This window comes from Chelon labrosus, assembly GCF_963514085.1.
Source record: "Chelon labrosus genome assembly, chromosome: 15".
Classification (NCBI taxonomy): Eukaryota; Metazoa; Chordata; class Actinopteri; order Mugiliformes; family Mugilidae; genus Chelon; species Chelon labrosus.
The window spans coordinates 23,783,340-23,927,518 of NC_140348.1; the positions used below are offsets into that span (position 1 = coordinate 23,783,340).

The window sequence follows — 144,179 nt, forward strand, 5'->3', positions numbered from 1 at the left end:
ATAAATCAGCTCACATGACACTGCTGCAGCTGGGGAAGAAGGTTGAGGACGGGTGAGGAGGAAAACGGACTTGAACCTGCCATGCCACTCAATAACAGCAATGATAAAAAGCCTCTATTTCTATTTATGCTTTAAAACTGTACCATTTTTAGCAGTACAAGGTGTTACCAAACCTGAGCACACGCAACAGGATGACAGCAAACAAAAATCAGAGAGCAAGCGATTCAGTTACAACCAGTAACAAGGCCACGTTGAGGCCGATGGCCTGGAAAGATTAGCAATTTCGCTGTGCCAGATCAGACGGGTGAACTGGGACCGCTCCCATATCTGTCTGGTAAATGTTATGGCTGCAGCTGGTTATCCAAGCGTTGCATAAATACTCGGCATAGCCAAACGACTGAGCTGGCTTTGCCCAAAGGTAAACAAATCTCTGTATCTTTCCGACAACAAGCTAGCGGTTTATCTTTTCGCTAGGTTAAGCTAACAGGCTGCCAGTTGTCCCGTTTTACAGGATATGACAGCGACAACTATGTTCTGATTTAACACAGCGTCAAACTGTTCCTTTAAACCTGACAAGCTGAACACAGGGGAAAACGTTCGTCAATGGAAAAACAACAACAAACACTGTAAAACATCACACGTGAATGACGTAGAATCAACTCACTTAAATAACTTTGGGTTATTTCAATGTCCTACTTCTTTCAAACTGCTTCAGAGCTTAAAAATAAAAGAAACCTACAAAATAAAGGGCCAATCCAGCAATTAAGTATTGCATTTTCATTTAGGGGAGCATATGAGAGACTGATTCACAGTAAACTGTCAAAATTGAAGCAGATAGTGATTTAAGCTGCCTTTAAATGGGGTCATCTTAAGAGTCCATGAGAAAAGCCGCAAGTGGAAACAGTTGGTCCCAGTTTGTGAGCTGTCTGTTATGTGATATAACTGACATCATGAATGGTCTCAACCCTTCTTTGTACTTTAGCACGTCCCAGTTTTAAGTCTCGGTTGTTAGCTTACTAAACCGTTAGCCTCCGTGGCTTCTAGATGCCATCTGTTGCCCGGCAGCATTATCACGATTTATGACACTTGAACACCAAGTATTTTATGGACATGACTTCAAATGTTGTAACCAGAGGCTCTTGGTCCTACATTTCCCATAATGCATCTGTCAATTCAGCCACCATCAAGTAGATTTTAACAGTGGGTAAATAAAACCTTTCCAAAAATGGAAGCTGGCTGCTAGCTAGCTAGGTTTTATCAGAACACTAATACCAATATCATCTGTCTGCCTGCTAAATTTACAGCTACGGCTAGCAGTTAGCTTAGCATAAAGACTTAAAACTGGGAAACGATAAGTCTGGTATTTTGTTTGTTCAATCCGTGAACTTTAAGCTAACTGGCTAAGCTAACAGTTTTTCCTCTAGCCCAACATAGCCAGGCTCAATTCCCGTTTCTCTCTTTTAACCGTAAATGGAGATAAAAGTAAAACCCTAGTCCGACAACTAATCAAAGCCATTTTTGTTGGAAGCAAATTCATCATGAATGGTCCCTTCTTTGTACTTCCACGTACGTCCCACTTTTAAGTTGGTGTCTCGGTTGTTAGCTTACTAAACCGTTAGCCTCCGTGGCTTCAAGATGCCATCTGTTGCCCAGCAGCGTTATCACGATTTATGGCACTTGAACACCAAGTATTTTATGCACATGACTTCAAACGTTGTAACCAGAGGCTAACAAGGCCCCAAGAACTCTTGGTCCTACATTTCCCATAATACATCTGTCAATTCAGCCGCCATCTCGTAGATTTGAACAGAGTTGCATCCCCGCAATGAGTGAATTTGGTGATATACTACTGTCAAAAGGCTTGTAAACACTTTCATTAAATCAAAAATCCAAATATGGACTCGAATCAGAACATCTGGAAACATCTGCGACAAAGTGAGCGACCCACAACAGCACGAGTATTGCTTGTATATTTTATTTTATGTACAGTACATGTAAAAAAGAAAACAAAAAAAGTAGCCAATAACATTGACCAACGTGGGCAACAGTAGACAGCCATGTTGCTCATACGCGGGGAAACGTCCTGACGACCGTTTCCCCCACTCTCAGGCATACAACACATACCGACTCTCACACAGCTCGTTGTGTAAGGCTGCCTGGAAACTAGCTGCGCCTCGACAACAAAACGGTCAAAGCGCAGATTATCAAAAAAATTGGGAGAGTGAATTTACCTGCTCCCTTAATAGACACTCACCGGGCCTCGTTTTTTTTAATTTTTTTTGTTGTTGTTGTTGTTTGTTTTTTAGCCCTCGATCTGAACAAAGTGTTTCCAGACGAGTGGGAAAAAAAAAAAGAAAAAAAAAAAAAAGAGAGAGACGGACTGGTTGGCTGAGCGTGACTGTGTGCAATCTTAGGTTTAAGTTTTTTTTCTTTTTAATACAGATCGGGCTGCGCTTGACAGCAGAGTACTCTTTGCTTTCGCTGCCTCCCCCCCCCCTGCCTTTCCCCTTAATCCAACAGTGCTGCTTTCAACACAAAGGTCACTAAAGGTCAGCGTTGCCGTCTGCCTTCGCCCGATGACTCAATATAACTGCAGCACACTCAGCAGTTGAATTCACAGTATTCTTACAGCATGTTATTTTAATTTTTTTTTCTCTCTCTCGCTCCCACAGTCCCTAATAAAGCTTTAACTGATAATGCATAGGGGGGCTCGGACATTTGTTAACCCATGTTTCTCCAGTGGAAATGTTTTTCTTTAAGTGTGTGCGTGGTGTGTGTGTGTGTGTGTGTGGTGGAAAAGCTGAGAGAGAAACGCACCCAAGTCACAAAGAATACAGTGTACACAACCATCCGTGTCTGGTGTCCCTAAACTCGTACGATAAAATAAAATAAACAATATTTTTTTTTTTTGTATCTCCAAGGCCATGGATAGTCAACCACAAAGACGTCTGAACTCCGCCGCCGCCTCCGCCGCCTATCAGGGCTGTATCTCGCTAATAGTGTTTCAGACAGTGAGCTTACAGCAGGCCACCGAGGTACAGATTAAAGTGCTTTTTTTTTTTTTTTTAATTTTTCCTTAAACGTGACGCTTTAAATAATTAAATGTAAAAATGGTTCTCAGGAAAAAAAAAAAAAAAAAGTTGGGAAGGGGGATTGGGGAGGGGGGGGAAGTATGTGACACTCCTAAAAAGTAAAAATAATAATAATGAAATGGAAGAGAGACGACAGGAGTCTGGAGAGGAATAGAGTTCAGTATAAATACATCCACAAATCCAACTAATGTCGCTACGAGGATGGAACACTGATCACTAAGGAGAGCTGGAACAGTCACTACTGTCTCTGGATGGAGCCGTTCACATTTTCAGAAATAGGAGGAGGACTCGGGGTAAGACTGTGGTTTAAAAATAAAAATAATAAAAAAAAAAGGTATCACGTCCGTGTGAGAGGGAGGAAGTCCTCGCAGCGAACACGTCGGCAACGACAGCAGCAGACTGAGGAGGATTTTGCAAGACTGTAGTAGTAGTAGTAGTAGAACGGCGAACTTGCTGATCGTAAATCAACCTTTGCAGACAATAAATACATTCCTTGTAGTGTTGTTGTTCGGCTCTATTGAAATATGATTAAACCTATATATATATATAAAAAATAATAATATTAAAAAAAAAAAAAAAAAAAAGAAAGGAGGAATATTTCAGTTCATAGTAGACCATGAGTAGCCTGGCCCTTTTTCTTTTTTTTTTTTTTGTTTTTGCTCCCTTATCCAGTCTCAACAACACTCCACCTTGGCGGCCATTTTCCACCAGCCTTGTGAACATAACAGGGTTAAAAAAAAAAAAAAAAAAAACGCATATAACTAGTAGCCGTGGCAACCGCACGTACTCCCCTCCTGGGTCTTGATGACAGAGTCTGAGGATTCAGAAAACCTTGGAGACCTCTCGTCGGCCCTCAGCCTCTACACAAGGGGGGGAAAGAAAAAGAGAAAGACGAGAAAGAAGAGAAGAGGAGAGAAGAGAGAGCACAAAGTAAAGACAATGAGCAAACAACGGCAGGTCATATATCCGGCGTGAGGAATTTTAAGTGTGCGAGCCTGAGCGCTGGGGAAGAGACGTGGTTTGTCAACATGTCGTGTTAGTCATGTAAAGATTATGGAGGTGAACGACATTTCATCCGGCTCTGAAGCTGACGGAGCAAGAAAAAAAAAAAAAAAAAAAAAAAAAAGCTTCCTTCATGAGGTCTGGAAAAAGCACCAAATATAGGCTCGTCTTAACCCCTTGCCGTTTATTCTCGGCTGCAACCATCCTCTTCCTGGCCGCCGAGCCCGTAACAGAGTAAACACAAAGGGGTTCGGAAAATACCTAACTGCAGCTTCTATCACTCAAAGACAATATTTAACGTTTGAGTGAGTGTTGAGGACGTGCTGCTTGGCTACCCGGGGTCGACGCAGGAGGAAACCACGGGGAACACGCTAACGACAATGCGTTTTTAAAGCTCACCCGCTGCCAACTGCTTTAATTGGGATAAAGTTGTCGTGTCTGTTCGTGGACGTCACAAGCTATTCCTTGGGCCTTCATTAAAGCTGGTATTTGTGTTTGCTCTGCTCTGCTCTGAACACGGCAGGCCTGAAAATATCTTTTTCCACGGTCTTTAAGTTCAACATGAACACATTTTAAGGGTAGGGCCGGGCAGTATGACCTTGGACGTGAGCTAGGTTTATTAAGAGGATGAAATTAACGTAATGAATCGATTAAATGTCTTTTATTACACAAATTATCGTGTAAAAGACCATTTCTTTTCGGTACATTTGTTGCAGCGTGGCTCCCTTTCAGGTGACGGGGAAAAACAAACATGTTTTCTAGAGGATTTCTTTGACAAAATACCCACCCACTAGTATTTACACACGGCTGAGAAAGCTGAGAGATCTTGGGTTGAGATGTGAATCCAAAGCTTGATAACACGTCGTAACATTTCTTCTTCTTCTTCTTCTTATCAAAAATCCAACGAGGGCCAAACTGTCACATTTGAGAAGCTGGAACGAGCTACTTCTGAATAATAAATAACTTAAATCAGTAGCGAAAAAAAGCTTCTCTGTCGATCATCTGGAATCGACTGACGCACAGATCGATGGCGGCTCCAATCAATTCCGCTGAAGCTGAAGCGTCGTCATGTGACAACCATAGCGCTTCATTCTTTGCCAGTTCTTACTCGCCTGCACCGGCTCCTTTGCTCCAATTTTTTTATTTTTTTTTTTTTCCCAGCATTTTGCCCTTTCCCTGAGTCAGCCCGGGCCACTTACGGTTAATCAAACAGCTTAAAAATACTTGACTGCGAGTGCATGTATGAACCCACACAGATGGAGACAAGATGGCTGCTCGTACTTAGTGCTGTCACAGCCGATTAACCGTCATACAAAAAACATCAAAAAACATTAATATTTTTGGCAAACACTGGGAGCATTTCTTGAAATGCTTTTTTTTTTTGTTTCCTCCCCCGACTGTATTCAGCGGCCGCTTTTCTTTTTGTGTGTCATCTAATGCAGTTGTTGTGTTAAGTGATTGGGGAATGGGTGTGGAGGTTTGGCTCCCCTATGTTTGGTTTTTGCAACGAAGAACATTTTGTTAATAAATACACATGGAAATGCAGCTGGCCAAGATGACGGTTGGTGGATTTAATTCTGCCCTCAGGTACCACTGAACCGTGACAGAAGGAGGGGATGCAATGAGATGATGTTACTAAACCGGAGGGAAATATTAGATGTCTGTTCGTTTCTTGCAGCTCTTTCATACAGTGAATGGAAACTATTTTAATCTCAAATAGTTGCAGTCATTATGTAAGAACTGTAACAGGGCGACTTCAATTACTTTTAATGTTATTGTCCTTTCTTTAAAGGAGAACTACAGTTGTTTTTACAACCTGGACCTTATTTCTAGCATAGAATACAATCTTTTACTCACCTACATAACCTTTGTATCATTTGCACTCGTTCAGGAGACATTTAGATCTGCGTATATCCATATAGTGGGAGTGAATGGGGCACCGAAACGCAGCCTCTAAATAACACATTATCTGCCGCGAAACTGGTTAATTTCACCAATATTTTGTTATGATACGCTAGTGCTATTCCCCGCTGAGTCCGGAGTTACCTGTTATCATCATCCGATGATGTCTTCTGACCTGGATGATGTTATGTCTGAGCGCCGCGCACAACCGCGACGGCCGGCTCGTTTACCTGTAATTTGCTACTGCTATGGTTCGTCCACAACCTCAGAATCAAAAAAATATTCAGCCACGTTGCAAAAAAACTAGCAGTAGCAAATTACAGGTAAACAAGCCGGCCGTCGCGAGTGCGCGTGGCGCTCAGAGACGACATCATCCAGGTCAGAAGACATCATCGGATGATGAGAACAGCTAACTCCGGCCTCAGCGGGGAATAGCACTAGCGTATCATAACAAATATTGGTGAAATGAACGAGTTTCACGGAAGATAATGCGTTATTTAAAGGCTGCGTTTCGGTGCCCCATTCACTCCCATTATATGGACATACGCGGATAAAAGTTATATGGGTATATGGGTAGATTGACCTGCAGACCCCGGATGATGATAACAGCTAGCTCCGGACTCAATGTGCAATAGCACTAGCGTATGTTAACAAAATATTGGTGAAATAAACAAGTTTCGTGGAAGAGTTTCCTGCGTTTCGGTGCCCCATTCACTTCCACTACATGGATGTACGTAGATCTAAATATCTCCTGAAGGAATACAAATTACACAAAAGTTATATGGGTGAGTAAACGACCGTATTTTATGGCAGACATAAGGTCCAGGTTGTAAAAAACAGTAGTTCCCCTTTAATATATTGACATGACTTGAATACTGCAGGTGACATATTTTATGTATTTATAAGTTCTGTAAATGTCCATCTTGAAAAGTACACACAACAGCAGATGATCTAAAACCCGATGTAACTGCTATGAACACACCTACGTGTCGCAGTGGGAAAGCAGCGACGTGATCTCCGGGCCCATGTGACCCACAGCCTTGGCCGCCTCCAGGATGGCTCGCCGATACATCCCTTTCTTCTTGCGGTTGAAGCGAGACCTGAAGAACTCCCTGAAGGGCGACAGTTTGGCAACGGACAGCTGGGAGGTGGTGGGCGAGCCGAACCACGCCACCTTCGCTTGCGGCCACTGGGCCTCGCAGTTGGCCGTCTCCTGTTTGCGGGTGCCGCTGATGCTGAGGACTCGGGCGGGCCACCAGGGAAAGCCGTGGATCTTCCCCCATACAATGTCACCCACCGCTACAGCGTGACCCTCCTCGGTTACGCACTTTGTCATGCTGCGGGTGTGAAGCCGCACGGTAAGCGGTGGTACCGTCTTGCAGTCGTCCCGCGAGGGCACAGAAGATGAGGTCACGGAGAGGTCTTCGCCAGGCGCCAGGTCGCATAGCTCAGGTGAGGTGCCGTCAGAGCTGAAGGACTTTGACTCGTCTAGACTGTCGCTGCTGCAGACCGACAGGCTAGAAGAATCTGCTTTGCGCTTACGGAAATTGATGAGGAGGGTGAGGTCGCTGTGGCCGCGCTCTGCCTCCTCTCCAGAGCTTCCCGACCACAACTCCAACGAGTTCTTGCCTTCCCCCGAGTCTTCAGAGTGGGGCAGGCAGGACCCGGGCACCCTGGGGCTTCGTCTCCTGGTGTCTCCAACAAGTTCTGCCTCATATTCGACCACGCTCTCCTCACCCTCCCTCTGAGGGGTTCTCAAGCGGATCTTTGGAGAAGGCAAGTCCTGACCCACTGTTGCAAAAGGCCTAGTTAGTTTGAGTTTGGGAATGGACACGGTGAGGCCAGACCTTGTGGCGTCTAGGATGTGGCGCTGCTCCTTGGTGGGATCACAAGGTGCCTTGCCATTTTCTTCCACGCCGTTCTGCGCCAGCTGTTTGGGACAGAATGGCTTGACTGACCCGTGGACACGTGCTGGGATCTTCATGACCTCCCCCTTGCCCTGCGGAGTGCTGTAGGAGATCTTTATGACGGGACTGTGGGGGATAATGTCAGCTCCGGGGTACTTCTCCCCATCAGCCTCACTCTTTTTGTCTTTTCTGAGACGCTTACTATCAAAGCTGGTGCCGTTTTCCCGTCTTTTAGCGTCCTTGGTTGCAACTACATCCTCCTTTCTAGACAGCTTTGACGGTGTGTCTTTATCATCGCCATCGTCGTCGCTCTGTAGGGTATTTTCTTTTCTAGAGGACTTGGTGTTGCTCATGCCATCTTTGCTGTCCTCATCACTATTCAGTGTGTTCTTGCACTTTTCACATAGTACCTGCCGTGGCCGCAGACGGATAGTACTCATGGTCATGCGGCCAGGCTCTCGAGTCCGCCTCTTCTTTCTCTTAATTGGTCTAGGAGGGGGTTGAGGTACCCATTGGCTGTAAGTGTGGCGCACCCATAAGGGTTGAGGGAAGGGGGCTCCTTCAAAATAAGGAGGATAAGGAGTCTGTCCAGCTGGCACTGGCGTGGGTACAGGACAAGGTACGGGTGCAGTGGATATGCTGCCTTCAGGGAGAGTGTTTTCATCCTTTGGTCTGTGCGAATCCTGGGTGGGAGACTTGGAAACCAGCTCCTCACTCAGAACTTGTGGGATTTCACAAGCTGGTTTAGATATCGGGCATTCCCCGAGTTTTTCCGTGAAATCTGGTAGACAAAAGAGCCCGGTCCTGAGATGAAGAGAGAGAGAGAGAGAGAGAGAGGGAGAAAAAAAGAAACAATAAATTAACAACTGTGAACTTTGTGCTACAGTGAAGTTCATGCAAGCCAACAGTCATGTTACACATTACAAGCATTTCTGACTTGAGCAATTTCCTCCACAACAGTGATAATGTAACGCGATACTTGTATTTCACCACATGCCAGTTAATTTGAGGACAGAAGAACAGATCAGAACAAAAGCCTTCCCGAAAGAGAACCCAAAGATGTTCGTATTTGTTTTAAAGTAGAGAAACCCTTGTGGCCCTTTTTGTTTTACTGCGACTACACACACCAACGTTACTCATCGTCACCTGTGTGCTGAAAGTGCCTCAAGTGTGGGGGTTGGGGATTTGGGCGGTTATCTGCACTTCTGCCTGAGGCCACTAAAGTGAAGCAATAGCATCACCGACTTTCTCTGGGTGATTTTTTAAGCACTCTGTTTTATTCCGTGGGATCCAATGAAGAGCCCAACTGCCAAGAAGTCTCTGAGAGGTGGCTGGCAGGCAGGCAGGCAGGCAACGGTAACATGGCTGTGCCGCTTTAGACAGGAGACAGTGGACAAAAGAGACTACAGGATGCCCAGGATGCCCCCCCCCCCCCCTCCCCTCCCAAACATCTGACTGAACAAAAACAATCCCATGAATCACTCGGGATTCAGAGACGCAGGGAAGGGAGCCAGGAGATTTCGGTTTGTTTTTGCATCCGTGTCTACTTGGGGCTTATGTGTGGTGAGATGATTAATTAGTGCACATTTGGGGAGCCCGCTTTCTGCCCCAGGAGAAGAAGCTGGCATGGAATCTTCAATTAATAGTCTCTCGGTGAGGCTTGTGCCTCTCACCTTTACGTGTGTGTGCACCCCCCCCCTCCCAAAAGCTTCCAAATATTAGCCTTCACTGTGATTGACACGGCACAAACAGTGCAGCCTGTGACAGGGAACGGGGCAGTGCTTGTTAAGCACAGTACAAGGACACAGAGTACAGCCAGCCATGATTCACCGCTCTATTGCCATTTCATGTTGTATACAGTGTAACTAGATGGTGCAGATCTGTCTGAATGATACACTAGACAATGGCATTAAAAAAAGACAATGGCAGGAAATGCATTTCCATGAGCTGAAAAGGAAGAAGAAGTCAAATTTTTGTCAGTGACAAGGCCCAAAATGTAGAGCTATTTTAAGTTATTCCAAGGCCAGCCTTTTCCCATTTGGGTAGGTTATTTTCAGGGCAGCTTGGGCTCTCACATGAAAAACCATCTAAGCATACTAAGGGGCAAAGCTGTCCAGATTCTGATTCTACTCGTCTATTAATAGTTTAAAGCCAGTGGCTTTTAAGGTGCACAGCACCAGGAGCAACACAAGGCTTATACATGTGACACACAGAAAGAAGGCCAGATAAAACATGACACTGATACATGTCAAATTATAACCGCTCACAGCCTAGAAAGAGCCTTTTTTTTTTTTGTCAAACAGTGCCTGAGATGGTCACCAGATCTAATCATAATTAGGTTTAAAGAAAAAGGGATCAAAGCTGGGATTCATCAAATCACATTAATGTCATTTCCCATTGTTTCTACAGATCAGAAGTGACTGGTTATAAAAGGTTTGCTTCTAAAAGCAACAACCACATTTCAGGTCATTTTATTAAATCATTACTCCAGCACACTTATGCAGACTCTTTGAATAAACACAGCACATTTTATTATAAATAATAACACACAATCATGTTCAGCTAAGGCCTAGTCCTTTAACTGAAAACGTTGTAGCTGGTCTGTGTTTGATTAGGCTAACAATAAGCTATAGATGAACCCCCTGACAGAGCCCTTGTCCAGCTACAGTCATTAATAACCTATGCAGAATGTAAAACTATCCTGAGAAACAGATTTCCACCTTAGTATTAACTTCAAGTAATTAAGTATTAACGTATTACATCACCCATAACGGGGGAAATCATTTCACTTTAGCCTTTAGCCGGTAAGCTAGCACATAGCTACCTTGTCAGCTACAATAACCTGTAAGTCTTTTGTATGAAGGCCCAGTTTGCTAACGGCTAGCTCACAAGCTAGCCTCGACTTAGCATCAGAGCTAGGTTAGCCGTTAGCCGAGTTTGGCAAATTAATTCCCGACAAGAATACACAAGAGGAATAATACTCACTTTTTGCCGCAGTCGAGCAATATCCCCGTGTAGTTTCTTTCTCGGTAGGTCAGCGTCACCACCAGCGTATCGTTAACTATTTGATCGACGGTGACAGGTACCCGGGAGCCGGCCCGCAGCTCCTCGGCCGCAGCCTCCATGTTTCCCGGGGTGAATTGTCCGGCTCGGCGGTGCTCGATCCCGGCCAAGGGAGCCACGGTCGCGTCGGCCAAAGATCCGTCTCCCCTTCGCTAATGGAGCAGGAGGCTACACCAGGGCATAAAATGACGCCATCACCCCCACCAAGTCAATTACAACAGCGCTGCCACCGCTGACATCACGCTCTCTGTGCTACAGGAGCAGAAAATCTCCCAAGACAAGGCCTACCCTTCCTCTGTCTCCCTCAGCCTTGTTTGATGCCATTCATTTCCAGCACTTTTATCTCTGCTCCAGGCTTTTCGCAGCGAGAGATTCATGGCGTTTGAGACGCTTAATGCCACAACACATGGAAACTGATAATAAAATAAAATGCATTTTCAGTTAACTTATAAAATTATCCATCTTAAAAAAAAAAATGCATTCTTGCAGCCACCAAGCTACAGTTATATTTACTGTCACTGTTTGGAAAGATGGGCTTCGTGGTTACACTTTAATTGCATTTCTTTCTTTTTATTCATACTGGGCTAAACAGATCAGGTTTACATGTAGTCTCCTTAGAGATTCTGTTATTGTAGGGGTTATTTAATTTAGTTTATATAACTGACTTTGAGCCTGGTGAGCCAGTGTTACTTTGACAACCGAATAGTTTTAGTTCACGCCACACACACACACACACACACACAAAAGTGTCACAGTGTCATGTTTATTTGGTAAATTTTAAGTGTTAGTGTGTTTTTTAAATGTCAAACGTGTCAGGTTGGTGTCATGGAAAGGACATCTTAAAGAAAGAAAGATAGAACCTATGGAATAAAAACACTTTACCCCGTTAAAAGATTTGAGATCCTGTATTTATTTTCAGACACAAACATTTCACAGAATTCAACACGACTCCTGTCACTTGTCGATGAAGCTCGGCCAGGTGTCTCCACTGAAGATGGTGAAAGACTTTTCCGTATCCCTTCCACGGTTTCTCTTCCTCTCCAGGAGCCGCTCCTGTAACTTCCTCATCTGTCGGTGAACAGATTCAGATCAATAACCCATGAGTTCAATACGGATGGGCGGTATAAAGAGGGAATAATGAGTTACAGGTCTGACCTCTTCCACATCCCGCTCTGCCGCTGCCATCTGCTCGTTCTCTGAGCCCCTGGGATTCCCGTGCCTCTCCTGTATCTTCTCAGCACGGGCGCGAATCTGCCGCTCCAGCGCCCGGGCCGATCTGGAAGGGCATCAACAGGTCAAAACTCCAGATCAAAAAGTCTCAAAATTTAGATGCTTAAGGGATCGTGGCCTTTCTGGACCGTACAGAGCAGATTCCTAATGCAGTGCCTGTGACTAATTGCTTTCCCCTCAGTTATTCTATCAGTGAAAACAAACTGATGTAAACTGTGCTATCTAATCTAGTTAAAGTGTTTTTGCAAAGACATAATGTTGTTAAAGAAGAACAAAGGAAACTGCTGATGTTCCATGATGTGTGTACAGTCCCTCTCTGTCCACTAGGTGTCTCTAGATTTTCACTTTCATCTTGCATGCTTTCACAGCCGTGGACAATGCTGACCAGTGGATACTTTTATGTCTGGGGAGTGTGATTTTCATGGGATACATTGAATATAAACCATTATGCCTTTGTGAGAATCTGTATCCTTCATTGAGAAAGTGATATTCATTCAATGTCACAGCAAACAGTCACGCTGATAAGGCAAAGTAAGGCACTCTGGACCCATGCACCAGGCCTGTGTGGTTCTGATCATAAAACTGACTCAACCTCCAGGAGGATTTGGGTGTGCACCTCTTTTCTGTGTGCTGTAACTCCACTTTACCTGTCCCCTTCACACTGTGCGACGGGTGTGCCAAATGTCGGCCTCTGAGTATCACCGCTGTCCTCCAAACCGGGGTTTGGATCTGCTTCCTGCAACAGAGCGAGGAGGCGTTTGTGTCACATACAACGGTTTTCTGGTCTCGACTGCGGAGCTTGTGTACAAAAGGGATGACACAACGGTTGCGACAAAATTGTACAAAGCTACAGCCTGCAGCTACAGCTGGAAAGCTGCAGCGTTACGAGCTCACTGTGTTAAATTACCCAAATGAGGTTGGTTTTTCACTTTTTCAGTGCCTATTTACAGTGATGCTGTTGGCTCTGTGCAAACATTACAGGCTCTTCTTCAGCTGAATGCATGGAAACCACCCATCTACAATGTGTGCATGTATATATTAGCACTGATAGCTATATGTCACTGCTTAGCTACCACTGATGCAGCATGCTCCATCAACAGGCACTGAAATCCGTCGCTACCTCATCCTCAACACTGCCTCTGCTTGTGCAACCACCTGAGAACCCATTAACTAGCAGACAAACAGTTTATCTTGTGGTAATTTCTAATGTTTAGTTTCAGTCCTCTGACCAACGTGGCTGAAGTGGTGTTCTACTGCCCTCTGGTGGTTGGCAGGTTACCGGAGGGGAATTTAGGTTATTCAGCCCACACGCACCTCCTCTCGCCTTCTTTGTCTTTCATGCCTCTTCTCTTGGCTTCTATGGGAGAGTCAGAGAACAATGGAATGTAATAGATTTATGTCAAGGTAAATAATTTCTAAATGGTTCCAAAGGCGCCAGTAAACACTGCCTGCTCCCGCTGTCTTTACATAGAAGATATAATATTGATCTCTATTAGCAAGTTCAACACAGTCTGACATGAATTTATGAAACAACATTCTGTCACATTTGTGGTAAATATTTGCACAACTGATGCAATTAAACTAATTGTCAACACGCAAGAGTGTGCTAGACTGAGCTGGCGCTTACTTTCTTCTCTGCTCAAAAATGGCCTGTTTCTCTTTCAGCTCTTTCATGGCAGCCTGCTTCCTCTCCTCTGGCCTCTTCCAGGGCTGGGAGTCAAGCAGGGGGAGCCTGGGGATGAGGCCAGCCTTGGTGGTTGTCTTCATCCTGGGAAATAAATTGAAACAAAATGCTTTATTTTTGTTGCTGTCCTGGGCTCTGAGCCCTGGTGGAATCAGTCTGGGAGATTTTGTTTTATCTCTCGGTTTCTTCTGTGGAGAAAGTCATTAAAATGTGTTTCTCCGCCCTTTTCTTAGGCACTGTGCAATTTATTCTGTCCAATTGTAAAAACAAAACAAAACGATCCAACTACTAGATATAATAGTTTCACTGCATTAGAATTTATGTCTAACAGGAATCTGCTACTTGAAAACTAAATAAAATCTGATACGAAAACAAAGATAGGAGAAAGTCAATTCTGAATAGTTCTGGTCTTCAGGGCTTATTTTATTTATACTATTTTATATGTGCAACACATATTTAAACTGGTCTGAACTGAATTTCAAGTTTGAGATTCTTGCAAAATGTTTTAATACCTTTCTCATATTTGCTCATAAGAAGATAAACCCTGCAGGCTGTTAGCTTTGTGTACTAAAACCAATGAAACCAGCAAAGCTAGCAAGGTCAGTCAATAACAAAATCCTCCAGGGCACACCACTTAGTATCACAAGTATGTTCAATCTTGTTTTCTCAATCTGTAAAAAATGCAGCGTCAAAGTAGATTTTACAGTACATTTACAAATCCCTATAAAATGACAACGTCTTGACGCTGTATTTTTTTTTTTACAGACTGACAAAACAAGATTTAACGTACTTATAATAAGTAGGACCAAGTTGTTGGAAACTGTCAGCCAAAAGATATTCTGGGATTGAATAAACAACATAGAAATGATGTTATCAATTAAATAGCCAGCTTTAGAGGCAGGTTTTTCAACTATTGTACAGAGCCAGGTCAGCTGACTCAACGTTTCCTGTCTTCATGTTAAGCTAAACTGTCTCCTGTTTGAAATGTACAGACTCGATTCAGTCTTTTCCTCTAACTCTCCTTAAAAATCTATCATTCCTTTTACCCAAACACCATTACCTACCTCTTGGTGATAGGAAGAAGTTGTAGCTTTGTGTTTACATCACGTTGTGCTACTGAGTCCATCTCAGCTTTGTCCAGCAGGATCAGAGTATTTTTGAGTTCCCTGAACCTCTGCAGCTCGTCCACGGACTCATCCTGCTCCTCCACACTGGACTCCATCAGCTCTGACAGCTGGAGCTTCTCCACCACTGGCAGCTCTGGCAATGAAACAACCATGGCAGCTACAAGTATGGTGTGGGAGCAGGTGGCACTGGCAGCAATCGTCGCTGTTTGCAGCAACAGTGGCTGGCAGGAATTAGGAATTACTGACAGAATATAGAGGTCATTTCCACAAGTAATAATAGCAGGTAAAACGTTCCTGTGTAGACAGGATTATGTGACCTGCAAGGTTTTAAAGAACTGATAAAATAAATGGCTAGACTGAACCAGAGGTAGCATGTTAGCTGCAACAGGCTGATGTAAATGAATGATGTGTGTTCAAATCTGCTTAAATTTTATTCTGAACAATTTAAATGACAAGGAGATTTCCCTGTGAAGAGTAGAGCCCTGTCTTTGTTAATAACCTTGTGGACAGGGAGATAAACTGTTTGATTGAGGGCTCTGGCTGCTGCTGGTTGTACAGCAGCAGCCTCTCCTGTGGAGGGCTATCTTGGGCTTCGCACAGTGATTACCTCCAGACAGTGCTTAGTGACGGAGAGCTCCTGTTTGGATCCCACTGGTTATCGATCATTTTCATCTGGCTAAAAATATTACAGCGCTGGAACAGCGGTGGGGGCAGGGTTGGAGTGAGCCGAGTGGCACACACTGTCCCCAAGGGAACAGAAGTCACGCCAGTGAAGTGGTAACAGGGCAAGGAGCTATTTTTATGGCCAGTCGTCCTGTCTTTGATCAAAAGAGCAGATGGCTAGGATCACGTGCATGCGCTTTCGCTGGTGTGTTGTTCAAAGTTAAGGTGCCTTTGACTCACCTGGAGGGCTGCTCCTCGCACTCACCGATCGCTTAGACATAACACTCCTCAGGTACTGGAGGATGGACCGGACTCCTTGATGCACAATGTCTTGTGGAGGAAAACGGATGGGGCAGCCCCTCATGTTCAGGCCTTTAAGGGTAATCACATTTCCTGGAATATGTAGACAAATAATATCCAGAAATCACCAAAGATTTCCTCTAGCGTTTTTTTTTTTTTGGATATGCCATGACCTGGATGACTGAGAACCATCATATATAGTAGACAAAAAATAATCGTTTGTCACAGGGTGGCATTTAACGCTCACTCTTATCCCGTCTAATTTAGACTGAATGCAGAAGAACTACAAACTATGCATCCTTTAATCATCCATATTTATTTATACATGCCACAATGCAGTAGACGTGATAATGGGCGGGGGGAAAGCAAAAGATGTTTTCAGCTTCAAAGAGTGAAACACTGCTCAGAGGTAGAATTGACTGAACTCATCTCACCCAGTTCTGGTGGAAGCTCTGAAATGGGATTCCCGTCAAGCAGCAGCGTTTCCAGACACCTGCATGAAATATAAGAAGAGCACAGGAGGAGAAATCGTATTGTGCAAACACCCAGAAATGCTGACGTTAACTCTGATTCTGACTTGCCACACACGTGTGCAAGATGTGTGTATGTATGTATACCTGGCTTAACGCCGAAAGCTTTAAAAAAATAAATAGAAGCACTCATCAAAAAAATGTCTCGAAAACTCGACGAAGGAAAATACACAATGCACAATGGATGGACTCAGATGGATTTGGAATCAGTGGACATACTTGTATACTTCAGCTGAAGCTGCACCTTACCTGTGTGAGCCAATTTCAGCAGGAAGCGACTCTAATTGGTTTCTCCTGAGGTCCAGCCACCGCAGATAGGGCAAGCTGATGAACAGTGAGCCTGGGATACTGGATATCTGGTTGCCTTCAAGACAGAGAAGCTGGACATAACAAAATAAGCAGGTAGAATTAGTAGATAATACAATAGAATAATCTAATGCACTGATTTATTTTTTATTTTTTTTATTTTAAAAGCATGATAGCATACACCATGTAGCTGGGAGATTAGATTAAACAATAACACAGGCCAAACTGACCCTTAGTGTGCTGTTTTTCAAAACACTGTTCGGGAAACGGTCCAGCTGGGATTTTCTCAGATGCAGCATCTCTGTTGGATGATACACACACGACTCCCGTGGATCAGCGTCCTCAGCGGGTCTGTGGAGGGTCTGTGGTTTGCCAGCACTGCTCCCAAACACAACACTTAACCGGTCACCATTAGCCTCTGACTCCCCCTCCAGTGGGGAGGCCATTGTGGAAGTGATGCAGAGGTGCTTCGCTAGTGTTCGGGGAGTGTATTTTCGTAGTTGCACCATCCGTCTCTCTGTGTTTAAAAATAAAATAAAAGTTAATTTAAGGTGCGCGCAACGTTAGCTAGCGTTAGCAAACGTAAAAACAACTGTTGCAATTAGTGTTAGCTTGTTTATTATTAGCTTACCTGGTAATTTAGTTAACTCCTAAACTCAAAAACGTGACTGGGTAACTTCTAAATACTTAATTAATCATTATAGTAATAATAACAACAACAACAATAATACTAATAGTAATAAACAACAACAAAAAACTAATAGTAAAGCAGTATGCTAACTTTTAGCTACGGCCGCTCTTTGAGGGTGACGTCGTAACCGTGGCAACGACGTCAACACAAACTACGGCAACTGTTTGCATGCAAAAGAGGCGAAATGCGGTTTATATCAAAAACAGTTGATATAAATAAATGTGTTTTCTCCGTTAATGTGACCAGGTCAAACACGCCGCAGTTTATTATGTGCGGAGCCTCCAACTGGAGCAAATAGTGAGCACACTGTGAACCAAAGTGTTAATCCCCGTTGCCCCCTCAGTGATCCGGGCTCCACCCATCCATCTTCTTGATGAGATTGTGGAATAATTCACCGAGGTTTCATTTGGGCTGCAGGATGGGGCCAGTTATCTTTAGCTGTGTGGGAACCTTCCACTTTACGCTCTGAGTTATCCCAGCCTTCACCCACGGAGCCTCGTCTGATACGCACACACACACACAGTGACAGTCTGCGATACACGGCTGCGTCGACTCCAGTCACTGGGCAGCAACTGACTGTCACACTACTCTCACGAGTATAAAGTTAGTTAGAATATTAAGGAGGAGCTTCCGGTTGAGAATTTCAATATAAAAGTCTCATTTATTTAAATAAAAGTAGAATAATCCTGGAATTAATATTGCAAACACATAAACAAATGCTTCAATGAAAAACCTCTGTGGAAAGATTAAAAATAAGTTTGACACCATATTAATTTACTTAATTTAAATTACATATCATTACTAGATTCAGGTTTATTTGTCACGTGCATGATTAACACAGGGTTAGCTGTTCGGCTCAGCCACAAATTGCACTAAAAGTATAGAATATAAATATACATTAAAGTGAATAAGATTCTTAAAGTGCAAAATTACAATACTGAGCTCTAAGAATACATGATAAATATAAGATAAGACAATCCTTTATTGATCTCACTGTTAAAGTAGCTTGCAGCGTAACAGCAGATTCAGATTCTGGTTCATTTGTTACGTTGCAGTGCAAATTTCCCCACTGTGGGATAAATAAAAAGGATTATCTAATCTGAAATGTAGCTCAGACATAAGTAGCACACAAGTGAGGGCACAGTAGTATAATTACCAAAGATTTACAGCACGGAAATTACACACACACACACACACAAAAATGCAGCACATTTGCAGTTTATTGTGAGTGGAGGCGTCTGATGGCCGGGCGGTGCGCTTTTATTTTGTTTAAATTAATCGACTTCCTGTTTTGTTTCGTGTACGAGCGTCTAACTCGACGCAGCTCCGACTCTCAGCCCCGACAAACATAATAAGTCTGTCGGTTTGGCTGCGGAAGACAACTGAGCAGCGCTGCCACCACCGAGTGATTATCTCAGCGCGCAGCAGCTCCAACTTAGCGCACAGTCGTTGTGTTTTTAAACATTTCTTCTTTTTTTATTCCCCCCCACCACCACAGCGTGGTCTGCGTGCGTGCGCGTCGCACTTGCACTTGGGTTTTCCATAAAGACTGAGACTCGTTCAAATAATAAAAGAGAGAGAGAGAAAAAAGAAGAAGAAGGCGACATATAACGGACGCGTTTCGGGAGAAATGTGCGGCTGCTGCTGCCACGGTCTTCTGAGGAGGGCGTCCAACACTGAGCTGTAGTTTCTCTTGCAAGAGGCGAGGAATGCAATCTGAGCATCAATGTTTCACTGGGGCAAGTGGAAGAAGAGGATGGGAGCCAACAGTTCTTCAAAGAGACCTGTTTTTGACGAGAAGGAAGATGGTAAGCGAGCAGGAAAAGTGAACTCACAAAACGGCGCTACTTCACGAGTGCTGCTGCGCATTTTTAATTATTTTATGGTAGTTGTCAAGTTAGCAGCCAAGTTGGCAAAGTTTTTATTGTTATTATTTATTGATAATTAAAAAAAGAACTTACAGAAGAGCACTTTTGCTGATCAAGCAGAATAATGAAGAATAATCATGTTTGCCTCCAGTCTCATCATCTCCAGAGGCATTAATAAAAAGTACAGTAGCTATACGGTTGTATTTTTATCCTCTGCATGTGCTTAGAAAGTTTCCGGTTCAGCCACTGCAAAAAAAAAAAAAAAAATATATATATATATATATCAGTGCTCACACTGTGTGAACACACTTTAATTCTTCATTGAACACCCCATTATTTTTTTTTGAAATGTGCACTATCTGCAGACAGAGAGCTAATTGCACAATTAACACAAGATTAGTGTCATGCATGGGACTAATGTTAATTCAGGATATCTTGGCAGTGTGTGCATGGAAATAAGCCCCTTTGCAAGTGCACCCGGCAAGCTCAGTCTCCGTGATGGACCATAAAAAAAAAAAAATATATATACCCAGCATCTCTGCAGAGCTATCGCAAAAAGTTGCAGGGAAAACTTGCCCCAAATGAGGTCATTTCACTGCAGGGGTATGGTCATATGGTCTGAGTGTGTGTTTAAAACTAGACCTTCCTTCTTGCATACAAGGGTAACCCAATTAAGTCTACAGCTCTTCAAGAGAAAAGTGTCCAGCTGTAGTTCAGTCCAGGGGAGTGGTTAGTGAAAGTAATTGAAGTGGCCCTGCAGCTTCGGGCTCTCAGCGTTCGCCGAGCCTCTCTCGTCTTGTGTTTTGAGGTTTGGGAGAGATGTTCGTCTTAGCCAGGCGGGTTCGCATTTCTGTTTCCTTAGACGCTGATTAAAGGAGAAACCTTGAGGCTCAGGGGCTGAAGCGCTCGAGGCGGATCTTTCCTTTCTGTGTTATGTCTGTTCTGAATGTGGAGGGAGGGAGAGGTTTTTTTTTTAGCCTTTGAAAGGATCAAGTATTTCTTTTTAAAGGAGACCAGCATCAGTATGTTGGGGAGGTTATGTGCCTTTTTATAATGAACATATTCCATCCACACGTTCACTATTCTGCTGCTTATCTTTACTATTTACGATCATTAGTAGTATTAGGGATATCCCGGCCGGTGTCGTGGCTCATCAAGGCTTCTTCTTTTTTAAAAATGGTCGCGTCGGACCGGATTGTGCACGCAAGCCAAAGCCAAACTTTAACGAATGTGACACGTCCGCCGCATGTGTGCAAGTGCTCGACAGAACTAAGTAGAGAGTTCCGTTGCACAGTTTGAGATTTAATATTTGCCGTGACACGCTAAGCTTACACCACAGAGCCAGAGTTTTGTGTTTTGCACAACAAAGAAGGCTCTACTGTTGTAAAATAAAAATGAAAATCTTTAAGGAGTAGTTTTTTAATGCACTGCAGAGCCATTCTACTATAAAGCATGTAGAAGAATCAGGTCAGAACTCAAATATTAAATGATTGAGACGTCCCTTATTACTACCATCGGATATTTTATATAATTCAATATATATCTCACCTGTAGGACCACAAATACCCCTACACAATATATTTGGACATCTGAAATCCCAATGATATCCTGTCTCACAGGAAAGGTAAATCACTGAGTCAGCTCATACCTTCTCGAGTTTTCTTCTCAAAGTGTTTTGCAAGGCCAGTTGGGTTTTTATAATCAGCATCTCACCTTGGTGCGTGCAACTTTCAACACCGTGCAACAATCAATTGCAACTTTCCGTCTCCTGTCGTCAGTATGCCCGGGCGCCACCCATGCACGGCCTGCAACATACTAATTTCAGCTGTTCTTGTGCACAGACGGGGTCGTTCTTTGGTCCAAAGGTGCTTTTAATCTAATTATACAGTATTATTATTACAGGGATGTGCTCGACAGAACCAGTAATTGGCGCACTATTAAACACAGCTAACGGAAGGCTTGAAATACCGTGGGTGGCGGGCACACACACCTTAAAAAGAGACAACCGTTGCTGTCTGATTACGCTGAACACTTTCAAAGGGCTGATTGTGAACTGCCTTTGTAAAGTAGCGGCTTCTCTTTTTTTTCCCACCCCTTGTCCGTCTTTCAAAGAGCTGCAGAGCGCTGATAACAGTCGGAGCAAATCACGGCGCACCGCGATGCGGATGCCGACTTAGACCGTAGATGTCTCTTGCCGCCTGTCAGGTCTCTTAGAAACAGTATCCCTTGGCTTCTTGGAAAACAGCATGTGGCCTACATTAGGCAGTAATATTAGAGCAGCGTTTGGCTCCGAAGGCTGCAAACATAATCAGGCGGTCAGGTTGATGCCCAAGCGTAGCTGCCAAAAGGGCTTTTTTGGCAGATAGTTTGATTAGCAAAAGGAAGGCTGTGGAATTGATTGAGGTTCACATCCTGCACATTTGTGCATCACTCTGACAACAGCATTCAGGGTGGGAAATAAAGGAAAGTCAATGGTTAGATAAATAGTGTTTAAGTGTCGGACACTTAATCACGTGTTTCGTTGCCGTTTGCTGCCTTTTCCTCAGGCGTCGATGAACACGTCACGTTAAATTTCAGCCCAGTGATTCTTAACTCACTTGCCTTGTGAAGTTTGACACTGCTTTTGTGGAAAGAATGAGATTTGAAGATTGACACCAGTCTCAGACGGTTATTGTCGCTTAGCACAAAGACTAGAAATGGGAGGAAAGAGCTCATCTGGCTTTGACAGAGGAGAACAAAATCGACCTAAGAGCACCTTTAAACCATTTGAAGTGCAAGTTGGGATTTTACTGAGATGCATTTTTGCAAGATGTCTTTGTTTGGTTGTGGAAAACATGATACAGCTAGTGTTAATTAGTCAAAATCCAACTTGCTGCAAGATTTTAATTAAAAAATTATGTAATTTTGTCAGTGTGGACACATTACATCCATCACTTTTGACTTTGGTAACTTTTGATGGTTACTGTCGATGTTTTTAATACCTTTGAGACCAAACCAAGGGAAAACAATCACTAATGGCTCAATGAAGCTGTTGACACATTCGGAGGTGACCGGCTGTGCATCCTGTTGAGTTGAAGTACGAGCCAAGCTCCGGACAAAGGAGCACTTCACTCTCAATCAGTCCTCATCTGAACTTGGAACACTACCAGCTTGTTTGCTTTTCTTTTTTTTTTTTTCTCTTGTTTTTGAAAAGAGAGCTCTTGTGGTGTGAGTGTTACAGAACTCGGGAGAGAGTGCAGAACTGACAAATGCTTGCGCCAAACTGAGCATCGGCACAGATTTAGTGAACTTACACTGCCTGGCCAAAAAACGAAGGCAGTCACACAGTCTTAATATTTCACTGGACCTCCTTTAGCTTTGATTACAGCACACATCCGCTGTGGCATTGTTTCAATAATCTTCTCCAATGTCACCAGATTTATTTCCATCCAGTGTTGCATTCATTTTTCACCAAGATCTTGTACTGATGATGGGAGAGTCTGACCACTGCACAAAGCCTTCTCCAGCACATCCCAAAGATTTTCAATGGGGTTAAGGTCTGGACTTGATGTCTCATGCTCCCTGAACCACTCTTTCACAATCTGAGCCCCATGAATACTGACATTGTCATCTTGGAATATGCCCGTAAACATCAGGGAAGAAAAAATCCATTGATGGAATAACCTGGTCATTCAGTATATTCAGGTAGTCAGCTGACCTCATTCTTTGAACACATAATGTTGCTGAACCTAGACCTGAGCAACTGCAGCAACCCCAGATCATAGCACTGCCCCCACAGGCTTGTACAGTAGACACTAGGCATGATGGGTGCATCACTTCATCTGCCTCTCTTCTTACTCTGATGCGATTGTTCCCCACTATCCTTCCAGTTTTTAATAAGGTGTTGGACAGTTCTTAACCCAGTTTTAGTAGTTTCTTCAATCTCCTTAGATGTTTTCTCTGCTTGATGCATGCCAATGATTTGACCCTTCTCAAACAGACTAACATCTTCTCCACGACCACAGGATGTGTCTTTAGACATGGTTGTTTAAGAAATGAGAAGCTACTCATTGCATCAGTTGGGGTTAAATAACTTGTTTCCAGCTGAAAGATAATCAGCCATGCAGTAATTATCCAATAAGAGGCTCCTACCTTAGTTAAATCCAGGTGGTGACTCTTTTTTTTTATTTTTATGGCCAGGCAGTGTATTTTTGTACGGAAAGATCCGCAAAGTATTTGAAAAATGCACGTGTGGTTGTGAATGTAGAAGATGCTGTTAATTGTCTTGTCTTCTTTGTTATATTGTGGGATATATTTGATCGCGCTTGTTAAGCCAAAGGCAAATTTCCAATTCTGTGGACAATAAACTTCTTTTCTTTGTGTAGGCGCGTGTGTGTGTTTGTGTGTGTGTGTGTGTGTGTGCCTGGACGTCTGTGCGACTGCTCTCCCCATCAAGGATAAATGCACGAGGCAGTGAAAGCAGATTTGGTCGAGGATAAAGATAGACGCAGAGAGAGATGGCTGATTACTTGCGCTGAATACTGAGACACTCACTTTCTTTCATGTCTGTTACTGACTCTCAGTTTCTCTCGCTCTCTTTATTCAAGTCATCTTCATGGCTGCCTGCAGCTACTGGCCTCCTGTCACTGTGGCGTTGCGATGTAATTTGCCTTAGCGGCACCGCAAGATGTCGGAGGACTGTCCTGGCTGTTTCGGTTCACGTCGGTAATATTCCGGTTGTATTTTTCTCTTCCTGCATGTTGGGATCAAATGAAAACAGCTGCCACCAAGTTCTCATCGCTCAAAGTCGAGTTAGTTTGGCATTTAAAGTAGGGATGTCCCCGGGTTTTCGATCTGATACCGATCTTTTAATATTCATTACTGGCCGATCCGAGTCCTGATTCCGATCTTAAATAAACTAATTGTCCTCTTCTAGAGATTCATAAAGGCTTTGCTTATCTTACTTATTCTCTTACACATCACATGTGCACTGTTAGGGTTAGACTGGATTAAGTCCAATAAATATTTCTGTCAAGGATAATGTAGTGAGGAGAGGGTAGTTCGTACCTTGGTTCAAGAAGCCAGTGTTTTCTACTACATCAATGGGCTGGTCATTGGCACAGCTAAAACTAATAACAATAAAATCCGATCCAGTCTGTGGGCTTAGCGTCTTGTTCAAGGGTACTTCGGCATGACGCATGTTCCGGGGATCAAACCGTTAACCCCTCCTGTTTGTAGACAACCTGCTCTACCTGCCACTGCCCCCCAGTTTAGGTATAAGTATGCAATATGTACAGTGTTATGGACATTGGTATTATTAGATATGTACAGTCCCACCAGTCAGCAGGGTAGAGCCCAAAACCATCATGTAAAGATTGCTTCTACTCACTTAGAGTGTAATGTTAATGGTGGTTTAGTTTTTCAGGTCTATATGTGCAGAAGCAAACAGTTCATCCATCTGCTTTCATCTGCTTGATCGAAGTCGGGTTGTGGTGGCCAAAGAATGAATGCCAGACATCGTTCTCTGGTATTCCAAGGTATTCCCAGGCCAGTCGAGATATATTCCCCCTCCGCTGGGACCCGAATGCCTTAATTATCTCAACCGGTCCCTTTTGACATGAAGGAGCTCTACTCCATGCCTCCTCTGGATGTTGGTGCCACTCTCATAGGCGGTTTAGGCTTCTGCATCAGTATTTTGCCACTTGGTAGTAGCGTGTTTCCGCTTTAGTGTTTCTGGCTGCTTTTCCATCTCTGCAATTTTCACATTGATTGTTTTGGATCAATAAAGATGGAACACATCGAGGAAAGGTTAACTGAGGAGGTTCGGAGATGCAACCATTTGTACGACTCGTCTTTGGTGCCACCCAACGGCGACTAGTGGCGTTGGGTGGCGTTTTTACAGAGCGAGCCAGACTGATCAGCGCACAAGTATAAATGGCTCGCACTGGCGTAGGCTACGTACGTAGGTTACGGCGTCTATGTCCCGCAGTACCTTAAATGAGCCTTAAGGCAGAGGCCAAGCTACCGGACAGAGGAATCTCGTTTCAGCTGCTTGCTATAGCATTCAAAGTTGATGACCAAGGTGCCTGTCCATCTCTGGCTCCACCGTGAACAACAATACGAGAATAATGAAGCGATAACTTCATCGCTTGGGGCAGGAACTCACCCCCAACTGGGGTAGATAGATAGATAGATAGAATTGAATAGTAATTGGCATGGAAGGTGGAACATCTGAAAGAAATCCGTGCCAGTTCCACTGTATAAATAAGCGCAGAAAGCTGTTGAAGTCCATTCTGTATGAACACATCCAAGACGTGAAAGGAAGAAGCAGCCAGGGATTAGATGTACTATGCATTGTAAATAATAAAAATCAAATGAGTTAAATTAAAGCAGTGAAACTTTGTAGAAAGAGATGAAAGCTCTTAAAATGTTTGCCTCTTATTTAAACTCTCCATAGAAACACTTCAATATTAAATTAATACATATTTACACGAATCCAATATAATTACTATAGTTAAATGTGGTGTTATGGCTCTATTTAACAGCTGCAGCCGAATCCACTCTGGGTGTAATGGCAGACTGCTCAAGTCGTGTCTAACAATCTCTTTTTTTTAGCATCTGGCTGACTGCACCTGCTGTTCCTGTTGACAGCTTTTGCGTTGACCTTTTTACAACATTTTGACTTGTCATTGTGTGCGGAAAAAAGCCACAGTTGTTAATAATAACCTCAACGGTGGCTGTGTTTTAATTTAAATGTCCCAGTAAGACGTGACGGCACCATCAGCCAAGTAGAATTCAGCCGTCATTTGTTTTATTATTCACGTCTTGTGTCAAAAACGTATTTTAAATGGTTGATGTGACTTTTTTTTTAACCACTTGTTGGCTTTTCCATTACGGATGAGACCTTGTGCTTCGCGAAGAATTGCAGCATCCCACAAAGCTCTTGTCCGTCTCTTCGGTCTTACGCAATCTTGTTTGCTTCGGGAGATGTGCAGGTGATGACAGTTGTAATAGCTCCAGTGCCAGAGCGAAGAAGTCTTCAAAGAGATGAGCTCAGCTTGATGCTGAGGTGACAACAGAGGGAAGAAAGGTCGCTCTCGCTCGTTGTAGGAGTGTGTGTGTGTTTGTGTGCGTGCGGCGGGAAGGATTAGGACAAGGGAGTTGCATTTGAAGTGGGCTTTGTAAGGTGCACTTGCACTTTTCTGACCCGTACAAAAAGAAATTAGCTTTATTGCAGATCATAAATCAACTCGTTGTTGCAAAAAGAAAAATTGGAATTGATTGGCGCCCTTGCAGCAGTTGTTAGTTCAGCTCAATATTTGGCTCGGGTCTGCCATAGACTTCTTCTATGGAGCGATATATTACTTCTGTATTCGCCTCATTCCCATTGCTTCGATTGCTTCGAACTAGATTCACGACAGAAGAAAGAGAAGCGGCTCTCTCGCTTTGCCAATTCCTGCGGGAACCCTTGAATGAAACTGTAAGTACATTATAACTGTGCCCGATCTTAGGCAACCCCGTAGCAAAATTTGGAGGATTGCAAATCACAAATTCAGCGCTAGTTGCTTGACAGACTGACTGATGTGAACTCTCTGTAGTTTGTAATCCCATTCATTACGCGGGGGTTGTGTATGTGTGTACTGTCTGACTGTGTTTGTGGGAAGGTCTTTGTTACAGTGGAGTGAGACAAACCCTGAGCTCCATGGTTTCGTTTAGCAGCCAGTGCAGACGTTATTGCCCATGGAAACCAATTAAAGGAGTTTTCGGATAATATCCCAATGCGTTGATGTGCATTGTTCGGTGTCAATTGTATTTCTATTTTTAAAGAATGCCAATATTTGACTGGCTCACTGTGTACCTAAGGTCTATAAACCTCTAGGAGTATAGTCTTTTCCTTTTTGGTTAAGTATTTAAGTACGTTACAGAGGGTAGAGTCCTGCCTTGTTCTAGTTTTGCAAACAGACACATACAAGAACCGAACCATGCCTGATGTCAGATCTAGACCTGACTCAGTCCGACCCATCTATGCGTGTTCTGCAACCTGACATTGGCTTAAACACACAAGCTACACACTCACTCACTTTTAAGCGGTTCATTTTTATTTGTGCAACGTGTGCTGGTCGTTCATAATTAATCATAATTAATCATCAATCACCAACCATGATGCTGCCCTCTTTTCTGACGTTTAATTGCCCTTAAGGTTGCTGTGCAGAAAGAGAACATTACCCACAGCCCTTCATTAATCCTTTCATGAAACTTTTTTGCAGGATAATCTTTGGGTACCCAACCTGTTTCAGGACTAGGATTACCGGCTGTTCACTTAAGATCCCTCTTGTACTATTGCTACATCAAGGTTGGAAGATTTAACACTGAAAAGTCAATGGATCTGGCATTTTAAAAAAGAGGTAGGATGTCCAGAAACACTGACTTTCAGCCAACTGAAACAGCCTCAGTCCTAGCCGAAATTGAGTAGTTTGAATCTCTGTGAAAGCATTTATACCTGTGTGCTGGTATGTCGGCATTGTTCTTTAATTACTCCACTAAAACGCTGTACGGCGACTGGTCAACTGCGTTGAGTATTAGTCTGTACTTCCCACAAGCTGCTCTTAATAAACGTGAATCAACTGTGCACTTTTACTGACATCCTTGTAGCACAGAACACAGGGTAGACGTCTGAGTAGACGCTGTGCAGGAGGACGAACAAGGTAGAAGCAGGTGAACGTCAAAGGCTAGGGACCAGAGCTACGGCGTAGGCATGATGCATGACTATAAAGTAGGCTCAACAAACAGTGATCAGTGTGGACAACGTTAAAATAAACAACCGTTTGGTCATATGAGGAAAAACCATAAACTGTATAAAGATGGTGGCACTGCTTCTCAAAAGTGAAGCCAAAGCAAGTAGAGCTCCCCCTGGTGGCCCGCTGCAGTATATATGTCCAAAGACATGCTCGTTAGGCTAATTGGTGATTCTAAATTGGCCGTAGGTGTGAATGGTTGTCTGTCTCTCTGTGTTAGCCCTGTGACAGACTGGAGACCTGTCCAGGGTGTACCCCACCTCTCGCCTCCAGACCCATATGTAAATGTTAGCATAGCCTTTAAAAATCCGAATACTGTGGTCACTAGTATAAGTGTAAATCGTACAGTATCTTGTCTATTTGCGACTTGCCAGATATATAAATCATCTTGTTTCCGTCCAAAACACATTTGCCGTTTGCAGTTTAGTTGTATAGTAACACGATTTCTAGGTGACAGGGTCGGGGCGTCGCTGTCCATCACAGGCTGGATGTTTTTTCCAGGAGCGTCTTTGTGACTGAGGGAATGAGGTCAAGGGAAGGTGACTCCGTTCTTCAGACCGCCGCGAGAGGACAGGACAGAACAAGCAGCCTCTTTGATGTCAGAACACCACACCACCCACCAGCACAGTTGACTTATTTAGAGAAATTGTGGCGAGGCGGAGAATCAGAGAAAACTCAGGTTTACATTGCAGTTAGTCGGTAATCAGATTACTCTCCTATACCAGAGCCTTGTTCGTAGGATTCTAGGATGCACCAGCACACGTTATAATGTTTTCATTTTATCCAGCTGCACAGAGAAATAATTTAGTGTTCTCAAATAAGCTCACCAAGAAACCCAGTTGCCCTGCTTACCTGTGCACATGCAAACATCCCCATTCTTGAAATACGCCACTCTGAATGGCTGCTGAAATGTGACACTATAAAATCTTGACAGAGACTCCTCCCTCCCAGCTGCCCCTCAATGCCCCGTGGGGAGCAAATATGCAAACAAACCTGCTTCACCTCGTAAGTCGCTCTGGAAAAAAACAGCCACGCTTCTACTCGCAGGTGTTGAAAGACATCGCTCGGTTTCCAGTCGGAGAAAAGGTCAACTCCGAAAGTTGGATCTGGGCTGATGCGTCATGTGAGCGCACACCTGACTGGTGAACTGAATGCGCAGCTCTGTCCTAAATACCTGTGAGGACTAACAGAAGTCAGGTGTATCTGGGCCAGAACATGATGTGCCTCTGCCTCTACCTCAAAACGGAGCTGCTAAGGGGGGGAAGAACTAGGCCACGGTGTCCGTCTCCTCTCACCTTAAACACACACTTAAATGCGGTGCCATATGTGGTGTACTTCAGCTCACATTTCTAAAGTATAAGATCTCTTTCTGTGCTTGGAGAACAAATTTATAGGTTTTTGTATTGACTCTACTGTACGTTTGCTGTTCATACTCAATGCTGTACTGATTTCCTGGAATCAATACCATCCCACTGAAGCACACACACATCAGGCATAACATTATGACCACCTTCCTAATATTGTGTAGGTCTCCCTTGTGCCTCCAAAACAGTTGTGACCCATCAGAGAATGGACATGGGTCTTCTGAGGGTGTCCTGTGGTGTCTGGTAACAGAATGTTGTTAGTGGGGGGCCTTTGAGGGGAGGGGCCTCTGTGGATCATCCCACAGATACTTGATCAGTTTGAGATCTAGTGAATTCGGAGGCCAGATAAACACCTTGTCCTGTTCTTCCTGCTTCACTTTCAACAGTGGTGACTGAAACCTTCGCAGAAATTTCACTGATATTTCGCCGAAGACGAGTCGTACTAATGTTTGTATCTCCGAACCCCCTCAGTTAACCTTTCCTCCATGTGTTCCATCTTTATTGATCCAAAACAATCTAATTCGAAAATTGCAGAGATGGGGAAGCAGCTGGAAATACTAAAGCAGAAATACACTCCTATCAAGCGGACAAATCACAGCTCTTTAGGGTCTGCGTCACCGTTATGCGTAGTTACATTTCTGGGGAGGTGCACGTCAGGCTACGGCGTTAGAGTCTGCGTAGGGTCTGGCAAATTGACGCTGAAGCATAAACCGCGATGAATGCCAAGTCCAAAAGTTTCCCAGCAGAACATTGAATTGTCACAAGATGGTCGATGGTTATTTACTTCCCCCGTCAGTGGTTTTAATGTTGTGGCTGATCGGTGTACGACTGTGTTCATGTGAGGACAGCTCGCGTTGAAAGTGAAGATGCATTATTCAGGCCTCGATGTACTTTTCACCTTTGAGGGGCTTAAAATAAAGAGTGCTGTCTTCGCAGGGCACCATCACACTCCGTTTACAATATATACCATCACAATTTTTCCTTCCTGTCAGAGGCTGTTTGTGACTGCTCTTCCTCCTCCTGTCCTCCTGTCCCTCCCACCGCCTCCCACTGTGCTCTAAATACATCCCTAATGTATCCGTCCTGTGAACAGCCGAAAGGTTATTATGGCATTTTAACCCCGGACTGTGGTCCATTTCTCCTCTGCGATGTGTCGCAGCCCAGTGGTTTGTGAAACCGGGGCCTGCGGAAAATGCACGAGGACGGTGGAGGCAGCTGAGGTCGGCTGTTGAAATTGTGGTTCTTAATTGGGAGGACACGTTTGAAATATGCAGGAAGCAGGGAGCTCGGAGTGGCTTTCGACAAAGCTTATTATGCAGAAGTCAATGCATGTGAGTGGTGTTAACAAGTGTATCCAGTCTCAACATTTTACTGCAGCATACTGTGGGAATATCCCAGCAGGTCCAGCTAATTCAAATACATACTGCACATACCACAGTGAATATTATTACTTTTGCAGGGTAAGATATAGACTTTCGATATATTTAAAATACTAATTATACCAAAAAGAACTGCAAAATGCCTTTTATAGAAGCTTGTTCTGACTGATTGGATGCAGAATGAGAACAAGTGTGGATAAAAATCTAGATTTTATCAAGCTGGCTGTGGACCAATGCTAAAACAGAATATTTTCATCACTCCTTCTTCTGCGGATTGTTGTTAAAACCCTTCGCAGCTTCTCAGATTTCAGTGCGATGTTTGCCAGAAGGTGCAGACGGGTGACTCTTCATGCCAGCAGGTGGCAGTAGTCTGCGTTAGTCATTCAATACGGTAAACTAGAATGGTTAAAGGGGAGCTGCTGTTTTTTACAACCTGGACTTTAAATCTGGCATAAAATACGATCGTTTACTCACCCATATAACTTTGGTGTCATTCGGAGTCGTTTGGACGATATTTAGATCCGCGTATATGCATATAGTGGGAGTGAATGGGGCACCGAAACACAGCCTCTAAATAACGCATTATCTGCCACGAAACTCGTTCATTTCACCAATATTTGTTATGATATACTCTGGCTCAAAGCGCTAAGGACGTCCATCATAAACAAAGTCGTCGTCCACAACCTCAGAATTGGAAAAATATTCATCCATGTTGCAAAAATCTAGCAGTAGCAAATTACAGGTAATGAGATGACAGAGATGACATCATCCAGGTAAGAGGTTAGTAGGTCAATCTACAGACCCCGGATGATGATAACAGGTAACTCCGGACTCAACGGGGAATAGCACTAGTGTATCATAACAAAATATTGGTGAAATGAACAAGTCTCGCGGCAGATAATGCGTTATTTAGAGGCTGCGTTTTCGGTGCCCCAGTCACTTCCACTATATGGATATACACGGATCTAAATATCGTCCGTCTGTGATTGGTCATGAATTGGAAGTGGGCGTGGTTAATGTGGAAAAAGCGGAAATGCTAACGGCCACTCTGTAAGCTCCTAGATGCACACAATGCTTAGCACTTGACGTATGCTGCAGTGGGAGGGCCCTATGAGGACTTACCCGGAGTTCGGTACTTCAGTTTCTTGTCAAATATAAATTACTTGGCCAAAACTAACTCTGTTCTTGTTCTCGCAGCCCTAGGAGCAGGAACAAATTTCTCACTTCTCGTTGAGTATGTATCAAGCTTCACTACTAGCTGGGAGGCTTGGAAGAGCTACAAAGACCTGGGCATCTCCTGAATCATGATGATCAGATGGCCTTCAGTTTGTTCATGCTAGATGATCACGTTGTTGTGAAAATATTAGTGTGTGTGAATGTTCAGATTAGATGAAGAGGTAAAACAAGGGAAGCCTTCCAATCATTCCTCTGGAAATTCACCATGCAGAATTTAAAAAGCTGGTGACAAAGGTTCCCATTAGTGCCAACGGTGCAGGACACACCCTCAGCTAGGTGAGTCATAGCCCTAGGAGCAAAAAGGCTTGTTTTCTATCTCGTGTTGTTTTTCTACGAACCACAGACTATTTGTTTCTGCTCTAAGAGACAAAGCAGTGATGGTGGTGGTGACGTATCTTTTGCTCTTCTTTTACTTTTAGCAAGCGTGCGGTGGCTGACCTGGTTTCATGGTGACCTTTGAGGAGTCAAACAGAGCTATCCAATAAATCTATCACTTTTCCACAGTAGAAACTTGACCCCATGCAGTTACAGTAAACCTGACCTTCATCGTGCAGGAGATCTATATGTATTGTCTCGCCCCAGTTATATATATATAAGAGACACATTAGTTCACCATACAGTAAAATCCAGCACAATACTTTCACTGTTTTATTAATGAGCCAACGCATGACGAACACACACACACACACACACACACACACACAGTGTGCCGATCCTGGCCCAGGAGCTGTGAATCACAGTGAATTAATTATACCGATGCATGGACTGTGACGACGTGGCAGCACTGCAGCGTAACAGACAGAGAAGAAACACACAAACACAAAGGGGGATGCGTCGCCATGGTAACCTCAGAAGTTTTCACACGGTCCAGATGATGCTTCTTTGTGACAGTACCGCGCGTGGCAAGCGTCCCCGTGCTGCAGTGCAGAATTATCCTCTGAAGTGCTCTCGTCTTGGTGCCTCTCCGTCTTGACAGCCTTTAGATGTACGATACGGCCTCCCGTAGTGATTTCTCTCTCTGTGCGTAGAGGTCCAATTTCACATCTCTTCTTTCATTCCGAGCGGCATGGCTCCCTGTTTGTGGAGATTTACTTGACGCCTGTGCAGCTATTTCATACCTCATTCAACTCCACGGCTCAGGAAAAACCGTCGATGCTCACACCTACTGTACATGAAGTTTACTGTTACTGTCTGGGTAGACAATAACATCTTATTAGCACTCTAGTATACATTTACAGGAGTGTATCATGTTTAAAATTGTTAATGGTTCTGTAGGACTAATGGGGAGCTACTGAGCAAATTTTATATACACTGATCAGGCATAACATTATGACCACCTTCCTAATATTGTGTAGGTCTCCCTTGTGGTGACTCATCAGAGAATGGACATGGGCCTTCTGAGTGTGTCCTGTGGTGTCTGGGAACAGGGCGTTCTTAGTGGCGGGAGGGGCCTCTGTGGATCATCCCACAGATACTTGATCAATTTGGGATCTAGTGAATTTGGAGGCCAGGTCAACAACTTGTGCTGTTCTTCTTTTTTTTTTTTTTTTAGTTGTTCTTAAAGCGTTTTTGTGTGTCTGCTGCCATCAAGGAGTGTCATTGCTATGGGGTGGGTGTGCCTGGTCTGGTCTAGGTGGGTGCTACATGTCTAAGTAACATCCACACCAATGAATGCCAGGTCCAAAAGTTTCCCAGCAGAACACTGAATTGTCACAAGGTGGTTTTAATGTTGTGGCTGATTGGTGTACATTTCATATATGATTTTACATATACCAGTAAATTAATGAATAATAAAAAAGCTTTCATTATCTTAAATGAATAAGCCCTTGGTACTGTTTTCACAGAGAGAGCAGATCCATATTGGTTCAGATTAGAGCTATACTTTGATATATTACAGTTTCAAAACAATTTTGGTTAGCCATGAAAGAGATTTTTCACAAAACTAACGTCATTGGTTTCAGAGATTTGTGGTATTTCTACAACAGTTGGCGCATCTTGCATGTGGATTTTGTTTCTCTGTCGTCATAGTTTCTAAATCCAAAACGCTGCCGCACGCTCTCTCAGAGTTGTAGCTTCTGTCATGTTTTGGATCTCCCCCACACGAGCACTAATCCCTCTGAGTGGTCTAGTGAGACTAGTCATGCAAAAGACGAGTCATGCAATGCGGCCCCTTGTGAGATCTCACTGAAATTCCTAACAAGAGGATACAGGCAATGGCATATATTTAAAAAAAAAAAATCTTTTAAATGAAGATTGATTTGAATTGGAAAATTGGTTTTAGACTCTGGGTCAGATACTGACCTTTGGGCGGCATAGCGGTTAGCAGTGGTGCCTCACAGCAAGAAGGTCCTTGGTTCGAATATCCTGGAGTTTCTGTGTGGAGTTTACATGTTCTCCCCGTGTTTGCATGGGTTTCCTCCGGGTACTCCGGTTTCCTCCCACCATCATCAAAAAACATGGGTGCTAGGCGCCGGGTCAGGTTGGCCCATAGTGGTGGCGCGCTCAGTTGCAGCAGCTCAGGACTAACCCTCCATCCGACCGTGCAGTTTCATTGTATAATGTCAAATAAAGCACCTTACCTCTACCTTTAAGTACATGAATTGTTGGCTAAATGGTCGCTCTGTAAGATGAGGTTCATAAACGTCATTGATGATTGTGCATCACAACCTGCTGGTTTTTTTTTTTTTTTTCATTTTGTTGTAATTTTAAAATGGTCAGTCGTTTAGTTGATATGTTTAACAGTCTGTTGGCTTTGAGTGTTTGAATTTGAGTCAACTGAGAAAAAGTCAAACGGCGGATCTTGACAGAAAAAGATAGACCAATAAATATTTTGCAAGATTTGTAAGAGGTAAGAAATAAGTTCAGATATCTGAAGATGTTACTCACTCACAGCAGCAAATACCTCATTCACAAAAAGGTTAAAAGGTAAATAACGAGAGCCGAAGCAGAAGAGGAAAAAAAAAGCATTAAACACTAGACACGGCGGCCCTGATTATTGGCCGGCGTCTCCATTCACATGAATCAGGGGAGCAGAGCAGTAGGCGTATTTCTCTGCTCGGGGAGAATAAAAAACAGACGTTTCTATCTCCCGGTAATGAATCAGCCAATAAAACTTTGGCACTTGACGTGCACGTCCCCTGATGTTGATCTTGGTTAATCAATTTCATTCGAATTTGATGAGTAACCTTAGCAACAAGGTATGGCGTGTGAATCACGCGGCCCACTTGTGCTTTTCAAATAGAAGTTCATTACATTAGCGAGGCACACAAACACAGCCGGGGGGTGGGGGGTTGGGTGGGGGGTAGAAACGTTAATGGCTTTTTTAATTTTCCAGCAGTCTGACCCTTTTGTGTTGACATGAAAGCTGCCCAGAAGATGAAGATAAAAATAAATAAATGAAAAAAACACTTTGTGGTTTGTAAAAGCACATGCAGGAAAGGAATTCAGCTGGAATTCAGCGCTCGTCTCCCCATCCTTGTCCTCAATCAGTTGAGATCCGTAGCTGAAACTGTCACGCCTGTAAGACAATAAGCTCAGCGCTGCTAAGCGTAAATATTCACGAGTTGCTCTGTTTGGAGAGCACCCCCACCACCACCACCACCACCCCCACCCCCTCAATTAGACTGTATTAGCGCTCCAGTGTACATAGAAAAAAATGATGATGGCTGCTCGGTGATGATAGTGATTTAAGTAAACAGATTCATCAGACGTGGCCTTCAGCGCGCCGCACAGGCACTTCTCTGTTGTCAGTTTGACATTTAAGACGGCAGGGCCTCGCGCTTTTTATCACCAGATGGAAAAATAACTTTCGCCACAAACAAATTGTTCATTAAACACAGAGAGAGAGAGAGACAGAGAGAGATGTATTTGTGTCACGACTGCCAGAAAGATTTAAACGTTTGCTCAATTCATCTCAGTTATTTTCTTAGTTGTAGATTAAGAAAACCACTCCTTTGGTGACTTAATACTAAATAATACCCATAACTTCTACCATTAATCTTTCAACCTTATGCTGCAACATCATACACCGATCAGCCACAACATTATGAATAACATTGACTATCTTGTGACAATTCATTGTTCTACTGGAAAACTTTTGGACCTGGCATTCATTGGTGTAGATGTTACTTAGACATGTGGCACCCACCTAGACCAGACCAGGCACCTCCCCCCCCCCCCTCATATTAATGACACTCCTCCATTATGCTGCAAAAAAAAAACATTTAGGAACAACTCAAAAAAAAACATGAAGAACAGCAGAAGGTGTTGACCTGGCCTCCAAATTTACTAGATCCCAAAATGATCAAGTATCTGTGGGATATAGGTCTATAGGTCCAGACAAAACTCTAATAGTCTGAATACGCGTGCTGCTTGTTTTGATGCTGTTTTTCTGCAGAGATCCTCGTGCAGCTACGTTTCATTTTTTCATAGCATTCATTTTATTAAGATGTTAAAGAATTCCCACTCTTTTCACGATCAGGTTCTCGGATAAGTTCACCATTCCCGACAGCGGGAGCCTGCATAACTGGCAGTGAACGTAAACATGTTTGCATTTTATTTCCTCGATCGATAATTGATAATGCCGGCGCGCCATTGCAGCCGTTGCATCTGCCTAAACTGGACTGACACATGTAATTTGTCCTAAAAGCAAATGCACTTCTGTTTGTTCAAGAAGCTCCTCCACGAGTCTTTAAACTTGGAGCTACTTGAGAACGAGGTGTGCGTCTAATATAAAGATTCCAGCCAGTGCATTCCCCTTTATCGCCGTCCAAGGCACATGCAGCAGTCCCTGTGCTGATCAAAAGAACATGCCAGGCTTCTTTTTCCCCATACATGATAATGAGAATCCCATCAATATAGATCAAAGAAGATCAGCGCAAGGTCAAAATCAAGATATCTTGTAACCAGCGCTTAGACTTGGAAAACGCCAGTAGCTAAATGAGTTGAGGTCTTCCTGCTCTTGCTGCTGCTGCTGCTGCTCAATATCAAAGACTCTAGTGTGTCCCGGCAACAGCTCCACTACTACAGACCATGAAATATGGCTTACTACTGCCATAAAATATTCAGTAATCACGTGGGAGAAGAAGCTGCTGTAAAGCAAACAGCTTTTTTATACAGTACATCTTAATATGATCTTACTTGCATTGCACAGTGTCACGTGCACAATAGACTCTGATCCTTCTGCTCGGGACGGCGTGGTGATTCTGAATTACCGCCATGAGAACTACTGCAAAGCACGTAGCTCCCACCACATCCAGATGCCTGTAAATCTGCCAGGCATACGGCACAGTGGGTATGTGCACTCGTATGCAAATGTTAAAACCTGTCAGCAATATCTGAGAAATAGCTTGTACACATACCGATAACACAGTGCAGAGCAGACAGCATAGGATTGGATTAGGAGCAGAGGCGTATTCTCAAAAGGCAGAACAGGAAGGAATCGATGCTAGGAGGTTTTTTGATCCCAGTCCAATAGACTTGTCCACACAGTGGGCATTCACTCAGTGTGATGTGATGGCTGGGTCGTACTCTAAATGTGCTCCGCATTAACATTTCAGCGTTCACTTTCTGTGTTCTCCGCGAAAACTACTTTGCATTTTTAAAAGGCTCGACCTCGCTTTGATATTTGTTCATTAGCACAGTAGTTGTCGAAATTCTGATTCATTTGTCGCCAGCCGTGCTGAGTTTTTGTGCAAACTGTGCATCCATTAACTGCATTATTAGGCAGAAAGTTATGTGTCGTACATTAGCGGCGTTATGACAGTGATGAAAGTCACTAATCAGAGCGTGTAGCACCTTTTATGTGTTTTCCAGGGTGGAAGCACATCTGCAGAAGTCTGTGAACAAAGCGTTATCCAGCATCGGCATGTAATGTCAACGCCTTTCTTCATCAGCCCGAGACATTTGCGAGCTACCTCGACCTTCAGTCTCATTTATGAAAAGATAACGGAAGGAAATGAATCCTGCAAATGGTAAAGGTTACATCTAGAAAAGATGGTGCGACTTAAAAACTTGGAAGGATGAAAGCGTATGACAGATTGATTGTGTTTATGTTTTTAATAAAATGTAGACCAATCCTTCAAAGTTAGCTGTTGTTAGCTCTGTTTTTGCTATAATAAGCATCCATAGAGAGCAGTTAGATTTTTTAAAAATATGGCATCTCTACATGTGTCAGAATATGTGACAAATCTTCCATCTCTCCCAGCACAACACTTTGGGATGTGAACGGAACGAGCACGAAGAACCGTGGCTCCACCGTATTAAGTGCTATTGCGTAGATCAATGCGTTCAAGCTCTCCTGACATCTAAGGTATTAGGTTGCCTCCCCATTAGGATAGTGCTTCGCCTCGTTCCACAGCCCTTCGTAGCCTTCCAGCTCGACTTGATGCATCCATTTCAGGTGACAGCAGGAAGAGTATCGCTGGTCCGCTGTATTGATCATGTGGTGATTCTCTTCCAGTTAGATATATCCTCTTTGGGGAAACCTGGGGTGAAATTAGAGACCGCGTCTTGGAAAGTGGAATGACGTGTGTGGTGTTTTGATTTACTGAGGAATGTATCAGTTAATACTTAATCTTTCTTTCTTTTGGTGGTTTTACGTGAAACCCAACTGAAGGTTGGTCATTTCCTCGGTTAGATAATGGTGATGTGTTCTCAAAGGACAACTTTGAGAAAGGCATATCTCATTACGTCAACCCAAAGGACATTACATCTTGTCTGCTCATGCATCTGTTTCTATTTGTGTTTCGCTGTGGGCCTGTTTAGACCAACATCCGTCCTAGGGAACCCATTCGCAAGTGGCCAGATTAAAGCACCGGTGTGAACACACTCGGGACACATTGAGGACGCATTTGAGTGATCCGATCTTTGCGCATTTGAAAGACCACCTACTCAACAGGGGTGCTCTTGCATAAGTGGAAGACCCCTGCTGTTCTTGATACAGCTGTAGCAATCAATTAGAGACAGCAACTGTATACAGTATTATATGTGCCACAAATGACGTCAGTGTTTACCTGGAAGCGCGAAACTGAGATCTGTTCTCTAGTGCTGGATGGGGACGCATGTAAAGATGTATTTTAACGCCAGGTGTGAACACAGCTACTTGAAGCTGGTCACTTGTAGTCGGATTGCCCGGGTTTTAAGCTCACACAAGGTCTGAACGAGGCCCATATTTCAGGTTTGAATCAAAATGAAGCTGGTGACTTTACCGCAAATAGCACCAAGCATCTTTTTGTTCTAAATCAAGACGTATCTCTCTCCAAACAGCAAATACTTGTATAAAATTACTAAGGTCTAACTACGCACCTTCGCATGTTTAATTTAAAGACACCAACCTATCCGATGCTACTGAACGCCAAAGCGACACATTCCAGAGAAAAAAGATAAACTGCATAAGTGTGCACTTAGTTGAAGCACCCTTTGATTTTATTACAGCACTCAGTCGCTTTGGATAAGAGTCTGTCAACTTGGCACTTCTTGACTTGGGAATATTTTTCCACTCTCCTTTGCAAATACGTTCCAGATCTGTCAATCACCCGTCCACGGCCCTCCTCAGATCCCCCGTAGGGCTCAGGTCTCAGCTCTGGTTGGGTCACTCCAAAACCCAGTTATTCTTTTGTGGATTTAGATGTGTTCTTTCGGATCACTGCGATGCTGAAAGGTGAGAGTCCTCTCATTTTCACCTTTTTAACAGACACCAGAAGGTTCTGTTCCAGAACTGACTTTCACTCTGAGCTCTTCATTATTCCCTCCAACTTCACTAAAACATCACCTCTCCTCCCTTCACACGTTACTTTTTGTGCTCGGAGCAGCAGCGACTGTGATGGTGATTAATAAAGAACGTCTCATAAAAATTACATTATCTTAGGATTCATAATGGATGACAAAATATGAGTAAAGAAGTTTTGTGCCTCACTCCAAGTTCAGATTCATTTATACATACACTATCAGCCACAACATTAAAACCACTGATCAAGTATCTGTGGGATGATCCACAGAGGCCCCTCCCCTCAAAGGCCCCCCACTAACAACATCCTGTTCCCAGACACCACAGGACACCCTCAGAAGGCCCATGTCCATTCTCTGATGAGTCACAACTGTTTTGGAGGCACAAGGATGACCTACACAATATCAGGAAGGTGGTCATAATGTTGTGCCTGATCGGTGTATATGCATGCTCATGGTCCCTTGAGGTTGCTTGTGTACTCAGAAACACATGCCCACAGTCTCAGCTCAATCTGAAGGCTTCACATGCACCGGTTCCTCATCAAGGTCCTAATGGTGGTCATAATGTTATGCCTGATTGATGTTTGTGTGTGTATGTGTATGTGTGTGTGTGTGTGTGTGTGTGTGGCAGTGCTCCAGGCAGATGTGGGCACAGCAGGCACGATGCTAACTCATGCAGCTCCTCCTTAAAAGTCAGCCGTCGGCTTCTGAAGCTCACATCCTGATCCGTTCAGCCCCCTGTCCGTGTAGACAAAGAGTAATCATGAGAGAAGAAAGCGCACGCTGGGGCTTTTCTAGGCAAAACCCACCTCCAGCTAATGCTAAATCAGGAGGTAAACCCCACAATGCTACCTGCTTCCAAGCAGAAGACAAATATGTGGTGTCTGCACTTTGATGCACAGTCTTCTATACGTGGCTAATCCTCTCATATGGATTGGCTCTGACTGCTAAACCTGGTGCCGCATTGAGACAGAATATGAGTCCGGTAACACACCATTTGGATTTCATTATGGGGTGTGATATGAAGGAATACCTCTGCATGTAACTGGATAGTCCTACTATTCTTTAAAGTTGGTTTACTGTCAGTATCTTTTACAACGACGCGATACTGGACTCTTGGAGGCTTGTTTCCAGCGGCAGTCGTTTTTCTGTAAACAAAATCCATGTTTTACTCTCCTGTCAATCTCCACATAAAGCCCCGCCCAAACGATTTGATTGGCCCGGGCAGATTTTTGCCAGAGCATCTTCATTTCCCAATGGAGAGACTCCAGATCAGCTTTCCCCCTACAGTAAATTTGCAGGTGGTGGAGTTGGTCTAGCTTCCATCGGCTACCGTCTGCATTGGTTTCCATGCGGTATTAAATGGTATAAAGCAGGAATGGAAAACTGTAAATAGAGTGGTGGGTGCATAGATTCACAAGTTCTTTTTTTTTTTCCAGATAAGAATGATGATGCGTTTTCCTATGGCTCCCCTAGAGATAGCACACCTCAACACATGCTTGTTTGATGATGTCTGACAGCAGAACTTACAAGTCTTGTGACTTTACCAAATTCACACCCACTTCACACAATGATGGGCAAGGTGTACAGAGGTGGCAAAGTAGAGAGCGTTCAAACATCTGTATTACCAGGTTGTAACCAAGAGCAACACACGGGATGCCCTCCAGGAGAGATTGTCTGAAAATGAGCCCAGGACGCCACATATTGACCGTCCACATGGGTTGATGTAAGAACTAACTCTTTTCTTGTTTATCCCAGATCTAAAACTCGTCAACATTCCCCCAACAAACGGTCTACTCTCAGATAAGACGGCGGCAAACATCATCACAAACCTGGTTTCCAATTTATAAGACTAAATTATTTATCTCCTGGGCCAACCCCCTTTTTCACGGTACCTGCTTTCATCCTTATTCATTACAAGGGGGTGTAATGAGGTGTGTGCATTCATCTCAAACTGTCCAGTACAGGACATTCAGTTCTGGATGAGAACTGACTCGCTTCGATACGCCTTGTGATCCAAGCAATTACCGTCGGAAGTCTTTTTACGTCTACGTTATGTGGCCTTCCTGCAAAATGGCGTGTGCTAAGAGACAAACTTGCTTTATGGTACATTTCTTATATATTAAGAGTTAATAGTCTTTTCCCCTTTGACATAATGAATCATTTATCCATTAAATGATCCATTATGGAAGTTTGTTCTTGCAGCCCTCGTGTGGGGAGTTTTCGCGTTTTTTTCTCGACACATCAACCGGGCAGAACTTTTTTCTGGTGTCGTGTCTGGTTATTACTATTCTGTGATTGGTCAGAAACTGGCCACTCTGTGAGCTCCCAGATGCTAATATTCGCAGTGTGCCCGCTAATCTCTCTTGGGTAGAGATCGACATACTGTATGTGGGTGTACGCTGAATGAACGCCATAATCCAGCGGCTGACATCCAAAAATAATAAGAAAAGTGCGTCTCATTGTCCGTCTCCTGCATCTCCCACAATACTTTGCGCGTGTGATGTACGCTGCCGTGGGAGGAGCCTATGACAACTGCCCTGGAGTTCTGCACTTGGAGTTCGGCAGAACGAACTTTGTTCTTGTTCAGGCAGCCCTAGAAGCGAATTAGACGCTATTGAATGTTTGGCATTTTTCTCTGTCTTTTTATTCGTCTACTGTACCGTACCATGTAGATTTTTTCAGGACCCTCAGGTACGGAGACACCACGCTGACATCACAGAATTACCGGGAATAAACGGAGACTCTGGCGCAGACAATGACCAAAATGGAAAACCAGCTCAGCTTGGTTTGGCCTTTAAAAGGGTTTAATTTAATGCAAAACGTCTCCTCGTAAGGTCAATACTTTTTATAATGTATCGTCTGACTAGTCTGACTTCAGCGTGAGGCATCGCTGTAAAGGTGGTCTGTCAGAAAATCCAAGAAATATTATTTCAAACATCCTCAGAATGACCGATAACACAATCGCTCCCATCACACTCAACTATTTTTAACCATCGATCCATGTACCCAGTATCGCAGCACTTCCTTGAAGTATGAGTCATCTGGTAATGGGAAGCAAAACAGAAGTAGCCCCCCCCCCCCCCCCCCCTCGCCCCCTTACATTTAACCAGGCTAGCTTCTCTTTAGATTAAGGGGCAAAGATGATTCAGGCCTTGATCCGTGCTATAAAGGGCTGATTACTGCGGACATGGCGTTTCCTGTAGCCATCCCCTACGTGCAGCCATGAGGTATTTTTCGACGTTTTTTCATGTCGTACAGGTTTTGCGCCGACCTAAATCAAAACATAGAGTGCACCTCCTCTATGCCGGCTGAGCGGTGACATAAATCACCAGTCAGAGGTGGAGTGCTTCCAGTTCAGTCGATTAACGGCTTCGCCAGCGCACAAATGGTTTATTGTTCAATACCAGCCTTGACAAACTTCATCTGGGAGTTTTTCTCTTTACCTGTCCAATATATTAACTGAAGAGCCTTTGAAATGTTCTTCAATGAATGCCTTTTCAACAGCTGACAGCTCCAGTGTCAGAGGGCTTTTCTTAACCGGCTTCAAATGGTTTATCTCCACACACGCCAACCAGAGAGTGTTTAGAAACCGGATGATTAAAGGACACAGGGCATTGATTTGTTAAACAAACAAGGGAACCCTCCACGGTCCGTCCACGCTGAATAAGAAATACTTCAATTATCCTAATCTGTTTTTCTGATAAAGCCTGTGAAAATTATCTTCAATCAATGGACACACAGACTGCTGACTGACTTTGCAGCTTGTGTCATGTCACGGTCAAGTGGTACTCAAGATAATGCAAGGTGACGGGTGGGCGAAGTATAAATAAATAAATTTAAAAAAAAGCATGGTGGCTTCATCAACCGTTCTCAAGTTTCACTGGATGTTGGGACAAGGGCCAAAGGCCAAACGCTGCAGTCAACAGCAGCCCGTCGTGTGAGTGAATTGGATTTACAGTGGAGGCAGCGGGAGAATGAAAACATCTTTTCCTCCTTGGGGGGCTGGCGAGCTGCTGACACACCAGGATGATATGCTGAGTGGGCTCCACGGGGGACCTCGATGGGTGATTGGCTCCCGCGGAGGAGCTGGTACTGGCATAAAAACCCATGTCAAGGGGCAAGGAAGCTGTGAGCCGGAGAGTGTGTGAATGCTGTGAATGTGTGTGTGTTCATGTGCCTAAAACCTCTAATTGAGCAGAATTCATAATTCAGCCTCGGTAAAAAGAAGAACACTTGTATTTATCTAATCACAAAGTAGAGCTGCGAAGTGGGAGGAACAGCTGGTTCTAGGAGCAATCGTGCCCGTCCTGAGAAATTCTCCCCCATTGCTTGGAAGCCTGAAGTAATAAATACTTCATTGTTGCAGTTGGGAGCAGAACACAATGGCATGATTATTTAATCCATCCCGAACAGGCCCATAAACTTTAGCTTCCACCCGCTGTTCGAGCTGCACCTCATATAATTTTAAGCTCTGTGAAAGGATGTTTGTTGCCAAGGTGCATGCTATGCTATGTGTGTGGTTTGAAGTACGCAACCTTGCACCGTTGACTTTTGTCAAAGGCAGTTTCTAATGTTTTCATCTCAATCCAAGCTGTCGCTAATCTCACTTTGTGTAAGGAAATAACTCATGTTCAATCAAGATACGTCTTTTTATTATTTGCCAGCGTGCTTTTAACTTCCCGTCAGTGCTGGCAGAGTTTAGAGTAACTCTCTTTGACAAAACTGCATTGTGAGATAAAACCGTTCTCACATCTTTTACACTCAAGAGCGACTTAGCAGCAGCAGCAACAATCCAGTAACCTTGGTGGGAAGCAGCACGCAAGGCTTCATGCAAACTCATCACAAGATTATTTCTGTAACGACTGCAGTTAACTGCAGAATCGACTGTAATACGCAGCGTGATCAAAGAGAAAAGAGAGGAGGCCAGACAAGGTGAACCGGTGTGGAGGACACCTTCAAGACCGCGAAGAATACGTTACGCAACGAGATCATTAACCTGACTAATTACAGCCTGAGGAGAGTTCTGAGGTCTTGAGAGACAACCCTTGAAAGCAATACCTGCTTTAAGGATCAAAACAAAAGTGCAGCTCAGTTAAAGAGCTTGTGAATACAACTGAGAGGGGAAAAATATAATACAGTACCAAACAGGCATAACATTATGACTGTACTCTGAGCCATTGCACCGAAATTTCATTTTGATAGAAATCTAAATGACAAATAAAGTCTGTCTAAGTCTAACCTTCCTAATATTGTGTAGGTCTCCCTTGTGGTGACTCGTCAGAGAATGGACATGGACCTTCTTAGGGTGTCCTGTGGTGTCTGGCAACAGGATGCTGTTAGTGGGGGGGCCTTTGAGGGGAGGGGCCTCTGTGGAACATCCCACAGATACTTGATCAGTTTGGGATCTAGTGAATTTGGAGGCCAGGTCAACACCTTGTGCTATTCTTCCTGCTTCACTTTCAACAGTGGCGACTGAAAGTTTTGCAGAAATGTCGCTGATATTTCGCTGAAGACGAGTTGTGCTAATGTTTGTATCTCCGGGGGGGGGGGGGGGCTGGTCTGGTCTGGTCTGATCTAGGTGGGTGCTACATGTCTAAGTAACATCCACACCAATGAATACCAGGTCCAAAAGTTTCCCAGCAGAACATTGAATTGCCACAAGATGGTCACTGTTATTCACTTCTCACTTTTATTCGTTATAATGTTGTGGCTGATCGGTGTACAGGGGACAATGCAACTGATTTCTCTAGCTTAAATCAGCACTAGTAACCAGTACGTCAGAACAGAAAAGATTAGAAACAACTTGAACTCACTGTGAAGTAAACACTCACTACACGAAATAACGACTACGGAATAATGACACCGTCTACCTTCCGACTGTTTCCTCATAACCTTTGCTTTCACTGTGCAGCAGTTCTGTCTGACACTTAGTATGAAATCTCTCAGGATAATAAATGTTTCACTTTACTTCCCGGGTAGTTATCGGTAGCTTATTTTTTTTTCTCCCCTGCAGCCAGAAACAACCACAAACCACTTGAAGGAAGCAAGATAGTACAGGTCTGCCATCGCATTCCCAGAGAAACGTCCACTGATGGTTATTTATTGCAAAAGATTTGCAACTAAACATGAAATGTGATGACTTTGTGTTTGCATGTCCGGGCATTTTCTGTCTCACAGAAGCTGGGAAGGAAAGGACAGCAGTACCTTTAATGTTGAGTTGATAATGCACAGAGTCAGCGCTGAGCTAATACTTGGATCTGACCTGCTTCTCTTTCTCTTCACAGTAAATTTCGACCACTTCCAGATATTGCGGGCCATCGGGAAGGGCAGCTTTGGAAAGGTAACCCAGCTTCCATTTTTCAGTCAGTGTGTGCTCGTTATGTGTGTGTGTGTGTGTGTGTGTGTGTGTGTGTGTTCTGTATTCTCAGTTACCCGTCCCGCCGTCATTATCTCCCAACAATCAGACAAGTCCCGGCTGAGCAGTTGGGAGCAATTACACTTTATTTCTCATCATATCGCGGTGCCTAATAGATAAGTAATCTTTCTATTTTAATAATAGTTATAAATACAGCTTATGCAATTCTCTCTGTAAAGTCACTTAGATGAGAGCCAATTTACTTTTCATCTCATGCCAGCCAACCTGTTGGGAGTTTAGACCCCACGTCTCGATTTAATTACAGAGCTGCACAATGGGCTGGTGCAGGATACGGCGGAAGAAACTTGCCATATCTTTGTGCGCGCACATTGTGAAACCAAATTACCGGAGTTCTATTCGACCACGTCTCAGGTGCCAGCGTCGCCGCCGTCGGCCATTGTTGATAAAACAGACATTTTGGGATGAACGTGCGGGCCATTTGTTCGCCAAAGCGCTCCTTTGTGTTCGCGCTGAATGCCCGCAGGAGACTCGTGTAATGAATTCGGGGCGGTAATGTGTGCGCGCGTCAACACATAATCGGCCTCCAGAGGTTGGGATAGTTTATCTTCATTTTGAATCCCAGAATATCACAGCTAATATTTGTTCATTATCCTTTTTGCAAATTCTTTCTGCTTTGCTCTTTTCAAAACATGATCTTTTCGCTAAAAACCACGTCCCTCTGTTGCAGGGAAAGACATTGCCCGTGTGCTGAATACATTACCATGTGAATGTATGTTAATTTTTTTACTTATTGCTTTGTTCCCTAAAGCTGCTGTCGCTTCCCTTATGGTACTTGAAGGGAATCTGCAGAAAGCCTAGAACCAGAAGAGCCCACATTTGCTGAATAATGATTTAAACTCAGGTTTTATTTAATATGTCCATTCATATGGTTGGTTTTACAATCCAAACATAAAGAGTTTGAAATAATTCTAGCCAAGATAGCAACACTAATATGCGGTTTGGGCTTCTGCGTCAATTGCATAACGTCCCTAATGGTGTGGCAACACGTAAGAGCTGTGATTGGTCCGCTTGGTAGTAAGGGTTGTACCAACTAGACGTCTTTACTGCTGTGCCTTCACGCTTTAAGCAGGAAGTCGACTAGTTATCGATCACGTGACAGTAACAACATGGCCGCCTCCTAGAAGACAGGTGAGGAACCTGTAGTGGGGTCGTTGCAGCAAACTAGCAGCGGTTCATCAAGTATGTGGAGATACTTCACTAAAGATGAAGCCCATACTACCGTGACATGTCAGTCCTGAAATACAACAAAAGTACTACTGCAATGCACACTCGTCTGAAAAGGCAACACTAGCAGGATGGTGAATGTCATTGTCTAGAGTTATTAGACCTTAAGCTACTAGGATTCGGAGATATATCGCATTTGTTTTTAATCCCGACTATTCTGTGAAGTACTATTAAATGCTATTGACGGCGCTGATACATATCTGCAGCACACAGTCTTGATAAGCTCATGTGTCTATGTTCAGTTGTGTTGTGTTCTAGTAGTTCACGTTGTTGCTGTGGTTGTAGAGCGTGTTTTTTTTCGAGAGCCGGATATAATTACTATCAGACTGATGGTGTTTATGGTGTTGACGTGGGCTCCTGCTGACAATAGTTTGTGTTCGTAGCTTCTTTTGTGTGAGATGCGACAATATGTATTCAGGTCCAGAATATAGATTTCATTGTTCCAAAGCATTACTTTATACTGGGTTTGTATGTGTGACGACTAGTCGATGACTTAAAAAAATCCGAAGTCGTTCATCCCCCACGTGGTAGTAGCGTGATTTCGCTTTAGCATTTCCGGCTGCTTCTCCATCTCCGCAAGTTTCAAATTGATTGTTTTGGATAAATAAAGATGGAATACATCGAGGAAAGGTTAACTTGGGAGGTTCAGAGATACAAACATTTGTAGGACTTGTCTTTGACGAAAGTTTCAGTCGCACAAGTATAAATGGCTCACACCGGCGTAGGCTACGTACGTAGGTTACGGCGTCTGTGTCCCGCGGTGCCTTAACAAGCAACAAGTTGTTTCTTCTTTTGCATAACGCATCAGACAATTCAAGCCCCCTGCTTTATCCACGAGACTGAGGAGATAGACGGGGTCCTCATCTGAGAATTTGTTTCCAGTTCTGTTATATTGCGTGGAGATACGTGGCTGCACAAAGACACAAACTCACACAGTTGGTCGCTGAGACGCCCGGATAAAGTCTGTCCTTGTTGGAGGTCATTTTGTATATTTTTTTTTCTTCCCACTGTGGGCTCTCTCTATGCTCCTGCTGTTTCCAGACACTTAACAGCGTGACTCTCTAGCTTCCCGTAGACCACACTGAAGCGAGTGGAGACTTAGCGGCAAATAAATAAGATGCTTGAACCGTGACTTCCAGTCAATACCCATTACAAGAAAAAGCAGTCGTTTTATTTTTAGTGCCCTTTGCTTCAAACGCTGCTTGAACCATAAAAATATAGCTTCGGCCTTTGCACATGACTTCTAATGGCCTGTAATGAAAAACGAATCACAGCGTAAACACGTGGCTGTGTGTGTGGATGAGAGGAATGTGAAGAGTGAATAAGGCACAGATGTATTTACCTGATCTGTAGATTGTACCGTGTAGGTGCTCCAAGAAAACGGGTTCATCGACGTACGACGCACAGCAGGGAGCCATGAGATAGGAAAATACATCCACAAAAATGGAGAACACTGATTTTTATTCTGCTCTTAATCCATTGATGTTCTTTTATATGATGTGGCACAACATTAAAACAACTCACAGGAGAAGTAAATAACATTTAAACCATCTTGTGACAATTCAATGTTCTGCTGGGAAACCTTTGGACCTGGCATTCATTCATGTGGATGTTACTTAGACATGTAGCACCCACCTAGACCAGACCATGCACCCCCGCCCCATAGCAATGACACTTCTTGATGGCAGCAGCCATCCCCAGCAGGATGCAGCCTGACACAGACACACACACAAAAACACTTTAGGAACAACTAAAAAAAACATGGCCTCCAAATTCACTAGATCCCAAACTGATCAAGCATCTGTGGGATGATCCAGTGGGATGTTGCCAGACACCACAGGACACCCTCAGAAGGCCCATGTCCATTCTCTGATGAGTCACAACTGTTTTGGAGGAAGGTGGTCATAATGTTACGCCTGATCGGTGTATATATATATATATATATATATATATACATGCAGTGTTAGGCTGTGTCTCCCTGTCCCAGTTTTCTCAATGTCAGTCTTTCATCATCTCTGAGTTGCACCTTTAAAGTGCGTGAACGGGACTTTTACAGCCTCCCTCTTGTTGCTCCTCGTGCTATAAAACAGTTATCGCACTAAAGAAACTGTGGCAATTTAAAGCCACTTGTCACTCCGCGGTTGGCAGTTGACAGTCGCGTCGGACACGCGGCGAAAAACCTTAAAGTCGCGGGTTTAAAAATAACAGCGGCCCTCGATGGCATTGTAAGACACGTCCCCACGGCAGCCAATTAAAAAGTATCGGCAGCCGAAGACCCTGCGTCAGAATTCCCACAATGTAGCTGCTGCTACACCTGCTGCCTGTTAATGCGGATTGATGCCGCAGATGCTGGCATACTGGCACCGCGGGTTAAAACCTCACACTGTTTTTTTTTTTTTTTCTCCTTCTTCTTCTTCTACCTCTTATCAAATCATTCCTCCCCTTTTCTACTTTTGATTTATTTATCGGCGCAGGTAACGCTTTCTCTCGCTTTCGCTCCCCTTTTGATTCATAAGGGTTAGTTTCTCTCTCTTTATCTTCCTCTACTCATCTCACAATTCAATTCCGGTGTGTTTTAGGGGCATGCCGGGAAAGAAATACGCGTGGGCAAAGCAATATAGTATCATAATAAATAAAATATGGTGTTATTATTTTTTGGGATCCTCCTCTAAACATAGTCTGTCTTTACTTATCTCTCTGGATTTATGGAACAAGCACGAGAGTGATGGTGGGGAGGTGTGATCGTATCCCCGGCAGTGGAAGATATCATTTGTTGTAGAGCTGCTCCTGGGCTCGATGGCCACATGCAGCACAAAAGTAAGGATAATTGCCTGCTCCCCCGTTGATCTCTCTCCTCCTTCCTTTTCCCCACGAGCATCGCACTTTTGCCCCCCCCTTGGCGACTTCATTTTTTCCTGCTCAGGCGGCTCAGGAGGCCGGCGTTTCCCTGCGCTGCAGGGCTCATTAATGCCCGTGCTTTGAAAGCTCGAGGGAGGAGGGGGCGCTGACATGACAGTCATCGACACCGACAGCAGTTTAGTGGCAGCTCCCTAATGCCGGCAGTCGCACGGACAGGTAAACATCTAAGCGGAGAGAGGGGAGGTGGACGGAAGGGGGAGGCGGCGAGGAAGGTCAGACGGCAGCGGTAGAACTCAGCTGGCGGTTTCTACATCTTCATTTCCTGCAGCAGGGCGAACACTTCACCGGGAATAAACCCTCATTAGGGCCCGGTGTGATGGGGAGTAGAGAGACAGGGCGAATGGAGACGGGCGCTGGAAATAAGTGAGAGTAGAAGAGGTGAGGTGGGAGAGGGGGGGAGGACGGCAATAGAGACTGTGACACGCTCATCATATTGGGGAAGGTACCAGCGGCTGTGGAAAGGTCAGGAGATGATGAAGCCTTTGTTAGTGTTTTCTCTCTCTGCGTTAGCCCTGCAGGGTTCCTAGGCAGCACGCTTAGAGTCCTCCTGCCCCTTAAGACTTGACAGTGGAGCCTGATGGCGCTCATAAGGACCTCTCCCTCCTCTTTACTTTCCAGCTGCAGGTGTGAAGATGAGGGTTAGTTTTGCAGAGCGCAGCCTTGCAGGCCGGCCGCGGCGTAGCCCTCGGCCACCTTAGCCTAGAAACCTATGCTTTTCCATTATACCGCACCTCTATCGTTTTGACAGCACAAAGCTCCGCTGCATAGCCAGTAGATCGAGGCGGGAGCCATATGGATAAAATAGCTGCAGGACTCAAAAATCTGCTGGAAGCACATCATCCCGAGAGCTTGTTTCCTTTCATTTTGGATTCCAGGAAAAAATAAAAAAAATAGGCCACATGGAGGCGTTTTTTAATTTTTATACTACAGCCAACAAAAAAGAAATGACATACGTGGTAGAAAATGAGAATGACAGCAATGCTATGAACCAGAAGGCTGTCACAACCTCTGAAATTCTCCCCAGCAGTCTGCATCGCATTTCATCATCGTCCAAGTTTTGCAGAAGTGCGCCTTTGTACGTAGACGAACACACGCACACACACACACACTAATGAGCCGCGTATCCTGAGTATTGCAGCGTTTCCACTAGTAATAGGGTTAAATTCTTGCTTGTATTCCTCCCCGGAGAATACCGCAGATATCAGCATTCAGATGTACAGCATCATTATTTAACGCACCCGTGTTAGCCAGAAACAGGAGAGAGTGTTTTGTTCCACCTCCACACTTTTGAGATCTGTGCAGCTCCGTGAAGAATGAATTGTAAAACTGTGACGGTAGCCAGAATTCTTCTTAGGGAGAGGTTACATTTTTCTGATTAAAATCTGATAGAGATCAGTGTTCAAAATGACTCATTTGGCTTTAAAAGTTCAGATAAAGATTCCATCAAGCTGCAAACTCGATGTTCTTTCATCATAAATGCCTCTGCCCAAGGCTGGACCTCGGGGTAGGTGATAGACTTTAGAGATATTTAGATCTTTATAGCCTTTGAAGATACTATGAACTGACATTTTGAGTGCGAATGCCGGCAATATAACAGCAGTCCAAGGGAAAGGAGGGGAACTGACTGATGTGCGAAATCCAATCTAATAGTAGCTCAACCTAAATAGTGCAAAGTGGTGGACGTTTTCTTCTTGTAAAAACTTTTTCCGTGGGTGGTGTATTTTATTTTAGCATTTCCAAATTCACATTCACAAGAGAAAAAGGGTATGAAATGGATTTAAAAGGTGTTGCATGTCCAGTTAACCACTTATAATAAAAATGTAAAACTGGCTTCCTGCAGTAGGCCAACAGGGTTACATATGTCAAACAAGTCGTCATCCTTAAAGCTTAATTTTTCGTAAGTCTAAAACTTATCACATTTGCATTAGTGGGTCGTGGCCTTAAGGAGTTTTTACCAAGTCTGAAGGTGTTGTCTGAAATAGTTGCACATTTAAAAATAGACACCACGCGTTTAATACGTGGTTCCAGTGTTGAGGGCTGCGTCCCAAATGGGACCACTGACATCCTGAAGTAGATCCAGAAACAGTCGGGATAATTCTGCAGTTCCCTTATATCAGTGGGTGAAGCTTTCCTTGGTTTTGACATCTCAGTAAAATGCGTCGACGTCATTCAGGTGTAGTTGTGCAAACAGCTGCTGTCTCTAATGGATAACATGTAGTGTTTCAGCTACTGTAGCCCAACCACAGCCCAAATCGTTTGGGCGTGCTTTGGAAAGACAAATAACAGAGAGGTAGTCATACGACAAAATGACTTGGTTGGTTGTAGGACTACCCAGTTGTGTGCAGAGGTATTTTTTTCTCTATATCGTTTGAAATCCAAATGTTACCAGACCAATATTCTGCAAGAACTGATTCTGGCTACGACAGGGTAGCGGTGTTTGTTGTGTGTGCATCCTAATCATAGACTGTATAAATATGGACAAGTAACCGCTCATTAAAAGTGAAGCCAAAACAAGTAGAGCTCCCCCTGGTGACTGGCTACAGTATAGGTCATAAGCGCCACCTCCTCCATGTTAGTGGATGGGACTTGGGCTGAACTAAAACACAAAAATGCACGTACTATAACACTGATACATGGTCAATTGTCAAATTTTTGGATAAGTTTTGTTCGTAATGGCGACTACGAGTTGCCAAAAACAAGTACCGTGTATAATCGGACATTTCCTTGTAACTGGTGGAGGTAGAGCAGAAAATGAGAGTGAGCCACGGCTCTGCGTGGCTCTACTCTCAGACCGTACTGCGCAGACTCTGGCTCCAAAAACGCAAGATGGCGCCCCCCGTATCCCCGGGATACTACCGTCAGTTTGGCCAATGCAAGGAAGTGGGGACGTATTGTCCATATTTATATACAGTCTATGGCCCTGACACGGGCAAAGTAAACCTGCACAAAGCTGAGGTTTACTTTGCAAACGTCATCATGAACATCATGAGCTAATTAACCAAGTACCAATACATTTATTTTTTTATTATTATTACAGAATTCCATACTACTCGTATTTATGTGTGGATTTATTTATTGTCAAGTTATTTAACAGCTGCAAGGACAAAATACATTACAAGGCTTTCCCTTCTTCTGAATGCAAGAGTCTGCTGATGCAATAGGACGTAATTTACGTTTAGCTAAATCCGTCGATATTGTCAGGAGATATTGCCTTATCCGATCTCCGTGTTCACGCCTCAACTTAAAGCTGGTCACTAGAGAACGGATCACTCAGGATGCATGTTAATACCAGGTCTGAACAGGATGTCAGGATTTTACTCCGTATCCTCTTTTTCTTATTTCAAGGAACGAGAGAACCACAACATCTACTGCTTGACCATTCTTCTAATGCGCAGTTTTCACAATGAATAAAATGCATCGGACCCCATGTGCAAGGTTTGCTGCACATAACGATTTTAACTGGAGGATGGATTTAAAATAAATATGGAAATGTTAGCTTTATTAGCTGATTGTCACATCAGCCTGTATAGCTAAAAGTTACCAGCTAGAACGTAAAGCGAGGGGTTTGTCTGCACCTGTTAGAAATAAAGGAGACTCTGTTTCAAATATTACAGAGAACACAGAGCAGTACATTTAAACCTGCCACCATTATCACCGTGAACTGCATGTGAACTGTGCACGAACAGAGAGATTGACAGTAGAAGGGCCACGGCTTAGTGAAGCACATCCATCAGTTGGTGAATTGTCGGCGTGTCGGTGTCGTGGTCGGTCACACAAGGATAAAAATGAGATATGGTAGACGTCAGGGGCTTGAAAGCTCAACAAGCTACCAAGATGGGGATCAAGGAGTGTTTATATCAATGCTATGGCTAGATTTACCTTTCACTTATTCATATAATGTTTGCTTGAGTTATCAAGCACTTCTTTTTTTAATCATGATGGTGATGAAGCAGAATATGTACTGTAGATGAATATGTATGAAGCATTTTCACCGTTAATGAAACAGTTTTTACGCCTTCAGTAATCCTAAAGAGAATATACCAAATAAGCATTCAGGCTCTTTTTATGCATCTTCCATCTTCATTTCTTCACCTTCATCCACGAAGGGCTTCAGAGTCTTTCTGTGTATTTATATAAATTGCAGGTAAGCACAGATTCAGGGCAGTCTTGCTCACGGTCTAATTTGTGCTTTGAGAGCAATTTTCTGCTATTGTGGAGTCTTTTTCTCTATTTATTATTATACATAGTAATTCCTCTCTTTCTTCCTCCTATTTTTATGCAGCCAAGTTCGTATTTTAGATCCTGGGATCAACATTAAATGTTATTAAAAATGTTAGTTTTGTCTTTTTCATTTGCTCAACAATAGCAGGTCACGAATGTAGTTTGAAGGTTCGCAGCAAAAAAAACAAGTAAATATTCACTGGCTCCAGTTTTTAAAGTGTAATATGAGCTTTGACTGTGAATTGAACTTTAAAATGTGGATTAGCTAGACAAAGCTGTGCATTTGAAAATGTCACTGTGCACTTTAGATTTGTCATTGTCGTCTTCCCGCTTATCCGAGTCTGGGTCGTGGGGTCAGCAGCCTCAGCAGCCTCAGCAGGGTCAGCTGCTCCTTGAGCTGTCACCTTACCGTGGTGGAGGAGTTTGAGTGCCCTAGTGACCCTAGGAGCTATGCTGTCCGGGACATTTTGCCCCTGGTAGGGTCTCCCAAGGTAGATTGGTCCTAGGCAAAGGGCCAGACAAAGAACGGTTCAGCAGACCCTAAATGCCGCAGAAAACTAAGAGTCCATGTACCCGGCCCGGACGGTTACTGGGGCCTCACCCTGGAGCCTGGCCTGGGGCACATGGGTGAGTGCCTTGTGGTTGGGCCTTCGCTCATGGGCGACATGGGCTCGCCTCCCTGTGGGCCCAGCACCCGCAGGAGGAGCATGAAGGGTCCGGTGCAATGTGGATTGGGCACTTGGGATTATTTTTTTTAATTGTATTTAATTTAATTTTATTACATTTTTGTGACTTTTCTTTTAGACAAAATTAAATAATAAAAAATAAAAATAAAAATGTGACTGATGAGTGAAGCAAATCATCATCACACTGTGGAAAGGAGAGCACTGGTATCAAATTAGTAAATGCACATACGTTGAGTTCGGGTCTCTTCTAGTTACTATCAGAAATAAATATTGGTGCATCCCAACTACTATTCCTCTGACTGTTTTGACTTTTCCCTAAGTGATGCCAGATTCTTGTAATATTTTCAGCAGTTGTCAGACGAGTCGACTTCAGAGACCGAGACAGTCAACTGTCAGAACAATCTGGGTTTCAGTATGTATACAGGTTGGTGTGAGGCCCTGATGCGCTTCAACTGCAAGTGTCGCCCAATATTGTTAAATTAATACGTACGTACTGTCTCAACTAGGGCTTCACAAAAAGGTGTTAGGACCCAATCTCAGGACACGCACGAGGAGACAAGGCAGGAAGAAATAATAAAGTTCATGTCAATGTGATTGAACTGAAATAGCACTGTGGTCAAGGCCGTAAAAGTCCACCGAAACCAACCAGGAAAAGTCGAACAACTCGTAATCAAACATAAAGTCCAACTAAAGTAATCCAGAAATCCAGAAAGAAGTCGGAACGCAGAGAAACGGCGAACACAAGGAAATGACTAGAAACTTAAAGGGAAAGGAGGAAAGGAAGAAATAACACAAGAAAAACATCTGGGGAGAAAAGTAACAAGGCGGGAGCAACCAATCACAGCGGACGGAAAACACAAGGATGGCAAGAAGTGACAGTAAAGCATGGGTACAAGGAACTTTTCAAAGTAGCGTTGGAAGTAAGGAAAACAGAGAAGACGCGGGATCAATGTGTCGTAACCTCATGGCAGTATACGAGAAAAGAAAAAAAACAATCCAGAACATGATTCCCACATTAAAACAGCACAACGTGCAACAAAGCTTCCCTCAGTCCGTCTCAGTCTCTCAGAGACATCCACTCCACGGCTGCTCTTATTGACGGTCATGCCTGCCGTAATGCGCTGTATCCCGGAGCCGAGCAAATGAACGGCCGAGCTCGGTAAACACTTTTATTTCCCGCTGGCTGACAGCAGCCGCCGTGGAGCAGGATACATCCAGTGGAATGAACCACATGAAAGTACAAATTATTCCTTCTTCTCCCCGGATGACATGTTTATCAGACCCTGAAAGTGCATTCGCCTCGCGCGCCTCTCTCAAAGCACTCAATTTCCAAAAATGCAGCATTGGCAACCTGGGGCATTTGGGAACCGGGGGGGCGGGCGGCCTGGAAACATGTCTCACATGTTTCCAGGCCGCCCCTGTACTTATACAACTCTTTCTCAATCGCAGCTCGGCGGCGATGAGCGATGAGCCGCCGCACCGTCAACAACAAGCTGAAACTTAAGGGGCTCATGGATGTCAAGGCTTACTGTACAGAATAATGTATTTCTGGTGAAGTTGAGAGGAAAGGCACAAGCTGCTCTCTCTTCATCCTCACTCTTTTTCCCTCAGTCCGTGTTTCCCCATGTGTCTCCGTCAGAGGCTTCTGCCCGACTTGGCACTTACCTGACCTAGAAAACAGAAAAATCTGCAGCTCCCTCACTGAGTCCACTAAATTTAACACCCAACCCCTTTTTCCTCCCCGCTGCAAGCCGTGTTGTCCCGGGAGCTTTAGACCCTCTGACAACAATTGATAGGACTGCTAACTATAGCAGAACAGTGGAAGGGGATGAGGAGGAGGAGGAAGAAGAAGAAGACGAAGGAGAAGGCGGCGGATTGGGAAGGTAAACAAGACGCAGCCATCCGTGGGATTTAGCAGTGATGCTCCGCTTTGAAGCACGACATGAAAGAGCTTTTTTCTTTTTCTTTTTTTTTTTGTGACCGAGCGATATGTTCAGCTAATAAGCATTTAATAAGTGCATGTGTTCAAGGAGCGTGTAGCATTGAGATTAACCAGGGGGAGGTCTGGGTGAGACACAGGAGAGCTTTAGGCTGAGGAGGAGGAAGGATGTGGTGCAGAGCTGCATCACGTTTTTTTCAACATATGGAAGATTTGGAGTGGCAGGAAGGGAGTTTAGCTTTTTATTATTCGTTGAGACTCCTGCTCGGAGGTTGGGCTCTCGACCTGCCCTCAGCTATTCCCAGAGATGTGACGTTGACTTACTACCTGGTAGTCCTTGAAGGTGGCGAGAATGAGAAGAGAGTCTGGTCAAGACCTTGATCCTTGTGTCACAAAACCAACGAAAAAATTTCCATCAACTGGTTTGACCCTAGGCTGTGTATTGTCTCTGAGAAGATGGCAGGTAATAAAATTAACAGCGCAGAGGTACTAGATGTTGCAACCCCAAAACAAAAGCACTGGTTAGCACTGATGCCTCACAGCAAGAAGGTTCTGGGTTTGAATCCCTTGGTCAACTGGGGCTTTTCTGTTGGGAGTTTCCATGTTCTCCCTGTGTCTGCGTGGGTACTCCGGCTTCCTCCCACCGTCCAATGACATGCTGGTTAGGTTCATTGGTGATTCTAAATTGGGCGTAGGTGTGAGTGTGAATGGTTGTCTGTCTCATTGGGATAGTCCAAGAGGACAAGCAGTTTTCAGAAAACGAATGAATGTGGCTGGAATCCAGTTTATATTGAACCATGAGGGAGGTTGTAGTCATGCAGCCAGTAGAACATCATCTAAATAATAAAAATGTGCTTTTCTTTCTACCCCCGGTCCAAACCGTCAGTTGACAACAGCGGTCTATAAAAGGTTTCCACATCGTGAGAATGTAATCGTTTCGTCTCTTCATTCTTTAAGTTTGAGTGTGTTAGAGTTTTCTTTTCCCAATTAAGTTAGATCAATCTTCGGCGTTGAAGCAGGCTACCAAATGATGTTCCGTTGTGAACTGGTTCGTATCACGTCGGCCTGTAACTCCTGTAATTGGGTCTAAATCAGAAACATATTTCTAAAATAATGCGATATTCTCTGACAGCTCCAGAACGTACGACCTTAATGACGCTGGTGCAAGCCCACAGCGTTCACACGAAGGACGCCGGACAGAAGCGCAGTGTGGGCGATGAACTGTACCCTGAGGTTCAAGAGACAGACCACACGGACCGAAGAGGAACGAATCTGTGTTAAAGCTTCCTGCCACTGTCCTTCTGTAATCTCGTTCTCTTAATCTGGGCATGTCAGTTGAGTCGAGTCATCGGTTTGGATATGTCTCCTTTACTGTCAGGGTCTTGTAGAAATCAGTCGGGATTAGTTGGAGTACGCTTTAGAAAGTCTAAAAAATGTAACCAAGGTATATAATATAAACATATATACACCGATCAGCCACAACATTAAAACCACTGTCTTGTGACAATTCAGTGTTCTGCTGGGAAACTTTTGGACCTGGTATTCATTGGTGTGGATGTTACTTAGACATGTAGCACCCACCTAGACCAGACCAGGCACCCCCACCCCATAGCAATGACACAGGCAAACACACAAAAATGCTTTAGGAAAAAAAACAAACAAGAAGAACAGTACAAGGTGTTGACCTGGGGGGACCTTTCAGCAGTTCTGCAGCTCACATCCGTCAGTTGATGTTTTATTACATTAACAGGCTTCAGGACATGACTGGTAAAAGATATTTAAATAGAGCATTAGTGTCAATGTGACAGCCAAACAGGTGAGAGTCAGATAAAGTAAAATATGTTTTTATTATGCTTTTTATACGGTTGAGATGAGAAAAAACAAATAAATCCTAAACCCATCCAAGTCTGAATGTCATGGTTTAGCTCGCTAGCTCTGTTATTAGACCAGGGGAGTCAAACATACGGCCTGTGGGCAAAAACTGACTCCAAACAGGGTCCAATCTGGCCCTGGAGATGAATTTGCAAGGTGCGAAAATGACATAAAAGACACTAACTTCAATGTTATAATAAAAGTAACTTCCATACTTAATTTGTCCACTAGGGGCACTAACCCTAACCCTAATATCAGGTAAAATTTTTATCATAATGTGCTTCTTGGCACTAAAACAAAGGGAAAGATTTGGAGTTGTCGTTTTTTTATTGGCTGGTGCTGTTACTGGCCCAGGCCCACTTGAGACCAACCTGGGCTGTATCTGGCCTCTAAACTAAAATGAGTTTGACACCCCTGTATTAGACACTATAAATCATCATGAGGCCATGGGAGTTCTGGTGCCAAGGTAAATGGTCTTTCTACGTATTGGTCTAACCCTTTGGACACTTACCTATTGGACACTTTGACATGTGGTCCACCAGGGATGGACAACCTGCTTCGCCCATATTCGCTGCCTTATTTGCCATACCTGCTATCTTACCATACATGCTCTGCCTGACTCTGACATAAACGTGTATTGTAAAAGTTAGATAGGATTGTTTCCAGGTAAGATCTCCTCTGTGATGGATGAAACACATTATTAAAGGATTAGTAATTAACTTCCTCGTCTCCTATTCTGAGCTCAGTTTGAAGGTCTTGCCTGTAGGCCTGTCAGTCTCACTCTGAGTTAATATTTTGCACACCTCTTTTTTTTTTTCTTCCCATAACTCTGGCAGCGTATCGCAGAATTAATTTAACAAAAAGGGAATTCATCTTGAACCCTGCTTTTTAATAACACGGTACTTGTTTTATTTTATTTTTTTTAAATTAGGACTTACTGGCAGCTCAGAGTGCAGATAAAGTTTTAATGAAACTCAAGTAGAAGGCACCTCTTGGGTTTAATTAAGCCGAGCCGAGGAATTACCTGTATGAGCAAGAAGACACCAGAGACACCGCCGGTTCATTTCAGAAACATTTCCCCGACTAAATCAGATGGCTTTTAGTCGAGAGGATGAATATTTTTTTCATTTATTTATTTATTTATTTTCATTGTGAATTCTCCCACAAAGCCCTGTGGAATCATTATCCGGTGACCTCCCGAATTAACATCCTCCACCCATTCGGCAACTGGGTAAAAAGGCTGAAGTTAGAGCTGGACAGACGATCTCAGTGGAATATATAATTAGTCGCATGATCTGCAGTAGATGGGTCATACTAGCAGATAGGTCACCCTGAGTCTCTGTGGAAAATTTCCAGCTAATTTAGGGAGGCAGCGTTGTTTGAGATCTCTCTCTCTCTCTTTTTTATTTATTTTTTTAAATTATGCACCTATATTCTGGTTCCATATACATTTCTGTTCGACCCTTTAACACGAGCATTACTCCTCTCTTTTAGTCTGCTCAATTTACCTGCACTGTCTCTGACAGTCGGTTATTATGAATACATAACTGCTGCTTTTTAAAGGACTGCTGTTAGTTTGAAATCAGTTTTATAAAGTGGCGGTCCGTGCATTTTCCATCTAGGCCTTAAATTACAACCATATTCAAAACACCTCTTAATATGATCGTTATGATAGAAACCATTAACATCATACGGATATGAGATAAAACAGGACATTGCATTGTAAACGGGTGTCTCATATAGTGAGACGAATGCCATTACTAAAGCAAAAAACTCAGCAAAGTCTCCTCTCAGTCACTGCACCTCTGCACCAGCGCCACATACGTCAAATCCAGCAGAAGCATCAGTGTCACCTCAATAAAACGGCAAAAATATACATAAAAGATGTAGATGTAGAATACAATTCGTTTTGCTCACCAGAACTTAAAGGGGAACTACTGTTTTTTACAACCTGGACCTTATTTCTGGCATAAAATACAATCGTTTACTCACCCATATAACTTTGATGTCATTTGGAGTCATTTGGCAGATATTTAGGTCCGCGTATATCCATATAGTGGGAGTGACTGGGGCACCGAAATGCAGACTGCCGTAAAACTCATTCATTTCACCAATATTTTGTTATGATACGCTAGTGCTATTCCCTGTTGAGTCCAGAGTTACCTGTTATCGTTATCCAGGGTCTGTAGATTGACCTACTAACCTCTGACCTGGATGATGTCATTTCTGAGCGTCGTGTGCGGCAGATAATGCGTTATTTAGAGGCTGCGTTTCGGTGCCCCAGTCACTCACACTATATGGATATAAGCGGATGTAAATATCTAACGAATGACTCCAAATGACACCAAAGTTATATGGGTGAGTAAACGAATGTATTTTATGCCAGAAATAAGGTCCAGGTTTTAAAAAACAGCAGTTCCCCTTTAAGAAACAATTTGAGTTCTACTCACAGCGCTCATAGTTGCTGACCTGAAATTGGCAGACAGAACCTTTCCCTGGCTGGGTCAGGCTAGCTAGCTTCGGGGTTGGGCGGCCTTTCCTCACAATATGCAGCTTTTCCTTCAAAGTCCGCTGTGAAAATGTCTTTCTAAGAAGATCTGCAACCACAGTATCAATAGCCTCTCATCCTGCTGCCATCGCAGGTTAAAAAAATAGCTATCAAAACGTTAACAGGGACATTTGGTTGTGCAGCTCGCAACAGATGAACATGAACCGCTAGCTTGGCTTAAACTGACCGTCCAATAAGAGGACGCAAAAATGCTGGCGCTACCACAGGCCACAAAGAAGCCTGGATAACTGGATAGACTGACTGGATAAAAGCTCTAATGCAAAGACAGACAAGCCATAAAATGAAAAGAATAGGGTATTGGGAATAATTTAATATTAATGGCAAAATATTAAAATGATAATTGATAAAGTTTAGGCCAGCAGAGAAGGCTTTGCTGTCCCACCACTGGCTTTATATGCTCCCATTACTAGATCTGCCATTGTTATTCTGTAATTGCTGCTCGTATTGCCTCATTAGAGATCCTCAAAAGTCAGGACATATGGGTGAATAGACGGTGCAGGCTTTATTTAGAACGGTGGATGTTTTAATGTGTCGTTCAATCGCAGGAGCGCGTGTGTGTCTCTCTACATGCCAGGCGCCCCAGGCCGACCCCGTGGAGATTAACTCCAGGAAACGGCCCGCCGAGCCCCTCGTTATTAGTGCCGTTCTCCTTTCTTAGCGCTGATTAAATAATGATCGTGCGGCAGAAAAAACAAAGTTGGTTTCATGCTTCAGAGCTCAAAACTATTAGGAGCGAGCACCGGAGCTGTTGTGATGCAAAGGAGGATTTCTTTTAGGGCCCCCTCTCCCTCCCTCATCAGTCTTTGTGGACGTAGACAGACAGGTGCTCTCATCTGTGGCGTTCACTCACGTGTCTCATCTTCGCCTCCACATCAAACGGCTCATATCACTGTAAACAGAGACTCAATCGGTCCCACCTTAATATTTTGTGTGTGTGTGTGTGTGTGTGTGTGTGTATGTGTGTCTGACCACCTCTTAAAAGCTCCATTTAGGAGAGATAAACAGGTGCTATGTGCAGCTGGTGGTCAGAGATTACAGCCAACGTCGTGACAGCATCTCTACCCGAGCCAGCGTTGTTGTCCTCCCTGCAGCTCGGAGACATGCAATCTGGAGCCAAGTAAAAACCCCGGACACAGCACCTGTGATTGGACACTTTTTCTTCTTCAATTGCACTTGATTATTAACTGCAACACCGTTCAGGCTCCCTGGTGCATGCGACTAAGCCGCAGCCCTGAAATCATTGTCATCTGGACTGTGACTGTAATTTAGTATTTCTCTGTAAACAAAGGTCCCGGTCTTATAGATTGCTATCCTCAAATTGGAACGGTAGCACAATAAGTCTGATGAGTTATTTGTCTGATACCGCCTACGCCTTACTCCCCTGGCACATTTTTGTTCTCGTCTTGCTACCATTGTTTTCCATCAAAAATGTCTACAAACAATTTATTAAAGGTTTGCTGAAAATCTCCTAAGCCCTAGCCTAGAAGCCAGACGAACTTCCCTGAATGTCGGTCGGGAACGGCTCCGCTGGGAGAAGTCATTACGACCCGGCAACAAATTGGCCACGATTAGTTGGAGGACTTTCCCGTTGCATTACAGAGGTATTTTATTTCTTTGGACTGGTTGAAAAACACCATATAATGAAATCCAAATGACGTGAAATGAAAGCAGACGTAGCTAATAAAACCTCAGTGACGACTGAAATTTGTATCTCACCTCACGGACAAAACATTTTATTAGACCAAAACGTCAGCTATTCGTGAACTAATGAGGAGACCGTTACATTCCTCAAACCCGTGCCATGTTCTCAGGACCTTTTTCAATAAGTCCCATTGCACCGTCTGCTTCGGCAATAGTTTAATGGCACCCTGGAGAATTACCACCTGGAGCTGTTTATTCGACACATAGGAATATATATCTATTCACATAATGATAGTGGAGGGTAACGTGCAATCATTTGTACTTACTCCACTTTTCAAGATTCAAGGCGTGTTTATTGTCACTACCACAATATGGATAAGGTTTTTATTTGTCACATGCACAGTTATACATAGTACAATGCACAGTGAAATGTATTTTTTGTACCTGCAGCCAGTAGTAAAAAAAGTACTACAGTAAAATCGTAGTAATTGCACATAACACACAAGGTAAACAATAAAAGTGTAAATGTAAAACTGAGAAAAATAAAATATAGACTGTAAACTTGAAATGTAAATATTTACAGTATTGAAAACAGCTATGTGACTAAAGTGCAGAGGTGTGATACTGTTTCTCCTAGTTTCACTTTTCCACATGCTGTATATAAAGACATGACACAGACAATAACTACCATCACTACTGTAGATACTTTCTGCTATGATATATTCCAACACTCAAGAGAATATAGAATAAACCAAAGGTACCGCAGATGCCTGTGGTGCAAATCTTACATATAAAACTGATAGTTGTGCAAAGATCATTAGTTGAAAGTGGCAAGTGTACATATGTGCATGTAGCAGGGATTTTGGTTCAGTACTTCAGATCGTTCTTCGTTTTGTGAATCCAGTAAAATGGAAGCTTGTTGGGTTTTGTCTTTTTATATAGTTTGTTGTCAGCTATGATAATATAAAGAGTTCCTAATCCCTTAAAGGGCCTGGAAATTTACTTTCTCCATCGTCTTATTCCTGTGACGGATGAGGTTCTATATGAGCAAACCTTTCAAGGGACCATGACCATGCCACCTCCCTTGTGCCTCCAAAACAGTTGTGATTTATCAGAGAATAGACACGGGCCTTCTGAGTGGTGTCTGGTAACATAATGTCGTTAGTGGGGGGGCCTTTGAGGGGAGGGGCCTCTGTGGATCATCCCACAGATACTTGATCAGTTTGGGATCTAGTGAATTTGGAGGCCAGGTCAACACCTTGTGCTGTTCTTCATGTTTGTTTTTTTTAGTTGTTCCTAAAGCGTTTTTGTGTGTGTGTCTGTGTCAGGCTGCATCCTGCTGGGGATGGCTGCTGCCATCAAGGAGTGTCATTGCTATCGGGTGGGGGTGCCTGGTCTGGTCTAGGTGGGTGCTACATGTCAAAGTAACATCCACACCAATGAATGCCAGGTCCAGAAGTTTCCCAGCAGAACTTTGAATTGTCACAAGATGGTTGATGTTATTTACTTCTCCTGTCAGTGGTCATAATGTTGTGACTGATTGGTGTATGAGCACATGTGTCTTTGCTCAGTTGGAAAAACAGAATGCTGTTACTGTCATGCACCAGTCAATTTTTGGGCTGAACAAATCACACTCATCACGCAGTCCAGATTAAACTAGATTACATATCTACATAATAAACTGCTGTTAATGTTGATTTCTGATTTTTCTTGTTTATTTCAAAACCACATTTTCTCAGGCTCTAAGTCGGCCAGTGCTCGTGCTGGCTTGAGGCTAGTAAATCCAGAACCTGCTCTGGTCAACGTGCCAATTTTATTAGCCGGCTCTTTCCCTAGCCGCACAGCCGGCCAGCCGGTGCAGACATTTGGCGCCATCCTCGGACTCACCCCTTGCTTCCGTCCTGCCAGTTTGAAAACAAAATGACCTTTATCACTGACAAATATTCAAAGGCAATCTGAGTAGCAGGTGTTCCTAAATTAGAATTTAACAATGAGAACCTTGCCAGCAGTGCAGTGGAGGCCTGGCTCATGCTGACCATTAGCATTTTGGAGATAATGTAACTGAATTAAGTAGGGGGCTCTTTAGTTCTCAGAAAGCTGTGGTCTCAGAAGGTATCACTTTGTCGGTGCCTCAGCTCTCCGCCGACGCGTCACAGCGATAACCGAAATCTTCCATCTCAACTGATTTCAATCGAGGTGAAAATGTCTCCATTCATATGCAAATAGCTTGCAAAACATTCAGCCTCACACTCCTCGCCTCAGAATTGTGACTTTCTTTTTCAGCTCTATACTAAACTGGTCTAATGCATTGAATTGCAAATACGCTCTATGAATAAATGAATAAAACCTTTTTTTATAGTCATCATTTCACTCCACTGACCGACTCCTGGGGATTCCAGATAAGACGGAGCTGGTGGCAGGTGACTGACAGCGTCGTGTCTGATAGGTGGTGCTGCGTTTTACTCTCTACACAGCTGCCGTGTATTCATTAATGAAGACGGTCTAAAAATAGCGGTGTAATGCAGCCCTTTGGTTGTAGAGAATAGAAGCAGAACACAGAACGTGATCATCACAGACATAAACACAAACCCTGGAGTTTCAACAAGTAGATGCACCTCTTCCATCTGTCAGCATTAAACAACATCAATCTCCTGTAACCAAAGCCTGCAATTAGTCTGTTACAAGCTCTAAAGCATCCAGTTTCCACAGGGTCGAAAACACCAAGAAAGGAAAAACATAAATAACTAGAATTGCAAGCAATTATGAAGGGGTCCAAGCATCCCCCATGCAACGACAAGCGTCCTCACTCCTGTCAGACATGGTGCTGCACTAAGTTGTTTTTATGTGTTTCCGCATCCTCGACATGCTTCCATACAGATGGTGATCTTTTACCTCTCTGGTTACTATTCCTACTATGCTTGTTACATACTCTGTGAAAAGCGAGACATTTGTTCTCGCTCCTAGGGCTGTGAGAACAAGAACAAAGTTCGTTTTGGCCAATACTTCACGAAATACTCAAGTGCCGAACTCCGGGGAAGTCCTCATAGACGCCTGCCTTTACAGCATACGTCACACATGCTAAGCATTGTGGGAAATGCCGGAGAAATGCACCCACTCACAATATGATCTCTACCCATGAGAGATTAGTGGTCACACAGCGAATATTAGCAGCTTTTTCGCATTAACCACGCCCACTTCTAATTTCTGACCACTCGCAGAATAGTAATCGGACACTACACGAGAAAAAAGTTCTGCCCGGTTGATGTGTCGAGAACAAGCTGCGAGAACTCCCAAACAAGGAGTGAGAACAACCTTCTTAGCACTCTCTAGAAGTGCATAGTCCTGAAATCGTTTGCATAAAAGGATTTGTTACTTAAACATGGACACGTGGAGCATGTCATGCCATTTGAAGGTTGCCTGGCAAAGTTACAGTGATTTTCCTAAAAGTGACGATTGGCCATCAACCAGACCAGTGGTTCTCAATTATTTTCTATCATGCCCCACGTAGGGGACAGCCGATAATATTTATTTATCTGTACAAACCACTGTATGAGTTTGTGGCACCAGCATTCTGCATGCAATCACCTGATTATCAAGATTAACAGATTAATAAAATGAGCTGAGATAACATCTGCAACATCTTAAAACTATTTCCAAGGTCAGTATACAAACTCAGTTTGTGACATTTAAACAAAAATGCGCAGAGAAAACCGTGCAAATGATTCACTGGGATATCGTGTGATTTTTTTTTTTTTGCACTTTACGATGTGGTTGGCAGCTTTGTACGAGGCTAACAGTGCTTTTTTTATTTACTGATGCCGCGCTCACAAAACGGCCGGCCTGTTGGCGATGTCAGCTCTGTACACCTGTGTTCCTGTGTTCTTCTTCTACTGGGTTGAACAGGCAGCCTGTTGATTAGTTTGAGCTCTGCTGCCACCTAGTGACTGGAGGCTTGTTTATCGTTCACATACATACATAACGTACATTGTCCTTCTCAGTCCTCCCTTCCCTGTAAAAGTATTACTAACTATTAAATACTGAGTTGGCCAAATTACCTTTTCTTTCTGTGATTCACTCTAAGAGCTGATTGAGGACAAATTAAATAACTTACTTGAGTCAAGACGGCGGTAGACTCACCATTAGTGCTGAACTAAACACCTTACATAACTCGTTCTCCTTTTACATAATTCTGATTCGCGCTAAAAACTGAAGGTGCAAATTTTCCCTCTGAACTTTAATCCCTTAAAGAAATTAATGCTAACATTAAAGATGATAGCTTGTTGAGTGGGATCCTGTCAGGCAAAGCAAAAGCCAAAAGAGCTGTAATGATTATTTCTGTATTCGTCTCCAGAGCCGCTACACAGTGCACATCCTGCACCGCGATAAAACATTCAAAGTCTGCCTACTCACTCGGAATATACACCGAGTCTTATTCATTTATTTTCTGCTTTAAGTTATAACCTATCATTCATTCATCATGCTATATCTTAAAAGAAATAACCCACTGAAAGACACATTGCAGTCAGGGACCATTATTTAAAACTAAACAGATTGCATCTCTTGGAAAACGGTGTTGTGCACTAGAAGATAAATGTAATGTCCGCTGAGTGCAGCCACAGTTTGCAGTTATCCAGTTTTTCTCTCGCCCGTGATCAGATGAAACGTGAACTGTTCCCACTGACTGATTTATCTTATCTGTAAGAGTACTGAGAAAGTATGGAACAGTTTCTCTCTCTCTCTTTTTTTTTATTTTTTATTCTTGCTTGCAGGATTTATTTACCTTCCAGCGCGGTGCAGATGGTACAGTCTGGCCTGGCTAAGAGGAAAGAGAAACTGGGTCTGTGGTGAGCTCAAAGAGGGAGATGGAAAAAGGGAGGGCCTGGAGCTGGAGCTGCATGTTATCATGCTGAGGGCTAAAAAAAAAAAAAGTATAAAAAGGAGATATAGGGTATGGTTGAACTGATAGGGATTCTTGAAATCCAATAGCAGGATTTCTTTCTTTAATCTGGTAAAGGGCAATATATTTTTTGCTGATATTGGGAATTTTAAAATAGAAAATGTTTGTGTTGAACATACAAGGCTTTTCCCTAGGAAATATGATGTGAGGTCCTTTTTGTTAGTGTGTAAACGTCTTCAGGGATCAACACTGACAATACTATAGATAATATTCTTACATATTTGGTGATGAATACAAAAAACCTAAGCATTTTCAGCTAACTAGCTCATTACCAAACTAAGTAGCTTGGGGGTTACTTCTTGGGTAATTCAGTCTTGGAACAGAGACCGTCTCAGATATATATTTATACACTATATTACCAAAAGTATTCGCTCACCCATTCAAATGATCAGAATCAGGTGTTCTAATCACTTGGCCTGGCCCCAGGTGTATAAATTCAAGCACTCAGGCATGCAGACTGTGAAACAAGACATTTGTGAAAGAATGGGCCGCTCTCAGGAGCTCAGTGAATTCCAGCGTGGAACTGTCATAGGATGCCACTTGTGCAACAAATCCAGTCGTGAAATTTCCTCGCTCCTAAATATTCCACAGTCAACTGTCAGCTCTATTATAACAAAATGGAAGCGTTTGGGAAAAACAGCAACTCGGCCACGAAGTGGTAGGCCACGTAAAGTGACGGAGAGGGGTCAGCGGATGCTGAAGCGCATAGTGCAAAGAGGTCGCCGACTTTCTGCACAGTCAATTGCTACAGAGCTACAAACTTCATGTGACCTTCAGATTAGCCCAAGTACAGTACGCAGAGAGCTTCATGGAATGGGTTTCCATGGCCGAGCAGCTGCAGCCAAGCCACACATCACCAAGTGCAATGCAAGGCGTCGGATGCAATGGTGTAAAGCACGCCGCCACTGGCCTCTAGAGCAGTGGAGACGCGTTCTCTGGAGTGATGAATCACGCTTTTCCATCTGGCAATCTGATGGACGAGTCTGGGTTTGGAGGTTGCCAGGAGAACGGTACATTTCAGATTGCATTGTGCCAACTGTGAAATTTGGTGGAGGAGGAATTATGGTATGGGGTTGTTTTTCAGGAGCTGGGCTTGGCCCCTTAGTTCCAGTGAAAGGAACATTGAATGCTTCAGGATACCAAAACATTTTGGACAATTCCATGCTCCCAACCTTGTGGGAACAGTTTGGAGCGGGCCCCTTCCTCTTCCAACATGACTGTGCACCAGTGCACAAAGCAAGGTCCATAAAGACGTGGATGACAGAGTCTGGTGTGGATGAACTTGACTGGCCTGCACAGAGTCCTGACCTGAACCCGATAGAACACCTTTGGGATGAATTAGAGCGGAGACTGAGAGCCAGGCCTTCTCGACCAACATCAGTGTGTGACCTCACCAATGCGCTTTTGGAAGAATGGTCAAAAATTCCTATAAACACTCTCCTCAACCTTGTGGACAGTCTTCCCAGAAGAGTTGAAGCTGTAATAGCTGCAAAAGGTGGACCGACATCATATTGAATTCTATGAGTTAGGAATGGGATGGCACTTCAGTTCATAGAATGAGTAAAGGCAGGTGAGCGAATACTTTTGGTAATATAGTGTATTTTAGAGGTCCCTACTCAACATAATTTCCAAACTAAATCATCATGGCCTTTTCAGATCTTTCTGCAACCCCCGGGAGTTGAAAAATGCAGCGAACACGACACGTTAGTGACAAAAAAATAAATAAAAATTAAAAAACGCAGTTCTGTTAATATTTAGAATTAGCATCACAAACCGTATATGTAGCATTCATAATCACAGAGCTTGACAAGCAACAGTAACAAAAGGTTAGCAGGGCTCAACCAATCTTAAGAGGTCTCTTCTTCAGCATACAACATGCTGGGTGAATTTGAGCAGCGATGAGCTAATTAAAGTTACAGAAGTAGGGAAAACCTTAACTTGGAGTAGATCCACATGAAAGAAACTGGGGAGACAGTCGAGTCAGACCTGGCACACATGTGAGCTCTGTGCTTGAGGGGAAACCATGAGCACAATTAAATAGATGGTGTTTTACACAGTAATGGGTTTCCTCCTGTCACCACTCACATAATGTCTATTTTAACACCTCATTTAGCTCGGTGTTCATTCTTGAAATCTTTTCTCCCACATAAGTGGGGGGAAAAAAATCCTGATTGCAGTGGAAAAAAAGGTTTTCAATTCCTTTTTGCTTGCTATACTATCATAATATCCACTTCAAGATGATCATATTGTTGGAAAAGGCTCAGTGAAAGCAAGGGTCTTTTTCTCTTGTCATTGGCATATTGGTCTCTGTTTTTATAAGACTGTACAAATGAGAAAATGACTAGCTGTGATGTTTTTTTTTTGCAGTGCATCAGGGCCAGAGGGCTTTGTAAAACAGCCATCTGTGTAGCTCTGACTGTAATGAGACCTGTGACAAGATCCTTGGTGGACAGTATAATACAGCTGAGACCTAGTGTCTTCATCAGAAATAGCAGGGGGCATTTTAGCATTTCATGCTACTGGGGACATCTAATCCAGACATATATATATTAAAATGTATGGAGCCTCAGTCTAGTTATTTGTCAATCAATCCAACATAGAAGAAAAAAACGTGTATTGGGGGCCTTTGGGTCCTATGGGATTGAGAGTAGAGGCCTCTGTGGATCATCCCACAGGCCAGGTTTTGACTTGTTCCTAAAGCGTTTTTGTGTGTGTGCCTGTGTCAGGCTGCATCCTGCTGGGGATGGCTGCTGCCATCAAGGAGTGTCACTGGTATGGGGTGGGGGTGCCTGGTCTGGTCTAGGTGGGTGCTACATGTCTAAGTAACATCCACACCAATGAATGCCAGGTCCAAAAGTTTCCCAGCAGAACACTGAATTGTCACAAGATGGTTTATGTTATTCACTTCTACTGTCAGTGGTCATAATGTTGTCCCTGATAAGTGTATAACTTAACATTAAGCTATGAGTAGTTGGAACTGATCATTGTCTATGGTAGATGTTTCGCTTCACTTCTACCACCTTGGAAAACATCCACATTGCACAATTTCTAAATTGCTGTCTTTGTTTTCCAGTTGTTGTTTTCCCAGATTCAAGGCTTTGTACTGTTGAAGTGATACCTCTGGTTTTAGGCTAGCTTTGTTTCTCTAGGGTTAGAGGTCCGGTCTGTTCAGAACTCCACAGTGATGAGGGAAGTAGGGAGTAGTGAAATTGGCTTCCATACAGCAGACATGTTGAAGTTAAGCTTAAAACAAACAGCAAAGATCAGGTTTGACTTCATGCAACATTTCAGTCAATTAAGTCAATAGCAATTTCACTTCAACCAATTCAAAGTGACTTTGTGCTATGTGTAATGTCAATAAGGCCATGACAGTTCTTTGTTTAGTTAAGAGGCGAAAAGTGAATGTCTTACATGTGGCTAGTTGTGTGCTAATCAAGTTAATCAAGCACGTAAGCAAATACTACCGCACCATTGGGAAAAGGCATGAAGCTGTTGGGTGAATCTTCTCAGAATTTCTCCGAAGGGTAGCTCGTCATCCATCCAAATTCTCTCCATCCATAAAAGCTTGACCTGTTTAGCAAACAGGCATCATCATCACCATCCTCATCATCATTAGCATTAACTAGCCTTGATACTAAACAGCTTCCAAACTTGTTTAAGGTGAGATTTCACTCACCAATCCAACGGGTGAATATGGAAGGAAAAGTCCAGTTACCTTGATTCTCCAGTTTCCTGCTTCCAGTTGGTTTATGGTGAAGCACACAATCCGATCCAACCTTTTTAATAATGCCTTAATCAGACATCCCTAAACATCCCTAAATCCTATGCAGGGTAGTCAAGAGCTACACGTTGCACTGGCCAACACTTTTTTCCTGCCAGAACACCTGCTTAGGATTTGCTCCTGAAATAGCCTGACATCGATAGAGTGATTTATGCATTTCTGTGAGCGTTTCACATTTACTATGTTTACACGCACACAGGAAGCCGGGTCATTGGAAGAAATCAAGTTAAGGAGGAAAACCAGAGCGCGCCTTGTTGTTGCTAATCAGATTCCGCCCCGACCCTCCACCGTAGCTTTAAACCAAGGCTGGCATATTTTAAACGTATTACGAGGATGAGTAATGATGATTTCCTGCTGCACTGCTGCCACTGCGATACTCCTCTCCGGTGCCCATAACCTTAAACCAGCCAAACGAAGCGGCGAGCCTCGATGAGAAAAGCTCGCTCAGTTACACAGACTTTTCTTAATCCCTTTCTCCGACTGTGGGAGCCAGGGCTCTCGTTTACGCAGTATATTGAAAAAGTCGGGTTATACAAATAAAGCCTCATCAATAGTTTTGTGCATGCTGAAGCCCACTACTGTAAATGTGTGTTTTCTCCCTCTGGCCCACTTAAGCATTTTACTGATAGCATTGTGCGTTGGTGGCATCCCTGCTCAACAGTCATGCAAATGAGATCTAAGCATCCTTTGGAGATTGCTTGAAAGCCACATCAAAGGACACATTTCTTCATGTCTATTTTAAAACAGCAGCTGATTTTAGGTATTGCAGAAAAAAACACAAATGAGCAGAGATCGACAAGCTACCTTAAAACCTAATTCGGTATTTGTCCACGAGGCAGGACTTGCAGGACCTGCTATAGCGACTGCGGAACAGTAATGCTCTTATAATGACTCTGACCTCTCCGGAGTCCCGTCCCGCCCTCTTGACCTTTCACGGCCACTTCCCGGAGAAAAACCCCACTATACTAAATAAATAATGAGGTGATTTGTTTGGAAGTGGGTTTTTTCTGCCACAAACTCCGGTGTTTGGAAATGAAGTTCATTAGCGCTGCTCGGGGGCCTCGGCATTTGATGCATCAGTGTCGGGGCGTCCGTCCCGGTCACCGCATTAATCAACAGCTGAAAGATGCTGTGGGCTGTTTTGAAAACACATTTTCTTTGCACAGCAGTGTGGTTGCGTTTGTGGAGCTGAAACTTGGCTTAGGCTTAGTTTCCCCCCCCCCCCCCATTCTGCAGCTCTGTGTCTTCATGCACCAATCAGGCATAACATTATGACCACCTTCCAAAACAGTTCATCAGACAATGGACATGGGCCTTCTGAGGGTGTCCTGTGGTGTCTGGCAACAGGATGTTGTTAGTGGGGGGGCCTTTGAGGGGAGGGGCCTCTGTGGATCATCCCACAGATACTTGATCAGTTTGGGATCTAGTGAATTTGGAGGCCAGGTCAACACCTTGTGCTGTTCTTCATGTTTTTTTGAGTTGTTCCTAAAGCGTTTTTGTGTGCCTCCTGCTGGGGATGGCTGCTGCCATCAAGGAGTGTCATTGCTATGGGGTGGGGGTGCCTGGTCTGGTCTAGGTGGGTGCTACATGTCTAAGTAACATCCACACCAGCAGAACATTGTATTGTCACAGAGATGGTCAATGTTATTTACTTCTCCTGTCAGTGGTTTTAATGTTGTGGCTGATCGATTCTGTGCCTTAATGTATGTTTATCTTGAACTATTTTGCTTAACCTTGCCTCTCTGCCCCCCCTCCCCTTCTCTCTCTGCTCTTGTTTGCTGCAGGTATGCATTGTGCAGAAGAGGGACACTGAGAAGATGTACGCCATGAAGTACATGAACAAGCAGCAGTGCATAGAGAGAGATGAGGTCCGAAACGTCTTTAGAGAGCTTGAGATCCTACAGGAAATTGAACATGTTTTTTTAGTAAATCTCTGGTGACTATCTTATGTTTTTACACTTTCAGTGTGGTCTGCTGTTGCCTGTGTGCGTCGCCTGCTTTGCCTGTTTCGTGCATATCGTAGATTCATTCAATCTGGAGCGATTCCCAGTAGAGGAGTGCATGCATACTAGCCAATCTGTTGCAGCCTTTAGCTAGAAGCAGTCTTTGTAAATATTAGGTTCGTAGACAGAAGTAGTCCCACATATGTTCCTATTTAAACCCCACACCCAAGGCTTGGATGAAACGCCTTCGAGAGCCTCTACAAGTCCAGTTGCCTTTTCTTTTATTTCTTTTTATATTTCATGACCTGGATGACTGAGTACCTTCACAGATAATCTCACAAACAGCGGTATTCATGCATGCAGATAATTTTTCATTTCATTTGCAGTAGAGGAGCGCATGCATACTAGCCAATCTGTTGCAGCCTTTAGCTAGAAGTACTCTTTGTAAATATTAAGTTCCTAGTGTTGCGTGCATTTAATTTTCTGCATTTGAACAGTGCGATTTAAAAAGTTTTAAAGTTCCATTGAGGCACGAAACAAGTTTTCCTCCAGAAACCAATAACTATTAACTAAAGAAACAATTTACACAGGAGAGATATTTTGGGATATTAATTTTGACTCTGAGCCCAAGAAGCACATTTGATAATTACTGTGGTTGGAAATGACCTTACTCTTCCCTTGAGTGTGATATGTGGGTGAATGTAGGCTGCTTTCATTATTCAACGCTCATCTCCAGGCGGGACACATTTTCTAAATGTAATTGGGGACCTGGCACGGCATTCACGGCATATTACACAAAGCACTTTACTCCCTGTAATTGGTAGAATGATAGTGCACGTGCACTATCTTCTCCGAGCAATCGCCGCCAGAATATTTTGTTATTCACATATTCCATGATGAATTGATTATGTGCGAAGGACCGAGTGTGGATGAACCGAGACAAAATCGCGTCCGGGGCTCGTTCCCCTCGCCGCGCCGTAAAAGATTTAAGTTCAATCTGCAGGATGTTCCCCCCCCCCCCCCCCCCCCGTGCGCTCGAGAAGCTACTCTACTAGAACAAACTGAGGGCATTTTAATGAGCGTAGGTCTGTGTATTTTTTATAATTCCCTGCAGGAGTGTGTGGCTGCCAAAGCCTTCTGTGCCGTGTGCCGCGCTGCTCGGCTCTTCCTCCCTTTCATACTCTGAAGCCGGCACTGTTTTAAATGCCCATTAGTTATCGACACTCTTAAAGCGTATCGTTGTGGCTACGTGGGTATGAGAAGTTTTCACACCTCCTCTCACACCGCTTTCAAAAAAAAATACTCGACAAAGGGCCTGTCCATCTCACCGGGAGCGCGAATCAACCACGTACTCAACCAGCTTCACTCGTGCCAGAGCTCTGTTGGTCCCACACATTTAGTCTTACTTTAGATAGTCCACACACACTTGTATGTGAGTGTTATTTTTAACATTTGTCGCTGTGAGACTCCTTCACCCTCTCTCATTTTTAAAAACATTAAAGTTTCACCCAATTAACGAAGCATACTGGAAGCAACTAGACTTGTTGAGGTTCTTGAAGACGTTCGAAGCCTCTGAAGCCTTTGAAGCCTCATTGCAGAAAGAAACAACGACAGGTAAGTATCTAGTCATTAACAGACACTAGTCATGCAAATTTCTGAAGGGTGACGCCCACATAAGTTCCTATTTAAACCCCAAACCCAAGACTTGGATGAAACGTCTTTGAGAAACCCTACAAGTCCAGTTGCCTTTTCTTTTATTTGGATATTTCATGACCTGGATGACTGAGAACCTTCACAGACAATTAGCAAAGCATGTTATCTCGCAAACAGTGGTGTTAATGCATGCAGACAATTGTTTTAATTCATTTGCAGGGGATTTAATAGTCTGGCTTTTGCCAGCCTGATCTGACGGCGGATTCTTTTCCGCCGTCAGATCAGTCTGGAAACCCACACATTCATTTCTCCTGCAGCTGATCCACTTTTTCTGGAGCCAATCACAAACGGGCTTATCCGCCTGGCGCGCTATTGGTGGGTTCAAAACGATGACGTCAGAGAAGCGACGGTAAAGTCGGCAAGCAGCTTGTTGTTTACATGAAACATGGCAGCCACCCGAGCACAGCTATCCGTCGACGCCGCTGTCGCTGCTGTTTTAAAAGATTTCAAAGGCAAGTTTTCTTTGAAAACGGAACAGAAACTTGCACTGGAAGAATTCATACAAAAGAAAGACGTGTTTGCCGAGTTTCGCGTCGCTCTGCAAAGTATGTCACCCGGATCGATGGTCTGATTGGTGAATGACTATCCAATTGCGTACAGAGTCATTTGAACTATGCCCGTTGTTCACGTCTCTTGTGCAGTAGAAATTACATGGCAGACTCCCCAGACTAAGTTCAATCTTTGAACTTAGTCTGGCGAAAGCCAGACTAGGGATTTAAGGTTTCTCTTATTTCTTCTTATTTCACTAGCACTCGCAGGAAAGAAAAGTTTCAAACTTAAGTCTTAGCTTCTTTTGGAAATCCCCATGAAAAAAAGTTTCTCTCCTCCTTGTACTCAGTCAGTTTCTTGAATGGTATTATGGCTATATTTTGCTATATTTACTTATTTTTTGATATTCTTATATCTGTGTTTTTATTTTATTTAGTTATTTTTAAAGTTTTAACGGTTAGGGAAAAACCCCCAACAGATAGAAGTTTTTATTTATTATTTATTTAAATTCATCACTTACCTCCATATAAAGTGATAATATGTCAGCTAAATCCACTTGTGTTTATCTGTCGGGTGTAGCTGTTATTGCACGAGACCCTAAACTTAGCCAGCTGTGTTGATGCTCTGAAACGTTCACCGGACTCGTCCCAATCCACCAGAATATTTGATCTAGAATAGATTTGCTCAAGGATGCATTTTTTAAACACCCATATTGTGCAAAGCCGTTCCTAGAAAATGGCTAAAATGATAGTTTGGATGGGCTCCATCCTCATTAAGTGGATGGATTCACGCTGGGATGATATGAAGATCTGATTCGGAGACTAAACTAAAAGCTAAAGCAAGTACGCAGAAGTGTAAATAAAAGAAAAGTTTAGATTTTTCTTCTAAAGCTGGAGAGAGAAGGACTCTGAGACATAAAGGGAATAAATTTATAGCTGGCATCTATATTTGATTTGTTCCATAGACTGTATAAATATGACATTTCCTTGCATTGGCCAAACTGACGCTATTTTTGCGCAGTACGGTCTGAGAGTGGACCCGACCACTCTTCCTCCAGACTCACTTGCGTTTTCATTTAATTAATACTACTAAATGTTGTATTACTGTACTTATTTTCTAAATTTTTTAGTTTTATTTTTTTTTTTTACAACTCTCATGGTACTAGTACTCCCACAGAACTGCATTACAGAGCAGTTAGCATTGCAACAGGTAGTCGCCATCATGTCACATCCTGTTTCTTTAGCATCAAATAATTAACTAAAACTCATCCAAAGAAACTGACACTTGAACATGCATCAACATTATATTAACTAACTAAAACGACAGAAACCATCCTTGAAAAAAATGTATTTAAAACTTGAGTTTATTTGGCCCAAGTACCATGTGACCTATACTTCAGCCAGCCACCAGGAGGAGCTCTACTTGCTTTGGCTTCACACGTGAGGAGCAGTTCCATCTTTCTACAGTCTATGGCTTGGTCGTTCTACCCCCTTTTTTAAGGAGGCACTTTGCGAGCACATGTGACGTTGCTACGCGTTGCACGTGTATGCATCACATAAACTGTCTGCTTCATTTAGCTGCCGCTTCAGACAGAGTCTCATCCGGGCAGGTAATGAGATAGGACTGATGAGAGCTCAGCTTCACCTTCCCATCATCCCTCTTACTGTATCACAACCAGAAAAATAATTGGTCCAGTGCATGTGTACGCTGTTTAACCAATCCCCCATAGATCAGACAGTTGCTATTATCCATAAGCTTGTCAAACGGAGCGTTACAATTCCTGCCGCTTGTCATTTGGACTCTTCAGTACATTATTAATAGATGCGCGATGGACCAGATGGGGTGTTTGGGAACACCTACAACGCGTATTCTTAAAAGTACACACATAAAAAAAAAAAAAATGCCAGCTTTAATAAAACTTCATAGGACTGTTTTATCGATATGATGCCTGGAAAGAAAGAGACAGTTAGTCAGAGAGGATGCAGGAAAATACGCCCAACAGCTGTCAGAGGGAGGCAGGGTCATCACACAGAGAGAGGGGGTGCACAAGACAGCAGTAAGAAAGTATTTGACATTGATTTGTTTTGTAAAAAAAAAAAAAAAAGGGATGTGCAGACTAATAGGATTTGTAAGGTTTCCTTGCACACGGTGTCTCAAAATGCTTATTTTTCCCGCTTCCCATTGACACATCCTGAATTCAGCTGTTCATTTGAACGCCTCCGTCCGTCTCCTCAGAGGAAATGTATTAGGAAGTAGCCTCGCGAAAGCCCACACTGAATCCCATCAGCCGTGGAGAGGCTGCCTTAAGCCAGGCAGATGTCAAGTTTGCATTCCGCGGTAATTGCTGCGACCGTTTTCCCTTCGCTGCGGAGAAACGACGTGTAGGTGTCGAGGGCGCGCAGAATGGATTACCCCAGAGGAGGAGAAATTAACTATCACCTGCCGCACACCCCGAATCCACCACGAATCCTTGTAAGGATTTGCGACACACGAGAAGACGTTGACTTTTTCTTTCCCTCTCGATGTTTGAAACTCTAAAGTGCAAGGGGTCGCCTCCACCCACCCAGAGGCGGAGAATAACCAGGGCGAGGGCACAATGCCTTGGCTCCCCTGGTCTGTGAAATATAATACATCATTATAAAAAGCAAGACTTTGCCTTAAGCGTTACATCACAACGGATCACTTTCAAACAGCATCAACCATCCATCCCCGGTGATCCGGAAACATGACCAAATGGACGTGGAGTTGCAGCGACAGCTAATAGCAAGATCTCCAGTCCCTTGGAATTAAGGAACTTTGAAGGTTGCAAAACCAAAACAGGGTGAGTCATCGAGAGTGGAAACATAGTGCCTTACTCATACTGTCCGTGCCTTTTATAAGAGTCAGAAAGCGAGCAAGAAGAAGAGTGGTGAGGATGGATGTGCCCCATCCTGTTCGGCCTCCATTAGGAATATTGATTTCAGGCCTGGTTGGAACAAAGCCTTGGGAGACTATGGAACAAATTAGCCTCTACACCCCCAGTCAGCAGTTATAACAAGCCCTACGAGAAGGGGCTCAGCTTTAAATCACCCTCAGAAAAGCAAGAAATATAGGATCCAAAACCACAGGAGCTGGATTCTCTAATAAAGCTTTGACGGATCATTCTGCCTTGGACTCGCAGCCTTGAAGGACTTTCAATGAAACTGACCTACACACTACTTTTTAAAGAAGAACTTTTTTTGTAGGACACGGCTGTGAAGTGCACCTCAATGAAAGCAGGCCAGCGGAGGTGCTGTAACTTAAGGCAACTGGTTGGAGGCTGCTGAGCGTCAGTGATCACTCACGCCATTATTGTTGCAGGAATCCTCAGAGGATCATGCAGGCGTCTTGTGATTGAGGCATGCAGCCAGCGTGCCGTCATCTCTATCGTCAACTTTATTTAGGCCATCAAAACTTTGCGGGCCAGATCGAGCCACCAGAATCACAAGCTCGTGTTTCTCTCTCTCTCTCGCTTTTCTCCTCAAAACTGTTTCTCCTCTTCCGCTTGTCCCTTTATTTGCCTCTCTCCTCCCTGTCTCCCTGGGCTCATTTGTCATTGTGGCCTGATTATTTCAGCCTGTTCCTTGTGCTCCTTCCAACCGGCTAACCTTCCTCTCATAGTCGCTGTGACTGTCGCAGCCTGGAACAGTCCTGGCCTTTCCACATGGCCTCCCCGTGGTTTTGGACAGCAGTAGCAGCAGCAGCGGCGGCGGCAGCTTTCCCCAGACCCATATAACTGACAGGCATTCATTCACACTCAAGAGTTTTTACTCGGTGCTCATTATGAAGCACCGCCGCTCAATAAGTGGTGCTCATCGCGGGTGGAGAGGGCACGTAAAACGAGATAAGTGGGGGAGATTATTTTGACCCATTTCAATGTGAAGATCCCTCCCCTTGATATATACAATAGCTAAAGCTTCAATAGTCAATATTTTATATCAACTATAAATCAAATGTTTTGTCACTCCAAATCACAAACCACAGAGAATTTTCACGGGTGGCTGCAGACACCCCAAGTCTGGAGAGAATTTTAGCCTCTTTTAGCTCCTTTTTTGGTTTTTCCTGTTTTTTATTGACTCTCACTGTCGGATTTAGGATTATTCGAGATGATATCAGGGGTTACTTTTTCCCAATGGGGCTCCACAATGATGCTCATGCTGCTACGTGTCTGGTAGACATGTAAAAAGGCAACTGTTAGGTCAGACATTTCAAATTTATAAGGTGCTTTCCTGTGCTTTCACCAAGCAGCCAAAATATCAATTAGTGCCTTCTTAAGGTAAACAGACACCAGTCAGGAACTGGAAACAGGAAATTTTCTGTTCAATCTGTCACATTTCCATATTTATTTCATATCTACACCATCCTCTATTTACCAAAACAAAAAAGCAAAGGTAGGAGCTTGGACGCCCAAAGAGAACTCAAGAGTAGGACTGCGCATGATTCTTAAAGGACACCTGCATGCAAAAGTATCCTGAACATGTCCAATAGGGAGGACGCAGAATATGTCAGATTTATTGTGCCGAACACCTTTGATTGTCCCAAGAAAATGCTGGAGGAAACATTTGACAGTGTCTCAAGGCGTTGGGATGAAAAGCTTGGCCGTCACAGGGAGAGGTGAGACACGAGGGCGCACACTCTCTGCCCTCCGTTACTGGTTTGCAGACGTGAAAAGTGATGGAAGTAGTAGAGTCCTGCACACCAGTGGGCTTCATAGACTTTTACAAAGATAACATCGTTGCCAAAAGTGATCTGCCAAGCACTCTGGCCACTCCACCTGCATTTCCACCACCGTGACCAAGGCCTAAACAAACTAAGGGATGGATGTCTTCAATTAACTGTTCCAAACTAGCGCCCTTCATCTTCCTTTCCACAGTTTTTCTACTAGTACCTCTTTCCTCTCCAACACAGCAGAAGAGCCGTTTATTTCCATTCTTTTCAGGACTGTCAGATTTCCGGACTTGACATTGTGTTTATTTGGAGCAAAAGGGAAAAAAAAAAATAAGTAAAAGGGGTTGGGGATAAAATTGGTTTTGTTCCTCCTCTGTCCCATCCTTGGTGCGAGTCTTAAAGGTGACAAGTCTTGTCAGCGCCGGAGCTTTCATATGCTCCACTTGTCAGCCTGTATCTGACATCTCCTTGTCACCTCATTGAAAGCCGGGAAGGAAGTGACAACCAGACCGAGCCGCTGCAGTCTCTCTCTCTCTCTCTTTCTCTCTCTCTCTCTCTCTCTCTCTCTGAGGAGCCCGGATATATTTTTTCAGCGTTGGACTGGGAAGACCGTTTTGTGGAACACCGAGATAGCAAGTGCTGCCTCGGAGGAAGCTCATCTGTCATCCGGTTGCCAGGAATCAGACTGTGACAATGAGGTGATAAAAAGGTGACGGCGAGGAATCCCTGCCAAAGGCAAACAACATCCTGGTGCTGACCATCTGCTGAGACCTTTGAATAGTGAGGCTGATCTATGAAGGGTCAGGGCAGGCTGGTTTAGAGTGTCTCATGTAGGCGACTCCGTTGTCATTTCCAATCGAGTGCGTGCCACCGAAGCAGGGACGAGGAAATTCCTTCTATCACTTGAAAGTTGAGGCCATTTCACCAATTAATGTGCTGTCTGTTTTAGGAGAAGTGAAAGAGAGCCGACAGTACTGCAAATGGTTTTTTCTCTTCTGTGACAGACCCTCTAATCTGGGGATGAAATGGAGTGATGTGATTCCCGGTCTGCAGCAAACAAAGCCCCCCCTCCACTTATAGTTAGGCAGGAAATTGCACCTGAATAGGACCAATCAGAATGTCCCCCCGAGTGTTCAGGGCCAAGCTTGAAGATACGGGGAGGTGGGGGGGGGGGGAACCTGCAGCTATAAAAAGAAAAAGTAATACTGCCACAGACGATTTAATGGGAAAGTAAAGAATTGGCTCAGTTGCAGCCACATTAAGCTGAATTTGATGGAAGAAATCACCAAGGCTCAGCGTGTTTTCCCTCCTCTGCTGCAAAATCGCACGGGGCCCTATTAAGATATTAGTCTGCATTTATTTTCTCCTTTGATGAGACATTACGGGAAACTCTGTTGTTGTTTTTTTAAATTATTTTTTTTGACTTAATGTTTTGTTCAGTGTCTGTGGCAGAAATTGTGGAGCGTAGTCCCGATCAAATGAGAGGCGGTGCTTTAATTCGATGTGCATGATTAGTAAACCTGATTGATAAAAATGTTCTGCAGCCTTCTACTCAGTCAAGTGAGGATTAAATTCACAAATCGCTTCCTCTGTTTGCATTCCTTCAAATAACTGGCATGTTATTCGTAAAGCGATGCATGTTGCTGTGTCACTGTAGTATGTGCATGTTCATGAGCCTGCCAGGAAGTGCACATTCATACACAAACCCTGCTGAAGTTTACACTCACGTACGTACACATGCTTTATTTGGTAAAAAGCGGAGAAAGACGAATGCTCCCGACTACAGCGTTCGTCCTTGTGTGGTATCTCGTGAACAAGCATGTGTGTCTGAAGATGCAAGCTTTGCTCGTGTAGTGTGCTGTGTTTTCTGCATGCAGGAGCACACAACCCCCCCCCCCCCTTGCGCAGTAACTGTACGCGCCCAGTCTTTGCTTCTGTTTGTGCAGCATGTGTGTTCTTGCCGCGTGTGACCGTGACTGAGCACTGTGTCGTCCCCCCGGTCCCAGGTACTCGTTCCAGGATGAGGAGGACATGTTCATGGTGGTGGACCTCCTGCTGGGAGGAGACCTGCGCTACCACCTGCAGCAGAGTGTCCAGTTCAGCGAGGACGCCGTCAAACTCTACCTCTGTGAGATGACGCTGGCTCTGGATTACCTGCAGAGCCAACACATCATCCATAGGTACAGATAGTGTTTTCTTTTTCATGTCGGTTTAAAGCAGGGCTGTCAAACATACAGCCCCCGTGGGCCGCCAGAGAGTCCAATCTGGCACACGGGATTAATTTGCAAAGTGCAAAAATTACACAGAACGTATTAACTGCAGCTGCTATTCCTAATTTGTCCACAAGGTTTCGCACAGTTTTACTAAAAGTTTTGCGACGTAACATGACACCGAGACCCAGAACTAAACTGCAGATGGCAGCAATGCGCCAAAATGTCACTTATTTTTCTTATGAAATTTGAAGTTGTTCAAAAAATGTTTTGTAAATGGATAATTCCTTAAATGTAAACACTTTTTATTATGTAGTTGTTCTTCTTTGCACTAAAAACATAGGGAAAAATTTGAAGTTGTCATTATCTATAGGTTGTTACGCTATCATGTCACTGGTCCGGCTCTTTTGAGATTAAATTGTGGCCCGAACTAAAATGAGTTTGATACCTACGAAGACTATTACCCAGTGAAAATGATTTTATAGATGGAAAAAAAACGTCGAAGAAGCACTGGATGATTGCTTTTCTCGTCATGTATCATCACTTTATATGATTGTGTTTTTCTTTATCACCTTCTTCTGCAAAAGTAAGTCACCAACCATTGCCTTTCAGGCTTTTGGTGCTCTGGAGAATTTGTTTTGCAAAAAAGTTTGAGTAAATTTGAGCAGCAGACCATAAAACCAAAACAGTGAGCTCAGAGATGCTACCAAACACCGCCGAGATTTGAGGAACACCTCAAGATCTGGTGCTAATTTGTTGTGGTTTATGAACAACGTTTATTTTCAGTAGAAAAAAATGAAACTTGTGATTAGTGTGGGATCAGGCATGCTTTTTTTTGGTTCACATTGTCATTTGGGACACATTAAACTCTACAACATACCCATTAATGTCTGTATCCACTGTCTAGATGCATCGGATGCACTCGTGACAGTCTATGACATAATTTTCTTAAACCAGATAGAGACGTCTCTTCAGCTACTAGAGTTTCTCCTGCATGGTAAAAAAAAACAAAAAAACAGAAGACTTTCACTACTCAAGACTTTTTGTTTCATCGTGTTACGCTTCTCCAATGTGCAAGAACATCATTGGAGATCTCTCAGTGTTCTTATTCACCCTACAGGCTCGAACGCTAAGCTCTGACTGTTAATCTTTGCATTGTGACTTGTGCAAGTGCATCATTTCCTTTTTCCTACAGATGAAATCCAAAGTCACCGTGCCTTTTCAACCAGCATCATATGCAGCTCTTTTTAGGCTGTAAGCATGACTCACTATATATAGGTGTATATTCTCTACGCCCACCTTCATCCTGTCTTTATTGACTAATCTCACCTGCTTCCACGCTGACCTTACTGTCAGCAGACGCTATATTATTTATCCAGAGGAGTTCATGGTTCCCTACAGCTGATAGTATAAAGGGTTAGTCATGTTGCTTTGACTACAGAGTGTACCCTTTCTGCTTTCTATATTTTGCACCAGTTATGCTTTATTCATAGACTGGTGGCAAAAAAAAAAAAATGCGGTGAAAAAAAATGTTCACTAAACTTTAAGTCTGTGGTAAGAGCATTTAAGATGAATAGAAAGTGCAGTTCGTCTCATAAGCAAAAGGAGTTTTATGCAAGCAGAGCTTCTTTAGGTTTTTTCTCATGCTCCGTTTCTCAGTTGATACACAGACTCTGGTGTTTAACAGATAATTGCAGTAATAGCCAAGTCAGCCAATGTATTATCACCGTATATGTCAATCAGAACAGACTGGTACGATTGGAAGAAGTTTCCACTGGTGTACACCTTTTGATAATCCGTTCAGTAGGAAAATAAAGCTTGATGTGATTGTGTTTCTCTGGTTGTGATAGATAGATTCTTTCTACATGTCACGTGACGAGTTTCCAGATGGGACACAAACATGGGGGTAGCAAAATTACTACAGCAGATTCGAGACGTGTAAACATTTAACCCTTTATGGGACGAGGAGGCATGACTTTTCATCCAGCCAATCAGAGAAGATCAAGGCAACGTTCTCAGGTCAAATGTGGTCTGCAAAGTCCACCTCTGCATGAACGCTGAGCGTAACTGCTTCATTATGTACCACGAAGAAGAGGCCTAATGTTGTCTAATGTGATAATGTGTATAAAATACATGTTTAAATGCTCTTACCACTTAAAGGGGAATTACCGTTTTTTTACAACCTGGATATTATTTCTGGCATAAAATATGAGATGACATCATCCAGGTCAGAGGTCTGTAGGTCAATCTACAGACCCCGGATGATGATAACAGGTAACTCCGGACTCAACAGGGAATTGCACTAGCGTATCAAAACAAAATATTGGCGAAATGAACAAGTTTCGCAGCAGATTATGCGTTATTTAGAGGCTGCGTTTCAGTGCCCCATTCACTCCCACTATACGGATAAAAAAGATGGTCATAAAAAAATATGCGGATCGTCCGAACGACTCCAAATGACACCAAAGTTATATGGGTGAGTAAACGATCATATTTTACGCCAGAAATAAGGTCCAGGTTGTAAAAAACGTCTTCTTACGCCCTACAATAACACTGTAGGGTTGAAATTTAGAATTTCCAAGTATTTCAATGAGTGACCTATAAAGGGTTAAGTTGAAATCTCTAATCAGAATGATTTCAATCAGGTTGAAGTAATATTGTTCATAAACATAGCCAGGGTCTGACCTCATGTAGATATTTGTACATCCCCGTTTCTGTTTACATAACTTTTAATATGTAAAGATAGCACCGTTTTTTTCATAATTGGTACCATCCATCACTTTCAACCAGAGTGGACTCGTTGTCCGCAGCTTTTCGTCCAGATATGCTGAGCGCAGCAGTAAGTTAAAGTGTATGTGTGTGTGTGTACGTGTGCAGTCGGGTAAGTGAAAGTGAGCGAGATCCCTGCAGACTGCAGATTTAGTGCCACAGATGGCTGAAAAACTGTCTGAACCTTGTTCAAAACCGTTAGTCGGGCTACATTTCTTTCTTCAAACAACAGCTTTGGAATCCTTCACGCCAGGGACATGACCCCGACACTTTCTGCAATGGCCAGTTGTGTCTCCACTTTTATATTTATCACTTTTCCGTATTGAAAACATTGACATCATAAGTTAAGCACCTCTTACAAAAGTCAAGAGAGTCCTGAGTCAAAGAGAAAGAAAAATGAATTAATTAATAAATAAAAACGAGTCAGGCAAAAGGCAGGCTCTTGATATGAGTTATGAACTGTGACCAGGTTCCGTCATATTTATCCTCCAACCCACTCACTGTATACCTAATTTTTCCCAACATCACCTCTCTAATCCAATGAACATAGGCAGGAGGATTCTTCCCCTTCCAGTTCAGCATATCAGACTATCATAACAAAATATTGGTGAAATGAACGGGTTTTGCGGCAGATAATGTGTTATTTAGAGGCTGCGTTTCGGTGCCCCAGTCACTCCCACTATATGGATATACGCGGATCTAAATATCGTCCAAACGACTCCAAATGACTCCAAAGTTATATGGGTGAGTAAACGATCGTAATTTATGCCAGAAATAAGGTTCAGGTTGTAAAAAAACAGTAGTTCCCCTTTAAATAGGGTTTGCAAAATTTGCACCTTTTTAAATTTTCTGCTGGTTACCTGTCAATAAACAGCCTTGCTAACCCTAACCTAACCTTACTAATACGCTGCAAGCCTGCACATATCCCACCTCGCTTTTGTGCATCAGCCTCGCAACGATGGTACGACTAAATCAATACTCACTGACAGTTAGTGGTATCGATCTCCCTTTTCTACGCTCAAATGTTGAAAAGCAATATTCAAGCGTTGGTCGTACACGCAGGCACCGCGCCGTACGGTATGCGCTATACTGAAGAACAGGTTTCCCACCATCTGTTTGTGTTTGTGTAAGGCAAAGGCATGAAGGCTCCATACTGTTTATATTATATAACACAACAGTTGCATGCAATGTGTAATTCCAACGTGTCAGTCACTCATCTCTCTCTACCAGACAGGTAGCCAGTGTTTCTCTCCCCCCTCGCCTAGTTGCCATGTCCATAGTGTACATTCCACAACTGCCGTTACAAACAGATGACAGATACTTCAGTGTTTCTCACCCTCCCTCTTGACATCGTGTGTTCTGGCTTTGACGCGACCGTGTCTGCTCTCAATTGGTTGGGGGGCGCCATCCGATCCGTAGGTATCCATGGCCTCCTCCCTCCAACCCCCCCACCCAGCTCTGCGATGCTGTTCCACCCTGTAAGTTTTTGACAGGAGAATACTATACAATTATTTTGTTGCACCAACTGAAGGAAGAAGGGTCTCTCTGGTCGCCTAGCAACAGTCAGCTGCTGCCACCATGCCCAAGGAGGTAAAATTAGTCCTGAGAGGAGAAGGGAAGTCGAAGTGGAGTCGCTTTTCTCTTCTTTTCTCTTCTCTTCTCTTCTCTTCTTTGTTTTTTTTTATAACATGCTCTACTTGTTAATCACACAGGAGGTTTGTTCCGATACCAATTAAGAATTCACTCCGTGTTAGACCGATGTTTCTTGTGCTCGCTGCAGAAAAAAAATTAAATGTTAAGTGAATTCTGTGCTTCAAACAAAATGTCCTGGTGTTTTACGTTGGGGAGGGGAGGGGGGACTCGTGCCAGGATTCCTCCTGCGAACATGTGTGTGTGTTTTCCTGCAGCTTTGTACTGCTGGTTCAGTCCCACCCCACTACCACTAACACCACCACCACCACAGCCTCCACCTCCACACCCCTTCCAAGAGTTTTGGCAGATGGCATTAGCATCAGCTTAGCGTTGCATAGCCATAGCAAACACATGCGTCCTGTGGGGTGTGCTGATGCTCTCTGTAGACTGTGTGTGTTCTCCACGCCGGTGTGATGTGCAGCATAATTAAATAAGATGCGTGTGCACGCTGTTAATTGCCTGTGGAGGGCTCGACGGGCTGGGGAGTGTTGAGATGTGTGTGTGTGTACCTTGATGCGTCCATCGAGAAGTGTAATAAAAGCATGTGCAGGCAAACCTCAGGAAACCCTCAGAGGGATCAGTGATGGTTGTGTTCTCATGCACTCAGGCTGGGAATGTAAGAATATTCTTGTTTTCTCGCCGACACACACACACACACACACACACACACACACACACAGACACACAACATGTTGCATCAACATGTAATTCACACATACATCAGCCTACTAACGCCTCCTACAGACATTCGCATCTACACATACTGTAGATATCCAATCCAAGGTGACTACTGTCTATGAGGACTTCAAGCCCAGTTAATGTGTTTGAGATTTCACTGAAAATGATTGGCTTGTCAGTAACAGCAAGCAACTTGTTTTTTTATTATTATTATTTGAAACTTAAATGAAATGGAAATGTTGAACTATGGATTAAAACAAAAGGAAAAGCCGTCCAGTGAATCTAGAGATGAAGAGACAAAATTTTCTGGAAATAATTAAAAAGAAAAAAGTACATTTGTCTTATATTCTCAATGTTTACGACTGTGCAAATGTATTAACTGAGTATATCTGTATTTGTATGTTGTGACGGATCTTTTTTTATCTGTTTGTGGTTTTGTTTTTGTCTCCTTTAGAGACGTCAAGCCAGACAATATCCTGCTGGATGAACAAGGTAAGGATGTGCACTTTTTGTTTCGTGTCTGAGTGCGTCCCAGGAATGATGAACAAAAAAAAAAATGAATATATGCGCAAATGGCACTCTTGTTCTGGCTTTACTTGAATAGCGAAGATAAACAATCGAGGGGATAAAAAATCAAATAGAGTGTCACGATAGGAAGCAGGGTGTCTGTAGCGCTGGAAGCCTCCTTTCAATGAGCAAGGGATACCACAAGGTTTTGTGTTCGGCCCACTATTTTTTAAAATAACTTATATGAACAATAAAAGATTAGATTGATTATAGTTTAGATTAAAAATGTGTAATTGCTATTAATCTCATGATAGTTAACGTGTGATTAACGCAATTATAACTGTTCTAAATGTACCTTAAAGGCTATTTTTTAGTTTTTTTTATTACAACATGAGAGTGGACGAATTCTGCTCTCTGCATCAGTTGCGTGCCAGTGGGTGGTGTTTGGGACTTGAGTGCTCTGGCGGTGGCTCAGTTCACATCGACAGTTAATGCAGGTGGCTTTGTTCTTGTCGGCGGAGCCATCTGGCAGGGCGTTGGGGTGGAGCTCCCCATTTGGAGGACTCTTATCTGTTTTTACGCATGGACGTTTATGTCTGTGTGCCATCCATTCAGCACTGCTTCCTGATTTCCCGTACGGCACAGTGGTGTAGTTATTAGCACTGTCGCCTCACAGCGAGAAAGTTGTGGTTTTGGACTCGCCAGACAGCTGAGGCCTTTCTGTGCCGAGTTTAAATGTTCTTCCTCTGCCTGCATAGGTTTTTTTCCTGGATGCTCCGGCTTCCTCCCTCAGTCACAAAGACAGTGGCCGTATCTACCACTCAGACATTCAGGATAAGCGGTGATAGATGAATCAGTGAAGAATCATACGTGTTCCTGCTTTGCGTTGGGGGGTTGCAGGTTTTTTAAAGTCGACTGTTATGTGCTAAAAGTCAAGTCTCTGATGACGTCACTAATAAAAACCCAGTAGAAAGTAATGCTTTGCAACAATGAAATCTATATTCTTGACCTGAATACATATGCTGAGGAGTAGACAGCTCATGTGCTACATACTGTGAGCTGCAGATATGTATAGCCTGTATAAAAACAGGCAGCAACTCAGCACCATTAATAACATTTAGAAGTACTCTACAGCTTGTTGTTAGATGGGATAGTGTAGCCAGGTTAAAAAGCCACCTCCTCTCTGATAACTGGCTGCTATCCAGAGGATTTGGACCGTTCCTCTGCTAGCGTTAGCGTTAGCCATTTCCGATGCATTGCAGAAGTGCTTTAGTTTTAGGTCATGGTAGTATGGGCTTCATCTTTAGTGAAGTATTTCCACTCACTTGATGAACCGCTGCTAGTTTGCTGCAACGACCCACAGGGCTCCTCACTTGTCTTCTAGGAGGCGTCCATGCTGTTATTGTCACGTGATCGGCGACTAGTCGATCTATGCAACCCCTAGTTGTGCACATTCCACCTTAAAACTCTCTTCTCATATTTAAAAATAGACCCACCACTGGCAAACTCCACACCAGTGAATATTTAAATGAGGAAAGCTGCACCTTATAATGGAATGAACTAGAATGACTTGAAAGCTTAAATGTGTCATCACACTTGTAAACTTGTTTGTTACTGATGCTGTTTTTACGTGTGTGTAGTTTGTGACTTCTTCCATTGTACGTACAGTAAATAATGCCTGTAGCGTGTTGTTTGAATTCAGTTTAAACATGTTTTTAAGAATGTAATCTTTCAGAGACACATTATAGTGACAGCAGTCAGGGTCTGAGTCCGTCGTGACGAGTGCAACAAACAAAGATGACCCTGTGGCCTACTGATGAGTCACATCAGTAACAAAGTCAGAGGAGTCAGGGTCATCTGACAGACCCAGAAAGTAACCAGAGTCCAAATTCATCCAGTTGACCAAAACGTGATATTTCTGTCCTTAATTTCAGTTCCTTTTTGTTTTTTTAAGCGACGGGAGCCATTGCTTGAACCATTTTCGATGTCTTCTGTGTTTTATTCAGGTCACGCTCACCTCACGGACTTCAACATAGCGACGATAATAAAGGATGGGGAGAGAGCCACAGCCTTAGCTGGAACCAAGCCCTACATGGGTAACTTTGCTTTCCAAAACGTGTCCAACGAATTATTTGTGCCCTCTTGTGCATGAAGAAGAGTATTAGAAGAAAAAAGGGTTGTTGTATTCTGGGCTTAACAGTCTGATAGGCAGGAATTTGAATTTAGTTAGAGACTGGTATATTTGAACAAACTTGTTTCCGTTAAGTAATAATAACCTCTGTGATATATATTACAGGTCAGCCAGAATTAATTGTAAGCATCTTGACAAGCTAATAGTACAGGAAGGTACTGATGCTAGAAGGTGCCAGACTCTGATATCTGCAGATTCCTGACTGACTACTTCTTTTCTTACACCCTCGACACTTGAGTGAATTAAATGTGAAAACGGCAGATCTATTCGTGTGAAAGTCGGTGGCAAAGCTCGTCTTGTGATTCTTTGCGAGAACGAGCAGCAAGGGAGCGCACAGCGCAGCTTTTTCCTTCATACCTGAGTGGCTTGTCCGCCTCTCCTTTCAGCCCCAGAGATCTTCCAGTCTTTTATAAGCGGAGGGACCGGCTACGCCTTTGAAGTAGACTGGTGGTCACTAGGGGTGACAGCCTTCGAAGTGCTGCGTGGATGGGTGAGGCATGATGGGAATTTTAGTTTTTAAACTGCAAAAAATGAACACCACTCCACTTTATCATACTAAACTTGCTATTTGTCTTTTTTGTGACCCTGTCTCAATGCCAGAGGCCCTATGACATCCACGCCAGTAACTCAGTGGAATCCCTGATTCAGCTCTTCAGTACCGTCAGTGTCCAGTACAGCCCAGCCTGGCCAAAGGATCTGGTTTCCCTTTTGAGGAAGGTGAGCGGGACACAAGGGGACGTTGCTCACTTTTAGATTTTTCATATTCGCAGTAGCTGAATTTACCTTGAGGAATGAAATCCCAGGAATGATCTCCCGCTGAGAGATAAAATGATCATTAGTCATTTTGATGTGGTCGTGCTTCGCGAAGGAAATGAGAACTGCTTAGATTTAATGAACTATATTTAATGTTTTTTTAACTATGCCTCTCATTCAGTGTGTGTCTTCCCTCTTATTTCCACTATTTACTGACATCTTATAGACTAAATGATCATTCAGTTAATTACAAAATGAAAACGATCAAATGATCACAATGTGCACAAGTGTGATTAGTTAATCCTGAGCATACTGTAGATATTATACAGTTTTTTATTTATTATTCAATCTGCAAAATACACAGATTCACAACATCTTCTGTCTCTAATTACCGTAATGTCATTTCTAGGAGGGGCATGAAAATTTCGCGCCCAAGTGCAGGATGAGTCATCATTGTTTTTGAGTCATTTCCAAGAAATAACTGCAAAATACATTACATTGTTTGGTGGCTTGTAAGTGATGTATAGCACAAACAGTAATTTTATTTCATGGACCCAAGAAACTCCACTCACCCCACAAAAAAAATCTGGTCTGGCCAAGTTTTAAATCCAGACGAGTGAGGAGTCTCTGCTCTAAAAGATTGTGTTATGTCGGAGAAAAAAAAAACATAAATAAAAAGATTAAGCAGCATAGATGCCAAGCAGCATATATATATATATATATATTATATATATGCTCAAGTTACATTTAAATTGACTTGGCTGAGTGGGCGCAGATGGTCTTCCCTAGAAAGGGTGGGGGCTATAGAGGTGACAGCGGGGGTACATACTGAGGAAGAGGCTGGACGAGGATGCAGGTACTGTGGAGGGACTTGAGCTTGGATGGGTGGAGGGATGGAGGATGAGCCGAGACCCTCAGGGCAAAGAGGCGAGAGAAAAAAATACGACAGATGGGAATCTGAAGGATGGAAGCACAGAAAAAGAGCAAGTGGGTGGGACCAGAGACGATGTGTGTATCTGTGTGTGTGTTAATATTCATCATAACAACTAATTTAACCTAATATTCAGGCTGGAAATGTATTTTTTTTCTTCTTACAAGGGAAAATAGGCCACTTGGATGAGATAATTCCCTTTGCGTCAAATGGAAATAAATCTCCTCCACACTTTTCCTTGAATCGGGCTATTTTTTTTTTTCTGGAATAATAGTCAGCTTTGTGTCAACAACAACAACAAAAAAAAGGGTAACTGTACAGAAAGCAAATTATCACCTTCCCCTACAGGCGGTATTTCTTCAGATTTTGAGATTTCTGAGTGTGAAAAGCTGTGGCTCGTAGAGGAGGACGTTTTTTTGGCAGAGTTTAGGTGTGAGCATGAGTGCGTGCATGTGCTCTGTGTCTGAGTGATTGAGTGTTCTGGACAGAGCGATGGTCTCTTCCGCTCTGCTGCTGATCGATTACCGTGTCTGCACTCCAACGAGACAGAGCTAACCGGCCCTGCAGGAGGAACCTGAATCAGCCTGTGACCAAAGGAAGAGGAGGGGGAAAAACAAAGCACAGGAAACACGGTTAACATGACAACAAAAGCCCCGTCCCATTATCATTTACAGCTTTTAGCCTCTGGTGAAAAGTGAAGCAGATGGCATTCCATTAAAAACACCAGCGCCAGCTTTTTGTTTTCCTCCCCAGAAACAAATAAATACCCTTATATATGTGGTTTTGGTGCAAAAATTCAGATTCAAAGCTGATGAACGGCTGTTAGGGTCCAGGTTTTGTGCATGCTGGCTCACTTTCATGGTTTATTGGCATGATTGATGGAGCTGAGCCTGTCCCTGCTATGATAAGGGACAATGTCTGACACAGTAACTCACCTGTGCGTTACTTTAGCATAACAAGTCTGCACCAGCTACCTGATCGGCTAAGTAGCTAGCTTGCACTTGGGTTTTTTTTAACCTCAAATGAAGTTAGGGCAGCAGAAAACCTCATCTGGCTAATTATTAGTTATTTTGGCAGACCTCTAAACTTATAGATGTTCCTCAGAAAAGAAAGACAACAGCATGTAGAGAAAAAAGAGGAGCTAGCTAGCTAGCACTGCTAACATTAGTGCAGGGAAAGTTAATTTACAAATATTAAGGCAAGTTTAACTGTAGTTTTTTGATTTATTTCATTTCTATTTTTTATAAAAAAAATAAAAAAATGAATGTAGAATATATAATATAAAATACTAGCCTGTAGTAGCCAGACTTAATTCTTTAATTAGAATATGAGACTGGTTAAACGTCATTTGGATTTTAAATACTGCACCATCAGAAAGACCTGCAAACAATCAGAGCCATTTTGTTGTGAATAAATTCAACTCCACAACGCTCCGATGACGTGTATGACTACGCCGCTGTTACGCTTCTGCCCATCACTGCATGAAGCCCCGCCCCAAATGATTTGATAGGCTGGGCAGATTTTTGCAGGAGCATAATCAGTTCCCAACGGAGCGAATCCAGACCAATGTTGTACTGTAAAAAATTCAGTGGGTGGGTGAGTGAATATGAAAAAAATAAATAAATAAAGTTCAAATAAAGATAGTTAAGTTGGTCTTCTATTGGTGTTAGCTTGTAAAACTGTGTACAATTTAGCAGTTTCACAAGGTTAAGGTAGTTCTGCTAAAAAACTTACTTAAAGGGGGATAACCATTTTTTACAACCCGGACCTTATTTCTGGCATAAAATACAAGCGTTTACTCAGCCATATAACTTTGGTGTCATTTAGAGTCATTCGGGCGATATTTCGATCCACGTATATCCATATAGTGGGAGTGAATGGGGCACCGAAACGCAGCCTCTAAATAACGCATTATCTGCCACGAAACTCATTCATTTCACCAATATTTTGTTATGATACGCTAGTGCTATTCCCCGTTGAACGACTCCAAATTACATCAAAGTTATATGGGTGAGTAAACGCTCGTATTTTATGCCAGAAATAAGGTCCAGGTTGTAAAAAAAAAAGTAATTCCCCTTTAAAGTAAATGCTCCAGCTTTGTAAAGCTAATGAAACATTAGCTATTGTCTGTTGAGTTTGCTTTAGAAAAAGTCTTCAGTATCAAATAGGAAAGTTTATCTCATCTTCAAGATAGAAGAGCGTGTCTGTGAGTGAGGAAGGAAGTTGTGAAGGTGTTGTCAGTGATATTTTTGTACGTGTGTGTGTGTTCTTTACTTCCAGTTGCTGACAGTGAACCCAGAGCATCGTTTCTCCAGCCTGTCTGACATGCAGACATCCCCCTACCTCGCTGATGTCAACTGGGACGCCGTGTACGAGAAGAAGATGGAGGCCGGATTTGTTCCTAATGTTAGTGTAAATCGCTTAGACGTCAGGCATGATGTGTGACAACCAAATTATGCAAAGGAAACGAAAGGCGGCTTCTTTATGGTGTCTCACTATATGATGTGCACACATGCACTTAACGAAGCCATTCCCGTGTGCACACGAGCGTGTCCGTGTGTGCAGTTCACTCTGTGCCTTTCAAATCTGTGGCCGATTCATTATTTCGTCCTGGACTTGCTTTCGCTGGCGTTTGTAATTATCTCGCGTGCATCTTCCTCCTGCAGAAAGGTCGCCTCCACTGCGACCCCACCTTCGAGCTGGAGGAAATGATCCTGGAGTCGCGTCCCCTTCACAAGAAGAAAAAGAGGCTGGCCAAGAACAGGTCTCGAGACAACAGCAAGGATTCGCAATCTGTAAGTGACGCAGTCTGCATCCTCTCCTCTTGTTCTGCAGTAGTTTGGAAAATACATTTACGCCACATTATCAACAGCTTTGAGTTTTATATTCCAAGATATTCAACCTGTCTTCACAGATAACTGTACCTGTACTTGGGGCCTGTTGTTAAGAGGGATTTCCACTTCAGATGTCCAAATAAGAGATTAATATTTCATTATGATCTATGTCAGTCATAGGTGCCAAAATGCCATTTAATGCTACAGGTCACAGTTTTTGAGTGCAGCAAAGTAAACTATTGTTGTTATAGAAGTCAGGGAATCATTTTTCCATCATTCTTTGGGCAACTATGGTCAGATTTAATGCTGCACACCACATGAGTCTTGGAACAGCATTGCACAGAGAAAGGAGTTGTTGGTTGGAAGCTGTACATGTGCAGCCCGTCCGCCGCCTGCAGCTTTTCATCTAAAGCTGGATTTATTCTTCTGCATCAGACGTAGCTCTGCACCCTACGCTGTACCCCGAGCTGCAGCTCCACAGAAATGTTACTATACTATATGTCGACGCAGACCACAACAGCTGTGATTGGTCTGGAATTTCTTTCCTTGTCCCGGTCTCTCCATGACCGTACAAACAGAAAATGAACTTTACTTTTGCCTCCTACACACCGTCTGCTTGCGTGTCTCTTTTCTGCGTTGCATTGATTTCAGTAAAAGTAACTGCTGTCCAACGTTTATTAACTTCAGCTCCATCACAAGCTGCTCAGTTCCAGTCGTCGTCGTTTGAAGTACAAAGAGAATCCAAGTACAGCCGCCGACTGGTGTTTTTGCTGAGCTGACACTCCGGCACACAAGTACAAGCAGGTTTGCAGCGGCGTAGGCTACAACGTGGACTTTACGTAGATCTGACCCAGAAACATGAATCTGGCATAACAGCTCACTGTGGCTGCTCCTTCCTACTCCATTACTCTTTTCAATATTTCAAACCGATCTGCTGTCAAAACATCCCAACAATGACAGCGTTTGCCCGCTAGCTCACCATCAAACCTGCTGCATTTTGTGTCAGCTTCATAATAGAAGTCTGCTGGTGTTTTGCCAGTTGAACGTGAAGCTGCAGCAGCAGGTAATGTTCAGTTTGCATTAGTGGCAATTTCAGAACTCATCGTCTGATGATATTCAGCCTTCTTCATTTATATACAGATATCTGTTTGTATAGATAGATAGATAGATAGGAGGAATTACAGCCAGCAAAAAGGGTAAAAATAAAAAATAAGTATAGTATAGTAATAATATAAAAATAAGTATAGTGTATACTATAGTAAGTATAGTGAGGTAGAATGTATAAATATATAAAAATATAAATAAAGAATAACATATATGAAGATATATATACATTATATACAAAATATATATAAAATATACAATATATATACAGGTACATATAAGATATATAATGATATACATACTGTGTACTAGAATATATATATATATATATATATATATATATAAATAAATAGGGATATGATATGTGGTAATATAAAAAGTGTAATAACATGTACAATAAATCAGTTAAAGACAGTATATGACTATATGTAAGAAACTACAGGATTATATAAATAATGTATAAGATATCAGACATATTTAATATTTGTAATTTGTAAGATATATAAGTTATTACATGTGGCATTTATTTAGATGAAAGTCTTCAATATTTAAGTAAAAGGGTCTGAATAAATCTACCACCACTGAAAAGAAAAGTAAAAACATTAAGGAACTCACAAGTTAGAGAACACTGAAGAACCATTTCAAATTACCGTCCTTCAGATTAGATAATTAATCTGCATTAGCTTTCATATTTAGATCCCAGGGATGGTTTATAAGCTCAACATTAAAGCATTATGCCGCGTTAAGAAGTGGGATTTAGGGGCTGTGAGGATGAAGGTGGTATTCGAGATGTCATTGCGTCTGTTTAAAGAACATTAGTCCCTTTGATGATGAAAGAGCTCATTTAAGTTGTTTTTTTTAAAATGGCTTATTTGCCATTATATAATGCTACGATTTTTCGGCTTCCTTCCTAATTTCGTCTTTGTAGCCTCGGGTACAACAGATACTCTTTTCAGTATGCGGATGCTAAAAGCAAATGATAATGAAGAGGACGTCAGCACACACACAAACTTGTGTACAAATGATTATTATTACCTGCTGCATTACTCATGGATTCTGTGTACAAGGAGAGCCTGGGCATCTGTGGGATAACAATGCAGCTCAGGTTTGCCTCGGTATCCGCTCTGTCAGTGCCTGTCAAAACTGCATATTTTTAGATAGGAGGTGAGCCAATTCCCAGCATCCATTTTTTCTTTTCTTCTCTCAGCTATTGTGAATAACCTCAGCAGTCAAAACAAACAACTCTGTGCTAGAGTGGAGAGGATAAAGAGAGACTTACTGTACAGGCATGCTAGCCGCTGGTATCATACAAAATACCCTGCTTATTTTTATTGAAGTGTGATCACACATACTGTATTTAAGGCAATACCTCCCCATAGAAAATAAATTCCTTCCTGAACAGGGGGTAGTATCATTTTTACGGTAGTATGCTGCACCAAATTCAGTTTGTTAAAGCACTGCAGAAACCTAAATTAACAACAAGAATTTACCCTTTTAATGTGCCAGACTTAGGTCCATTTGTATTTTTATCCTTTCATACTAACTTCAGGCGCAATAAAAACCCAATTTGATAAAATAAGACACCGCACCGACTAGCGTCCACGTGGTGTTTTTACAGACTGACGAGCGCACCGGCGTAAGCCACGTACGTAGGTTACGGCGTCAGTGCCCCAAGGAGGTATAATCACCGTGCTTTAAGGGGAATTACCGTTTTTACAACCTGGACCTTATTAAACGTGCAGCGGTTTGTTGTTCTTTGGCCAGCTGTTCCTCTCTCTGCCTCCACATCCTCCTTTCCACGAGCTCCTCATCCATATACTCTAGGTCAAAACGGTAAGGACGTCCATCATAAACAAGTCGTCGTCCACAACCTCAGAATCGGAAAAATATTCAGCCATGTTGCAAAAAACAAGTAGTAGCAAATTACAAGCTGCGCGGGGTGCGCACGGCGCTCAGAGATGACATCATCCAGGTCAGAGGTTAGTAGGTCAATCTACAGACCCGGATGATGATAACAGGTAACTCCAGACTCAACAGGAATGGCACTAGTGTAACATAACAAAATATTGATGAAATGAACAAGTTTCGTGGCAGATAATGTATTATTTAGAGGCTGCGTTTCGGTGCCCCAGTCACTCCCACTATATGGATATACACGGAACTAAATATCGTCCAAACGACTCCAAATGACACGAAAGTTATATGGGTGAGTAAACGATCGTATTTTATGCTAGAAATAAGGTCCAGGTTGTAAAAAACGGTAATTCTTCTTTAAATGCTAAAATGCAGTTCCTCAAATGTCCACTCGAGGTTGCTCCGTAAAAGTAGTTAAACACGCGTACGTAGGGCTGGTAAACAGTTCTCTACAGTGACTGGTCGTATTAGACTGCGGCTCTAATCCCGGTCATGGCAAAAACCACTCAACCGGGAAAATAGAAATATTATTTAAATACATGAAGGTCGGTCAGTCCAGAAAATCTCAAGAACTTTGAACGTCTCCTCAAACACAGCCATGAAAACCCGTCAAACTCTCCAATCAAACTGTCTCTGATGAGGAAAGGAAGACCAAGAGTTAGCTCTGCTGCAGAGGAGGAGTTCATTACAGTTGCCTCTGCTGCAGAAACCACAAATTAAACAGCACCTCAGATTAGAGCACGCACAAATGCTTCACGGGGTTCAAGTGGCAGAAACATCTCAACATAAGCCGTTCAGACTTTGCGGAAACGGGTAATGCTGCGAAGAAACCACGACTGAGGTAGAACAAGGAAAAAAAGCACAAGGAGTGGACATTAGACCGGTGGGAGTCTTGCCTCCACCTGCCGTGTGTCAAGGTGAGTGGGTGGTTTCTACATGTGTGGTTCCCACTGTGAACCAGTGAGAAGGAGGTGTGATGATGTGAAGGGTACTTTGCTGGTGATTTATTCAAAATTCAAGGCACAAAGCGACACGCCATCTCATCTGGTTCGCGCTTAGCGGAGACCATCATTTGTTTTTCCAAAGGACAACGACGTCAAAAGACACCTCCGTAGCGATATAAGAGCCATTCGTCTTCAGCATTAATCTACGATGTAGATAAAAATAAAGCAAGAGTTTTGACTGGTCTGGTGCTGCGTGTGATTTAACCGGGGTTTCTTTGTGTCCTTCGCTGTTGCATTGTGATTGATTGAGAAACAGACGGTGATATCCTCTCTGTATTTATGAGCAGCCTGTTCCCATCAGACAGTCATCCTGACATCAGCGTTATTAACGTCAGCACGTGCGAGTGTCACGTGCCGTCGTGGCTGATCAGCGTGTGCAGAAGAGTGTGTGCCTCTAACAGCAGCAGGTTTATGACTTGCTTTGTGTGTGTGTGTGTGCGTGCGGTGACTGCTTGTGTGTGCTCATACTGCGTTATTACCGAGATTATTAAATTATGAGGCCTTCAGTGCTGTTGTCATGGCCCCAAGTGCTTTCGGAAATATGAGCTTCTATTTTTGTCTCGGGCCAAACATCCAATTTGAGGAGGGCTCACAAACAATTCATGACTTGTTTAAAAAGAGCAACGAATGGAGGGAAAAAGAAAAGGGAATGAGGAAAAAGACGTTTTCACCTCAGAGGTCACGCGGCTGACTGATTCCAGCTGACATAAAGGTTTCTCTGTGGCGGCTAATGATGATGATGATGTTGATGATGATGATGATGATGATAACAAGGCTGATGTTGCTGTGGAAGACGATGACGATGTGGATGATGAGTTGAGGATGTTTTGTCTGTTGTGCGCCCCGCAGGAGAACGACTACCTACAGGAGTGCCTTGAAGTGGTGCAGCAGGAGTTCATGATCTTCAACCGTGAGAAGTAAGAGAACACAGAGAGCAGCAGACCGTCCTTAACGCGACATAAAAGCAGAGTTTTCTGACGGGTTAGATAAGCATTGTTCTTTTGGAACAACTGCGAAGGACGCAATTTCCTTATAACAATGATTCATGTACAATTTAAAGAAATCCATAGTAAACTCTTATTTTATGTATTTTTTATTTGATTGTAAAGCCACATACTGACACTAGAATTCGTTTTTTGATACATACATCGATCAGCCACAACATTAAAACCACTGACAGGAGAGGTAAATAACATTGACCATTTTATGACAATCCAAAGTTCTGATGGGAAACGTTTGGACCTGGCCTTCATTGGTGTGGATGTTACTTAGACATGTAGCACCCACCAAGACCGGACCAGGCACCTCCACCCCATAGCAATGACACTCCTTGATGGCAGCAGCCATCCCCAGCAGGATGCAGCCTGACACAGCCACACACACAAAAACGCTTTAGGAACAACTAAAAAAAAACCATGAAGAACAGCACAAGGTGTTGACCTGGCCTCCAAATTCACTAGATCCCAAACTGATCAAGTATCTGTGGGATGATCCACAGAGGCCCCTCCCCTCAAAGGCCCCCCCACTAACAAACTTTCTGTTGCCAGACACCACAGGACACCCTCAGAAGGCCCATGTCCATTCTCTGATGAGTCACAACTGTTTTGGAGGCAACAAGGGAGACCTACACAAAATTAGGAAGGTGGTCATAATGTTATGCCTGATCAGTGTACATTATAATGGGGCAGCGCAAATGCAACCAGTCCCTATAACAATGCCCTTTGCTATTTTTACAAACATTTTATTTATCGTTTCATCGTTACCATTTTCTGTTTTCCTGGAGGTCAGTTTGATCCATGTCCGTAATAAGATTACATTTTTCCGTCTCCATTTCTTGAGCGTAGCACTTTATAGATGAAAGGCGCACCCAAATGCAGCGCTGACTGTTCTGAAAATGAGGTTTATTCACTGTGTCACCCCTCCAGTGTGAGCACATTACATGCGTGACTCAGACTTGCTGAGAATTAGTGTGGATTTTTTCTACGCTCGCTATTTGCTCTTAAAAAAAAAAGAAGAATCTGTGACCTCTGACCTGTTTCTTGCATTTTGCGTCGTTCCTTCAGTGTTTCTTGTCTTGTTTTTCTCCATGTGTTTTCCCTCTCTTTGATTGTTGTATTGGTTTGTCCTTGTGTGCTCCACCCTCATTACTTTCACCTGTGTCTCGTCACCCCTCTGCCCCTGTGTATATATAGCCCTGCCTTTCCTCTTTGTTCTCTGTTTAGTCATCTGTGATGTTACCCCCTGTTTGTCTCGTTGTTCAGTTTCTCGCGTTCTCGTCTTGGGTTTTGGTCCGTCTTGTGTTTTTGGAGCAGCGCCTTTTGTTCCCAGCATTTAAAGTTTTCATTGAGTTTCCTGCTGCTCCATGCCCAGGACACTTTGCAGCAGGAACATCAGCAGTTTTGCAAAGTGTACAATGCTGAAACTGCACTGCTGTTGTAAAAATTGTGTACAAATATATATCTACCCTAATTTGCAATGAAGCTTTCTTTCTCTAAAAACAAATGTCACCTAAAAAGTCCACACTTATAATGAAGAAGAAAACTCTCGCTGCCACCTGCACTTAAATCATGGATGAATGTGGAGCTGAAGCGTCGCTGCCGTGCAAAATTACTGAGGGAACACAGTCGAAAGATAAGAACAAGTTAAGAACTTGTATCCGCTGCGGTACGTGCAGAGGCACGGAGAATGCTAATCTATGCCCGCGATGATTAAAAACATAGCGCACGCAGTGCAACTTGCTAAAGTAGTAGGAAGACATTCGGCTAACAGGAGAGCAAGCCTCCATGACAGACAGCCTCTTTACTGATAAAATTGGTTGTGTAAATCAGTAAAGCTTTCAGGAAAGGTTCGCCATGTTGTTAGAAAACTGTGCGTCTAATATTTTGTGTATGTCAGTACCAATATACTCTATCCAGTGTCTATTATAAATAACAGCTACATAAATCATAGGCAGTGTGCCTCCTTCAACGTAAAGGAAGGGACATTAGTTCAGAGCTGCTCTAAATTATTGCCTCATTTATTATTGACCAGGTCCTGCCACTGCAGAGAAATCCTTTCTCCGTGGCAAATGTCTTATTATATCCTATTGCTCTAATTAATGGCAATCTCCTTCCATTTATAAGGGAGGAGGACATAATGCGTACAACTATGCACAGTAGTGAGTGAGGAGTACTACTGCATATAGTACGCTCAAGGACTCTCATTATGTCCGGCTTCTACTAGAGGAGCTGTCAGCATGTGGGTTAAGGTTCACAGCTTTTCTGAGGAAACACATTTGTGAAAAAGTAATGGAGTGACACAAAAGCGAGGATGTTTTGACGTCCAATGCTTCTGCAATAGGGTTTAGGGTGAAAATTAGAACTGAGGTGGGATTTACAAAATGGTTTATATGGTAATATAATGAGTATAGTTTTGCAGAATGATAATATAATGAGTTGTGCAAAATAGCAATGAGTATAGTTGTGCAAAATGGTAATGTCATGAGTATAGTTGTGCAAAACAGTTGTGCAAAATAGTAATATAATGTGCATAGTTGTGCAAAATGGTAATATGAGTGTGGTTGTGCAGAATGGCAATGAGTATATGAGTAATGTGGATGTGTAATCATGTCCATGTTGTATAAACCCGTCCGTGTTCCTCCAATCGTCTCAGGTTGAAAAGGCGTCAGGAGGAGGGCCAGTCAGAGGCCGGGGGCGACGACGCCAGCGGAGACGGGGACGGGGAGGCGGAAGCCGGAGCCACGGACGACGACGCGCCTGAGCCCGAACCAGAACCGGAAGCCGAAGCCGAAGCCGACCCTGAGCCGGAGCCCGAGTCCTCCTCCAAGCTGAGCATGTGCGGCTCGGTGTGCTCCTCCCCCGGCAGCAGCTAGGGCCGCGCCGGCCTCACCAGTGACGGTCGCAGGTCTCTCTGGCCACTGCAGTGTTTGTGCCATGCCAATAGATACGTTCTCACCTCTCTCCTCTGTTGTAGCCACGAGCAGAGGAAAATGCACAGCGAGGCGACTTGACGCACAGCAGGACCCAAAATGGCCCCCACCATGTCCTTCTGTTTATGTTTATTTTTGTTTTTTTCTGTAGCATCCTTCTGGTAAGGCATGAATGAAGCAGATATCCAGAGAGTCCCCGCCTACTTTACCCATTCGCCCTAGAGTAAGCTCTAACTTCTATGCAATGTTACAGTATAGCATGACGAATAATGTATCACTTACTAAAAGGTGTCTTTCATGAGCAGAAAGCTCCACGAGCATGATGACATCCCGAGCAATAGCAGTCCGCGGTTTCAGGACGCGTGTTGGGGGAGGGAGGGGGTTAATGGTTTTGGTGAGCCTCCCTGTTCCAAATCTGACGGGGGACGACTGAATAATTCAGCATACGAAGGCACTCCGTTTATTCTGTTGCCTGTGTCTTCAATTCACTCATCCCCTCGGCCTCTCTTATGTAATGTGTGCTCTATTTGGAGCTAATGTTTTTTCATTTCCTCCCAGAGCGCCCTTCCTTCCTTTTAAAGTAAGTAAGTAAGTAAGTGTTCATGGCGGTGTGACTGGTGTCATGTTGTAAACCTGTTTTAAAGTTGTGCCTGTCAATGATAACCAGTATTCGTCAATCACATCGTAGCCATGGATAGGTCCGAATGTTAGTCCGAGTTTCCTCTTTAAAGCCGTTCCTTTTCCAAATCTAGGGCGGTATGTGTTGGATAACAGTATGGCAAATCAGAAGTTTCTGCTTGCCACTGTTTCCCAACGGTTGTTACAAAGATGTAGTACTTTAGCCCCTGCGCCATGCCCCAACTCAAAGAAGCTCGCCTCTTGGGAGTCAATACCAATCAAATAAACAATCTCATCCTTTAAGAATCCGTTAGAAAGCTCTACATACTCCACTAGACTTCCTGATCTCTCGTTAAGTGCTTGACTATTATAAACACCATCTCCCTGCAGAGCTTGGTTTCGGGGCTGTGCTTAAATGTGTAGCTGTGTCCTGTTGGTTCTTCAAATCGTATAGATGAGCTAGACTGTGATAGTGATAGTGGTACATTTTAAGGTGGCACCATTAATCTCAGTCTGAACACCTGGGAATATGTAGCAAAAAGACCACCTTAAGAAAAAAAAACAAAAGAAACCCTAAGGCCTAACAGAAATGACAACCATGTAAATAGCATACAGTGTAGGTAATTAAACTCACCACAGTTTTATGTGGGACCGCGAGCTCGACGTGTAAACTTAAGGAAGAGCCGGGTGAAGCTGCGCCCTGCTTCGTTCTGCTCTTTTTTCCAAGTGTGCAGGCACAACTTGTAGGCAAAAATATGCCAAAGCTTTTCTACCATTTGCATAACCATTTCTAAGGAACTTTGAGTGTGTGAATGTGTGTCTCTTTTTTCCCCTGTAGAACATGACGTCGGTTCCTTCTGCGAGTGAAAATACTATAATTTATACAGTCATAATGTGATTATGTGTAGAGTATCTATTTCAGTATTTCAGGTAGGGAGGGGACTTTAAGGTAATAGTAAGACATCTTGGGAAATACGCCTGTTTGCAAGAATTAAACAAGAAGACCGATGCCACTCTTGTGTCTGTGTGTTAGCATTAGTAGCTAACCTAGCATAAATAAATGAGTGAGTTACTTTTCTTAAAAAATGGCAGTTAATGTCTTCTGTCATTTTTGCACTTTGCAAATTCATCACGCGGGCCAGATTGGACTCTCAGACGGGCCAGTTTTTGGCCCCCAGCCCCTATGTTTGACACCCCTGCCTTAGACCTCCATATTAAAATGCCCAACAATACGAACACAAAAACTGTTTTGGTTTCTAAATCTAATTTAACTCATTCATTCATCTTTTGTAACTGCTTGTCCTGTGAAGGGTCACGGGGGGCTGGAGCCTATCCCAGCTGTCATTGGGCGAGAGGCAGGGTACACAAGGCCAGGACAGGCCTCCAGTCTATCTCAGGGCTAACACAGAGAGACAGACAACCATTCACACTCACACCTACGGCCAATTTAGAATCACCAGTGAACCTAATGAGCATAATTTAACTCACCTGATTATATTATAACATTAAGTTGTGCATAATAAAGTGTGGGGGTGCCCTCACAGGTTTTTAGCTAGCTCTAAACATTGTGCATCTCATTAGTCAGGAGTTAGCCAAGATGGCATCATTATATATATAACCAATGGGATAAACAATCAGCCCGACTCTCTCTCGGAAATTCAAATCAACTCGATTAACGTGCTGTGTCCTGTTTTAATCCTTACAAAACCAATTGTTGACGTTGGTCAGGCACCCCCACCCCATAGCAAAGGGGTGGGGGTGCCTGGCACACACACAAAAACACTTTAGGAACAACTAAAAAAAAAACAAAAAAACATGAAGAACAGCACAAGGTGTTGACCTGGCCTCCAATTTCACTAGATCCCAAACTGATCAAGTATCGGATGATCCACAGAGGCCCCTCCCCTCAAATGCCCCCCCCCACTAACAACATTCAAATTGACTATCCCATCAGTTTAGACTGGTGTGTAAGCTAACAAGCAGAGGTCATCCACGGCCAACTATAATGCAGACAGTTACCAGTGTCGCTTGGTGATGAACCAGAAAAGTGTGGATGTTAAAGGCCTAATCTGTAGTGCACTGACATGACAATGGTATCAGTCTTTTCCCAAGCAAATGGGTGTATTTCTCAAAAGGTGGAACTATTTCTTTAAACACTATATTATAATTAGGTTAAGAAGCTTCGTTTAAAGGGTTATTAAAAAGTGGCATCTTCCAAGTCCGCCAAAAGAGATATGATTCATTTACTAGTCTTGAGCCCTGCGCTGCTTCTTTGCATGAACCTTTACAGTATACGCCTGTTTTTTGCCAAAGCCTGGAGCTTGCGCCTTTACCGGCTGATTTTGTGCATGCACAAGCTTTTGGTGATCGCATACCTCGATACTCACCTGATTACTGACACGGTCCGAAAAACCAAGAGTGTAACTGGCCTGCGCGACTGTTTCTGGACGGCGAGTTTTGTGAAATTTTAAACTGTACAAATCGTATAATCCCGGTGTTAGATGGACGGCATGATACTTTTTAGACGATACCGTATGCAGTACCTTTTGGCATCCCGTAGGCTGTCTTGACGATGCTTTGTTCAAGTATACAGACTCATAGCGTTGAGTGGAATGAGGTCAGCGGCTGTGTGTGTGATGCTCTGTTGTGGATTAAGTGTTGCATTATTGTCTGTGGCAGCAGAGGAAGAATAACAGGAACTGGGGCAAGTTTTCACTTCACCCCGACGCAGAATTTGCCGCATTATTTAAAAAAAAACTAAATCTGAATGTCTCCGTTTGTGGAAAAGAAAGCTTTGAGTCGTTAAATCGGTCGACACAGCATCAGAATCAACATAGGCCTGAAGTGTATGTGTACCTCTATGTTAATCATTTGTAAATGGATAAAGATTTTGACGGTTAATTTTAAGTGTAGCTTTTCTCTAAGTTAAAATACTAATCTACGGTTTTGACATTTGTTCCTTGATATCGGTGATCATTCCTAACTAGACCGTGCTTGCAGACCTCCCCAACATCATTTCTTTTTATGTGTTCTGGATGCCGTTAAGTGTTTTAAAAAAAATGAAATGGTAATAATAATAAAAAATAAATAAAAAAATACATTGTGCTCAACCGGCAACAGCATGACGTACGAGACGTGCCATTCTGTAGGTGTCTTAACTCTGTGGATGCAGTTTGAAACTCAGTGCCCTGTTGAGAAAAAGAAAAAGAAAAAAAAAACAAATCACCAAGAAAAATGTGCTCCATGCCACACTTTGTTCCCTCCTTGTGATCCTATTTTGCATAATTTTCTCGTGCTGCAGGATTTTTGCAGGGAATCAAGTGAGAAGCCTTGTTACTGCACCAACTGAAACTGCTCCGTGTGTTCCAAAACATGCTGCTTTAACTGCTTTGATAAAGAAATAAATCTCCTTCCAGTAATTTGGTGTCTGTGTCTCTCTGTTTCTGTCATTTTCACCTTAAATGCGCCGTCACAGTTTTGTGTGCAGACAGTAGAGGGCAGTGAAGGGTGCGTATTGACTGAACAGAGGTGTCCAAAGTAAATAAATCTCTTTAAATATCCGTACAAACATGAGCTTTGCCATTATTGACTGCAGGAGGAAGAATCTAGGACTGACTCTCAAGTCGTGAAAAGAGACGGATTTGTTTTAGGATTAGTAAGAGTCAATAATGCAGAGAAAGCTGGCTTTGTCTCCTCTTTAAAGACACAAATTTCACTTTGATATGCAGAATATATGAACATATAAAGATGGTAAAAAACATTATTATTTAGCTCACAAAAAAGGTTAAATCATTTTAAAGTCCAGGTTCAAGAGCTTTCTCGGGTCCCTTCTCCGTAGATGTCTGCTTAGCCCGTCTGCTTGGGCTCTTCTAGGATGTCCACGGCTGCCACTGTCTTCCCTGCACTGTCCAACAGGGGGTGCCACTGTGGCGCATCGATGGCCTCCAGAAGAGCCGCCAGCTCCACTTCCAACTTATCAACCGTGTCCTCTACTCTCTGCAGGAGACGGAAGACATACTATGTGTGAGGTCGACGTATGAATAATACATCAATAAGTATGAATAATAGAATTATGACTCGTGAATAATACAATCATATGAATAAAACAGTCGCCCAAAACTGCTCGTAAGGTACAGTCAGGGTAAGTCTGGGGTTTGTCAAATGGGACGGATGTAGGGACTTGTACAGAAAGTTGAGAAATTGTGAGCTGTTTTTTTTTTTCTGTACTCACACTAAGTGAGACTTGAGGTGGATGTGAGCCACAGCTCTTTCGACATCCCACCCTTGAAAGGAAATGCTGGGCATTTTTTTTGGCAGCCTCGGGTGCAGAGAAAGCTGACATTTAATAATGAAGTTGACAACACCAAAGAGAGAAGAAATAAAAAATTCCAGGACCCCCGATGGTTTGAAACCTCTGAGGTCTGAGATTGGTTTGGAAATCGCACCTTCTCCACTACATCCAGGCGGCTGTGAAGGTTTGTGTGCTCTTGACAGGCACTTGAACGCGCCGCTCGAGGCCGCAGGTCGGGCTCCGGTCCTGAAAAGAGAACGAATGCATTACTCACTGTTGTGGATGCATAATCTAGGATGTAAGCCTCGAGGAGAGTAAACAAATGGCGGAGACCAACCGTGACATGACATGACATTTTTAATGTGACATGAAAGGGAAACATTTAAACTAAAAACACCCTCAACAAACTCTAATACTGGACGTGAAAGGGATTGTTCAACATTTTAGGAAATTTGTTGAGAGCTAGATGAGAAGATTGATACCAGGAAATGCACCAGTAGTTGTATGTTATTGGTTTAATCCAAACAAGACTGAAATGTCAAAATGAGCAGCCAATACTCTTCTCCTGGCCAGGTGATTTACGGTTAAATTAAAGGCCATGTAACTTCATACGAAGACAGACTTGTAAAACTAATCTCAGGATTTTGTGCATCTCCTGCATAAACCTACAGAGATGATAAAAAGAGAGATCCTGGTTTGGTTTGGTGAGTTCAGTATAGACTGAGCCCCACACAAATGCAGACTCGCTCCCAAAAACATGCTTGGTGCATGCGTGACTAGCTAGCTTAAATTTATTGTTGGTACAGCTGGCTCACGGATGAAAATTCACCGCTGTGTTTGAGTAGTGACCTATTTTTCTTCTGTTAACATCTGTTTTCTGTGTCTGTGCTAAGCTAACTGACTTCTGGCTGTAGCTATATGGATTTGTCATACACGCTAAGCTAACTGACCAGTGGCTGTGGCTTCAAAGGCTATTTACCATACATGCTAAGCTAGCCAACTGCAGACTGTGGCTTCATAGGCTATTTATCGTACACGCTAAGCTAACAGGCTGTTGACTCTAGCTCCATAGGCTACTTACTATGCATGTTAGGCTAACTGACTGCCATTTATCTTACAGACTTGACTCTCAACAACAAAAAAAAAAAATGTTTTAAGCAGACTTTTGTACACTACCAAACAATATGAGAACAGAAATTCAACATATATTTCAAGACCTAAAACCTAACGAGAGGAAATGTGCTTTTTGGATCAATTTGCTTTACTGTCTTGGATTATGTGAAAGGATCTACCTCAGCCATCTAAAATGAGAATAAAACTGCAACCGTCAGCACTGAGGACGGTTTTCGTCGGTGGGAATTCACTTCGGCAGGATGGGGAGGGCCTCATTGTTCCAGCCGTTTCCCCCCTCACAGTTATGTTTCCAATTATCTGCTTCTCTTTGAAGCCAGCATATTTGAGAGGAAGCTTGCAATCACTGGCAGGGCTCTGCTTCCATTTTCTAACACCTTCTTAGTGGCAGCGTGCCAAGCTTGTGTTGATAGTATTTAAATGCTGGATAAATGACTGAACGTCCCATTCATTCATTCATTGACTGAATGCTGGAGACGGTGCTGTCGCCCTTGTTTTGATGAAATATTTGGAGTGTATGGGGACAGCAAATGCCCGACAGCCCATGTTGTTACTGAGCATCAGTGATACTAAGACTGTGTTTGATTTTGCTCAGTGGGTTTTGTCAATATCGTTCCTCGTGGCTGCTTGCCAGTGACCAAACAAGGATATACTGTGGTTATTTGGGGCCCCATTCCTTCCTCCCTTGCATAACCACAAACTATTTTGAAGTAAATTTTTGTAGCCAGCAGTAAGTGAGTTGGTAAAGGCTAGTCAGCCAAAATAAAGGGCACTCTTTCCAACTTTTTTTCCTCCTCTTTTGTTCAGCAGCTAATCGTACCGGACAATTATTTGAGCACTGCATTTAATCTCTGGAGTTAAAATAAAGTTGAACTTACAATCTTCCTGTCTTTCTTCCTCCCATCTCATCCTATATTACTCATTTTGTCCTCTCCTGGCTGCTTGTATGTCCTTACTGGAACTGGAAGCTTGTGGAAATATTCATTTTAGAAGAAAAACACCAGGCATTCAGTCTACCTTCAAATAAACACAGACTGTGGCTTTGTTCGGGGCTTCTTTGCTCTCCAGCAGCCGCTTTACAGCTGCCATATTCACATCTTAAATAAAATAATGGTAGACACAACCACTGTCAGCATCGATAACTTAAATATTTTCAACCCCTAAGCATTAAAGACTGTGCAAGAAGATTTAGGAAGGACTGATGTCTATATCTCATCCTGCACTTTGTCCTCCATGTCATGCATAAGCATCTAGCTGCCTGGATTTCAGTGCGATGTCCCGTGAAAACAGTTTAGAAGCGCCATTATTCTGCACAAAGGTGTGCCAAGTTCAGTACATGCAGGAAATGGGCCAAGAAAAAGTGATGTCTGCATGGAAGGTACAGCTAGTTCATCAGCCTTTCTCAGTGAGTGGACAAAGCAGATGTCTGCGCCGGTGTTTGCTTCACAGCGGGGGGATTTTTGTTGAACTCACTCGGGTGTATGAAAACTTGGCAAAGCTCTGCTGCTTTCATTTGACAGTGACAGATGCATTATAAAAAAGTCTGCAAAAGACATGAAGTTCTGCAGCACCGGATCTGGACGCAAGTGAGTTTATCAAAGTGGTGGTTTGTGCTGCTACATTTCACAGCGGCCACAATCTGCCGCTGTAACAGAATGTGCTGCTGGTTTCCCGATCATAGGATTGGAGGGGAGCTTTTGAATCCCCCTTTAAACCGTAAAACTTGCAACAGAGAGCTACATGCTGATGTTCCTGATGAATGTTTCACCCGCAGAGTCTCCCAGAGCTGAGTCTGTGGTGTGTGCACTGCAGATGCAATTTACGTGACTGATGCAAACCAGCAGCATGGCCAAGATATATATATTATCACCAGCCTGTGTTTCTAAAGAAGGTATTTGTTCCTCATGATGTTAGCTTTTACTTTTTTCATTTGCCTTTTTGGGGGACTTGTTCTTTTTAATGTCCCCATGATGATGTGAGTATGCAAACAGGTTTAGGTCCCCACAACGTAAGCAACACCTGCACTGCACAATTTCTCCAAGGAAACACACACAGGACACAGAAAAAGCAAGCTATGATGTCCTGACTCACTGACTCCACTCGAGGACAAAGGAGAAATTGTGTGTTGAGTGTGTGTGCGTGTTTTTTCCTAGCTCTGTCGGTTTGTGCACTGACTTGAACGTCCACAGGAGAGAGGTGCTTCAGCCAAGTGCCAAATTGAGAAGTTAGTAGCGGTCACAGCCTCGGTTCACAAAACATCGTGTTTATGTGTATCTCCTTGGCATGGCAGGTGAAAAGAGGGAACATATTCATGAGCGACAAACGTTAGCGAAGCGTGTCCAGCTACATTGTCTGAGCATATTAGTGCATGTTGTTCCTGAGCATCAGCGATGCTCGTGGCTGCTTGCCAGTGACCGAACGAGGATATTCTGTGGTTATTTGCGAGCCCATTCCTTCCTGCCTTGCATAACCACAAACTATTTTGAAATTTACTTTTGTAGCCAACAGGAAGCAAGTCGCTAGCTTCCAGTCAGCCAAAACATTGAGCACATTGAGCTCTTTCCAACTTTTTTTCTTCTTTCTTTGTTCAACAGCTAATAATTATTTGAGCGCTGCAGCTTTTGACTTTCTTCCTCCCATCTCATTTTGTACTGAACAGAAAAGACACAAATTGCCTTCAAACAGGTTTGTGTTTTCTGTTTTTCACAAGAAAAATCTGTTTGAACGACGCAATCTGGAGGTATTCACAACTTTGAAGGTATAGGTTCCTTAGCTCCTTACCAAGTTCCCCACCATATTGTAACCATGAGCCTACATTTTCTATCTGAAGGCAGGAACACACTCCCAAACGGAGGCACAGCTTGTCAGGCAGGCAGGCAACATGCTTGTAGGGGGGCACCCAAGAGCTGACAAGTGGTTTCTTTTTTGTGTGTTTCCAATAGCGTAAACACAGCATTACAATTTAAAGCAGACAGCTTTCAGAGAATATCAACTGGACTTTGCTTTCAGTGGACCACTCAGGTGCTTTCAGACGCTGACAAGCTGAACATACACACAGGGAACTTGTTTGATGCATTTAATCCTTCAAAGTGAGCACAGTTGCAACTGTGCAACGTGCCTTGGGGAGAAGTTTGGGGGTGCGGGGGGTTGTAGGTGCTTCCTCAAGGCACCTCAGCTATGTGGCATAGAGGAGACCGAACCCGTGACCTTATTGTACTCGTAGAACTGCTCTTCAGAAATGAAGCAAAAGCAAGTAGAGCTCCCCCTGTTGGCTGGCTGCAGTATAGGTCATAAGCTCCACCTCCTCCATGTTAGTGGATGGGACTTGGGCCTGTCATTTTACGTAGCAAGTTAATATAACGTTGATGCATGTTCAAGTGCCACTTTTTTGGAGAAGTTTTGTTTTAGTTAGTTATTTGACGCTATAGAAACAGGATGTGACGTAATGGCAACTACCAGTCGCCATGCCAAACGTTAAGTAGTGGTGGAGCTAGAGCAGAGCGTAGTATTAATTAAATGAAAATGCGTGAGTATGGTGGAAGTGTGGTCAGGTTATCGATATAGCGTGGCTCCGCTCTCGGACCGTACTGATCAGACTCTGGCTCCAAACTCGCAAGATGGCGCCGCCCATATCCCGGGGAAAATAGCGTCAATTTGACCAATGCAAGGAAGTGGTGACAGTTGTCCATATTTATATACAGTCTATGGTTGTACTCCATCGTTCAGCTGCTTTCAGCGCTCTCTGCAGTGTGTTTCTGCGATTTTAGCCTTTTTTTTTTATTTCAAAGTTCAAGTTACATGTTCCTCAATTAGACATAAAGCTTTTAAGATGAAATCAACTGCTGCACATAGTTGTGTTTGTGTGCATGTGCGTTAATTCTGCCCGCTTCCTGCAGCCATTTTTTCAGTATGAAGTCAGTGTTGTTCACACTTGAGACCGTCACTCACAGATTTGCCTCTGGAGGACTGGCCCATATTTCTGTGAATTTCCACTGGATTCTAGTAACACCGGTAAACAGAGCTACAACACTGGTCGGAGAGGCAGGGCACACGAACAGAATAGATGAGGTGAATGTTTGAAACTGTGCTGACAGTGTATTAGATTAGCCCGGGGGCTGCGGTTAAATTAGTAACAGATGTGCTGGCGAGGCCCTGAACACACACACACACACACACACACACACACACACACATGTATGATGTCAGTTCTGCTTCATGTGTGTTCATCCAGTCATCGTGTACACACACTTACAAAACAAAGACATAGTTAATGTATTACGTGTAACGCTGGTCCATAAATAATACGTTTTGCAAATCTGATCTGTGGTTCAGCTTTTCCTGTTTGACCTGTGACCCTACCGCAGACCACACCCGACTCCATCTCTTACCTGCTGCAGCGTAGCCAATCAGGAGGAGAATGAGTCCAATCGAGGCGTTGGATGCGCTGATCATGATGGAAAGAGAAACCTGGCGAACAGCTGGTGTCGATGAGAGAGTAGCGTGTGAGAGAGAGGGAGGCCCTGAGATCTCCTTTAATCCCAAACCAGGTTATAAAACTGAATCTCCTCTCCTCTCCTCAGAAAACTCTCTTCCTCTCTCCCTCCTTGCCCTGCGTTCAGTCTCTCGCTCTCCAGCTCTTCCCTCCTTGACTTGGTCGCGGCCAGTTTCCAAATGAAAACATTAGATGCGGGACAAAAAAACGCTCAGTATCTGGGAAGGGGTGGGAGTGACTGTACCCGGGGAGGGGACTCGTTTCTCACTTCGGCACAGCTGCTCACTGGCTGCCTGTTAAATCAAGGGGTGCTCAGGCTTTATTTATTACGTGGTGCGAGTTTTGTGTTTTCCTGGTATTTCCACATTTCACTGGAGTTAATAAAAAGCATGCATACAATATTATCTTCCACTGTTAATAAGGAAAATCTAAAAACAAGGGAATTATCTCAAGATGCTTCACTCAAAACAGAACTGTCTTTTAAATTCATACCCTGTGTCAGTGCTGTCAGATGTTATTTATTTCTGTTCATACAAGGTCAGACTAAAGTAGACAACCTTGTTTTGTTTTATTTCTCAAACTAGATGAAATCAAGAGAAAAGACTCGAGGCGGTAAAGCTCTTTCTTGTTCAGCAGGAAGTCAGAAAAAAATCTAAATCAATCCATCAGCAGAGAATGCCCTTTATAATCGCATTGATTGGTTTCCACTGAACCGACTTCTCTCTCTCTCACTGTGTCTGTTTGTGTGTGACTCACCGGCCTTCCCACACACCGACCGCCAAGACTGTTGTGTAGAGTAACCGTGGTTATCTTCATTAAGCCAGACTGCGTTCAGCCTCCCGCTCGGCTCACTTCGTCTGGCCGCTAGTGATGTGTCATGCGCAAAAGAGCCGATGCTTGGTAGTGAATCAGGAGAGCCGATTCCCATCGAGTGGGAGCCGGCTCCTCGCTATTTTTAGGTCCTTTTGCTCGTTCATCTCTGCTTGCGCGAGGACAGGGGCTGAACTTTGTTTTGATGAAGTGGGGGACAGACGCTGTCGTTGGCAAGATACTCACGGAGAGAGAGGAAATCGCATCAGCCGGTCAAAGCTCAGGGAACCGTTTTTTTCTCAATGCCATTATGTTTACTGAGTTTGGTTCTGTTTTTGCTTGTGTGGATTGGATTGCAGTGTTCTGTTCATTTGTTTGCACAGTTAAAGTTTTATTGAAATATTAAAAGTAAGAATGCTTTTGTGCACAAAATGAGCCTATTATTAGGCTTCTCATTAAAACATTGAATGCAATAGGGCCTATCAACACACAAACCATATGTATTTGCTGTCTTGGGCTAAAATATTAGGCTATAAACCGTACTAAATAAAGAGCTGTTTGGGATCCGAAACAAACGGCTCTTCTATGGGAGCCGTGTCAAAAGAGCCGGCTCTCAGAAAAGAGCCGAACTTCCCATCACTACTAGCCGCTTAAGCAGCTCTACAGGTTAAGAAGCCGAAATAACAAAATTAGGGGAAAAGGAAAGGAGGGATGAGCCGAGGGATGAGAGAAGACAGTCAGGAGACGTTTCTGCCCCTGCAGCAGATATAAAACAAAAGATCTAGGCCAAGGACTCAAGAAGAGAAACACTTATGTGATTCATCTTGCACAGGTGATTCCTGTTACAGTTGTATCAAACCCCTCAAAGGAGAGGAGATACAAATTCAAAGAGACACGAGTAAAAGAAAATTCATTTCATGCTGTCAGGCTGAATCTGACACCCTTTAAGAGGCACACAAGAAAGAACATCTTTCTGTTGTTGCATATTCAGAAGTTTAAACAAAATCTTTTCAAAATTTCATAAAGGAGCAAACACAATTTTTTTTCTCTCTTCTTCTTCTCTTGGTTGTCTCAATTATGCAGAAAGCGTTTGACTCAATGAATGTGCAATGTGCATTAATAGAAGTTGCCGTGAATGCAGCGTGGTTTAGCCGTTTGTTTTCTCGGATCCCTGGACAGATGTTGCATCCTGCAGCCGACATAGAGAAAAGAATACGAAATTAAAATGTTAGAAGAAAAAAAGTCGCATAATTTAGAAGTGTGCAGAGCAATAAAAACAAGTTAAGATATGTGAATATATCTAGGGCAGCATTATGCAAAACAGGACTACGCAACACACATGCAACATTAAAGATATCAAAAAGCGTCTGTAAAATCCTATAAATCTGTTGTTTTTCTGCAACTTCTTGTCAAAAGTGTGTAGATTCATTGGGGCTCCACTTTCCTGCATCCAGTTCTTCTCAGCTGGCAAGTTTTGCACTCTGCAGAAAGGTGTAAAATGCATCCATCACTGGCTAGAGATTGATGTGTGTCAAAGTTCACCCTGCGACTGTCCATTCAGGTATTGATGTTGGTTCAGGCCCTGCCAAGTGGACACATTGTTCGTCTACTGGAACACAGAGCCGGCGGGGTGGAGGTTGAAGGGGGGGTGGGGGGGGTCATGGCATCCAGTCGGCTGGCGTCACGCTGATCCGTGGTGTGACAGACTGCTGGAGGCGGGGTCACCTTCTCACCTTCTATTTCTGTCCTGCCCTCATCTTCCGTACGTCTCTTTGTTTCGTCCGGTGCCTGCCGGTAGTTGCGATGGCCAGATGCTACCACAAACATAAAAAGATTGAAGAGACCCTCAACAGTGTTCGTTTATTCCACCTTGACGTGGGCCTCGTTAAACCTCCCTGCTGCTTCCGTGGGAGGGAGGAAGGGAGGGGGGGGAAGGCTGTGGAAGAGGGATGTTACGTATTGTTGTTGTTGTTCTGGGCTCAGGTGTCTTGTGCCCTTGTGGGTCCTGGCATACACCATCTTCCTTCCACTTTTTAAGAAGCTAAATCCAATCGGAGATTCAAAAACAACTCATTAGGTGACCTTTGATTTCAGCAGACTGTGCCATAATCTCACTGTACTCACAACGCTGTGCGACACTCACACAGTTTGACTCAAAGAACAAAGTTTTTAGAGGCTTCGATAGAAAATGCACAAACGATAGATACTGAGGTTGCAGCTACAATGGGCGGCCTCAAACTTGCTCGGGTCATGGATGCTCTCTCCGAAGGACGCCCTCCTAACTGCAGATCGTACTTCAAAGATACAGAGCACATCAAGATGTCCTTTCCAAAATGTCCTACTTGATCTGTTCTGCACAATTTTAGCTCTGGTCACTACAGATTTTCAGACCTTGGAGATGTAGTTAACTCTATCGTCCCCTGTGCTTAGTCTTTATTGAAGTTAGTGTGGAGAATGATGACTCGCTGCATTTGGATGTATGCTCTGGGTGTTGCATTGTCACTGGACGCTTCACTGTGGTCTCCGATCAGCAGATGAGTTAAATATATATATATAGTATATAGGCAGCCAACAGTTTGCTGCTTATCTGCTTCATGTATGTTGCTGACAGCAGTGGTACACTTAGTTTTACCAGGCACAGCCATAGACTGTATATAAATATGAACAACGCATCCTCACTTCCTTTCTTGCATTGGCCAATCCGACGTTATTTTCCCAGGGATACGGGTGGCGCCATCTTTGGACTTTGGAACCAGAGTATGATCAGTACAGTCCTAGAGTGGAGCCATGCAGAGCCGCGATATTGATGCCCCGCCCACACTTCCACCAGACTCACTCGCATTTTCGTTTAATTAACACTACGCTCTGCTCTACCTCCACCAGTTACAAGGAAATGTTGGATTATACTTGTTTAAAACATTTTTTTTTTTTTTACAACTCTCACAGTCCCACAAGATTTACAGAGCGGTTGGCATGGCAACTGGTAGTCACCATTATGTTACATCCTGTTACTTTAGCGTCAAATAACTAACTAAAACGTAACTTATCCAAACAACTGACACAACATGCATCAGCGTTATATTAACTACCTAAAATGATTTAGTCTGGCCCAAGTCCCGCCCACTAACATGGAGGAGGTGGAGCTTATGACCTATTCTGCAGCCAGCCACCAGAGGGGAGCCCTACTTGCTTTTGGCTTCACTTTTGAGGAGCAGTCCATCTTTATATTGTCTATGGACACCGCTGATGGTTTCCAGCCCAAAAGTTGTTCAAAACCCATCAAAACACACACACACACACCCAATAAAGAGAAACAGTACAGGAAGATGCTTCTGTCTTGGATCAAATCAACATTATATAGCGTTATAACACCAACAGTAGTAGTAGTAGTAGTAGTAGTAGTTGTAGGAACCAGCCCAAATAGCCCTACCTGGCAATACTGCAGACACTGATGTGATACTGCAGAACATATCAGAACTGACAGAGGTGGAATATCACAGTGGTGTGTTTGTTTTATTGCACTGAGTAGCACAAGTGGTGTTAATATATATAAACGCCATTGTGGCATCATAATAATAATGTGAGATCTTGAGGTTTGAGTATGGATGAACTTAGATGCCATTGGATGTCATCAGACCCCGTGCAAGACTAAAATGTTTTATTCTAGTTCTTAACAGCCAAACGAAACAGGAATAAGGAATTTATCGAAGTAACGTGAGTAGTTGTGTGAATAACAACGACACATAACTTTAGGGAAGGTTTAAACCATGCTTATTTTCCCACCTCTGCACACTTGGCAGCTTGCTGTATGAAGTGGGCATGCATGCCTGTTGGGTTATTAGTTTTGGAAAGCTGCAAAACCAGTAACCGCTTCTAATAACAGAAAAGTGTTCGGGGAGACACAAAAGGCACTTCATCTGGAATCCTACTGAGGCCCTAACCATGGATGTGGTGCTGGTGTACCTTACAAAAGCACCACGTCAGCATTCCTGCTTGACACAGGAGTATAAGGGTTAGGAATTTACTGGCAAAACAAACAGCCCTGCAAAAAGTTTCTCATTAACTGAGGCCTGTGTGAATATTTTTACACAAACTATTGCGAGCTCAGTTCACAGCTGACTCTCGGAGAACATTACTTCTCCTTCTCTGTGACTGGCACTTCACTTGACACTACCCCCCTCTATAATGAGGAAGTTAGCTCCAACCCTACACACCTTCCATTCATTACGCTTCAGCTTTACCGGCAAGCCATTTACAGCCATGTCTGCTGAGGGAATTATACATGTTCCAGGGTTGGGGCACACGGATTACGCTCAACACCGGCATCACTGACGTCGCTCGGTTCAGATTTGAGGAATGTGTCGGACACCTGATCAGAGCTGTACGGGATCTGGATCTGCCTACTGAGGTGCAGGCAGCAGCCAATTTACCTCTTCTCCACTTCCCCTAAAGTGTCGGTTGTCTGGCTGCCTGTCTCTTTCTGCACTTCTGCTACATAAACTCCTCATTTGTGTTGCTCAAATCAAACCAGGGAAGCCGTTGTCTCCTATTACAACGCCTTTTATGTGACAGTCAAGCAGAAAGTTGTATCCAGATGCAGTCAAAAGCAAAATGCATCCTTGAAAATGAGGATAAAAGCTCAACCATGGGTTCCTTGGTGACAGAAATGAGTATATAATATGTTGTGGACAGAAACCAGCTCCTTTTCCCCTTTTTGGCAGTGTCCTAACCCACAATCCCTCCTTTCTGATCCTCCATCCCATAGTCGTCTCCTCTGTGTGGCTGAGCCTTAAGATCACTGCTCCCTAGATAACCCCTAAGTCTGCATCTATCTCCTTAAAGCGTCTGATTAGCACTACGTCACAGAAAGTGGAAGTAATCCCGGTCTGGGCTCAGGAATAGAGCCCTGGGAGGGGCCAGGCCACCGGAGAGACGCTTCCCCCGCCACCAAGCATGTGTCCACGGGTAATCCCTTCTTAAGTAGCCCACGGACGGCGGAAGAGGGGAGGGAGCTGTGGCAGGGGACGTTACGGCGTGGGAGCAGCAGCAGCCAGTGTCCTCTCATCCCTCGGACACGACAGGAGAGGGATTCAGACGCAGACTTCTCGCTGGACTGTAGGAGGAAAGTCCTTCAGCCGGGATGAACTTTGCCGCGCAGTTATTCTACTCGGGCTACCTGAGCGAGCGGCTCGAGCGACTGTACTCTCCCAGGCTTGCACTCAAAGACAGCGAGGAGAATGACCCCTTCTGGCAGAGGTGGGACATTACACCATGTAGCTAGCCTGGACACTCCAGACCGTTGCCTATATTGGCCCTGTAGCCTGTTCTGTGCTACCTAGCTAGCGCCTTACGTCCATCCTCCATCTTCCTCCTGTTTGCAGCCTACCCTTACAAAGACACCCTTGAATCTCAAGTATCTTCCTCTGTTGACTCCTTCAATTAGTCATGAAAGGAGCTACCATTAGTCCTCCAAATTCACGTTTTCAATCAAGTCGTTGGTTTCCTCCTCAGATGGGTTTCCCCACAGATTCTCTTGTTCCATCCAGGTAACCCTAACCCTAACCCTAACCCTAACTAGGTAAAGAAATGTCCTCTTCCATCCCCTCCATCGTCTCCCTTCTCTTCTTAAGATCCTACTTCCTGTAGAGGAGAGATACTCCCTACCTTGCTCCTCTGCTTGTTTCTGTACCTCATTCTCCTCTTTGTTTCCGGGTCCTTTTGAAAAATTTTGGGATGGCGGATAGAAATCAACCCCTGTGGTGTTGCTCTGTGAACATCTCATTCGGGGTTTGCAAAATGTTTTGTCTGTGTTTGCCATGGCTTGAACGGTACATTGTGACTGTAAGGATTTAATAATATGTAAAACTAATCAACCTTGAAAGCCCTCGTCCAGAGTCTGCAAACTTTTTGGCGTCTTATGTTCTAAAACATGTAGGAGGGCTGGAAAGATAGCTGCCAAAAAATGCGAGAAAGTTGTCAAAGGCAGAAAAAGAACAACATCAGCGATCAGGGTCATATAGAGCTAGGAGACATGTTTTTCCCAAATGAACGCCAAAAAAAAAAAAAAGAAGAAAGAAAGAAAGAAGCAGAGCAGCAGGCAGTTAGGGGATTTACTCCTTATAAGGACATTAGATAGCTGAGATGATGATGAAAGCCTGGTGGGCTGAAATGCTCCCTTCACTTTTTGCTTCATCACCACTTTTTGCTCCATTTGGAAATAACAGAAGCTATTTTTTACCATTCTGACTCTTCAGCTTCTCTCTTGATGAGGCTTTTTGAGGGTGCCATGTTGCTCTTTCCCCCGTTTGATGCTTGTTTTGAACGACGCCTTTGATTCGAAGCGCCGCTATGGCAGGTGCAGCGTTGGACTTTTTCTTTTTTTTTTTTCTCATAGTCGTGATGAGAGAATGCTGTGTGCTTGAATATTGGGGACTTGAAGGTGATAGATAGATAGACAGGTAGGGCAGAGAGCAGTAATAGACCCAGGAGATGAGGTGAAAGGTCAGCGTATTGCTTATGACAGATCATTGTGGTATAAATAGAGCGGGATGTTCTCTGCAGAGTGCTGAGGGAGACTCACGCCGTTGTTTGGTAAAGCTGCACCACCCGGTGGACTTTTGATGTTATTTTATTTCAGTGCACGCTCACTAAAGCGCTATGTACTTCAATATTACTCTGATTGGACCATCATGCTGCAGATCTAAACTGATTGACATAACTCTGCCACACAACCCTTGACAAAGTTTCAAACTTAGCTGTTAACCGTTTGTGATCTGCTTTAGTGGCTAAGTGACTGAGTTAATCTCCAGGGCATGTAATCCTATTATTATGTCTCTACTGTGTAAAAGGCCACCTCGGTAACTAGGTGGCAAGAGAAACGTCCACAAGTGAGTTTGATCCCGTCCATGTTGTGTCACTTGAGAAATGAGACTAGAAACCAAATTATTTTGAATTGTAGGATTTGATTACGTCCAGGGCCCATTTGCAGGGCTGTTATAAATCAAACTGGCCCGCTTTTACCCACAAAACGGCCACTTTAATTGCGTGCGCATCTCCCGAAAAGGGGAGCTGAAGGAGCCGATAAATCATCCGACTTAAAGATGTAATCTGTCACAGAGAGCGGAAGCAATTCATCTTAGATTAAAGAATGACGGCTGTGAGGGAGTACGGTCATGTCCCGTCACAGGAGGGTCAAGGTCAGATCGATTTTCATCTAAACTGCGAAACTGTCACATTAGAAAGTTTCCCGATCGTGATTAAGACCGGTAGCTCTTGTCAGTGACGTCTATGTCATAGAGTGTAAATGAATCCTTGGATCTAGTGTTTTTCTGCTGTTCAGAAATCCCTGGTTTCCATTTCATTAGGAGCTTGCAGAGACCGGAAACCAGCTACATATTGGTTATGTAACAGTTCAGTGGTGAAAATGCAGTTAAAAACAATGACAGATTTGAAGTCCTCTGCAGTGGTGCATTTACTGTTAATGCTCTTGATTCATGAAGCAGGAAATTCACATCATTTTCACAGCATCCACGCCTGCACAGTTTTTATCTTTTCGGCTTATAACTAACGAGTAAGTCGAGTCTCAGATACCAGAGCTTGCTGACTTCACATTTATGCATGAGCGTCTGATGCTTTTTACTTTTTCTTTTTTGTTTTGCTTTAGCTTGCAACAAAAGAATATGTTTATAGGAAGACTAAAATGCAAATGTGGTGATAATTAATGATATGCAAGTTGATTCATTTCATTTTGTCTTCTTCTAGTTCCATACAGCGCAACTTTTATATAACTAGCAAACATCTTCACCGTTAGAATGATGAAGAGAAACGGGCTCATGTATCATCAGTCATTTTGCAGAAACACTGTTTGATTTGCACGGTGGACTTCATGTCTCTGTGTTGTTTTCTCTCCAGAGATGAGCTGCGTTTGGGCCCCAGTCTGCCCGGCTGCTCTTACAAATCCGGCTCCGTCTGCAATGGCACCGCGGGCCGCAGACCCACCCTCATTGAACCGGAGCGTCTGAAGGATTTCGGCGAGGAGGAGCTCCTCAATGGGGACGTGAGGGTCTATGACACCAAAGTGGTGGGGGGTCCTGAGTTCATGCTGATGGATCCCCCCAAGACCAGACGACTCAGCGAGTTCAGGACCGTCCCCAGGCCGCCTATTCTGTACCTCCGCTTTGAGGACATCAGCGCAGCGGCCTTCAGGATCCAGTCAGGGATCCAGAAGACGCCGTGCACGGTGAGCTGGAATAGCGTGAGGGTAGATAGTGAGTGAAGGCCATTTAAAATATATCAAAGCTTAAAGTTATAAATGGGTGGCTGCTTTGAGTGACGAGTGGGAACCCTTACAGGGTACTAGCTGGTCTAGGCATCATTCAAGCACCACTCATGCTTCAACTCTTTGCAAATTTCTGAATTGGCCGTGAGTTGAGCGGAGTCAGGTACTGCCAGGATGGCGACTGCCGGTGTCACTCATCTTGAGCTTCAGAATCGCTCTTAAGGAATCCTGTGGGTGACGCCATGGAAGGTTTACCAATCTTCGCTCATTGCCACCGAAGAGAATGAAACTGAAATCTTTGACCAGTGTAGAGGAGGCGTCCTAAGACTAAGACCTCTTTGCGTTTTGCAGTACTCCAGACTCTCCAAACAGTACGGGATGGAGATCTACCTGAAGAAGGAGCACCTGCACTACACGGGCTCTGTGAAGGAGAGAGGAGTGCTGTACCTGCTCACCTCCCTGGCACAGGTAAAACAAGGTGGAGAGGGGTGCTAGTGCAATGCATTCACTGTGTGTGCGTTTGTGCAGACATGCGTTGTGTTAGCTGATGACCTGTAGTAATAAAAACAGTCCAGCTTAGGATTTTGTCCTTTTGCATGTTTTTACCGTCCTGTATGTCTACAACTGGACAGCCTTGTCTTGCTGAGTGTCCTGAGGACCAGGATTATGGGAAATTATAAATTAGGACATGAATTGGCCGTAGTGGGTGCTATTAGTTATTTATGATTCTGTTATTGATGATTCACGTTGAAACACCTCACGAAATGGTCAGCACATCATTTTGTTGTGTGACATCTGCACTGTAAAGGATTTTTGTGATGTCCAACGTGACTTTTCCGTCCTTCCAGGAGCAGCAAAGGAAGGGCGTCATCGTGGCCACTGACTGTAACTTCTCCATGGCCGTGGCTCATCACGCCGTGGAGCTGAAGATCCCGGTGTTCGTCATCATGCCGTCGTGCTGCTCCTCGCCTCGTCTCAGGATCTACAGAGACTACGGCGCCATGGTGATCTCCTACGGCAGCACGGGCCGAGACTCCCGGAACCACGCCAGCCATCTGGCCAAAGACAACGGATACCTCTACCTGGAAGAGTCAGTGTCACTAAGCTACTGCACCGAATAGTTTGACCCTGATACAGCTTTAACTTTTAAGAAGCAAATCTATGCACATTACTACACATCCTCTCTCAGTTTTCTGTTAAATGAAGTTCTCTCTTTGATGCCCAGAGATGAAAGTGAAGCGTACCTGGCAGGACTGGGCACCGTGGGCATGGAGATCTATGAGCAAGTGCCCAAACTGGATGCAGTGGTTATTCCTGCTGCAGGACAGTACGGTCTACTGGCCGGCACGGCTGCAGCCATCAAACACCTCAACTCACGCATTCTGGTCATAGTAAGTAGAGTTTGTAAACTCTATCTCGCATGAGCAGTAGTGCCGTTTTATTCAAACCCTGCCCCATAAACCCCTTTTTAATTGCGAAGAGGAGAACCTCCTACATCTCCCTGGTATTGACACAAGCGTGCTTTTCTTTGCTCCTTGGATTCCTAAGCTAAAAATATTTCACTGTTTGCCTACAGCTGAAACTCTGAGAGGCACAGAAGAGCCCTTTCCTTCTATTTTGAACCAGAATATTTCTGGTGTACGCTGACAACCTTGACTCAGTGGTGGACAAGGCAACAGAGACGCTGATTACAGCCACGAAATCTGCTAACAGATGGCTCATTTATTAGAGTAACCACCCACAGATGCGCTGGAAAGGATAGAGCAGTTTTAGTTTGAAATACAGACGCTTAACGCTCCAATTGAATTCAAGTGAAACCATCTTACATTTAGTGTACTGATCTTCACTGTTATAAGTAAGGGTAAATGTGGATATTTGACATAGGCCTTGAATCAAGAGACGGGCCTTATCCCAGATGTATATTCATATTTTTGCCATTTGAGCAGCTCAGTTTGTCGGTCCGTCACTATTTTGTTTATCGTGCTAAGTAATGATTGATGGATAGATTTATTTATCCCGTGGGAAATTCGGTATCCAGCAGCATCATTACACAGAGACATGAGGAATTACAGTCGTAACGTAGTTGTAAGATATAAAGGAATATATAATGTTAGCATGCATGCATTGCCATTTGTGCACTGTCAGCATTCTGATGTTAGCATTCCCCTCGCTGCGCCTTCACAGAGCTGCTAGCATGGCCGTAGACTCGTAGCTTTGTTTACCGCTCACAAAGATGCAAATGATGACTCTCACTCAACAGGGAATCGAACCGGAAGGCTTCCCTCTGCTGCTGCAATCTCTGAAAACAGACAGTCCGGTGAAAGACATGCACAGCAACCCCAATAAGAAGCTCTACGGAGGTACAGCTCATTTCATTATCTGGCTACCTGCTACCTTTAATGCAGGTCATTGTTAAGAGCATCCTTTTTTAATTTCCCTCCTGGGGTAAATCTTGTGTCCGTTCTTAGATCTTATGGAGCGTTCGCTTGGTTGTAACACCTTCCAGCTGGCAAAGAAGCTGGTGGATAAAGTCATCTCTGTCAGGTACTGCATTCCCACAGAACATTTACACTTCAAAGCTTCCTCTGGAAGGTTTCGCGGCGGCGATAATGACGTCCTCGCGGCCTTTTTGGACCCGCAGTGTCGGAAGTCTTCTCTGTAATTGCTTGCTCTTGCATTTATATGCGATGGGAGTTCATTCTCTTTCTTTGCTCCCAGAGAGGAGGACTGTCTGGTGGCAATGCTGCGGTTTCAGGAGTTCGAACGCTCCACCGTGGACACGGAAGGAGCCATGGGACTCGCTGCCATCCTGGCCGGACAACTACCCGAGCTGAAGGGCAAAAAGTGGGTCAGATGTGTTAACAATCCTAAAGGGAAATTCTCCTCACTCAAAGTGGTCTGAGACACTATCTATCCAACACGTAAAAGCCCTTTGTATCATTTTAGATGCACTCTGAGGGTTGACTGTATTTTCTCTGTGTCTGAAACGCTGACACTCTGGCAAATACAACACCGTCAGCAACGTTAATCCGTTCGGCTCCGGATAAAACGAGCGTCCCCCCTGTTTCTGCTGCAGGGTCGCCGTGGTGGTGAGCAGCGCTAACATGGAGCTGGAGCTGGTGAGGCAGTGCGTGGACAGAGCTCTGGTGCTGGACGACCGGGTCAGCAAGTTCTCGGTGCAGCTGGGAGAGTGGCCGGGAGACATGGCCAAGCTGCTGGACATCCTGTCCAGAGAGGACGTCAGGTCGGTTTGTCACCCATCCACAAATTTTTTATTTTTTTGCTAAACCGGTTCTATGTTCACCACAGCCTCAAGTCACCTTTAATTCTTTCCTCTTTTGTCTTTTTCCTCCCAGGTTGTTGGATGTCTGCCATCGGAAACACAGTGACAAGTCAGATCTGTTCAAGGCGAAGGTAGGCGACTAATCTCTCCTCTTCACCTCATTCTGTTTCCTCCTCCTCCTCAACAATCCGCTCACATTGCCGTGGGATTCTTGGCTCTGGGTTGTCAGGGAGTTGGCGGGAATTAAAAGGCCAAAAATACAAATAAAGTAAAATAAAGATATATTTAACTATATTTGATGTTTAAAACTGCAGAGATGAGGGCCTGTAGTATTTATTAGCGGATTATCAATATTTATTACCATTAATATGCTGAGTTAGGGTTAGGATTACACATGTGACACTTACCAAACAATTTACATTATTTAACCTGGTAAGAAGTTTTTAAGTCTGACATCTTAATGAAGAAACAAGTCATTGTTCTGGTTACAGATGAACAGCTGAGTTCATAAGTTCTAACATGTGCTGTTCCTCAGGTCGTTTGCCTCCGAGGTTTTACGGCTACAGCTTTACTTAACCTAGTTTGTCGGCTTACTTTGGATTCTGGCAAGATATAGACTCACCACGTAACTGACATCACGGAGTCAGTGTGTTGAGTTATCTGAATTCCACGTTAAGCTTTCACTGTAGCCACAACATTATGACCACTGACTGAGAAGTTAATGCCATTATGACCATCTTGTGACAATTCAGTGTTCTGCTGGGAAACTTTTGGATCTGGCATTCATTGGTGTGGATGTTACTTAGACCTGTAGCACCCACCTAGACCAGACCAGGCACCCCCACCCCATAGCAATGACACTCCTTGATGGCAGCAGCCATCCCCAGCAGGATGCAGCCACAAAAACACTTTAGGAACAGCTAAAACAAAACATGAAGAACAGCACAAGGTGTTGACCTGGCCTCCAAATTCACTAGATCCCAAACTGATCAAGTATCTGTGGGATGATCCACAGAGGCCCCTCCGCTCAAAGGCCCCCCACTAACAACTAACTGTTACCAGACACCACAGGACACCCTCAGAAGGCCCATGTCCATTCTCTGATGAGTCACCACAAGGGAGACCTAGACAATATTAGGAAAGTGGTCATAATGTTACGCCTGATTGGGGTATGTAGCGTCTCAAACAGATGAAGGCAAGCCCCTGGACAGAGACAAATACAAAACAAAGTGACTGATGAATCCTCTTGTTTATGAAACCGTTTAACTGAATTGGAAATGAGCAGAACTGTCTCCTAATCTCCTCTCTGCGTTATTACCCCGGCCTCCACCGACGGATTTTACCATTTATTCACTTTTTGCATAATCCTACCCTTGATACTAATGTGTGTGTGTGTGTGTGTTGACAGGTGGAGTGTGTTGTGGAAACCAGAGATAAGACACAGAGCGCTCAGCTGAGGAAGATGCTGAGCGAGCGCTACCCTTCTATATGCTGGCTGGACCGGTGATCACAACAACAACAACCACACAAACTACACACCAGACACCACGGAGGAATAAAAAGGAAACACACACACACACGCATAACGCGAGACGACTTGAAAAACACACCCTGTAAGCTGTGCTCCTCCGGTGGCACACGAGCTCTGTTACATAAACTCATTATGCTTGTTCAGCAAGTGTATGCAGAAAAGCCCGGAAATTATAGAGCAAACGATATTTACTTCTGTTACTTACGCTGCTTTTGTTCTTGTTCGCCGTGGCACCCTAATTACAGTGGAAGTGGTTGAACCTAGTTCTCTGCAGAGCATGAATCATACCCTCTCTGCATTAGCTGCAGCCTGGACTGTACAGATAGACGCTTACTCCTCCTGCACTCAACCCCAGTCCCTGTCGTTACAGGTTTATTTTTCAATGAACGCCGTTTTTAAAATGCTGTATATATTTCTGTATTTATACCATCCAAGGTGGTAGAGTCACTCCAAGTAAATCCAAATAAAGCTGGACGTATGAGCCACCCTCGTGCTTTTTGTGATGTTTGGATGCGGAGAAACTGGTCGTTGCGGTTTCCCGAGCGTAGAAGTGAGTCGTGGGCGTGAAAGCCAGTTGTGTGTTTACACTGTCCGCCCCTGATAAACGGCTGGAGGCAGCTCTAGTGGAGACTGGGCTGTTTAAGACGGGTTAATGCTCTTAAGTTCATAAGCAAAGGACATGGTGACCCCGGCTTCGTCCGCACTGTTTACCTGCATGAAAACAAACACCGTCGAGCTGGAAATCATTCAAAAACCTCCAGGACTAAGACTGAATAAGCCCAAGATGGATAAACGCAGCATCCTCGAATGAGTCCTGGACTGGTTAAAGCTGCTCTATTTAGTATTTTTATAATTAAACAATGGATCAAATGAAAGTAATTTAATGTGAAATGTGACAAATATGCAGATTCCTTCAACTCTGTGGAGAATTTTAGAGTCTTTCAGCTCATCAAGGCGGTTTCTACATCAACTATACCAACACACACACACAAAGTTAGCGGCTTAATTAGCAGACATGTCTTTCAGGAGTTGTGGGAAAGCTACGCAGAGCTAAAACCATGATAAATATTGGACTTTATTTTTGCTTCAAGGTGAATTCATTCAATATTTATGCGACGTGCATTTAAATTATCCACCAGTGCTCGATTAAGAACCGGTTTCTGTTCATCCCGTGGCCAAAACTTTCATCTTACGCAGGAATTTTAATAGCTTTCACACATTTATCGGAGCTGGTAGCGTGGCTTTCGAGGTGATGATGATGTCTGTCCAACATTTTGATTTGTCCAGCACTCTGGTTTCTGTTCAGATGCCTGCAAAACAAATCCCATCTTATGCTAGCTTATGCACGCTGGCGGTAGCGTTTAACTCAAAGGTGTTTCGAGTAAAATTCAATAAAAAGATGAATCAACAGCAAAAAAAACACTTCACGTACCATTTGTAAGTCACTTTATTGTTCTGTGTTAGCTTTAAGACTTCCAGCATGCCCAGCACCACAGCGTGAGATAAAAAGGCACCTGTACTTATTTTGACGGCGGAACCGACCCGTCTGAACTCGTCTTGGTCCTATAGCAGCTGAAAAAACACGTCCCCCTTCCTGCCACTGTTTACGCTGAATGTAAACATCATGAGCATTTACAGAAAGGATTTCCCGTTGTATTGCACTAAAATTAGCTCAGATTCATCAAGAGAACTCGGATCCTAAAATATTATTTGTAAAAAGGTGCTACAGGCCTTCATCAGCTTAGTGTTCTGAAAATGTATGGAATGAAACGAAGGTGTCAGCCTATCATAGGAACACTTGTAAACATTTCTAGAGTTTCTATTAGTGATATGTGATTAAATTAATATATTATATTAAAATTAACAGTGTATAGAAAAGGCTCAAGTGTCTTCCCCGAAGGTTTCTCTCTTAAAAACAGTGGAAGAAGAAGAAAAGGCACCAGGAAGTGACCGATTCTATGGATTCAGCTGTTCTGTTGTTGGTTGTTGTTGTTGCTGTGGAGGCTCGTCCCGCTGCTGTCAGTGCTGTTTGGGACGCTTAGGGTCGTACTTGAGGAGCAGGCCGAGGGAGGCAAAGCCGAACAGGAAGGTCTGGACAAACCAGAGGCAGCGGGTGGTCGTGTTGGTGATTCCTTTGTTACTGCAGGGAGACAGTTGAGAAGAGTTAGCGTCTGCTGAGCTCACAACTGAAGTGTCTGCTTGTGATGTGATTGAGATGGAATATTTGGAGGATATACAACTTATAAAGCAGTTTTTATGAACTCAAAGTGGACGTGGAGATAAAGTAAAGGATTACAGCACCACTTAGTGGACGATAAGGTTCCTGTCTTTTTATTTTTATTTTTCTGAACACAAACAGGACATCTACAAAACATAGGAGTATATGTATGTGAATGACCTCATGACCACCTTCCTAATATTGTGTAGGTCTCCCTTGTGCCCCCAAAACAGTTGTGACTCATTAGAGAATGGACATGGGCCTTCTGAGGGTGTCCTGTGGGGGCCCTCTGTGGATCATCCCACAGATACTTGATCAGTTTGGGATCTAGTGAATTTGGAGGCCAGGTCAACACCTTTTTTTTTAGTTGTTCCTAAAGTGTTTTTGTGTGTGTGTGTCTGTGTCAGGCTGCATCCTGCTGGGGATGGCTGCTGCCATCAAGGAGTGTCATTTCTATGGGGTGTGGGTGCCTGGTCTGGTCTAGGTGGGTGCTACATGTCTAAGTAACATCCACACGAATGAATGCCAGGTCCAGAAGTTTCCCAGCAGAACATTGTAAAGATTAAACGAAGCGAATAAGGATTATCAGGGGCCCAAGAACGGTGCAACAGGGTTGGGTCGGGTGTCATTCTTACCTGCACGTCCTCAGTGAAAAGAGGGCCTCGACCACATGAATAGCCCAGGCTGCCCACCACCTGTAAAAGAAAATTCAAATCAAAGTATGGTCATTTCAAACGTTATATTTAAGAATAAATTCCAAACCACTTCAGCCACCACATCACAGAGTGGCGAATCAACAGGAATCACATGACAGCGTAAAACAAGATCAACCACTTCACACACATCAGACCCTCAGAGGCTCAACGACGGCTTCCGGCTGCCATGCTGCTCAAGTACGACCCTCTCAGCTGTCCCGTAATGTCACGTGACTCGAAGAGAAACTAAAAATGTTTCTTTGATTGCCCCATTAACGCTTAATACAGGTGGTGCTACAGCAGCAGTCACGTGACGTAAAGGATTCATTAAGAACCAACATGTGGAAGTGGTGCCAACGACATGTAAATGAGGAAACCCATTAAGGTTGCAGTTGATTAAAGAGTGTATTCCAGCCCTGTGGGGGTACTTAACAGATCATCTGAAGATGCTCAGCTCACTTCTGGGAAAGGGTTTGCCTCATATTACAACTAATTAGTAGTAGATTTAAAAACAAAAAAGAGCAGAACATTAGTGTTATTTATCTCCAAGTCTAACTGTTAAAACTGCTTTTATTCTGAAAGGAAAATCATCCAGACCTACCTAATTACAGTGGTGCAATAAAGTCTAACCACTTACCCTTTGTACATAATGCCAGCATGGTTGTCCACAAGGTATCTGCAGAAGGTGCCGTACGGTCCGAGGTACTCATATGGGATTATCTCTGGGGCGAAAACGATGCACTGCAAAACACCAGTGGAGTAATTCAAATTAAAACCGTGCACACATATGCTCTATTTTTAAGAGTTTAAATACATTTGATTTGTGTTGATAGTGAGCGCCGGAATAATCTGCCACAGATTTCACGGAACACAAATGACCAAAGGGCACATGACTGGTTCTTCCTTTGAAAACCTGAGGTTCTCAATGTTCTGGTCCAGTTGCTAACACCGGAAAGTCCGGGAGTGGTCGACACAAACCGCGATCCGTCTGCTCTCAGGCAACGAGCTGCTAGTTTTGATGAAAAGACGCACAGTGGCCATAATGAACCGTATAACTGTATAAATCCTGTAGGAGGAATCGCACTATGAATGACTCTTTGCTGCAGTTTGGGTTGTGACGGCAGCAGATGAGTGCACCACAGATGTCAGCCTTGTTTGGGAGACGTGTAAGTGAATTTGACACAGCTGTGGGTGATGATCAGTGCGCCCCTCATGTTGGGTTCTTAGTTAAGAAGCATCACATGATAATGAATGAGATGATACAGCTGGAGATTTCAAATCTGACTCCTTATCGCCTGCGTCAATAAAAGTTTCCCCACCTCTTACGGCCAGTTAACCTGGTGGCAATTAAACTCACAACAATAAATATTAACCTCAATTTAAAAGGACAAGGTACAATTAAATATAAATCTAATCTTGTTTGTTGTAAATTCTGCCCGTCCATATTCATTTCTTCTGAGTCTCATACCAAAATAAAAGCATGTTTTGCACTAATTACACACAAAACAAAACAAAAAAATTATATAGAAAGAAGCACAAACACAAGCCGATCCACACTGTGCTCTGCTTCCATTGTCGTCTTGTGTCCGCCTGTGACCTGTGTCAGGTTTGTGTCCATATGACAACACAATGGGCCACTGTTGGAAGGGACCCCTCGGCTCTGAGGCACGTCGTTTGTTTTCTTCCTAAAATAACCAATCAACCTTTCTACGCTTTAATATTTTGTACTGTTATATTCTCGTCTACATTTTTGCTTAAGTTGAAAGTGCTGTAGTTATTGTTTTGACCCACATTTAACTGAATAAGACCACATTTTAATCATGTTTTTGACCGTTTTGCTTATATTTTATTGACCAAACACTAACACAGGCTAAATCTAATCTCTTTCAGTATTGATTTACAGGTCCCAGCAGCAGTGTACTTTGACAGGGAGTGTTATTACACTGAACCAACGTTATCATGTCATGAATGCGCCCTGCAAATATCACCGTGCTGTGTTGCGTTAAATGTCCTCCGGGTCCTTCCTTCAATCCTTTATTTATTTATTACTGCCCTAAAGCCCATTCTGGGTTTAAATGCAATTGTTAAATATTTGCATACTACCTTGTAGGACATTACCCTCCAGGGTCTTTATCGAGTCATTTAGGAAGGAAAACACTGAGTCCTCAGTCGGAACATAGATCAAACAAAAGTTAGAGAATTTAATGTTCCCCGATAAGAGCATCTGTCTGCCAAACTATGACAAAGATATGACACCTGGAGGCTAATTTAACCACATTAAACATTTTTTAAAAAAATATTAAATCTTAATATCCAACTTTCAAGAGCCTTTTATGGCTTTCAGAATAATAAACAACCCGGAGGACATTCGACGCAACACACCTCGGTGGCATTTACAGAGCAGGGGAGAAAACGAATGACAAACAGTTATATTCTACTTTTAAAACATGGCAGTTCGGCTACGGCAGGTTTCAGTGAACTTACAGTGAAATATCCCATCGCAAGTGTCACGGAGACAATCCAGAAGAGGCTGGTTCTTTTAAAGAAGTCGCTTCCATCACTTTTAGCCATCGCTGCTGACGTTCTGCGCTGGTCCCGCTGTCAAATGCGACCGTGTAGAAACGTGGGGCAGGAGGAATGCTGACAGGAGGACCGGGCGGGAGGGACTAGAGGATTACGCAAATAGACTAAAATGAAGGAACTAAACAAAATGTTGTATTTTTTAGAAAATGCTCGTGTTTTCTTTTTTTCTTTAAAAAAAAACTCTGGAGACTAGGAGTTTCAAATAAAGTTTAACATTTAATTTAAAAGTAAACAGCATACTGACAGATTTTTACTGCATTGCTGCCCCCGTCTGGCTTCATTGTGTTGCCATGGTTTAAGTGAATAACTTGACATTTCAGATTGTTGGTAAAACATATTCAGAGACCATATTGTTTGAATATTAGATTATATATTTGAAATGTTTTAAAAAAGGAGTGTTTTCCCCATTCCCTATGGCTACTTCAAGTGCTTTTACTTTGACCCCTAGCCTAAACACTGCATAAAATTAATTAGCTAGTGTTTTGATCACAACCCTTAAAAGAAGTTGGGCTGACAAGCAGTGCCTCAAAACGAAATGTTATATTATTATGACAAAGAGGCCGAACTCAGTCTCTCTGAATCTTGTGTAATTCTGCATTGCAGTTTAATATAGATTTCAATATTTAACTCATTTCCTCATTTCTCCTGTTGCTCAATGTTAGCGGCTGGAAACACAGTTCTAGGTTCTTTCCCTTGAGGCCCAGGTTTTCAACTGTTCTCTATCTTTTCCTCTATGTCCCAAGTGAAAAGCAGAAGATTTTGCCTTCAAGTAACATCTTTCAAAACTATCCCCGATGATAACGGATATCTATGATTTACGGATAATCTGCAATTACTGTTTTTTATCTTCAAGGTTCTCTGTGCTGTTTATGGCGTTAAGGCATGGTCTGAGATGGAACGAGCAATCTAATGTTGAATATTTGCAAAAAAAAAAAAAAAAAAAAAAAAGCCACTGGGTATCTCTTTTCATGCTCTCATCAGTATTTTGCCGTCTGGTGCAGGGCTGAAGTACGAAGCACTATATTCGTGTAACTATGGCATACACCACTGGCATACACCACTTTCTCCAGCAGCATTTATCAAAGATAGCCTCTAATCATCATGTTTCCCTATCACCGCTACATGTCGACCTTCATTATTAGAAGATACTTGTTCTGCTTTAAACACGTAGTGTCAGAGAACATTTCTTGTCCATCCATCAGCTTTCGAGTTTCTTTTTTTTACCATTTCCAGTGAGGTATTATTATATCAGACATGTGCTGTAATAATTAGAGACCATTTTGTAAAAGTAATAGAATAATGTGCATGGAAAAAAAAAATGGAAACCAGCAGGGTTTTATCTACACTTTGCTGATAGCTAGTCTAATTTTTGAAATTCTTAAAAAATTACTTTCTTGCCTCTGATCTGTTACATTAACAGATTTTCCTTAATAACAAAGTTAAAACTAATAAAAAATAAAAAAAGTAGCGACAAACGCTATAACCCTTGTATTTCAAAATGCTGCTCAACGCCTGAAGTTGCAGCATCCGCCGCCATCGCCTCCTTAATCAAACTCCAGGACTGCTCCCACGCACTTGGGAGGATTACGTGTGCAATTTGCATGAAGTGATAAGCTGATCAGATGACCCCCTTTTTATTCTTTTTCAAATGTTCACGTAAACAACTGATTTTGCATGAGCCTATTGGCCCAACCAGTGTCCACCTATCTTCAATCACTCGATCATTGTATGTAAACTTGGGCTCAGCCACTATTTGATCTGCTGGAAGGGTTTATTGATTGAGGCTCTTTCCTATTTTTTATTATTTTATCACATTCGCTCCAGATAATGAAAAAAAAAGTTTGTTATAACACATATCCACAGTTAATTAAAATCATTACTTCACATGGGCAGGTTTTTGGGGAGCTCCTGCAAGTTTGACAGTAGAAGCATTAAAGATACACAGTATGATGTGTGATGGGATTTGGATAAAGCACATAGAGAGAGAGGGAGAGGGAGCTGGTGGGACTTTCAGGAGCCGTCTCCACACACAGAGACATTGATTCTTCTGCCTGTGCAAGATAAAGATAAAACGAAATGGCCTTCGCTTGTTGTGCTGCATCAGATAACTCTGGAAGACTTCAAGCTGCATTGTGTTCTAATATATCTGCAAATATAAAGAAAAAGAAAGAAAAAAAATCTGCTGTGCACTTTGCTCTTTGACACTCCTGCATGCTGGTATTTCGGATGCAGCTGAGGTGCAGAAATAATGCAGAAGAAAGCGGTTAAAGGTGTACAAGGATACATAACATGCAATGTTTAATTTAAGTAATCATGACTCAGAGAATGAGGCTTGATTTGACAAGGCGAGGTCAAAGGTCGCTGCGTCCATCTTCGGCTCGGTCAAGGCCGGGCATGTTAAGGAGTTTGACAAGCTTGCCGTTCACTCTGACGCGTCAGTTTCCCCGCAGCGCAGTGAAGAGCTGCTGCACGGGGCATGCAGGTAAACGTCCCAATTAATCACCAAGCAAACCCACCTTTGTTTTCCCCCTCTTGTGATAGCAGGGAAGCCGCTCTGCATGTGAAAAGGGAAAAACAGGAGCCGCTGATAGGCTTCGGCTCAGAATGCCGCGTCGCAGCTCGCTGAAGTTTTGCGAGTTAAATATTTCTCGGAGGCTATTGTCGGCTGATTAATGTTCGATGGTTTGCGAAGCCGCCCCGCGTTTGTGCTCGGCGCTAATCAGGCGGCTAAATTTGAATAAAGGATGGCGAAGGCGTTCCTTTAAATGACAATATGTTGTTATTTATCCCATCACTGCACATTTCAAAATGTATGCATATATGCATATATGCATTTATATATATAAAAAACACACACACACAGTCAAGCTTTTATCTCCATTATCAAAATAAAAGCAAAGAAAAGATAAGATTGGGAAAAAAACATGCAAAGACGAGTTTTTACTCCTTGCATGTTTGTTATTCCTGTCAAATTCAGCAAGCGGTCACATGCACGTCGTCTTGAGTAAAGTGGTATCGACGACCCTCACCATCTCACCTTTGTCATATTCGCCATTGACCTTGCCACCACTTTGATGCGGGGTAGGTGATAATGGGGGGCCAGGGGGTTGCTGTGGGGAGGAGGGGGAGTGTGTGAGGGGTCATAGTACTTCTGTTAACAATCCTACCCTCAAAATAAAAGCAACACCCCACCCCAAACACACTAGGGCCTCAGGTGATCAGTATAAAAGTCACCCTGACACCGACAGGAGACACAGTCAGAAGGAACTCACAGCTCAGCTCCACTACTGACCTCCGTACCCCACCGACCGCTCGTGTCCAGAGATCCGTTCGTTTGAACCGCAGCTATGTGGAAGGACTCCAACAACGGTAAGAGCTGCTTTACAGTCTACAGAGATAAGGAGAACAGTGAATATGGAAATATTACACAAAAACAACAATTTTCTGCTAGTTTTCGTCTTCTTTTTAAAATGTATTATCTGCTTCTGCACGTTTTTTGTATCTGAATCTAAACAATGCTCATTTAACCTGTCTGCAATGCCATACGGAATAGGCCTGCACCAGGAGGACCCAGACAGGCTGTGTTAATAAGGATGAACGGCTCTTAAATGAACCTTAAATTCATCTGTGACAATGCACAGACACTTTGGCATCTACTGCACGCTCCCTATAAGGATAAAAACCCATCATCTACCACAGAATTTGCAAGTTTATTTAAGTTTAGACCTAAACGCAGTAGCAGTGGGAGATATAGTTGCAAAAATAATGCAGTGCTGCATTCACGAGCACTTTGTTTCTGCAGATAACGAGCTGGATAACAACACTATCTTCATTCTGTATCTGCGCATTGAATTAGTTGCATCTGCGTTTTGGCTTTGAGAACTGATAGTCGTGATACGTAAGGCTGTGGCTATGGATTCAGTCTGATGTGAGACCGCTGTACTTTCTCTGCTTCCCTCAGATGATGCCAGATCCGTGGCTTCCGGCAGCGGCTCCTCCCGCAGCGCCAGCCGCAGGAAGAGGACCAGCTTCTCCAAGGAACACGTGGAGCTCCTGCGGGCCACCTTTGAGACCGACCCGTACCCCGGCATCAGCCTCAGGGAGAGCCTGTCCCAGACCACGGGCCTGCCAGAGTCACGCATTCAGGTACATGCTTTATATATCAGAAAACTGTGATTTTATAATGAAATGCATACATTTAGGATTTTGAGGATTTGCTTACATGCAATTATAGTTAGTTGTGCTGTAAGGCTTCTCGTATTGTTATCATAAAAGGCACTGTTTTCAAATGCATCCTGCATACAGCTGCAGATACAGTTATCAGTTTATTTCTTTATCTCTGGAGACGACACAAGCTGTTTTTATCAGGATATCGTTTGAGGTAGGAGGCAGATTGTACAACAGGCTCTGACAGCTGACAGCTACAAGCTCTTCCCCCTACTCCACTGGTGCCTGTTTGGGCTGAAAATAATCCAGAGAACAGAATATCTGCTCTAAATCTCACTTGCTTTTTTTTCTTTTCTCTACTTCCCGTCCAGGTGTGGTTTCAGAACCGAAGAGCTCGCACCCTGAAGTGCAAAGGGGCCAAGAAAGCGCTGTGGCAGTCAGACAGCCCGACTCACAGCGCTTTCCCCTCGCCTCCTCTGGGGCCACAGGTTGGACCCATTCCTCTGAGGGCTCAGGGGCCCCCACCGGCCTACCCATCCCAGCTGAAGCAGGAGATGGAGGAAGCCTGCTACCACGCACAGTGTCCTCCTGCCTATTCTACCACCGAGGAGCCTGCACAGTATGGCTCCATGTATGAGCTTCAACAGGGGAGGCCGCTGGGCAGTCCGTCCCTGAGGGGGTACTGGTCCCAGCAGGGCAACCAGAGCTCCCCCGTACCGACTCTGTGGTGCCACTCTCCCCTGGAGATGAGAAACTACGGTTCCAGCTCTAACCAGGCAGACCTCATGTATCCGGGATCAGCGGAGCAGCTTATGTACATGGCCTCCTCCGCCTCCACCCCAGACACCCCGGATTCTGGATACTGGGACGCCAGCCTGGAGAACAGCCCCCCGACAGAAGGTCAGCATGCACAGCTGGAGGATTCATGGAGCGGGGTTGCTCTGGATGACTGTGGGGAGTCAGCGCTGGTCCAGCAGGCCCCTCTACCGGAGCTGTCCCTGCAAGAGATTCTGGGGGAGCTGGATGAGGACTGGCTGGGAGGAAAAGGACTGGACGGCCATGCTATTGCGCAGAAAACCCCCTTCTGCTGACTCTGAGATAAGGATCATCAATGGACTAGAAATCAGTTGTAATATTTTAGATTTGAACCATTTATGTATCGCGTCCAAAAAGAAACATCGAAGCTGAAATGTTCCATATTTGCTGAATCATTCCTAAATCCTTTGTGGATTTTATTTATACCAAGATGACAACAGTTTGTTTTGGTTAACGGACTTATTCATCACTATTTATGACATTTATTTATGATTTTCTGCACTTTTTACAAAAATAAATCAGCTGTATAATGCAGATCATTGTTTTCTTTGCTTTCTTCATCCGGTACTTTACTCAGGGTTCATTTACAGCCAGTGATTTGGCTCTGTTAATGTCAACACAGCCAAATCTATCGCATGAATTCCTCTGGTATCCGGATGTGAGAGACTTGCAATCAAGCAGGGGGTTGAGGAGGAGAGGGGGAGTAGGTCATGTTCTACAGGCGGTAGATGGTGTCTGTGAGTTGGGAGAATGAAAAGGAATGACTTTAACTCTGAGTTAAAGAAAGGTCTTCTGAGAAATATGATTTCACACCCTAAATGATGCTAAAATGGTCATCTAGTTAATGTAGTTTTAAGATTTGATGGGGGCATCAGGGTAAGAAGAGAGGCAGATGAAGTGATGCACCCATCATGCCTAGTGTCTACTGTACAAGCCTGTGGGGGCAGTGCTATGATCTGGGGTTGCTGCAGTTGCTCAGGTCTAGGTTCAGCAACATTATGTGTCCAAAGAATGAGGTCAGCTGACTACCTGAATATACTGAATGACCAGGTTATTCCATCAATGGATTTTTTCTTCCCTGATGTTCACGGGCATATTCCAAGATGACAATGCCAGGATTCATGGGGCTCAGATTGTGAAAGAGTGGTTCAGGGAGCATGAGACATCATTTTCATACATGGATTGGCCACCACAGAGTCCAGACCTTAACCCCACTGAGAATCTTTGGGATCTTTGGGAAAAAAAAGATAGCAGCGACCTCTACAGGCAGGGAGGGAGAACAACACATCACAGGATAATCCACAGTCAGAGCTGTCATTTATGTATTCCTGTTCTGTTTTGTATTTAGAAACAGGATGCTTGTTGCGTTGCCTGGAAACGTCAACAAGATAAAATAGACATACTTCCTAAAAATGTGTGGTATAGTTTTCATTCCACTGAAACATGTTTTTTGAGAGGTGCTCCTGTCAGACATCATGAACAGAGATGATCCCCTCTAATAACCCTGGATGAACCTAAACCACTTAACACACTTCACATTAAAGACCACAATAACACATCCAGTGACAAGGTTGATTGATAAATGTCAATGTAATAAATATGTAGAGTGCTCGGGGCGTTTGTATCGGGCTTAGATAAATGTCACATGTTGTATCTACAGCAGCTACCTGTATCTGGAGAACGGAACAAAATAAAGTACTGATTGAAAATCTGTCCTAGGGTAGATAGAAGTGTAGAATATTGTTGAGTCACTGTAAGACCTTCACAGTTTTAAGGTGGTTTATGTCCGTCAGTGCAAAATACACCAATCAGCCACAACATCATGACCACTGACAGAAAAGTGAATAACATTGACCATCTTTTGACAATTCAATGTTCTGCTGGGAAACTTTTAAACCTGGCATTCATTGGTGTGGATGTTACTTAGACATGTAGCACCCATGTCTAAGTAACAGACCAGGCACCCCCACCCCATAGCAATGACACTCCTTGATGGCAGCAGCCATCCCCAGCAGGATGAAGCCTGACACAGACACACACACTAAAATGCTTTAGGAACAACAAAAAAAAAACATAAAGAACAGCACAAGGTGTTGACCTGGCCTCCAAATTCACTAGATCCTGAACTGGTCAAGTATCTGTGGGATGATCCACAGAGGCCCCTCCCCTCAAAGGCCCCCACTAACGACATTGTGTTACCAGACACCACAGGACACCCTCAGAAGGCCCATGTCCTTTCTCTGATGAGTCACAACTGTTTTGGAGGCACAAGGGAGACCTACACAATATTAGGAAGGTGGTCATAATGTTATGCCTGATCGGTGGCGTCAAAAGGCAACCATCTGTAGGGGCCCTTTCTCGTTTTATTGGGGGGTTTACTGACAGAGCGCCCCTGTGTATAATAAATTGTCACCAATGAAATGTTGGTGTTTGGCCACGTAAATATCTTCACTGCTCCCCTGAGAGAAAATTAAAAAGACGTCAAATAACAACATGAGTCAGTGAAAGGTTACTGATGATTTCGTGGTCATTTTATTGATATAAATCTTGTCAGATTTAGTTTTTACTTCCTGTCTCTGTTCCCACCTCTGTGATTCCCCTCACCTGTTCTTTCCTTGTGTCATTTGTCTTCATGCTCTGCCCCTCATTAGTTGCACCTGTGTCTCGTTAACCTCTCTGCCCAGGTGTATATATATATAGCCCTGCCTTTGCCGTTTGTTCGCTGTCAAGTTGTCTGTGATGCTGCCCGTTTTTGTTCCTTGTAGTTCCTCGTGTTCCTAAGTTCTTGTTTTGGTTCTTTCCTGTTTTTTGAAAATCCATCGCCTTTTGATAGTAATAAATATATATTTTATTTATAGGTGCCTTTCAGGACACTGACATAAAAACACTGACATAAAAATGACAGCAGATAAAAGTCAAACTATGGAACTGAGTAGGCTTGTCTGAATAAATAAGTTTTAAGCTGGGATTTGAAGGTGGTGACAGAGTCTGAAGGGGATTCCAGAGGTGGGGGCTGAGCAGCTGAAGGTTCTGGGCCCCACGGTGATCAAGCAAGCAGGGGGGAGGGTGAGTTGGATGGATGAAGATGACCTATATGGAGGAGGTTGGTGAGGTACTGAGGGGCGAGCTTGTTTACAGCTTTGAAGGTGAGAAGAAGGATTTTATAGGTGATACAGAATTTAACAGGAAGCCAGTGGAGCTGCTGCAGGACGGGTGTTATGTGACTCACGGAGGGGGTTTTGGTGATGATACATGCGGCAGAGGTTTAAACCAGTTGCAGTTTATGAATGGTTTTGTCCGGTAAACCAAATATGAGGGAGTTTTAGTTCTGTTTCGTAAGGTTTCATTAAAATCCTTTAGTTGACAGTTCCTGCCTCCCTTTGGTGTCATTCGTTTGGGTCCAACTTCCCCAGAAACTGTGACACTTTCATTCTTAATACTTATTTTTACATAATTTTAGTTAACCATCAGTGATTTAATCAGTCATATCTTTTTTTACAAGCATCCTTTTCTATTATTACCTGGAGACACACTTTTAAGGGGGAAGTACTGTTTTTTACAACCTGGACCTTATTTCTGGGATAAAATACGATCGTTTACTCACCCATATAACTTTTGTGTAATTTGAAGTCGTTCGGGAGATATTTAGATCTGTGTATATCTATATAGTGGGAGTGACTGGGGCACCGAAACGCAGCCTCTAAATAACGCATTATCTTCCACGAAACTCGTTAATTTCACCAATATTTTGTTATCGTACGCTAGTGCTATTCCCCGTTGAGTCTGGAGTTACCTGTCATCATCATCCGGGGTCTGTAGATTGACCTACAGACCCCGGATGATGTCTTCTGAGCTGCATGATGTCATGTCTGAGCGCCTGCTTGTTTACCTGTAATTTGCTACTGTTATTTTTTTGCGACATGGCTGAATATTTTTCCGATTCTGAGATTGTGGACGAACCATAGCAGTAGCAAATTACAGGTAAACAAGCCAACCTTGGCGGGTGAAATGAACGAGTTTCGCGGCAGATAATGCGTTATTTAGAGGCTGCGTTTCGGTGCCCCATTCACTCCCACTATATGGACATACACAGATCTAAATATCTTCCGAACGACTACAATAACACAAAAGTTATATGGGTGAGTAAATGATCGTATTTTATGCCAGAAATAAGGTCCAGGTTGTAAAAAACTGTAGTTCCCCTTTAAGGCTCGAGATAAAAATAAATGTCATCTTTTTACCATCTGTGCTTATTACCTGCGTGTTTGCCCCCCACCCAACCCAACCCGATGACCCTGACACGTATTTCATTATCAAATGTGCCACAGAAAAAGCCCAAGACTGTACACAGGATGTTAGGCTTGAGGTCTGACGTCGTTTCCCACAACAGCTAAACGTGCGTATATTGTTGCTTACACTGTTCTGGCCTCCTGCCTTCATCCTCAAGATGAGAGGAAGGGTGTTGTGCTTTTGTTAGTGTCTGGCCTGGATTCCTGTCAGCAGAAATTAAAAAAAAAAAAAAACATACACACACAAACAATAGGCTAAGACGCAGGAGTCAACGTGGCTCTCCGGCATGCTTCGCTCACTAAAGATAGATGAGCACAGGAAATGTTGCAGACTGCCAGGCAGCTGTTCGTCAGAACAATAAACGCGACGCACAGGTCTGAGGGTTAAGAATACTGTCAACGAACCAGAACTAGATGAGAACTTCTGTAAATTAAGCTGTAAATCATTTACTTTTTTAAAAAATATTTCTGTTGGGATGTTAGAAACAATGGTGGAAAAGAGTTTAGTACACGCATAGCAATCCTTTGGAGCTCATGATAATAAATCAAAGATGGTTGACACATTACTGTTGAAGAAATTCATTATTCAAGGTTCAGAAAATCAGTTATTAGTCATTTTAACAAAAGGCCGCCATCGTTGGATCACATCACTACATTTACATTTATCCTGTGTTCATTTTATTCAGAATCAAGGTGCCACGACGCCTTCAGGAGCAGGAATGCTGGATATGATATGACGGGAAAAAATGTTTCAAATAATTTGAAATTCACTCTACAAATCCAGGCCGACTGGTTCCTTTCTGTGTGGAGTTTGCATGTTCTCCCTGTGTCTGTGTGGGTTCTCTGCAGGTACTCCAGCTTCCTCCCACCGTCCAAAGACATGCTGGTTAGGTTCATTGGTGATTCTAAATTGGCCGTAGGTGTGAGTGTGAATGGTTGTCTGTCTCTCTGTGTTACAATGATGTATCATGCGCAAAAGAGCCGTCTCTAAGAGCCGATGCTTAGTAGTAAATAAGGAGACCGATTCCCATCAAGTGAGCTCCGGCTCCCCACAATATTTTTTTCCTTTTGCTCGTCTATGCTCATGTCAGGATGGGACAGAACTTTGTTTTGATGGGGACGCCATGTAGCCAATGACATGTGACGACTTAGGATTCTACCATTATGTGAAAGCAGAGAGAGAGTGGGATAGATGCTTTGGTTGACTGAGTTAAAGCAGACAGCGGTGAGGAAGTACAGGTGCCCATAAACGAAGCAGCATCTGGCTGAAATTTAAAGACATTGGGGAAGGCAGAGCAGAGTGTCTTCACTCCACAAACCACCACAAACCTGGACAAGCATATTTAAACCGTTCGAGTTTGGTTCTGTTTTTGCTTGTGTGGATTTGATTGCAGTGTTTTGTTCATTTTTTTTGCGCAATTAAAGTTTTATTGAAGTAAGAATGCTTTTGTAACAGAATAACTGCACAAAATGAGACTGTTATTAGGCTTCTTATAAAAACATTGAAAGCAAAAAGGGCTTATCAATACACAAACCATAT

At 43.5% G+C, this 144,179-nt stretch overlaps 6 protein-coding genes across 7 annotated transcripts; 2 read left to right on the forward strand and 4 right to left on the reverse strand.

Moving 5' to 3' along the window:
• Positions 1-1,726: 1,726 nt before the first annotated feature.
• pwwp2b (PWWP domain containing 2B) lies at positions 1,727-11,266 on the reverse strand. Its single transcript, XM_084561175.1, has 3 exons — positions 10,889-11,266; positions 6,983-8,707; positions 1,727-3,952 (listed from the first exon to the last, which is right to left on the reverse strand). The coding sequence occupies exons 1-3, from the start codon at positions 11,026-11,028 to the stop codon at positions 3,946-3,948; spliced, it is 1,872 nt and encodes a 623-aa protein (XP_084417301.1). The 5' UTR covers positions 11,029-11,266; the 3' UTR covers positions 1,727-3,945.
• Positions 11,267-11,274: 8 nt separating this feature from the next.
• LOC311500004 (uncharacterized protein) lies at positions 11,275-17,392 on the reverse strand. The gene is made up of 10 exons (XM_084561176.1): positions 17,037-17,392; positions 16,750-16,880; positions 16,405-16,463; positions 15,911-16,063; positions 14,945-15,140; positions 13,824-13,964; positions 13,511-13,553; positions 12,844-12,932; positions 12,122-12,242; positions 11,275-12,034 (listed from the first exon to the last, which is right to left on the reverse strand). The coding sequence occupies exons 1-10, from the start codon at positions 17,313-17,315 to the stop codon at positions 11,921-11,923; spliced, it is 1,326 nt and encodes a 441-aa protein (XP_084417302.1). The 5' UTR covers positions 17,316-17,392; the 3' UTR covers positions 11,275-11,920.
• Positions 17,393-18,874: 1,482 nt separating this feature from the next.
• On the forward strand, positions 18,875-107,543 carry stk32c (serine/threonine kinase 32C). 2 transcript variants are annotated; one of them, XM_084562291.1, is made up of 12 exons: positions 18,875-19,305; positions 46,131-46,186; positions 73,876-74,027; positions 82,929-83,102; positions 88,726-88,763; positions 90,785-90,874; positions 91,356-91,459; positions 91,570-91,686; positions 94,934-95,059; positions 95,320-95,448; positions 100,359-100,426; positions 103,161-107,543. In XM_084562291.1, the coding sequence occupies exons 1-12, from the start codon at positions 19,224-19,226 to the stop codon at positions 103,378-103,380; spliced, it is 1,356 nt and encodes a 451-aa protein (XP_084418417.1). In that variant the 5' UTR covers positions 18,875-19,223; the 3' UTR covers positions 103,381-107,543. The 2 variants fall into 2 exon arrangements, with proteins under 2 accessions (XP_084418417.1, XP_084418416.1); XM_084562290.1 differs by lacking the exon at positions 18,875-19,305 and having other exon boundaries at positions 45,831-46,186.
• A 121-nt stretch (positions 107,544-107,664) lies between these two features.
• Positions 107,665-114,128, reverse strand: LOC311500078 (placenta-specific protein 9-like). The gene is made up of 3 exons (XM_084561253.1): positions 113,866-114,128; positions 108,501-108,592; positions 107,665-108,051 (listed from the first exon to the last, which is right to left on the reverse strand). The coding sequence occupies exons 1-3, from the start codon at positions 113,927-113,929 to the stop codon at positions 107,902-107,904; spliced, it is 306 nt and encodes a 101-aa protein (XP_084417379.1). The 5' UTR covers positions 113,930-114,128; the 3' UTR covers positions 107,665-107,901.
• A 5,791-nt stretch (positions 114,129-119,919) lies between these two features.
• LOC311500804 (L-threonine ammonia-lyase) lies at positions 119,920-127,847 on the forward strand (the record flags this gene model as incomplete). The annotated part of the gene is made up of 11 exons (XM_084562397.1): positions 119,920-120,035; positions 122,691-123,018; positions 123,409-123,525; positions 123,906-124,147; positions 124,283-124,448; positions 125,318-125,417; positions 125,526-125,601; positions 125,776-125,901; positions 126,134-126,301; positions 126,414-126,471; positions 127,749-127,847. 11 exons carry the CDS (start codon positions 119,920-119,922, stop codon positions 127,845-127,847), a joined length of 1,596 nt encoding a protein of 531 aa, XP_084418523.1.
• A 1,453-nt stretch (positions 127,848-129,300) lies between these two features.
• On the reverse strand, positions 129,301-133,400 carry tmem254 (transmembrane protein 254). Its single transcript, XM_084561071.1, has 4 exons — positions 133,269-133,400; positions 131,422-131,525; positions 130,725-130,784; positions 129,301-130,011 (listed from the first exon to the last, which is right to left on the reverse strand). Exons 1-4 carry the CDS (start codon positions 133,353-133,355, stop codon positions 129,891-129,893), a joined length of 372 nt encoding a protein of 123 aa, XP_084417197.1. The 5' UTR covers positions 133,356-133,400; the 3' UTR covers positions 129,301-129,890.
• Between the last annotated feature and the right edge of the window lie 10,779 nt (positions 133,401-144,179).

Excerpts from the sequence above, each read along its gene's own strand:
- tmem254 (XM_084561071.1), bottom strand. The coding sequence starts at position 133,355 with ATGGCTAAAAGTGATGGAAGCGACTTCTTTAAAAGAACCAGCCTCTTC. Across the intron at positions 130,785-131,421 it reads GCTGGCATTATGTACAAAGG|GTGGTGGGCAGCCTGGGCTA; the intron begins GTAAGTGGTTAG and ends TTTCTTTTACAG. Across the intron at positions 130,012-130,724 it reads TTTTCACTGAGGACGTGCAG|TAACAAAGGAATCACCAACA; the intron begins GTAAGAATGACA and ends GTCTCCCTGCAG.
- LOC311500004 (XM_084561176.1), bottom strand. The coding sequence starts at position 17,315 with ATGGTGCAACTACGAAAATACACTCCCCGAACACTAGCGAAGCACCTC. Across the intron at positions 16,881-17,036 it reads TGAAAAACAGCACACTAAGG|CTTCTCTGTCTTGAAGGCAA; the intron begins GTCAGTTTGGCC and ends TGTTATGTCCAG. Across the intron at positions 12,243-12,843 it reads GCACAGTGTGAAGGGGACAG|ATCGGCCCGGGCGCTGGAGC; the intron begins GTAAAGTGGAGT and ends ATGCCCTTCCAG.
- pwwp2b (XM_084561175.1), bottom strand. The coding sequence starts at position 11,028 with ATGGAGGCTGCGGCCGAGGAGCTGCGGGCCGGCTCCCGGGTACCTGTC. Across the intron at positions 8,708-10,888 it reads TTGCTCGACTGCGGCAAAAA|GACCGGGCTCTTTTGTCTAC; the intron begins GTGAGTATTATT and ends TCTTCATCTCAG.
- stk32c (XM_084562290.1), top strand. The coding sequence starts at position 45,998 with ATGTCCGGGCATTTTCTGTCTCACAGAAGCTGGGAAGGAAAGGACAGC. Across the intron at positions 46,187-73,875 it reads GGAAGGGCAGCTTTGGAAAG|GTATGCATTGTGCAGAAGAG; the intron begins GTAACCCAGCTT and ends TGTTTGCTGCAG. Across the intron at positions 88,764-90,784 it reads TATCCTGCTGGATGAACAAG|GTCACGCTCACCTCACGGAC; the intron begins GTAAGGATGTGC and ends TGTTTTATTCAG.
- LOC311500078 (XM_084561253.1), bottom strand. The coding sequence starts at position 113,929 with ATGATCAGCGCATCCAACGCCTCGATTGGACTCATTCTCCTCCTGATT. Across the intron at positions 108,593-113,865 it reads GATTGGCTACGCTGCAGCAG|GACCGGAGCCCGACCTGCGG; the intron begins GTAAGAGATGGA and ends TTCTCTTTTCAG. Across the intron at positions 108,052-108,500 it reads GCCTGGATGTAGTGGAGAAG|AGAGTAGAGGACACGGTTGA; the intron begins GTGCGATTTCCA and ends CGTCTCCTGCAG.